Source organism: Ictalurus punctatus, chromosome 5 (genome assembly GCF_001660625.3).
Source record: "Ictalurus punctatus breed USDA103 chromosome 5, Coco_2.0, whole genome shotgun sequence".
Taxonomy (NCBI): Eukaryota; Metazoa; Chordata; class Actinopteri; order Siluriformes; family Ictaluridae; genus Ictalurus; species Ictalurus punctatus.
Genome location: NC_030420.2, coordinates 25,759,964 through 25,866,675, shown reverse-complemented (window position 1 = coordinate 25,866,675; position 106,712 = coordinate 25,759,964). Strand labels below are relative to the sequence as shown.

At 38.5% G+C, this 106,712-nt stretch overlaps 6 protein-coding genes across 16 annotated transcripts; 5 read left to right on the top strand and 1 right to left on the bottom strand.

The window, feature by feature from the left end:
* Positions 1-2,671: 2,671 nt before the first annotated feature.
* Positions 2,672-21,442, top strand: LOC108265931 (kelch-like protein 12). Of its 2 annotated transcripts, XM_017468789.3 has the most exons (13): positions 2,705-2,802; positions 3,633-3,735; positions 5,143-5,393; positions 7,619-7,772; positions 13,349-13,566; positions 14,512-14,661; positions 15,248-15,362; positions 15,835-15,941; positions 16,959-17,154; positions 18,078-18,236; positions 18,480-18,578; positions 18,667-18,853; positions 20,192-21,442. In XM_017468789.3, the coding sequence occupies exons 3-13, from the start codon at positions 5,211-5,213 to the stop codon at positions 20,316-20,318; spliced, it is 1,695 nt and encodes a 564-aa protein (XP_017324278.1). In that variant the 5' UTR covers positions 2,705-2,802; positions 3,633-3,735; positions 5,143-5,210; the 3' UTR covers positions 20,319-21,442. The 2 variants fall into 2 exon arrangements, with proteins under 2 accessions (XP_017324279.1, XP_017324278.1); XM_017468790.3 differs by lacking the exon at positions 3,633-3,735 and having other exon boundaries at positions 2,672-2,802.
* Positions 21,443-23,508: 2,066 nt separating this feature from the next.
* Positions 23,509-27,824, top strand: tuba5 (tubulin alpha 5). 2 transcript variants are annotated; one of them, XM_017468580.3, is made up of 5 exons: positions 23,509-23,671; positions 25,661-25,883; positions 26,106-26,254; positions 26,357-27,037; positions 27,238-27,824. In XM_017468580.3, exons 1-5 carry the CDS (start codon positions 23,669-23,671, stop codon positions 27,529-27,531), a joined length of 1,350 nt encoding a protein of 449 aa, XP_017324069.1. In that variant the 5' UTR covers positions 23,509-23,668; the 3' UTR covers positions 27,532-27,824. The 2 variants fall into 2 exon arrangements, with proteins under 2 accessions (XP_017324069.1, XP_047011631.1); XM_047155675.2 differs by lacking the exon at positions 25,661-25,883 and adding an exon at positions 25,383-25,608.
* A 3,662-nt stretch (positions 27,825-31,486) lies between these two features.
* kdm5bb (lysine (K)-specific demethylase 5Bb) lies at positions 31,487-61,268 on the top strand. Of its 4 annotated transcripts, XM_017468195.3 has the most exons (29): positions 31,487-31,801; positions 37,156-37,233; positions 37,617-37,739; positions 37,875-38,045; positions 39,802-39,858; positions 43,002-43,142; positions 43,289-43,391; positions 44,066-44,181; positions 44,417-44,575; positions 46,903-46,959; positions 48,238-48,357; positions 48,491-48,649; positions 49,336-49,517; positions 50,471-50,633; positions 51,102-51,221; positions 51,387-51,581; positions 52,294-52,475; positions 52,744-52,868; positions 53,473-53,623; positions 53,798-53,912; positions 54,943-55,313; positions 55,547-55,685; positions 56,145-56,324; positions 56,464-56,622; positions 57,018-57,476; positions 57,614-57,686; positions 59,514-59,710; positions 59,833-60,093; positions 60,232-61,268. In XM_017468195.3, exons 1-29 carry the CDS (start codon positions 31,649-31,651, stop codon positions 60,346-60,348), a joined length of 4,626 nt encoding a protein of 1,541 aa, XP_017323684.1. In that variant the 5' UTR covers positions 31,487-31,648; the 3' UTR covers positions 60,349-61,268. The 4 variants fall into 4 exon arrangements, with proteins under 4 accessions (XP_017323684.1, XP_017323686.1, XP_017323685.1 ...); XM_017468197.3 differs by lacking the exon at positions 44,417-44,575; XM_017468196.3 differs by lacking the exon at positions 46,903-46,959.
* Positions 61,269-62,625: 1,357 nt separating this feature from the next.
* LOC108265641 (leiomodin-1) lies at positions 62,626-70,225 on the top strand. Of its 2 annotated transcripts, none has more exons than XM_017468194.3 (3): positions 62,626-63,498; positions 67,097-68,989; positions 69,521-70,225. In XM_017468194.3, exons 1-3 carry the CDS (start codon positions 63,226-63,228, stop codon positions 69,545-69,547), a joined length of 2,193 nt encoding a protein of 730 aa, XP_017323683.1. In that variant the 5' UTR covers positions 62,626-63,225; the 3' UTR covers positions 69,548-70,225. The 2 variants fall into 2 exon arrangements, with proteins under 2 accessions (XP_017323683.1, XP_047011630.1); XM_047155674.2 differs by lacking the exon at positions 62,626-63,498 and adding an exon at positions 63,505-66,829.
* Positions 70,226-71,516: 1,291 nt separating this feature from the next.
* On the bottom strand, positions 71,517-87,832 carry si:ch73-170d6.2 (uncharacterized). Its single transcript, XM_053680362.1, has 7 exons — positions 87,763-87,832; positions 84,752-84,885; positions 82,707-82,767; positions 81,903-82,033; positions 79,854-79,914; positions 79,078-79,211; positions 71,517-73,589 (listed from the first exon to the last, which is right to left on the bottom strand). Exons 2-7 carry the CDS (start codon positions 84,843-84,845, stop codon positions 71,902-71,904), a joined length of 2,169 nt encoding a protein of 722 aa, XP_053536337.1. The 5' UTR covers positions 84,846-84,885; positions 87,763-87,832; the 3' UTR covers positions 71,517-71,901.
* Positions 87,833-89,145: 1,313 nt separating this feature from the next.
* Positions 89,146-103,571, top strand: LOC108265688 (CMRF35-like molecule 5). 5 transcript variants are annotated; one of them, XM_053680363.1, is made up of 7 exons: positions 89,146-93,174; positions 99,577-99,915; positions 100,294-100,392; positions 100,622-100,687; positions 100,871-100,972; positions 101,085-101,137; positions 101,576-103,571. In XM_053680363.1, the coding sequence occupies exons 1-7, from the start codon at positions 92,967-92,969 to the stop codon at positions 101,708-101,710; spliced, it is 1,002 nt and encodes a 333-aa protein (XP_053536338.1). In that variant the 5' UTR covers positions 89,146-92,966; the 3' UTR covers positions 101,711-103,571. The 5 variants fall into 5 exon arrangements, with proteins under 5 accessions (XP_053536338.1, XP_017323770.1, XP_017323768.1 ...); XM_017468281.3 differs by having other exon boundaries at positions 100,291-100,392; positions 100,931-100,972; XM_017468279.3 differs by having other exon boundaries at positions 100,291-100,392; positions 101,576-103,570.
* The last annotated feature ends 3,141 nt before the right edge of the window (positions 103,572-106,712 follow it).

Below are 106,712 nucleotides of genomic sequence, written 5' to 3'. Positions count from 1 at the left end.
CAAACATTTCCACCTTCTGTAAAATTGTACATAATGCAAGTCAGCAGCTATTGCCTAATCAGATATTACTAAAAGAAGGATAAATAATTTTTGTTTCCTCTGGAATGTTCCGAGAACAGATTTTTTTAGATCCCATTTGGTTTTCCAGGAAAGTTTTCACTATGAAAATATATATCATTTGCATTTTGTAGCAGATGGTTCCAAGAACATTCTAGTCACCTTTTAAATAATTTGAACCTCTCTGGAACCGTGTGATAACCTGCAATGATTTAGAAAATATTCCCTCAATGCTCTGGTGACCTTCACATAATTTTACAATGTTATCAGGAACCTTGCACTAGCCTGGAATGGTTTGGAAAACGTTCTTCTAATGTTACAAGAACATGCTGAGCCATCCATATACAAACCCATTACTATACTAATACAAACCTGCTTGGACATCATAATGTTCTCATTACCTCTGTATATAATAAAACAGGACAGGCACATATGCTTTCTGATAGATTAAGCTATGTTAATACAAGTCATATAATCAGGGATGGGAGGGTTACTTTATAAATGTATTCTGTTACAATTACAAATTACTTCATGAAAAATGTAATCAGTAATGTAATCAAAGTATCACAGTCTGAAAGTAATGTAATCTGATTATTTTTGGATTACTTCAAGGTCACATGTAAAAGTCAAGAGAAAAGCAATAACATCTACAATACATTTATTTAGAGCTTAAAAACATGGGGGGGGGGCTCATTCCATTATGCTTATCATGTCAAATTATTATTATTGTTAATATTATTATTATTATATGAAATATATATGCAATATTATATGCAACAGTGTTACATAATCAGGATACAAAAAAACTGGTAACTAATCTGTTACAGTTACATCAAAAAACAAAGTAATCAGATTACAGGTACATTTTGTAAAAAAAATTAAAAATACAAAAATTGGAATACTATCAGGATTACAATTTTTCACTTAAAAGCAAAGAAATTAATCTTTTGACATAACACAATATAGACAGCTGCTTGATTATAGTTCTGGTTCTCTCTTGCCAGTCATGGCTCACATCAGCAACCTCCTAGTGCACATGCAAAATTAATTTGGTAGAAATGAACACAAATGGTTCTCTGAAATGCTTTTGTTAGAGTGATCAGATGCCCTCATTTTCCTGGACATGTCCTCTTTTTCGGACCTTAAAAAAGCGTCTAAATTTGAGAAAATGTTCGGGATTCGGCTTTAGTTTCATTATGATGTGCTTATGGTCTAATACTGTATCAGGTGTGTGCATGTTTGCATTGCTTTAACCCCGCTCTGTAAATCCCGCCTTCTCACACCCCAACTGGTCGATTCTAAAAGGCTTGCATCAATTATTGGCCAAATTCCTGCCTCTCAATCACTACCAAAAGAATGTAGGGAAAAAATGTAAAATGTAATCAGAGTGAAACCAATTTATATATATATATATATATATATATATATATATATATATATATATATATATATATATATATATAATATGATGCTAATAGTGTGTCTTCTTCCGTGTATTAAAGTCTGTATTCATAGGAACACTGTTTTGAACGCTATTAATACACCCCCCCCCCCCAAAAAAAATAAATAAATAAATAAAATAAAATAAAATAAATAAATAAATCCTGTCCTCTTTTTGGAAAACCAAAATATAATCACCTAACTTTTGTGATGTTCCACATCAGGGACAGTGATCTTTTATGTATTTGTTTATCTATTTATTTACTTCATTAAAACAAATCAAAACATGTTTTTAAGCTCTAAATAAAAGTATTGTAGATCATATTGCTTTTCTCTTGACTTTATTTACATATATTTATTTATTTACATACATAGTTTATTTACACACCTTGAAACAATCCAAAAATAATCAGGTTACATTACTTTCATATTGTGATACTTGGACGACGTTACTGATGACATTTTTTATGAAGTCATTTATAACTGTAACAGCATATTTTAAGCCCTCCCAACCCTACTGATTTGGATACCAAAAATGAAACATTATATTGCTGTTTTGTCTTTGAATGATAGGATTGAAACTCCTTCTCCCACCTAACTAGCTGACTTCAATCACAAAATACAAACACATTTTATGTTTTAACCTGTGAAAAGTGATTCTTTATTTTCTTGCTTTGCCAACCATTCTTATGCGCAAAACCTCAGTTAATGCTCCCAATAAAATCAATCTGAGTCCCACTGAGTGTGGACTGGTGTAGACACGAGCTATGAAGAAGTGTCAGTGGGAAAATAGACGAAGACATTTACATTCAATATATTCAAAGGTAGGTGGTGGGATTTTACAACAAAGAAGAATCATTACAAGGCTAAAAACAGGACATACAAGACTTAATGAATCACTGGAGTTAACAGAAACACCAATCAGGAATGTGTAACTAAGAAAGAAGCAAAGTCATAAAGCAGTGTAGAGAAAAGAGGCCTCAAATTTGTAAAAGGATGCAGAAGAAGGGAATGTTATAATGTTATAATTCGAATGTTTGTTGAACTTTTTGAAGAACACGTGATTATATCATAGGATTTTATATACAAGATGTGCTCTATACTGCAGCATAGAACATGCGTAGCCAATTAAACTTTATAGCAAACTGCCCTGAAGAGGGCGCTAGCACAACGAATAGGATGTAAAGCGCCAAGAAAGGCAAGAAGAAGAGGAAGAGGAGGAGGAGGAGGAAGAGGAAGAAGAAGAAGAAGAAGAAGAAGAAGAAGAAGAAGAAGAAGAAGAAGTTTGCCCTCTCGAATATGGCGGTGAATTTATTATTATTATTTTTTTTTATTGTAATTCAAGAATTAACACATGCAGTACATGTTAACAAATGTCGTAAGAAAATATACACAGTCTAACACAAAATAATAACTTTATATAAGTATTTAAGGTCCTAATTAAAAAGTCTTCTGACCATTTTTGTTTCAACATTTCAGAGATTTATTATATATATATATATATATATATATATATATATATATATATATATATATATATAAAACACATGTAACAATGGTTTAAGGCATTTGTGAGTATAAAACTTCCCTAAAATAAAAGAAGATATTTCACACAAACTAAGTATGACCATCTTCCATTAATACACCAAATACTGTTTCTAGTGAATAGAGTTAAGCAACGAATCTAGTGAACAGAGTTAAGTAATGAATCTAATGAATCGAGTTAAGTAATGAATCTACTGAATAGAGTTAAGCAATGAATTTAGTTAATAGAGTTAAGTAATGAATCCAGTGAACAGACTTAAGTAATGAATCTAGTGAATAGAGTTAAGCAAATAAACTAGTGTATAGAGTTAAATAACGAATGGATGTTTTAGCCAGTATAATGATGGTGTTAAGGTGCCCTGTGGAAGATGGCGGTTCAGTCCACACGTCTGGTTTCCGCCTTCATCTCGTTACGTAGTGACGTGCAGTGTTTTGGCTGAGGAGAAGTTGCAGCTCAGTCCACTATCACTTGAACCAACTCGTTTTACTTGGAATTCTTCCTTGGAAAAGTTTACAGAATTGAGCGAAGAATACACACACGCTTTTCTTTTTGCTGAGGTGTTGTTTTATCTAGCTCGTTCTTTCAGCAGAGGATGAGTCGTGCTGGAGTATGAAGCTCTTTGGGCGGATGGTGTAGCGCTATAACGCTCAGCAACATTTACACCCAAGGAGTGTGTGTCCCTGCTCTTACTGGTGTGTATATAACTAATGTGGGGGTGATTTTTATTCGTGTGATGACCACGTAGTAGATGTTAAAGATTTACCTTTTATTTGAATAGTAGCAATGTTTAAATTAGACACTAATGTGTGACATGTAGATGGCTAATAACAGGCTAGCTAGTAGCGGCATGTAGGCTGTCAGGCAGGCAGGCAGGTAGGTTTAGCTAACAGGCTAACCAGATTTCTAGTAGAGACCCGACCTGCTGTGTGACTAACTGTTAGCCGAGCTGCTTCCAGTCAGCACTGTTGACTGTTTGTAACTAGTAAATGTCTGCTAATTGTGTCATTTGCGCCATGGTGAAGCCTCAGGCCTTGAAAATAATAATAATTTTTTAAAAAACTGTGATATTAACGTCATGAGCTTAATATAAAACGGTATACTATTAAATGGCTAAATAAGTATTCAGAGTAGCCAGCTTACTAGCTAAGTCAGGACACGACTTAGTTAACAGTAATTCTAGAAAGACAGGTATTCCAGTATCATAAATAATATATATTTGAAGTATTTTGTCAGTACTTGTGCATCACTGACTGTCAGGAATTATTATACTGTCACTAGTGTATGTTTCTGTGATGCACTACTTTACTATTTTATTTACACCTTTAGGACCAGAATGATGAGGGCCCCTCAAGGATGAATGAATAAATAAAATTTCAAACAAAGCCCCTTATATCATTCTTTAATTTGTAAATAAATCCTTTCAGACACTGTAAATATAATGATGTTGGTTTTTTTTTAGCTTTCACTTCTAAAGGTTCTGTCTGTTTTTAGCTCAATTCCAGGACTTACTTATATTGCTTTGCAGAAATCTGTCTCTCTACAGCTCCAGGGTTACCGGTTCGATACCGAACCCGAGTTAATGTGTGCGTGGAGTCTCTGTCCGTGTCCGTGCAGGTTTCCTCCCACCTCCCGAAACCTTGTAGTAGGTGAATTGGCTGTGATAAATTGTCCCTAGGTGTGAATGAGTATGTGGATATGTGTCTATGGTGCCCGGTAATAAACTGGTGACACTTCCAGGGTGCATTCCTGCCTCACACCCAGTGTTCAGGATCTGACTGGATCAATATCGGATTGAATTCGACATGTTTTCCATTCCACTGATTGATTTTATGGCATTAATATGAATTAACCAACATATATCTCATACATATGTGGGGAAATAACTTGTCTTAAAGCTTGCTTGAGCACACCTCTAATACTTGTATTTCTGATATCGGTACCATATTGGAAGTGGAATTGGGGCATCTTAAACTGATCTGTATTCACAAAGCATGTTATTATAGCATGTTGAACTCTATTACTTTTTTTTTCCTCAATAATATTTGTACAGATCAGTCAGCCTTTTTCACTGACATATTTTTTTTATTTTATGGACACAGCCCCACATCATACTTCCATCATCCTGCACTGCCTGTGGAAGTGTCGCTCCCCTCCGTCGCCTGTTGTCATGGCGCCCAAGGACATCATGACCAATTCCCATGCCAAGTCCATCCTGAATGCCATGAACGCCTTGAGGAAGAGCAACACTCTGTGTGACATCACCCTGAGAGTGGAGAACACAGATTTTCCTGCCCACCGTATCGTACTGGCTGCCTGTAGTGATTACTTCTGTGCTATGTTCACCAGTGAGGTAAGCACAGAGGTATATTGGTCTATTGACCCTGTGTTGTAGTGCTGAACTCGTCTGAAATGACTAGTGTTGGTGCTTTGATGTGTAGTCTATTTAAGGCAATACAAATCTGCCACATTCGTACCTGTTTCACCTCTTCTAACCACTAGGGGTGGTGAGACTCTCCTAGATGTTATTGTGTGCTCATGGGCATGCATGCTGAGACTTTGTAGCTGCAGTTCACACAGTTTTTGCTATATTACACCCCGCTCTCATACAGCCATAGTTCCCCTTCTTCTTCTCACCTCGTACACAAACCTCACGTTCACCCTATAGAGCTATCTCCCTAGCAGCTTTTGAATATAATGCCTATAGCAGCTACAGGTAATCTGTCCTCCATAGCAAGCAATAGATTCTTATCTCCCATCTGTGTGAGTTTTTTTGTTGTTGGTTTTTTTTCATACTTTAATAGTGTTTCCTAGGGAACACTACAGTACTCTGTTGCACCCCTGAGAACCCAAACAGCTTGATAGTCATAAATGCCCATGTCCAGCAACAACTGATATGCGTAATATGAAACAAAGAAAGCCCTTGGTTGATAGAACCACAGTTGCATAATTAAGTAGACAAAAATTTGTCTGTGCTTAGAAAAGACTGGGAACCCTGTTTACTATAAACTTCAAATGGAAGCCTAAGGCCGTTATACATCAGTCGATAAACATCAGCAAATTTGTGACTGTACTGTAGGGATTGGAAAAACAAGTAATGCATCAGTGCACAAATTATAATTGGACTTTTAATTGTGTGTATATTTTGTGTTTTGTTTTTTTAAAAGTCCTCTGTATTAAACATGCTAATATTTATTTATTTATTTATTTATTTATTTATTTACTCTCAGGTTTTTTTTATGGCTGATATTTAGCTTAGAGTTTTTAGCTTAGTGAACTAATTTGAGTAACATAGTGAAAAAGGAACTTGTTGACAGATTATGGTAGGATCTCATATTCATAAACACGCTGAATATGGTGGCAAGACATATAATAATAATAATAATAATAATAATAATTAATTCTATTATTAAATATAATTCTATTTATTATACTATGATATAATGACACTGACTATATTGCTAAGACAATATTTATACAAAAAACATTCGCAATTGTATATGGGTGCTTTTAGTGTCCACTGTGTTTGTTTAGCAAATGACCTGCAAAGTGCATGGGTCTTTTTCAGCCATCCAAGACAACCTAGAGAAATGTGTTTTGTGGGTCTGTGTTGTATGAATGAATGTAACCTGTGGAAAAGTGGTTAAAACTCAGTCGTGATTCATAGCTTTATACTCTGTCTAGTTGACCCACTTTTCTAGAACTTGCCATTCATGCATTTGAGAACAATGCAGGTAGGGTTTAGGAGTTGTACGTGAGGTTTAGGGGTATTAGTAATGCATTAGGCCAGAGCTTTAAAATGTGCTTGTTTTCTTTCCTTAAAAAGTGGACCAACTTTAACTTACCCTTTCATTTCAAGTTTCAGATGTATTCCCCAAAAATCTATCCACTATTACTGATTTCTCAATGCAACTAGTGACACAAATTTTTAAGAAATGGAAAGGTACCAAAAATGGTCATTGTACAGCGAAACCGGAAAGCATAAACTCCTGTCTTGAAGACTTCCCTGTGCTGGGTAACTTTACAAAGCACTGTGATTGTTACAAAGTGTTTACAACTGAGACGTCTTCCATAAATCAGTCCGTGCAGGATTTTGCAGAATTTTTTTTTTTTTGTGATTTGTTGTAGCCAAAATGTTTGCTTTTGTTGCGGTTGTGATTCAACTTGCAGAGTTTTTTTTTGTGCTTTTTTTTTTGCGGAAAACTACTTGGATTGGCGAAATTGCAATAGCATGAAATTGTTATGCATGGTCGTCTTTCACAGTGATGTTTGTTGATAAATAAGACCCTTTAGCGAAGAACGCTTTGGCTGAATGTGTGTTGTGATGTCACATGACACGTCTTGGCCAAAACCTGTGGTCATTTTGAAAAATTGCAAGCTCCTCTGAATATAGTGCTATTTGCTTGGTTTTGCGTTAATTTCCGTGATCGCAAAATCCTGTCGGGACAGTGTTCTACAAAAATAACGCACATCATCTGACCAATCAGACTGGGGAATTCATCCATCCATGCTGCGGTATAAGTAGCTATAACATACTGTATATTCTACCAACTGCCCTCTCTTCTTTCCCACTTCTAGCTGGCAGAGAAAGGGAAGTCCTTTGTGGATATTCAGGGTCTCACAGCCTCCACCATGGAGATTCTGTTGGACTTTGTTTACACTGAGACGGTGTTGGTTACTGTAGAGAATGTGCAGGAGCTGCTTCCTGCTGCCTGCCTGCTCCAGCTTAAAGGTAAACACTAACAAAATGGTCTCCTGAGGTCATGTGACAGGAACATTGCCCACCACACATACCTTTGGTTGTGCTGCTGGTGCTTATACCTGTCAGTACAAGACGACTCAGTACTGTTAAAACCATGTTAGGCAGAACCTATCATTGCTTTTCCCGCCTAAGTGCATGCACCAGATGTCTGAATATACACAAGTTTTATAGCAATCTAAACAAGCAGTGAGGGGAATGTCAACATTAGACATGAGATATAGACAAGGATTTTTCCCCACAGAACACTGCAGTATCAGACAATAGTAACTTGTTTATTGACTTTTCAGCATTGTTACAGGTTCTTAAAGACGCTCGTCAATGAAGAACATTGAATTAATTTGCTGTTACAATAAAATGTCAATGCTAATTAAACCACATTTGAAAATATACAGTATTAAGACATACTGATTACTAATCTAACATCAACCATCCCATATTACAATGGTAAAATTCAGAAGTCTGCACATATAGGGAATGGGTGATCTCTGATATCGCTCAGTTTGACATCTTGGGATTGTCAGTTTATTTGAGTTCCTTGTCTGGTGACCTGTAAGCTCCTCCCTGAGAGGGGAGGGGTAGCCTGTGTCTGAAATTAGACTTGAATAGCTTTCTGGTAAAGTCAAGACAAAGTTGAACTCGTTTCTCTGCTACAGTGCACTGTCCAAGGAGACACAGAACATCTGGGTACCCTAAATACATTTTGATCAAGTATACTTTTACAGACCCGTTTCTGCACACTTTCCAGCCTTTTAACTTGATCTGCAGTCAAAGAACTGTGTCACACAGGAACTGCATTCTCCAGCACAGGGCGCACATACCCTGTAGAGATGGTAACCAGTTCAGGATCTCGGACACCAAATTTCTTTAACCAACGGTGAGCACGAAACTTTTTTTTTGGCCGACGTCAACATGCGATCCACTTGACTATCCTATCTCAACTCACTCTGGATGGTGACCTCCAGAACTTTAACAATGTCACAGACTTCCAAGACGTTCTGTTCAATAACGAGTAACGGAAAAGCCGGTCGGTACCTGTCTCATACTTGTGACATGTAAAACCTTATATTTCTTTGGGTCACGTTTAATTTTGTGTTCCTCTACCCAAACGTCAAGAACATTCAATGTCTATTGGAGGGTACAGGGTAGTTGAGGATTCCACCTCTGAGCCATGGACATGTCATCCACATATTTCCAGTGGTCTATTTCATTCTGGAGAGCACTGTTGATCAGTGCTAGGAAGATTACGGGCCCTAATATAGTTCCCTGTGCGACACCACATGAGGGGTATTCCCAGTCAGAAATATGTCCCGGATAAAGCACTTTCTGATGACGGTCGGTCATAAAACTACAAATCCATGGAATAAGGCCAGGTCTCACTCCAAGATCAAGAATGCATTGTAGTGCTACCGTATGGTCTACCGCATCAAACGCCTTGGCAAAATCAGTTATGATTTAATGTGCACACTGAACCCGACATATTGCTGGCCTTATACACAAAATCCATGATTAGATTGTGTGTTATGGAATGGTTTTGTCGACTGCCAAACTGCATAGGATCTAGATTTGGTGTAACATCATTCAAGATCTATTGCGCGAGCAAATTTCTCACACTTTGAATTTGTACTGTAATGCATCATGGCTTCTTCATTGCTTTTTTTTTTGTGGTTTTGAGTATCCATGTTTAGATTTATGGAAACATCCAGTCAGATTCATGCAAGTATTCAAAGTGAATTCTGGCTTGTTTAATGTCATGACTACATTTTGAAAAATGCACCTACTAGGGGTGTAGAGATTTACTGATTTTGAAATAGGGCATATTTACAATATGTATCATTTTACTATATGTAACGTTTAATTCCACATAGCATGTCCTCTATAAAATGGGTATGTAAATGTGTCCAACAGATTTACCTTCTAAGCAACATGCATTATAACACGTTAGATTTCCTAGTACAACTTTATGATAATCAGTGACCAAAATGTGCAGGCCCATCGTAATGTAGATTCATGTTTTCTTCTGATTTGTTCCTACTGTATTTCTTTCCTGCAACCAGTGTGTCACAATATATAGTACAAATTTTTGGTGCTGTGACACTATGCAAGTGGCATTATTATTATTCACACGCACAAATCTTTCGATTTAAAAGCGATGTTCACTAGACAGCACATCAGAGCCAAAACATCCCTGTCTGTCAGGTTTCCAAATTGAAATGTAAAATGTTTAGTGATGTCTATGCACAGCAACTTTAACTGCTGTGTTCCTCTTAAAACTTTCCTCTGTTGACATGATTGTTTGGCTGCTTCCCAAATCAAAAACTCCGACCTTACATTCAAAAGTATTTACTAATCTAGAAAATCCAGAAGACCTTTCAGTGGGTGTGAAGGTGATAATGAGAGGTTTTTAAAATGCAAACAGTAACTGTAATTGGAAAACCAGTTAGTGTTAGTACTGGTCCACAATAGTACACGTGTCCGTTTGCTTTGCTAAACTACACTAGTACAGCTTGTCAGGACGGTGAAAAAGACAATGGCACATGTTAATTGGCTTGTCTGAATATGACTCCCAGAATTAGCGCACACAATCTGGCATCAAAATTTCCAATATTCATTTTGTAAAATAATTGAATGAAACAAAAGAGGAGATTATGAGTTTCTCTCATAACCCCTATTTGTAAATCTAGTGTGACCATGTTTAGGAACCCCTGATATGGTAGAATTACTGTAAGAACTGACAGTCACTCTGTCACCTTTTATTACAATGCATCGAAACAGCTTTACTACTAGTGTTTTGGAACGTACTAGCAATGGTAGCCACAATTCTATGCACTAGTTAAGCATTTTAAGTATGCATATCGGTCTACAACCTTATTTGAAACTTCGTTTATCTGCTGATTCTAAATTGCAGCACACACCAGAGTGAATTCAGCATTGAAACTGAACCCATCACATACTGAAGCTAAGAGCTGCTTCAGTGAGTGCTTAAAGGCCAATGTAGTCCATGTCGTCTTCTCCTCCGTGTTTCATTCATTGGTGAGCAGAAAAGTATCTCATAACATGCTAAACCTTGAGGCAGATAGTCTACAATAGCATAAGACCACATCGAGTTTCAGCCAGGAACAATAATCTTGAGCTACAGTAGGTTCAGGCTCACCAAAACTGGAGAGTTTAAGATAGGAAAAACACCTGGTCCTGTCCAGTTTCAGTGAGCTTATGTATTTGATGTTTAACACTATATACACATTGACTAAATTGTGTCTGTGCGCTGCAAAAATATGCTGCACAGCTAGAGGTATGAGTAAAGCTTTTATTAACCAGTGTAACCAATTAATTAGGAAAGTACATCCAAAAGCTAGGTTTTTGGTTCTGGTTTTGAAGAGACATCTGGCCTTAATGCTGCCACTTTAAGGGGAAAATGGCAGCCACATGGTACTCAGCTGCTTGCTGGAGGTGATCTGTTTGCACAGAGCTCTTTGTTGTTCTGAAGCACAGAGCCACTCTGCATGATTGAGTTCAGCACAAGTCTGTGCTTGTGAGCAAACAACAAGAAATGACCCAGTGCAAGCCATCGTTACTGTTTAGCTGCCGTTCATTTGCGTGTTGAAACTGTGAGACATTTGCCTTCCTCGTGGAATTGTTCTGTTAATTCCACATGGTATTACTATACCATCAGGTCCATAAGTATTTGGACAACTACGCAGTTTTTGTAATTTTGCCTCTGTACATCACCACAGTGGATTTGAAATGAACCATTCAAGATGTGATTGAAGTGTAGACGTTCAGCTTTAATTCAAGGGATTTAACAAAAATATTGTATTAACTGTTTAAGAATTACAGCCAAGTTTTACAGTCCCTCCATTTTCACAGGCTCAAAAGTAATTGGACCTACAAACATAATCATACATATTAGGATTATTTTTATATTTGGAAGCAAGTCCTTTGCAGTCCATGACTGCCTGAATTCTGTAACCCATGTACATCATCAGATGCTGATTTTCCTCCCTTGAGATGCTTTGCCAGACCTTTAGTGCAGCGACCTTCAGTTGCTGATGGTTTGTGGGTCTTTCTGCCTTCAGCTTTGTCTTCAGGAAGTGAAAAACATGTGCAGTTGGGTTGAGGTCATCAGACATTTAAGAACATTTAATTTATTTGCCTTAAGAAACCCTTTGAGTGCTTTCACTGTACATTTTAGGTATTTATCCATCTGTACTGTGAAGCACCATCTTACCAGTTTTGCAGCATTTGACTGAATCTGAGCAGAAAGTATAGCTCTGTATGCTTCACAATTCATCCTGCTACTTTGATTAGTAGTCACAGCATCAATAAATATCAGTAACCCAGTTCCATTGGCAGCCATACATGCACATGCCATAACACTTCCTCCACCATGTTTGACAGATGATGTGCTCGGCTCTGGATCATCTCCATACTCTTCTCTTCCCATCAGTCTGGTACAAGTTAATCTTAAAATTAAGAAGTTAATTAAAGTTTTTTTTCTTTTTTGAGTGTTACCAGTGGTATTTACATTCAAGAAGGTATCTCATGATTTTAGACTTTGACAACAATACACCTACCTCCTCCAGAGTGTTCTTGACTAGGGGTTTTTCTTCAACATGGAAAGAATTCTGCATCCATCTGCTTTAGTTATCTTCTGTAGTCTTCCAGGCCTTTTGGTGTTGCTGAGCTCACCGGTGCATTTCTTCTTTTTAAGAATGTACCGTTGTAATTCCTAAACAGCTAGCAACATTTTTGTTAAACCCCTTGAAGTAAAGCTGAAAGTCTACATTTCAATCACATTTTGGTTGCTTCATGTCAAATCCATTGTGGTGCTGTACAGAGGCAAAACGATGATAAATTGTGTTACTGTCTGAATACTTATGGACCTGACTGTATGTTACATAGTTCAGTGAAGGTGAAGTGGTAAACAGTCTTACTTAACAATTTGAACATCACTTGAAATACACAAATCACATGCCATTTTTTGTTTTATTTTTTAAATTAAGGAAAGGAAATATTTTTTTAAATTCATATAAAAATATAATGGATGTTACAAGCACAAAAAAGTAGCGATTAGTTATTTGCCTTCGGTACATTTAAGAGCATTTGGTACTTGCCTCTGCTGATTTATGTTCTGTTGGAAAGGCCCCACGAGTTTACTTGTGTAAATACTGCACGCAGTGAATAATGCATTTGTTTTATTTTGATATACTGCCAGCCTGGGCATTATGTTGTGGGCTCAGATTTTCATTGGTTTTCCTTGCCGTGTCTAGAATAGGGCTTTTGGATATGCTCGTGGTTATTTGTATTCAATTATGTATGCCTAGCAATAATTGAACACTACGTATGAATTAGTAAACAGTCATATAGTGAAACTCTATCCAAGAATGACGCATTTCTGTCCTTCTTAACATCTCTCTTTTTGTGCCTCATTTTTTTCACTTTTCTTTTTCATTCTTACTTTCCTATCCTCTTTTGTGTTTTTTATTTTATTTTATTTATTTATTAATTTTTTTTATAAATACTTTTATTTTTCCTTCCTCCTTCTTCAGGTGTGAAGAGGGCTTGCTGTGATTTTCTCAACAGTCAGCTAGACCCGACCAACTGTCTGGGTATCCGAGACTTTGCAGATACACACAACTGCGTTGACCTGATGCAGGCAGCAGAGCTTTTCTCGCAGAAGCACTTTTCCGAGGTGGTGCAACATGAAGAGTTCATGCTCCTCAGTCAGAGTGAAGTGGAAAAGCTCATCAAATGTGATGAGATTCAGGTAGGGTATACTCAGCATGTGGATCTGAAAATGTTTTGAGACCACACCTACAACTGCTGTATTAATAAGTTTATTGCTGATCCATGACAAACTCATGAATCCAGCCACTGGACCATTTTAAAAACTGCTTCTCATCCCTTAATTATGTAATTCTTCCATTTGGCCTATTCATGGATTGCTAACCCTTTGCTTACGTTGGAACTATTTGTAGATCAGAAGACTAGACATGAGTCTGAGACGCTTAATAAACAAGTGTTAATGGCAAATTGTAGGAAGAGTTGATTAAAGTCCATGAAACGTTTCATGCCTGAAATTTACACCATAGGCGGTTTTGATCATTATCTGTTCTGAAGCTGTACGGTTTATGATGACCGTTACTTATGACGGTTGAGACATATGAGCTGGCACATACTTGCCCCATTATAAACCACACACACAAATGCACAGAAACAGGTAGCCAGTTCAGGCCAGTTTGACAGTGTGAGATGATGGAGAGTAAATCTACTTAATTACCCCCCTGTGTTCAGCCCATTTCCCTCTTTTGGCTAGTATTCCAGTCACAAAGTGCTAACTATTAATTTCTTTCTCTTTTTTACTGTTTTCTTCTCCTCTGATAAAAGCATAATTGAAATTGCTTAGTTAAGATTTATAGCCTTCCGTATTAATCAGAAAGATGTTTTGTTTTTCCACATCATCACTAGAATTGCTATGTATATCGGACAGCCTGAAAAAATGGTGGCATGCAGTTTTCATTATTTTGATGCAAAGTTAGATATAGAACAGTCTTGTGAGGTTTTTATGCTTTGTACTGCCTTGTGTTTATGCTAGCTTACAAAAAAAACTCTTTCAGAGCTAAGAAGTAACATTGCGCCATGGTTTTTCGAACGTTTCTCTCAGCGATCTTGGTACATTTACTTTATTTTTTTTGTGTTTGTGTGTGTTTAGGTGGACTCTGAGGAGCCAGTGTTTGAGGCGGTGTTAAATTGGGTAAAGCACAACAGGAAGGAACGAGAGCCATACCTGGCGGACATGCTGGAATACGTGCGCATGCCTCTGCTCACGCCGCGCTACATCACTGACGTCATCGACTCCGAGGTCAGTTTCTCTGCCATGTTTTTAATCATCTCCACCAGTTCCTGCAGTCCTCACACTTCATCGTCTTAGACCAGTGGTCCCTTACACATTCCCAAGTGAATATTGATAATAGTAAAAAATATTACAGGCACCTAGTACAGTGGTTAGTGATGGGGGGGAAGTGTGATCTGCCCTACAGTGACCCGACGCCTGCATGTCCTGAAAAGCTGTTTAAAATTACATTTCATTAATTAACGGCTTTAATAAGTACCTGTTGTTGAGCGTATACAGAGATGCTAGAGAACAGCACATGCTCAAGCCGATTAAAACTTGTTTTGAGCAAAATTGGTCTCTTTATGGAGACCAATTTTTTTTTATGGATGACTTATTTTGAAGTGTGTTTTATATTTAGGAAATAATAACTACATATTAGTTTGCAAAAATACAATTACATTCAACTGGCTTTTGAAATAGCATTATAATGTACCTTGACAATACTGGCATACACCCTGTAATGACAATGTAATCAGTTGTGTGATTAGTTGTGAGTGGTTTTGTCATGGCAATATGCCTGTTGTTTTTGTTTTGTTTTTTTCCCCCTCTTTAGCCTCTTATTCGTTGTAGCTTAGCCTGCAGAGACCTTGTGGATGAAGCCAAGAAGTTTCACCTGAGGCCTGAGTTACGCAGTGAGATGCAGGGGCCTCGAACACAACCCAGATTAGGTCTGCTTCTACACACAGCTCTGCATCATTCAACAGAGAGTTCTTGTAAAAGCAGAAGTAAACTTGTATATACACCTATAGAATATGGACACTTGACCATCAATCTCGTATGTGGACCTTCACCCCACTGTTGCCAGGCTCCAGGCCTTCTTGTCTGACATCACTGCCCAACTTCACTAATGCTCTTGTGGCTGAATTACAATCCCCACTTCAAAATCCAGTGGAAAGCCTTCCCAGAAGAATGGAGGTTATTATAATAGAAAAGGAGGACTAAATCTGGAATGGGGTGTTCAACAAGCACATATGAGTGTGATGCTCAGGTGTCCACATACTTTTGGCTATATCGTAAATTTTGGGGCTATTTTTTTTTTTTTTTTTTTTTTTTTGTGCAAGAAAAGTAATAGAAAATGGTGCACAAGCCCTGATACGTTCAGACCCAAACAGTTTATCTGAAACAATTACTTGGTTTTAGGTGCCAAAGAAGTGCTGTTGGTGATCGGTGGGTTTGGCAGTCAGCAGTCACCCATTGATGTTGTCGAGAAATATGATCCCAAAACCCAGGAGTGGAGTTTTCTACCTGTGAGTGATGATTTAGGACTGTTTACTGTGTATATCCATTGCTGGACACAATGGTTCAAGTGTTTGTTTGTTTGTTTTTTTCATTAATTCATTGTTTTAACTGTAAACTGTTATAATCAGAGCCCATTTTGCTCCAGGGTTTTTGATGTAGTGGCAGAAGCATAATAGGCAATGAGATTTACAATGAGACAATGAGATTGAAAATGTGCCAAGATATATAAATGTGTAGTTAAAGCATTACAGGCATCATAAAACCATAGAGTGGAATGTTTTCATGGGAGGTTCATACTAGAGGGCGGAGCTGTGGTCATACGATCCACTTATTATCTTTTCATTGCTCCGCGTGCTGCAGTTCCTGAGTTTCTGGAGGTTCAAGGTTGGGGTGTGGGGGGGGTGTTAAAAAGTGTTTGACAGAGAAACCTTTGATATATCACAGTATGCTTTGACATTTATGGAAAGTTTGCCTCAGAATAAACTTTAAACGATGAATTTTGCTATAGCGCTATGTAAAATGGTATGCACTTGTACCAGTGGAAAAGTATTTTGTAGCTTTTATTATTGGAAAAGTGACAGTCCCATGAATTAGGAACGCCTCTCTGACTACAGCTGATTGTTATCTCAGGAACACAGGCTCACAAGGCAAGTGTGTTATCGAGGGCAAAAATAGCTTTATTATGTTCATAATACAGACTAAAAATAGAATTTAAATTTTTTTTTAAAACAGACCACGACCTCTCTCATGGCTTCCATGAATGAAAGCAAAAGATGTTTTTGCATTGAAGGTTTCTCTTTATATCCCTTGGTAAAACGGAAAACTGGTTCAGGAGTAATTAACAAATTACTCTTAAACCAGGCTTTATTTCTTTTGCGCTATATAGGACGTCCAAGTGATCTGTCAACATATTCTTGTAGGACATTTTGCTGTTTGTGAATAAAAATTAAAATATCTTGTTCTAAATCATTTTACAGTTCTAATACCAATCATCATGAAAACATTTTTGCCCTGAAAAATTCCAGAACATTGCACGAAAACGCCGCTATGTTGCCACTGTTGCCCTCAATGACCGCGTGTATGTGATCGGAGGCTACGATGGTCGGTCACGTCTCAGTTCAGTCGAGTGTTTGGACTACACAGCAGACGAAGATGGAGTTTGGTACACCGTCGCCACAATGAATGTTCGACGAGGCCTGGCTGGAGCGACTACGCTAGGAGGTGCAGCAGTCTTTCATTCTCACTTAAGAAACCATTTTAAAAATAAGTTCCGCTAATAATTTGCAATAACTGCAGTCATACTACAGTGTAAAATTGAAACGCGTTCAAATTCCGTTGCAAATCTAGCAGTTTGACTTGCCTACCAAACACGTTTTGAGAGTTGCTCATTGCCACATGGAATGTTATACATCTGGGGATTGCCCAAAGCATGTATACATGGTGTATCTATTACAGAAACCATCTTGTTATTTGCAAAACATATATGGATGTCTGAGAAAGATTTTAATGACACATGCACTACCCGTCAGCAGTTTGGAAACACTTGAATTAAATGTTTCTCATAATCTTAAAAACCTTTTGATCTGGAGGTGTATGATTTAAATGTTTGTAATGTTCATTTTTTAAATTGATGACTCAGAGCAAAATATTCCGAAAAGCAGCCAGTAAGTGTCCAGCGTAAGTGGGAACTCCTCTTTAAAAAGCATCTCAGGGGGATTCCTGATTGGTTGAGAAAATGCCAAGAATACATTTCTGGAAATTCTAGGCAAAAAGGGTGTCTAATTTGAAGATAATAAAATATTAAATTATTTTGATTTATTTTGGATTTTTTTTTAATAACAAAATAATTCCCATAGTTCCATTTGTGTTCTTCCAGAGTTTTCATAACTTTATTATTATTCTTATTATTATTATTATTATTATAAAATGTGAAAATAAATAAATAAATACATAAAGAATGAGTGTGTCTAAACTTTTGACCGGTAGTGTATATTTTCATTATTCCAGATTAACTCAGCTGAATAATATAGTTTGTTTGCTTTTGTCTAGAGAATCATAAACATGCTGTACATACCTTCACTGCTCTTTAAATTCATAATTGGAGGATATAAACTAACTCCTGTGAGTCCGTGTTTCCTTTTCAGATATGATTTACGTGGCTGGTGGTTTTGACGGCAGTCGGCGGCACACCAGCATGGAGAGATACGACCCGAACATTGATCAGTGGAGCATGCTGGGGGATATGCAGACAGCCAGAGAAGGAGCTGGGCTTGTAGTGGCCAGTGGACTTATCTATTGCTTGGGTATGTGGCATGTTCACAGTGGAGAAGTTCAATTTGAGCAAATCCTGGACGCATGGAGCTGGCATGTTATTAAGGATACGATGGGAAAAGTAAAAAGGCATCACCTACCCTAACTGATGTATAAAAAAAGCTGCATATTGTTGAGCTTGAGGATTACATTTTGATTCTTGGGCACACACACACCAACACACAATACAAACGTTGTATGTATTTATGAATGATATTGAGGTTATGTGATAACAGGTGGTTATGATGGTTTGAACATCCTTAATTCAGTGGAACGCTATGACCCACACACCGGTCACTGGACCAGCGTCACTCCCATGGCCAACAAACGTTCAGGTTAGCTTTTGTGACAATCCAACATTTTATTTGCTCCATTATAGGCCACTTTCTGAATCTTTGTATTGCTTTGTATTTAATGTCTCAGGTGCAGGAGTGGCTCTGCTAAATGACCACATTTACGTGGTTGGAGGGTTTGATGGCACAGCTCACCTGTCCTCTGTAGAAGTGTACAATATCCGGACAGACTATTGGACTACTGTGGCACCCATGACCACTCCACGCTGCTATGTTGGAGCCACCGTGCTTAGGGGACGACTGTACGCCATTGCAGGGTATGATCTATGATTAGCTTATTTCTTTATGCCCAACATGCAGCTCTGACAATTACACAGACTATAATTCAAATGACTGGTTTATATTAATGTGCTCTTTCTATAAGTACCAGCTCCAGGAGCATCTCAAAAAATTTGTATACTGTGGAAAAGTTCATTTTTTAAATGTAATTTAATTGAAAAAGTAGAACTTTCATATATTTTAGATTCATTACACACAAAGTGAAATATTTCAAGCCTTTGTTGTTTTAATCTTGATTACGGCTTACAGCTCACGCAAATAAAAAATCCACTATATCAAAATATTAGAATAAAGAATTTATAATACAGAAATGTCAACCTTCTGAAAAGTATTTTTGTACTCAGTACTTGGTTGGGGCTCCTTTTGCACGAATTACTGCATCAGTGTGGCGTGGCATGGAGGCAGTCAGCCTGTGGCACTGCTGAGGTGTTCTGGAAGCCCAGATTGCTTTGATAGCGGCCTGCAGCTCCTCTGTATTGTTGGCTCTGGTGTCTCTCATAGAGTCTCTATGGGGTTTGGGTCAGATGAGTTGGCTGGCCAATCAAACACAGTAATACCATGGTCAGCAAACCAGACTAGTAGTTTTGGCACTGTGGGCAGGTGCCAAGTTCTTCTGGAAAAGGAAATCAGCATCTACATAAAGGTTATCAGCAGATGGAAGCATGAAGTGCTCTAAAATCTCCTGGTAGATGCTGCATTGACTTTTGACGAGAAAACACAGTGCACCAGCATGGCACCTCAAATCATCACTGACTGTGGAAACTTCACACTGGATTTCAAGCAACTTGGATTCTGTGCCTCTCCACTCTTCCTCCAGACTCTGGGACCTTGATTTCCAAATGAAATGCAACATTTCCTTTCATCTTCCCCATGATTGTAGTTGTGTACTAAACCAGACTGAGAGATTAAAGGCTCAGGAAACCTTTGCAGGTGTTTTGCGTTAATTAGCTGATTAGAGATCTTCTCAGGTCGACATTTCTGTATTATAAATTATTTATTCTAATATTTTGAGATGCTGGATTTTTAATTTCCATGAGCTGTAAGCCGTAATCAAGATTAAAACAAAAAAAGACTTGAAATGTTTCACTTTCTGTAATGAATCTAGAATGTATTAATGTTTTTGAATTAAATTACAGACAAAAACAAACTTTTCCACAATATTCAAATTTTTTGAGATGCACCTGTAATTCACAGGGGCTTGTATGGTACATGCTCTGTATAATCGAAGATTTTCATTTTATTCTTTACTTCTACTTTTTACTAGTACAGTCAAATTTAACATCTCTTGTATTATCTTTCCTCTACCCCATTGACAGATATGATGGCAACTCCCTTCTCAGCAGTATTGAGTGCTACGACCCTGTACTGGACAGCTGGGAGGTAGTGACCTCCATGGCTACACAACGTTGTGATGCAGGCGTTTGTGTGCTCAGAGAGAAATGAAAACATGGCTGCCAGAACCTAAACAGGCAAAGACTCTCCTGAATCGGATTTTTGGAGTATTGCTTGCCAGCTAACGCCTGTGACTGGTCTACAATGTTGCCATGACTATGTGCCACATGTGACTATGTGTATTAGCATGGAAGAGGAAGTAGCATGGCAGAGGAAGCAACCTGGAAACAGATCACATGAACACCCCTTTCATTATTATACTGTAATATTAAATTCGGACCTTAGTCGTGTTGCCATGTTTGTGAGGAGCACGCTGTGTTGTCTGCCCTCAACCATCCATTACCCTGGGGTTCTGTGCTGTCTGAGGTTATATGTGAGGTTCATGTGGATGAAGTCTACAAAGTGCAATATTTTAAACTACTGATGTGTTAAAGACTGAAAATGCAGAAGTACACTATAACGTGTGCTTCATATTTCAACACATCACAACACCGGCCTTTGCTATGAAGGAATACAAGGTATGATTGAAAATATGGACATGTTAGGATTGTAAAGGAAGACATCACTTCTTCTGACTGGAAATGAACAATGTACAAGATTTCCATGTTGGCACCAATATGTCTTCTTCACTGTCCTTTCCTGCTTTCTTGGTGTCCCAGTCTGTACTAAGAGAAGTAAGAACCCTACTCAATGCCTCACGTTTAAAGGTGCAGTAAGTAGAAATAAATAAATGTGAAGAAAATATTATTAACACAGCTAGAAGTGTGGAATATGTTTTTGTTTTGTTTTTAAATCCAGGATGTTTCAAGCCTTTTCCACAGTTACGTAACTGTGGGGGGGAAAGTCACTTGATGTACCTTTAAATCATTGGAATTGCCATAAGGTGAACATCACTATCATGTATGTACTCGATTTTAATCGTGAATCTGAATGAATGTATGGATTTACTTAAATGTTTGTTAAACACAGATCTTGAATATCTGTTAATTATTTGTATTATGAACTATATGCTCATTTTTGAGTGACCAATGACATTTGCTGTTGTGTAATGTTTTGCAAAATGTATGGTGCCAGGACTGACATAATTGTAAGTTGAATAGTTTACCACCAAGTGTAATAAAATGTCTGTACTTTGGTCTCATTAAAGTCCCTATGGAATTGCTTAAGAGCTATGATTAGGTTGCATATGTTGATGTATTTCTTATTGAAACAGGAAGTGAGAATGACTATGTTAAAGTCCTTGATTAAGTTATTTAATAGCCAGTAATGTTTGAGCTGCACCACATCCCTGCTGAATCTAAACAAACTTGACAATAGCTCAGCAAACAAGCTAAAGGTTGTGGAGGATTTCTCATACTGCCCTGTGCTGGTAAAACACTCCTCTGAAAAGTGCTTGTCACATAACTGCCGACCTGCAGAACTTCAACGAAATGAATGAACTCCAATCATTTTATTTTCTCAACCAAATGATGGTTGAAAAAGGGAATAGTATGCAGGAAGATGCCTAGCTAAAAACATACAGATGAACCATGTTTGCTGCTACTGTAATTGAAGATCTGCCCCTGTGGGCAGGATATATACATTCTAGAACATTTTAATTGTATAAACACAAGATTAGTACAAGACGAATAATCAAAAAATGTTCATTGTTTTTACACAAGTGACTGACTAACTACAACATTTCTAAGAGAATATTTCCAAAACTATACCATTCCAGATGTAGTCCCCACTTTGCTTTAATAATAACCTCCACTCTTCTGGGAAAATAGTCCACTAGATTTTGGAACGTGGCCTTGGGGATTTGTGTTCATTCAGACACGAGCTTTAGTGAGGTCAGGCACTGATGTTGGGCGAGGAGGCCTGGGGTGCAGTAGTCCCTTTTCACAATGACGTCAGAAAACTTCTACCTTTCTGCAAAGCAGTGTATACATACTTCCGTTTTACCATACGCATTCTGGATACTTCAGGAAAATGCAGGAACGTGCTAACTAACAACACAAAACACGAAATTAACTTTTACATATTTACTGGTTCTTATATTTTCATTCTTTTGATAACGTTAATCAATAAAATAAAAATAAATAAAGCTGAAGATGATGAGCCTCCTCATTTTTTCTCATGGACCTGTGACATCGTCCTCTCACTGTCATCTCATTGACAACTATGTTCGAAACTGTATTCCAATGCAATGTTTTGGTGAAAGGACACAACATTAACCATGAATATGTTACTGATTTTTATCTAACAGTACACAATTTATAGCTAACATTTGTAATATGGAAACAATTGCAACAAGAGTTTGCATTCTGTATTACAGTACATTAATCAAGAATAAGGACTTAGACTTTTTATATGCAGAAGAGAAGGCTAACAACTATTTTTATCCTAACTTCTCTGCTAATGTAAGCTGGGCTGGACTTGTATACTTTATCAAGTTTAGAACGTTTCATAAGTGAAATTTTCTCTGCAAGTCGCTGTACATCATCTAGAGTCTAGACGTATTTCTGGAAGATGTACTGTAGAATGGATTGGGTAAACTCCATAGTGTTCCACTGTGCTGGAGGAAGTAACCATACACTGTTTTGAGTCAGAACAGAAGTTACATGACTTCATGTGAAAAGGGTCTGTTGGCCTTCCAATTCATCCCAAAGTCGTTAATTGGGGTTGAGGTCAGGGCTATGTGCAGGCCACTTGAATTCCTCCACTCCAACGTTGGCACACTGAGTCTTCATGGAGCTCATTTTGTGCACAGGGGCATTGTCATTTCTGGAACAGGTTTGGGCCTCTTAGCTCCAGTGTAGGGAAATCATAACCTACACCATAGAAAGACACTGTAACAGTTGTGAGCTTCCAACTTTGTGGCAACAGTTTGGGTCAGAACCACGTGGGTGTGAGGGTCATGTGTCGACATAGTTCAGTGGAAGCCGTGCTTCCGATAGGCTCGTTTGAAAACAATAGTCGCCGGAACAGTAAACACCTGTCTGCGTTCAGAGATTTGAAATTCAGAGGGAACCGCCCCTTTATGCCACAAAAGTGCCTAAAAATTTGAGTCAGGCGCTAATATAAACGTTAAAATGTTCCTTAGTCGTGAGTAATAAAATATATCAAATGTGTTTTAAGATGTTTTGCAAAAAAAAAAAAAATCCTGTTTAAAAAAATAACTACGCCAATAGAACTTCGGACAGGCTCGCGCTGCTGCAGGAGGAGTCTCTCCGCGCGCAGGGTATAAAGGCTGAACGCACGCGCGCTTCTCTTCACACTGCTGTGTTGGCGGAGACACGTAACGCGTCTACAGTCAACGGAGCCGCAACGCCGTTCTTTTTCTCTCTTTACGCCTTGTTTCGCGTTGAAATTTATTTTTTCTCGTTGTTTCGGTAGAATTCATTTACAACTCGTCCAAAATGGTAAGCATGTTTACTTTTTAATGCTCATTTTTTGTTTAAATTTTTTACTGTTAGTTTGAAGTAGAAAAGGCGCCAAAGGTGCTTGATTGGCTTCTAGCTGAGGCCTAAATTTCCGCATATTCATTACCTCGGTGCGCATCAGTAGATTTTCTGGGTTCTGTGCGACTTCCATTTTACATGCATGATTTTATTTATTTATTTATTTATTTATTTAAGTTATACAACTTTTTTTCAGTTTAAGCTTCATGACACATCACTTCAGATAAACAGATGTTCAATGCTGTTTGTATTCTACGCTTTTTTTGTGGGATTTTATTTAACCGTTCCTTCTGTGAGTTGTATAACTTTGAGCTGTAATAGTGTGCTGGAGGAATTGGCGGAATGTCTGAGGCCCTCCAGTAAGGGGATTGGGGGATGGGAGGAAGAAAACCTTGGAGAAAGATCAGAAGTTCGAGCCAAACTTGTTGAAAGTTGAACTTTACCTACTTATTGAGGTTTGGGGTGTGCCCCTTTTTTTGCCGACTGTCTTCCTGTCGCCCATTTTAAACTGAACGTCAGAGCCGTTTCCTTGTTCATGAATGTTCATAAATTTATGTGAAACGACAGACTTTGCCCCAGGCCAGTTCAGCGTCGAGGAACTGCTTTTCAACTAGCTCAGTTTAAATCTACACGATATCGAACCATAAATGAGGATGTGTATAAATGTAATATAATGTAACATAGTATATTTCTAACGGTTTGTCAACGCCATTTTTCCTCTGTAATATTTCAACATTATGCTGAATAGGAGGAAGTGAAGCTTTAATACACGAGGGTTGTGTGCGCCACGCGCTCCCTCACCTCCGTCCTTCATTTTGTTCTTCGTTTCACGCGCATGCTTTCATTACTTTAGGCTGAGGTGACTCTTCAAAACTTGATATTTTGTCCCATCAGTGATGTAAATCTCTTTACGATAATAAGCATCCATAAATAATCGGCTAAGTCGACCCTCTGTAATGCCTACACTGACAATAAGACAGTTTGTCCTGTGTTAATGTGGGGAGGGGAGAACTATTATGTGAACATGTACATTTTGTGAGAAATCATGTCAGTGAGTGGATTGAATGTGGGGGGAAAATGGTAAAAAAAAATTGAGTTTTGTGTTTCAGGACAGCTTCAATACTGTTACTTTCTCTTTTTTTGTGGGTTTCTTATTTTTAATGGGACTGTTAAATCCTTAAAAAAAAAAATTCAGGACTTGTTCAGTGATCAGACTTCTAAAAAGTGCTTGTTTGAAATGTGCTCAGAAAAACATCCTGTGGGGTAATATGTCAATACTTGATGGCCTCTCCCTATTCTAGACTTTATTGAACTGTAGCTCTTGGTTCAAGTTTGAATGTATTCCTTCAGGCAGGATTATGCACCCTGGTTTAAAATAAAGCTGGTTTAAAATAAAGCCCCTTGCATGTAACCTTTTGTTCCTGGTATACCTTCCATCAGTCAGGGCTTTGGAACTTCAAAAATCAAACCTTGCCATGTCGCCGTAGATTACATATTTGCATTTTATAACTGTTGTGTAACTGGTACATTTTGTCTTAAGTGGTGATCTAAAAATGATAGAATTTCTTAAGGCTGGGGGGGTGAAGGAATGTTCTCCATGTAATTAGACATGAAATGGAGTAGGTTGAATTTCAGCATGGAGTTTGTGATTGCTGCTGTTGTTGGCCTACAGCGAGAGTGCATCTCAATCCATGTGGGCCAAGCTGGCATTCAAATAGGTAACTCATGCTGGGAGCTCTTCTGTCTGGAGCATGGTGTGGGACCTGACGGTGTGCTGCAAGAAGCCACATCACTGCCCTATTCCCGTCAGGACCCCTTCAACACCTTCTTCAATACAAGCAGCTCAGGCCACCATGTACCCAGGGCCATATTTGTGGACCTGGAGCCCACTGTGGTGGGTAAGCAGCCATTTTAACTGTTTTTCCTCTCTTGCATTGTGTGTATGTGCAGCGTGAGTGCATCTCCATCCACGTGGGCCAGGCTGGTGTGCAGATTGGCAATGCATGCTGGGAATTGTACTGCTTAGAGCATGGTATCCAGCCTGATGGCAATATGCCAAGTGATAAGACCATTGGTGGCGGGGACGACTCCTTTAACACTTTCTTCAGCGAGACTGGCTCTGGGAAGCATGTGCCACGAGCTGTGTTTGTGGATCTGGAGCCTGCAGTCATTGGTAAGTTGGCATGAGCAGTGGCACAGGAATCTGATTTTGAATTTTTAGAACCTATACTACCATTATCTATTTGATCAGTGTGCCTTTTGATTAAATGCCGTGAATCTGTATTGTCTTACAAAGTGATTTAAATTTTAAAGGGGATTTTTGAAGTGAGCCAGAGAAGTGTAGGTGTTTAGCCAGAGTGGCTTATGACTAAACATGCAATCTGTCTTGTTACAGATGAGGTGAGGTCTGGCACCTACAGGCAGCTTTTCCACCCAGAGCAGCTCATCTCTGGGAAGGAAGATGCAGCTAATAACTATGCCCGTGGCCACTACACCGTTGGCAAGGAAATCATTGACGTGGTTCTGGAGCGTGTCCGCAAGCTGGTAAGTCCAGATAAAATGCATTTTACGATGTTGATACTTGGATTTTGATGTCTTTGGAATGTAAAGACACGTTTTTCTTTTCCTCCCCATCTCTATTCATAGACTGACCAGTGTACCGGGCTCCAAGGATTCCTGATCTTCCACAGTTTTGGTGGCGGCACTGGTTCAGGTTTCACCTCCTTGCTGATGGAGCGCCTGTCAGTTGACTATGGCAAGAAGTCAAAGCTGGAGTTTGCCATTTATCCAGCACCTCAGGTCTCTACTGCTGTTGTGGAGCCATACAACTCTATCCTCACCACACACACCACACTGGAGCACTCAGACTGTGCCTTCATGGTGGACAACGAGGCAATCTATGACATCTGCCGTCGCAACCTGGACATCGAGAGGCCAACCTACACCAACCTGAACCGGCTTATCGGCCAGATCGTCTCCTCCATTACGGCATCCCTGCGCTTTGATGGTGCTCTCAATGTCGACCTGACTGAGTTCCAGACCAACCTGGTGCCATATCCCAGAATCCACTTCCCCCTGGTCACTTATTCACCAATCATCTCTGCTGAGAAGGCCTACCATGAGCAGCTCTCTGTTGCTGAGATCACAAGTGCCTGCTTTGAGCCATCCAATCAGATGGTGAAGTGTGACCCACGCCATGGCAAGTACATGGCCTGCTGTATGCTGTACCGTGGAGACGTGGTGCCTAAAGATGTGAATGCTGCCATTGCCAACATCAAGACCAAACGTTCCATCCAATTTGTGGACTGGTGCCCAACTGGATTCAAGGTAAGGGAAAGGCTGTATGGTGTAGAGCTGGGGGGGGAAACTGAATGCAAAGTGCAATTTTTTTTTTTCTTGTCTAAACTGTATGGCTTCTCACTTTGAAGTATTTATTTTTATTAATTGAAATGGACTAGTTGGTTAGGTGCAACAAAATTTGATTGCCTTCCTGTCTAAATTTTCACTTATTTATCCCCCCTCACCAGGTTGGCATCAACTACCAGCCACCTACAGTGGTTCCTGGAGGAGACTTGGCAAAGGTGCAGAGAGCTGTGTGCATGCTGAGCAACACCACAGCCATTGCTGAAGCCTGGGCACGTCTGGACCATAAGTTTGACCTGATGTATGCCAAGCGTGCATTCGTCCACTGGTATGTGGGTGAAGGCATGGAGGAGGGAGAGTTCTCTGAGGCCAGAGAGGATCTTGCAGCCCTCGAGAAAGATTATGAAGAGGTTGGCACAGAGTCTGTTGAAGATGAAGAGGAAGGAGAAGAGTATTGATCTCCAGGAGGAGGTTAGTGGTAGAAGCACTTTTACCTCCCACTGCCAGGCTGCCACAGTTTGTCCCAAAGGAAAGGGAGCTAATGTCTGTCTTTTTCTGTGTATCTGTCTTATTCTGTCCTACAGTCAGTGCCACATTCATTCCATTTTTCTTTGTTTCCCCAGAGTTAAAGTATTTGCTGAATTAACAAATGTTTTGGTTTTATTTGGCATTTTTCTTAACACTGTTACCTGTCTATATGGTTGTTTCCACCAACTGTGCAATGGTTCTGAATAAATTTCCTTTAAACATGTATTGTGTGTGTGTTATTTTTTTTTTTTTACATGTAATCTGGAAATTTCCATGCCTAGTTTTGCTGGATTGACATGGGCTGCATTTATGTGGCACTGTTTGATGTCTAGCTAAGCAAAGAACACATTTATGTAAATACTCAACATAATGGTTGATATAAATACAGCCAGTATGTAGCTACAAACACATGCACCACATTTAACATAAGTTATTAGCTTCAATAAAAACTGAGGATGAACACACCCTTGTGAAATGACCACCTTAGTTAACCTACCTCTCTGCAACATCCCAAAATGATGGAGTTGAGCTAGTTTGTGAACAAATGCAGCAGGTGCATGCATCACAGAATGTCCCTTGCATTGTTAGTTAAACTGAAATTCAGAGTGTGTGTGTGTGTGTGTGCATTTCAACAATTGGAGTCAGTGAGTGAACATGACTCTAGGCCAGCTCACTGGAGGTCTGGCAATAAAAGGTATTGCCACACAGAACATTACCCTGTCCACTTGGACTGAGTATGTCGCTAGAACTTTAGCCATATTGAAGAGGGCATATAGTGTGACTGCATTTCATAGCAAATGCTATATGACCCTAGTGTTATTCACTTTATTAAACCATAGTGAAGTTCTGTTGTCACAGTTGTCTTAAATCAGCAATGGGCCAGTGTGGCTGCAGGCATTTTGTGTAAAGGTTAAAGTAATTGCTTAAAGTTTAAAACTGCAGATAATGGGTAATTCTTGGGATAAAGTGAAATGGGGGTCATGCAATCAAATAGGTCACAACCAAACAATGATTTGACACATGGCCTATAACATCCAAAGACTGTCAGTTGTTGAACAGAAAACTAGGAAGTGCTCTCAACATCAGAACTGGATGATTAAGCAGTGGAAATTTAGTTATTGGACAAATTCAGGTTCATTTTCCATCATCAAGGAACAGAGTTTGAATGCTTGTCCATGAAACCATCTTGCTTGGTATGAATGAACAGTACCAGTTTATGGCAGGCAGGTATGATGGTATGGAGGATGTTTTTCTGGCCCACAATCGAGACACGGCCAAATGGTGGTATCTTTCTGTTGATGAAGGGAGGCTGACACATTCTACATACTAAAAGATTAGTCATTGTTCATTCATGTGTACTCTGTAATAGGGGTATCCCATCTTATCTGCAAAGGGCCGGTATGGGTGCAGGTTTTCCTTCCAATCAAGCAGGAGCCACATCTTGTTCCACCTTTTTAATCAGTTGATCTTGGTATCCAATAGACTCAGGTGTGGCTTCTGCTTGGTTGGAATGAAAACCTGCACCCACACCGGCCCTCTCCGGATAAGATAGGACACCCTTACTCTATACTAACCACTTTATCCTGGTTAGTGTGGCAAAACCTATCCCAGGAACACTGGGTGAGGGGACAAACACTGAATGGGACACCAGTCCATCACAAGGCACCATGTGCACATGCATTTACACACTTATTCATACCTAAGGGCAACTTATGCTGCATTCAACTTGCCTCGTATGTGGTAATTTGCAGATCAGAATGATATCATTCTGAACCTCATCTTTTCTTAGTAACAAGCAGCTCACTCTGCAAAGTGATGTATATTTCCTCCTCAAACAGTGAACTGTGAATTTTTTTAATGTAACAAGCAAATAAGTCCATGTTGATTGAGCTAAAGTGAATACTTGTACATACAGCATAACCCATTTAAAGGTAAGAAGTGTCACTTTTTTTTTTCTTTTTTTCTTTTTTACTTTTGATGCTGTGCACAGTGATGTTAATTTGATGTCACTTCACACAGGAATTGCAAGTTGTGACCACAAGCTGAACACAGCATTACAGTATCCAATCCACCTGAGGGCATAGTTTTGGGAAGTGGTAGGAAACTGGAGAACCTGGAGGAAACCCACTTGGATACGGGAATAACGCGCACAGAAACTCAGCAGACAATAACCCATGCTCAGGATCAAACAGAAGACCCTGGAGCTATGAGGTGGCAATGCTATACAGTGCATTCTGCCTGCCTAAGTGACTGTATAACTATCAAATCTAGCCATGATAGGCGAAGGCAAATGAGTGTAGTAGTGGTAAGTGAAGCCAATAAATTGACCACTGAGTGCATCATAACATATTGTATTACGTTGACCCAAAAGCATAGGAAAAAGGTTCAGTCTAGCACCCATAAGGTGCTTTAGTCAGTCTCTTTGGCAGAACCCTCAAAGCATGGTTCTCCAAAACAAAACCAGAGTTGGGAACCTGCACCTCATTGGTTCTGTGTAGGTCAAGGGGTTACACTTCCAGAAAATGCTTCCATTAAAACCATTTTAAGAAACTTTAACCATCTTTAAACAGGAAAAATAGTACACACTTACCTGTGCATTATTTACCACAGTTTAAAAGTAAATGGAATTCAAAATGGTTTTTAGCGTGCAGTTAATTTAAACTTTGTCGTTACACACATATTTAGGCTCATTATATTATATCCCCTGTAGTGTTTAATGTCTTCACACACCCTATAAAAAAACCTTTAACTTACTTCTTCAACAGGTCTGAGTTTCACTATAGCCACTTCCGGCTTTGCGGTGTGAGAAGTGCATTAACGGTTATTCATATCCTTCAAGACCATCAAGGTTTTTGTATTTATTACATTTTCTGAAAAGGAAGGGTAACACTCATGTCTTAGCACACCCTGTATCGGGCTACATAAAACACGTACAATACAACGTGTATTTTATTCATTTCGGGTCTTTTGTTTCCCGTGGACGTTAGTACTTTAAAACTCATGCCTGCTCTTTCCGCCCTCAGTGTTTGACTACAGGACCCTCCCAGTCCACTACATCAGTCTCGTAGTAAGAACAGCGTCCAATCGGGTGCCTCGCTGGGTCTATTTAAAGAACTAGTCCCGGTCAACGTGATCTGGTACCTGGACGTATTCATCCGCGCGAGTAAACACTATTATGGTGTGAGGAGCTGATTGGCTCGGATTAATGAATAAAACTCCAGGGGCTGCGATTGCGTCACTTAAAAGAATTAGGTCATTTTGTCACTGTTATGAAATAAATGCACTCCACTTACAATTTAAGTGTGTGTATGGCTGACTTATAAAACTATATGCATGTACCTTAATATATATATATATATATATATATATATATATATATATATATATATATATATATATATATATATATATATATATACAGCTTGTTTTCATCCAGACTTGTTTAGGGCTAATCCCCCTTTTTATTTTTATTTATTTATTTATTTTAATTTATTTATGAAACGTATTAAAACGTACTTAGTCCTGCGTTGTAACTCATGAAACAAACAAACAAGTAGATATTTATTTGTCTGAAATTTTATTTTACAGTGTAAGACACGTATAAGTGAAATATGATGGGCAATATAATGATGGAATATGTTAGATAGCATCTAATATGTAAAAACAAAGGCTTGGGCATATAATGTTTCTTGCACATGAGAACGCTGTAGCTCACTTTTTATATATATGTAAATAACATCAAAAGTGGGTAAAACAACATGTACTTAAAATATCTGATTAAAATACTGAACTTTGATAAAGGTTTATGGGTTCATTTGTGTGACTTGTAGGATTGCCGGGTATCTAGTTTTTTAGGCGGATGTGGTAACTGCCTAAGAGCAATCTTCTCAGTGTGTGTTTGACTGAGCAAGCCATCCTGTGTTGATACTGATTGTTCGAGTAAGTAGGAATCAGGCACCGGAGTACCAGAGCAACATCGATCGCAGTGTCCGATCTTAACACTTGAGTGTCCCGACCGAGCGACTCGTGTCTCTCTGGATCTGGACCATGAGCCAGCCTCAGCCGGACGAGTTTAAGCCGCCTCCGGAGTGCCCGGTCTTCGAGCCCAGCTGGGAGGAATTCACCGATCCATTCGCTTTTATCAATAAGATTCGTCCGATCGCGGAGAAAACAGGCATCTGTAAAATCCGACCGCCGCCGGTGAGTGTCAAGAGCTTGATGCACCGAGCCACAGCTGCTCTGTAACCGCGGTTTCGATATTTAGTACTCGGCTCCGGTAGTAGTTAGCAAGCTAGGGTGCTCAATTTAAAGGGAAAAATTTCAACATGGCGGCGCAGTGACAGCACTAGCTAAACCAGCTGTATTGCTTTGTGTGCTTGATCTGTAGGGATCTGGTTGCCTAGGCTGGATACGAATTCATTCAGCACAAATACACCAATAACTAAACTGATGCATAACCTGAAATCATTCATGTATTAAAGTAGTAACATTAAAAAAAGAAAAGGTAGCTAACTTGCATGTGCGAATAGCTAGGATGAATGTAAGATGATTTGACTGGCTAGCTAGATTGTTTGCCTGCTAGTTATGGTCTTAGAGAAATAACTACCCTGGCTATGCTAGCTATCTTCATAAAAGGTAGTTAGCTAATGTAATGAAACTTTCAGGCACAGCAGTTTCCCTGCATATTCGAGTTTCAGTTCTGTTGTTTGTTGGCAAATAATTACCTGTGAGAAGTCAGGTGATTGCAATGTTTGTTGTGTTATATTGTTCGGCTCAGAATTGAGAGCAAGATAGCACGAATGAAGCGGGCATGTACTAATGCTGGAGAAAACAGGACGAAGTAGTTTCATGACGGATACGTGACAAAGTGGTCCAAAGTGTGCCAGAGTTTCAAGATGTTAATCATTTTACATTTTGATTGCTTAAAATACGTGCGACTTGTCCAGTCCCAAGACTGAGGTACAGGATAGGGAAATACCCTGAGAGAAGATGTAAACTGGTCCAGTAACCTAACCTACTGTTGTTATTATTATTATTATTATTATTATTATTATTAGTAGTAGTAGTAGTAGTAGTAGTAGTAGTATAGCTCGACAAGGAAACCCTTTGTATTCCAAACGAAGAGTTTTATTGCAATATTATGATTAAAAGTGACACTTTCGAACCGTTTTCCCCCTCATGGCCAATTTATCGTATAATCTGTTTACATATAAATGGGCTCTCACACACTCCTTTATTGAAAACCGCCACATGGCGAGCTGCATCACTGTGACATTGAATGTGGCCTCAAGGATGATACTTTTGAAAATGATTTAGATACCGAACACACATTTAAACATGGCTAAAGATAAATAAAACATTTGGATTCTGTTTTTTTGTTTGGGTTTTTTTTCGGGGGGCGGGGGTGTTAGCTCCAAGTAGATTTTATATATATATATATATATATATATATATATATATATATATATATATATATATATATATATAAGAAGTGGATGCGATATAAAATGGCAGTGCACAAACCACATCAACTGAGTATTGGTGGTGTTTGTGATCTCTATACAGTGTTCTTTGAAACTTATTTAAAATGGAAAATAAATGGTGTATTTATGTGGTTTAGAGGGTTGAAAGCTACATGACGACTTCCCAGCTACTAAATTTTCCGCCATTTCAGGTTTTCGGTAGGAATTTCAAATAAAGGAAGCATTAAAAATTACAGTTAATGTAAAGGTTTTCAGACGTGTGTGTGTGTGTGTGAATAATATAATACTTAGAGCGGATTACACAATATGGCAGCTACGTGACGTGTCTCACGTCTCTCAGGAAAGTGAAAACGAGAGAGGACGAAATGTGGCCGTTTTTATTAATCAGGGTTGATATTGTGTGGGCGAATTTAAAGTACACAAATCGGATGTGAAATGCTTTATGAAAGCACACGATGTATTATGAATAAATGATGACAAATTTCCAGTTATACATTACAGGGTCGTAGACCTGAGTGTTTTTGATTTTTTTCCCCTCCATTCAGTCTTCCACTGAGGGAAAACTCCACCGATATTTTCCCCCATCGCTCGTTGCTATACGGTTTATATAACTTATACGCGTAGACTCACGTAAACAGACAACACAAAATGGCGTTGAGCCGACTCTGGCATCTTGTGTACACATCTGATTTATATGAGATAATCATGGTGAACCCTTGGTGAAATAGTTCCACGACTTGAAAGCCATAGTGTGCTGGGTTTTTGAGGTGAATTTATGGTTACCGTACAGGCCGGGTTCAATTCAGCCGTCCTCCATGTTGCCTTTGTGGAGTGTGTGAGTGAGTGTACTACCATCTGGCCATTTTGTGAGTCTGTACAACAACTGTTGTGAACCAAATACGGATAAAATTAAGGTTATTTTAGTGTTTATTACCCCACCATACCTGTTATTCACCCTCTTTGTCTGGTTAAGTACTGGGGCGAGTATATAAGTTTGTTGTTGATTTGATATGAAGTCTTATTCATTGAGTTTCTTTATTTTCTTCAGAGACAGAATACATTGTATTCACATTATGATAATTCTTGTTGTTTTAATGTTACTTTCTAAGCCATGTTGTATTAATATCTCTAAAACAGGCTGTTATTATTATTTTTTTTTAAAAATGTAATTACTTATCTAAAATGAAGTAATAACCAGTGTTAACCAGCTGTATGTATGTATGTATGTGTGTGACAACACCTGAATCACAGTTCCACAACTATACTGCCATACGCTTTCTAACATTACATAGACGATTATTCTGACCTTAGGAAAAAAGGACGTTTTACCTACCTAATAATTGAATATGGTTATAATTTAACAATAACACACATCACATTACAATTTTCCTTATTGTAAATCATTTTTAAACAATGAAGGATTCAGTTCTGTTGTACTTATGAAAAACACAACAGACAAGTTAAGATACTATGGTATCAGTAGTCTACAAACATGCTGAAAATTGCCTTTAGTAGTGCACATTTTACGTTGTTTACATCTTTATTTGTGTGTGTGTATACGTGTGTCTCTACACGCAGTATTAAGCTGGGTATTGTTGCTGTCTTGGTCTTTGGAAAATAACAAGGGCGGGATGGGGATGTGGTTTGATGTGAGGGTGCTGGTGGGGAAAACACAGGGTGAAGATGTCTTCCATAGTTCTTCAGAGGAATCCCTGTGATTCAAAGACTTTGAGTTTCAGACTCTCGTGTTCTGCTAGTTTTACTGAAATTGTAAGTGAGCAGGTAAGGAAGGCTACAGTGGATTCATTTAGGCCAGTAACTGTAGGCGTGTACGGCTCATTCTCAGCATTGTATGATCCCCCCCCCCCCCCCCCCCCCCCTTCTGTGCTGTTTACCAGCGGATGATCTAGTTTATGCTTTGGCAGAGGAAGTGGTTTTGTAGATCGTTCACCTACGTGGTTACAAAAGCGGAAATGTACAATTGTATGTTGTGTCTCAAAGGACATGGTTTTAGCGGGTAAGAAAAGTAGTCTGCAGGACAGCATGCACACAAAAGGTGTTACTCACTATTAGTTCTGCTCTGATTCAATTCAGAACCATTGAACCATTCTGAACCATTCATGTGTACTCACATTTCCTCTTGTATTAATTTTCCATTTTTGCCTTTATATATTTGATTCTATTGCTGAACGTTTATCTACTTCCAATTTCCCATGCATTTGTATATTAAGTCTTTTGTTTATTTATAGCAAATCATATGTCTGTGGGTGTAGCCAGTGATGAGCTGACAGATTTTATAGGAAGTGAGTGCCGTCACTCAAATGGGTGAAACTGAAAATAGTTCATGCTGTGCTTTTCCAGTTATTCCAGTTTTTATTTTTGGATTGCTGTTTTAATAACAAGAATCAAGATCAGTTGGTGCTTCCGCATTGCTGTATTTAAATTCTCACTATGCTTCCACAAGTTGGAGGAACATTGAGTCCATTAATATTTTTTGCATATCACATTAGTCAGTTGCATGTAAAAAGTGTCTGTAGTGTGTGAATGTGTGTGTGAGTGTGCCCTGCGATAGACTGGCACCACGCCTTGTGCCCTATTATCCCTCGGATAGGCTCCCCGTGACCCAGTAGGATAATTGGTATATAAAATGGATGGATGGTTTAGTCAGTTGCATTCAACATTTCGTTATTAGATCAGTCTCCTGTTGTCGTTTATTGCAGTGAACAACCCTAAAGGGCCATTTGTTTGGTGTGCTCACTAGTGAACCCTCCTCATATGCTGCATATCAATGTCTTTTCACATGCAGACTAATGCGGGAATGTTAGGCCTTGTTGCCATACTAAGACCATATTAGAAAGAGAACCTGACCTGATGCTGTGCAGAATAGACCCCATTTCCAAAATTTTAAGAAATTCATTATTTTATTGTAAATGAACAAAGGTGGGATATAAGACAATACGTTATCTGCACTACTGACATTGGTTAATCCATGCTTAACATTAAAGGGTGTGTTTGAAAGCCTAAAGTAATAGCAATCCTCATCGAAGTGGGACATGTGAATGCTTTGTAAATTGGCTGAATAGTCTCCAATACATGAATAATAGGATCTATATAATAGAATTGTGTTCATTTAGTTGTTTTTGAAAACCAGACTCGTCTTTTTATTTTAAGCTGGATGCACATAAAGACCCTGCAATGTATTATGTCTATACTGTAAAGTGTTCAGTTTTGAAGTGTTTTCTTTGTGGCAAAATGTAATAAACTTGGACCATGTATTGTAAATAGACCAAGTTATTTATAACCAGCTATAACCGTTGGACATAGGCTACAATAAAATACAGACATACTGAAAATGTAAATAAAGTTATCTGTCCGTTATTTACAGAGGTGTTCAAATTAGTCAGTATTAATGGATGGATTGTGCTCTAATAAAACCTCCCCACTGTATTTTTTTTCTATAGAAGGAGTAACTGCTGTTTTCTAATCAAAAGTCCCACATTTGCTTTAGCACTGGGTGCACCAAAGAAACTGTTAAAGAATTCCTCAGAGTAGACATGCAGAAAAACCGCCTTGTGCAACAGTAAACTTGACACGTGTTTTATTTATTTATTTATTTTTTATTTATTTATCTCTGTCCTATGGGCATGTGGAAGGCCTGCTGTTATCCTCTGAATGGCCAATGATCAAATGAAGTTCAGCTCATGTAGAGACTTGTTTACCTAAAATGTAAAATAAAGCTCATGGTACTATGGTACAGAAATGATAAACTCTGTTTAGTCCTATTAGTATGCTTTTGTAACAGAATTACATGTAGAGTAAGTGACGCCATAGTAAATATGTGTATAGCAATGGATCTGGGGGGAAATAGCTCTTGGATACAATTCCTGGGTTAATTATGACTATTTTGGCATGTCTGTTTTTGAGAGGTGTGAAAACTCTGCAGCTTGATTGTTTCACACTAAAGTAGCATTTGCTGGTTGGCGATTTTGTAATGCTTTTGGTAAGGACAACGGTTGCTACATTTGACTCGTGTTTGTTTAGTTAAATTCACTCATGTTTCTGTGTGCTCAGGACTGGCAGCCTCCATTTGCATGTGACGTCGACAGACTTCATTTCACTCCGCGGATCCAGAGACTCAACGAGTTAGAGGTTAGTTCACACCCAGCGTTTGTGTTAGGGTGTGTGCTGGTTTTTCACTAAAGATGTTGCAAGGAATCACAGGGAGGCACTAGGCCTTACACTTACAATTAGAGAGCCACAGTCAGCAGATTTGGGGTCTTTTCAAATCTCTCTTGCTCTTCCATATCAAAGGGAGCACCATTCAACAAAAAGAAATTAGTTAATCATTATCATTCTGCATTTATTTAGTAGATAATTCATGTTTTTCCCCTTTGTTTGCCTTCTCTCTCTCTCTCTCTCTCTCTCTCTCTCTCTCTCTCTCTCTCTCTCTCTCTCTCTCTCTCTCTCTCTCTCTCTTTTAAATCTTGCCCTCATCCTGTTCTGTTCCTCCCCCTCTGTTTTCTCTCTGCCAGGCACAGACGAGGGTCAGACTCAATTTTCTGGACCAGATTGCTAAGTTCTGGGAGCTTCAGGGATGCACTCTTAAAATTCCACACGTAGAGCGAAAGATACTAGATCTATACCACTTAAATAAGGTAAGGCCATTAAAAACACATGTTCTTGTTCTAGTCAGTAACATGATAGAAAAAGTTTGCATTTAGCAGTCCAAGCCTGTATGTGACTTGTACATGTCATGTGACATCTCTGTCTCCTTTTCTGTCACTACTTAGCTGGTTTCAGATGAGGGAGGTTTTGATACCGTATGTAAGGAGCGCAGATGGACAAAGATAGCCATGGCAATGGGCTTTGCGCCTGGCAAGGCAGTAGGATCACACCTGCGTGCTCACTACGAAAGAGTCCTCTACCCCTACAACCTCTTCCTGTCTGGGGCCAACCTGCTGGTGCGTACACACCTTATTATCCAGGAACGCTAACCATTTAACATGCCTTTGGGTTAGAATTCTGTACAGATCCTTAAGATGTTCCAGTTACCCAGGATTTAAGGTAATACAGGAGGCCTGATGTCTGGCTTTCTCACTTATCATACAAGCTGTCATACATCATACGTAGCATGCAACATACCCCAACCTATTTTCCATTAGCTCAGCTCTGTATGAGACAGGAATGTGAATATTTATATTTATAAGATTTACCCAAACCAGGCGATAAAATCTGAATAGTTCTCACAAACTCTAGTGCTTTTAAAAGACTGCTGCTTTTGTGTGAAGTCTGCCAAAGGTGGATTATACAGGATTTGTGAAGTATGGAAAGCAGTGGCTTGGGTAAATGAATAGCAGATGTTTTTTATTAGATTGCATCATGTATTTATATACGTTCATATTTATTCATATGGCAGATGCGTTTATCCAGAATGACTTACAGCTGAGGTAGAAAGCAATCCAAACATAGAGCTGGGCAGTTAAAGGGCAAAGGGCAGAATCCATAGATTTGAACTTGCAACCATTTAGTCATTAGCACATAACCATAATTATTGAGCACTGACTGCTCCAAGCATTTGACCATCATCACACCATGTCTTAGTTTTGTATCTTTGCATCGGTGTGGGTTCGATTTAACTGAGAACTCCAAAAGTCTTTCTTTCTGATTAAATATCCTGATGAATGGCTGCTATAGTTACCTGACAATTATTTACTTGCTTTTAGTGACGAACTGAAAAAATACATAGTAATGGACAGGCTAATGTCAAACAATTTGTCATTTTACTTCAACTGTCAATATAAGGCATGACTAAGACACCCAGTAGACATTCATAGGTGGTGTTAGGAAGGATGCACAGGACCAAACAGATTAGGAAAACTATACGCACACACAAAAATAGCAATAGAAAACGGTTAAAGAAAACAACCACAAGAATGGAGCATATTAATAACATTTCTGTAGTTTGAGGTTCTAGATGATTTTGCCATCAGAAACCAGAGTATTGAGCAAAAGGGTAAACCTTATTTGCATCGTTTCCATTGTATGATGGAATTGGCTTTCAGAAGTGTTTTAATATTCACACATCATCTCAGTGGTTGTGGGTTTGACTGAGGCAACTAGGCAACTACAATGGAAACATATCAGGAACCTTGTGTTGCAGTTCCAGACCAGAGTTTTAGGACAGACGTTCATCAGCGGAAACACTACTGATGACTAGATAATATTTTAGCCATTCAGAATTACTCTTAGTTTTAGCCTGTTGAACTGGCTACTCCTTATATTGTGTGAGTTCAGATATTTAATACTGTGAGTTTTAAACACATTGAGTCTAACATGAGAGCAGTTTTGCTTTGACAGAAAGATCATGTCAGTGACAACAGTGCCTATTGTGCTGTGCTACATTTTACTGTTTAATCTTATCAAGGTTTTATTTTTGTGGCAAACTCATCCCGGAGAGCTTTAATTGTTCTAACAGTGCTTTGTGCTGTGTTCCAGTGCAGGATCTTAATATAAGACAACCTATGTACTTTATATCTGGTGTGATCTTTTGTCCTTATAATAATGTTTTTAGTAAGAGAAAAAAATGTTGTGTTCTGACACTCCCCCTTCAAATATTTGTTGTCACCACAAGGAAAGACATCTAATTGGATGTTTGTGACCTCTGAGTCTGAGGTCACCTAAATTCTTGTATAACACTTGGCACTTTCTCTCGCCCAGGCTCCAGAGTTAGCTGCCAAACTGATGAGTTTTGGGGCACCTCCTGAGCAGAAGAAGGTATGTCTGCTTTTCTGATTCAGGACCAAGTTATTGTAACTCCGGCTCATTTACGGGGATATTAAATATGTACTTCTGTGAAATATCTAACTGAGGGAGTTGAAACAAAAACAATGTTGATACCGAGTCTGTACATTGAACATTAAGATTTTAAAAATCTCGCATTACATACTAGAACCTAAACATGTTGTTTCAGTTCTTATGTTCTTATTAAACGATTAGTAAACTCTTATCAATATTCTTAACCGATCTCACTGTCTTCTTCCTGTTTTGCTTAACTATCTTTTCCATTTTGTTTGCTTTGGTGTATGGTCTGTTTTTTCCTTAAGCCCAACATTGTTTTGGTTTATTATGCCTTGGAGGCGGGCTAGTGTATATGTATGTGTGTGTGTGTGTGTGTGTTTGTGTGTATGTGTATGTGTATATATATATATATATATATATATATATATATATATATATATATATATATATATATATATATATATATATATATATATATATATAATTGGTCTATCTTGACCCCTCAATGCCTGCCTTTGTCACTTTTTTTATTTTTTTCCCTGTCCCCCAACTAATTGCCCCACCACAAACCCCCACACGCTGTGATGCCAAATGCCACACTTCAGTAGAAAGTGATTGATTGAGAAGCAGAACACCTGAGCATTGTTCGTTTAATCTGTTTTCACTCCTAGGTCGTTTGCTAAAGTCTGTAATAGAAATTGATTTTTTTTTGTGACACTGTTTCCCTTCCATTTGGTCCAGTTGGTTTCACATTTCACCGCTTTACAAACACATCAAAGTATTTAAAAATGTGAGTGTTCTTTGATTGGTCAGGATTTTGGCATCGTGTGATTTTGTGGGTGCTTCTTATTGGTTTTTCCTCTGCAGGTCATCAATGTTTATTAGAGAAAAGATCAAATACTATAGTTGTTGGATTCCACTTTATAATATGCTAATATTCTTAAGTTTTACACTAATAGGTGTATATTTAGAGTCATTTATAAAATGCCGAAACCGATAATTCCAGTTCAGTAGCAATTTAGGACATTTCTGCATGCACTTCTGGGGCCATTTTTAATGTTTATTGAGAGAAAATATTCCTGAAAATGGAACATTTTAAAACATTGAAAAGGAAACCAAATACATGTGTTGATATGTGTGCTCTAGAAATAAACACATTTTGTTCTGCCGGGCGAAGTGGTCTGTATTTTTCAGCATTATTTTCAGATTCTTCCACAGTCTGGTTCGTTTTTAATACGAATATTAAAAATGAAACTATTTGGTCTCTTTTTTTTTTACAAGCATTTTGGTGCAGACCTTCATAAAATTGTGTTCTCGCCAGTAAAAAACTGAACCAGGTTCATTTGGATGAAGACTGAGGCGCCTGATTTTTGTGCAATTGATCAGAACTAGTCAAAAATAAAGAAAATGTTTACTTGGGCATGAAAGGCCCAATCATCTTCACCACACTTTATTTCTGTTCTTATTTTTCCACCTCATCATTTACTACACCCTTCTCCTGCCTTGATTGCTTTCACTGCCCTTAGAGCTTTGTAAGGTACGGTAGGGAATATGCTTTTAACTGTACCAGCTGTTACTTCTTTCTCTTACCCCCCCTGCCTTTGTGAAAGAGATCCCTCTGGGTTAAGCACTGCAGAAGCGCAGTCTCCCCCTGGTTTCCTCTCTACTCTGTATTCCAACAGATAATCTGATAATAGCTAGAGATACTCCTACCAAGCCCATTTGGATTCAGACTAATTTGTCTGGGTAGGATTATGAGGAGAGACGGATACAGAATGTGCACACAATAAGAGATACTATAACAGAGCTTGGCACATTTGCTGTTTTCTGCTGTCCCTTACTTTTAACGTGAACCTGACAACAGAATCCTTCAGGTTGCTGCAACATAGCCACTCTATGCTATTTATCTCGTCATTAAAAAGAAACAACCTTCTAAAGGAAAGTATAGTCCTGTGCTCCCATGTTAGAGTTAAGAGTGGAGTCAAGACCATCTTAACCCGATTATAAAGTCCTGTTTTATTAATTCATGTGTGGTTACACATGAATTGTATGGTTACACAAGAGAGGAATTTAAGACTGGGCCAGCTGATGGATCCTGGTAGTTTAAGAGGTTAAAGAAGCTTTGAATCTGTACTTTAGTATGTGACCACTTACCATAAATGCCATTTAAAGCCCATGGATTGTTAACTGGTCTCATAGCTCCTCTGGACTTGGTGGATGTTTGGTATATTAAGATAGTCCTCATTCAAAGGAAGCCATTCATTGTAAAACATGTAAAAAGCGAGAGAAATGCAAGGTGCATAGTCGGGAGTGTTGCCCACTCATAGCTCCATGGTTCCTGGTTTCTCATGTTCTGCTCATGTCCATGTGGGTTTTCTCTGGGTTCTCTGATTTCCTCACATCCCCTAAAGCATGCCAGTGTGAGGATGGACAGCTCTAAACTTCCTGTGTGTGTGTGTGTGTGTGTGTGTGTGAGAGAGAGAGAGAGAGAGAGAGAGAGACGCATTGTGATGGAGCAGGGCATATTTCTGTCTTGCTCCCAGTGTTCCTGAGATAGGCTTCGGCTCCGCTGCAACCCTGGCCAGAATAATGGCGGTTAATGAAGATGAATGAATGCTTCTTCTAAACTTTTTAACAAAATGTTAAAACATTTTATAAGCTCCATTCTCTTTCCCTCCTCTGATGATGCATGCTCTTGTCTTATCACTGCCAGCGCTGTTCCTGAAATATGTCCTAATCTTCTTTTTGACTGTGAGATGAGTCATGATGCAGATACCCAGGAGTGTTTCATATCAGCTGTTTTTCCAGTTAATGTCCTCTATGGGAGTGGGACTAATTACAAATGTATTTTCTCTGGTACTTCACTGCGTGTATGTAGCTTACACATCAATGTACTGAATTTTCAAGTAACATTACCCTGTAATGAAGTGCTAGTAGTGCATAACTTTTCATTTCTGAAAATGTTTCCGTGCCTAGAGATGTACTACAGATGTACTGCAGATGTACTACAGTGCAGGCAAGATGTGTTTGCATGAGTGAAATTTATGGGACTGTCAGCAGAGCTCCATTGCAGGTGCTGGAAGTAGAAGAGGAACTAACTTTTATTATTTCAACCGCAGTTCGTTCAGAAGCCCTCCCTCCCGGAAAATGGTGATGATAAAGAATATAAACCTCACGATCTGGTGCAAAGGCAAAAGGTGCAGGTGCAACCCAGCGATACATGCACGCCTGCCAGGAGAGCCAAGCGGATGAAAGCTGAGGTAGATCAAGCGCATTAAGAAGCACAGATGCACAAACATTATCTCAGGACACGTTTACCATTTGCTTAATATAGTTGTTACGCTATAGTTACTTGCTATTACAAATTTGCAGTAAGAATCATCTTTCCTGTCTCACCCCTTTCTAGTCTGGCTGTGGGAAATCAGAAGGGTGTGCAGGTGGAGAGGTGTGTGAGAACAGGCCCAATCTCAGGAGACGGATGGGCTCTTTTGTAGCAAAACCTGAACCAGGTGAGCTGCTGTTTCTGCATGTCATACAACCTAATCACATCATTATCATGGTCTTTTCCTTATCAATATTATTATCATATGTATAGCAACCTTCATACATAAAATGCAGCTGAAAGTGCTTCTTGAGGAAGTTAAAAAGATAATAAGAATCAAGTAGGGTACATATGAACAGCAATAATTATGGATGGATGGCTGTATAGGTAGATGGATAGCTAGAGTACTTTATTGAGAATAATAGAATAGATTAAAATAGTCCATTTATGTCTTTATTTTCTATTGAGATAGATTTTTCTTTTGCACAATATCTCAGTCAGAAGTAATAATTATAGCATTTACCCCCAAAATTGAAAAGGGACAAAATCACTTTGAAAAAATTCATTCCTATTCTCTTGAACTCCAATTCCACGCTCTACTTGGAATTTAAAATAATTATAAGTTTACAATGGGTTAAATGAGTTTTCACTTTGATTATCCCCATAATCCACATCAGTCTCATTATCTGCAGTAAATGTTACTTGGGTGTTTTTTTTTTCTTCTTGGGAAGTCTGACAAATTTCCTCCTGATTGTTATGAGTGTCAAGGCCAAAAAATTAACAAAATGCGTGGTATCATGCTAGAGCTGATTTTTAAAGACAAGCTCAACTGATTTAAGCTGTTTCGTGTTGTGTCAACAGTAAAGGAAGTACCCATTCAGATTAAACAGGAGCCTGTGGAGAGAGACCTGCAAACTGAGCCAGAGAAAACCAAAATGCGCTATAAGAAAGGCACTCCACAACCACCCGTCAGCGTAGTGAGTCTCCTCTTACTGCCTCAATTTGCTTCTTCTCTCTTTCTTTGTTTTTTTTAAGTATTACCCTCGTCGCAGGCGTGTTGTTTTGCTTATATTTCCTCGTTTGTAAGTCGCTTTGGATAAAAGCGTCTGCTAAATGAATAAATGTAAATGTATAAATGCACAACACTGATACCGAAGATTCCAACACCTCTTTCTTTTTCCCTCGTCTCATTTGATTTGCTTCTTACTCTAGGTGGACCTGTATGTGTGTTTGGTATGCGGGAGTGGTAGCGATGAGGATAGGCTGTTGCTATGCGACGGTTGTGATGACAGCTATCACACTTTCTGCTTGATCCCACCCCTTCCTGATGTACCTAAGGGTGACTGGAGGTGCCCCAAGTGTCTGGCACAGGTGTGGGAAGCAGGGGCCTGTCTGCCACACCCTAACGTTTCACTCACTAAACCAGGACCATGCTTGTCTAATAGTAACATCATAGTCATTGTATCAATACAGAGTCAAGTCTAATTACTTATGGCCTGCAATGTATTAGGGGTAAAAAGCTTTGGCTTATTATGATATAGTGTCACTATACAAATGAATAATGGGAATAATGGGCATAATTCAATACACAAGAATGCCATGTTAAATGTATTTTATTTAGCAATTTTACTGTGGTACCTTATAGCACTAACAAAGCTGACTTGGGAACATGCAGGCTACTACTGGGGTTATTTGTATTTTGTAATGTTTTCAGTATTGATAGTTACTGATAGGCAGTGATCTATATATACAGTATCTCACAAAAGTGAGTACACCCCTCACATTTTTGTAAATATTTGATTATATCTTTTCATGTGACAACACTGAAGAAATAACACTTTGCTACAATGTAAAGTAGTAACATTTAGCAAGCTGTACACTCACTACTTTACGTTGTAGCAAAGTGTCATTTCTTCAGTGTTGTCACATGAAAAGATATAATCAAATCTTTACAAAAATGTGAGGGGTGTACTCACTTTTGTGAGATACTGTGTGTGTGTGTGTGTATATATACACTGTAATATGAAGACCTGTACACCTGCTCATTTATGCACTTATATAATCAGCCGATCATGTGGCAGCTGCATAATGCATAAAATCATGCAGAAACCGGTCAAGAGCGGCAGTTAATGTTCACATGAAACATCAGAATGGAGGGGGGAGCATGATCTCTTTCACTTTAACTGTAGCATGGTGGCTGGTCCCAGATGGGCTGGATTTTCAGACACTGTTGATCTCCTGGGAGTTTCACACAAAACAGTCTCTAGAGTTTGCACAGAAAAGGGTGAAAATCGAAACTGTATAGTTGAAGACTGGAAAAAGGTGATGACTGGGTGATTTTATTTATTTATTTATTTATTTCTAATCTAAAGAGTGATTATACAAGTTATTTTGTCCTTCCTGTCAGCTCGAACCAATCTGGCCAATCAATTTTCCTCTAACCTCTTTTTTCAAGAAGGCATTTCCAACTACAGTGCTGTCATTCACTCAATATTTTTTGTTTTTCATCCCTTTCTTGTAAACTCTAGAGTCTAGAATTGTGTGTGAAAATCCCAGGAGATCAGCAGTTTCTGAAATTCTCAAACCAGCACATCTGGCAGCAACCACCATGTCATGATTCAAATCGCAGAGAATCACACACTTTTTCTCCATTTTGGTGTTTAAACATTAACTGAGGCTCTTGACCTGTAGCAGCATGATTTTAGGCATTGTGCTACTGCCACATGATTGGCTGATGTGGTAACTGTAAAAAAATGAGCAAGTGTAAAGGTGTTCCTATTAAAAAATAGACTTTGTGTGTCATGTGAAAAAAATAAGCACACCCCATGGAAATTTTGGACATTTTGGACAAGAAAAAGAAACAAATCCTTTTTGAAACAGTGCCGAAGTTGATATACTTGAAGAAAACCACAAGGAAAATGAGCTTTGTCAATCATTTATTTAAGAGAAATATCAATAGATGTGATATGATATTCTTCTGTGGAAAAAGTAACTACACCTTTGGCCTGAGAGACTAGTATTGCCCCCTTTAGCAAAAATAACTTCTTATAGGCGTTTTGAATAATTGTCCAGCAGGCTAGCTGGTATTTTTGAACACTTTTGCATGCAATATTCTTTCAGTTGTAAGATGTTTTAGGGTTTTCTTGCATGTACTCCCCATTTCAAACTTTTGGACAGATGGCTTCACGTGATCTTCAAGCACTCTTTGATATGATGTAGAATTCATAGTTGAATCGATTAATGCAAGCTGTACAGTCCCTGAGGCAATGAAGCAACCCCAAACCATAACATTTCCACCACCGTGCTCCACAGTTGGTATGAGGTGCTTCCTGAAAAGCTGTCTTTGGTCTGCGCCAAACATGTCTGCTGTTACTGTGGCCAAATAACTCCATTTTTGATCCGTCAGTCCAGAGCACGTTACTCCAAAAAGGCCTGGTATTTACCTATATGCTCAGTGACAAATGGTCTTCTCTTGGGCTGAATTTGCTGGGACAGACAGTCCTGGACAAATTGGCAGTCGTTTGAAATTAACGACTTCAATAACGTTTTTAGTAAGAGAAAAAAATGTTGTGTTCTGGCACTCCCCCTTCAAATATTTGTTGTCACCACAAGGAAAGACATCTAATTGGATGTTTGTGACCTCTGAGTCTGAGGTCACCTAAATTCTTGTATAACACTTGGCACTTTCTCTCGCCCAGGCTCCAGAGTTAGCTGCCAAACTGATGAGTTTTGGGGCAGCTCCTGAGCAGAAGAAGGTATGTCTGCTTTTCTGATTCAGGACCAAGTTATTGTAACTCCGGCTCATTTACGGGGATATTAAATATGTTTGTTTTACTTCTGTGAAATATCTAACTGAGGGAGTTGAAACAAAAACAATGTTGATACCAAGTCTGTACATTGAACATTAAGATTTTAAAAATCTCGCATTACATACTAGAACCTAAACATGTTGTTTCAGTTCATATATTCTTATTAAACCATATTCTTAACCGATCTCACTGTCTTCTTCCTGTTGCGCTTAATCATCTTTTCAGTTTTTGTTTTATTTGCATGTTTTGGTGTATGGTCTGTTTTTTCCTTAAGCCCAACATTATTTTGGTTTATTATGGCTTTTTCCTATATGCTCATTGGCAAACTGGTCTTGCACAGGCTTTTTTCCTGGCACGTCTCCCATACAGGTCAAATTTTTGCAATCACTTTCTGATTTAATAGAAGCATGCACTTTTTGTTGCAAGTTGCAAGACATACTAGCAGATACTGTGATTAAATTTTGGGCTTCTTGGTGACTTCTTTTTGTATCAGACGGTTTGCTCTTGGACTGACTTTCCTGGGACGGCCAGTCCTATACAAATTGGCAGTTGTTTGAAATCTGCATCATTTGTAGATCATTTTCCTTACAGTGGAATGATGTATTTCAAAGATTTTTTAGATCTTTTAAAATCCCTCGCCAGACTCATAGGCATCCACAACCTTTTTTCTGAAGGCCTTACAGAACTCTTTAGATCTTGGCATGATGATACCACACACCTCAATAGCGAAGGGAACACCAGACACTAGATATAAGAGGGGTATAAATAAGACCGGTTCCACCTGCACGCCCTAAACAGGTTCTGATCACTGACACCCTGTTTAATCTTGAACATCTGATTTTAATTTTAGGGATTTGAAGGTGTGATGAATGTAGGGGTGTGCTTACTTTTTCCATGTGACCGATCTGTTTTTTGTTCATTTAAATTGTGAAAATGACTATAAAGTGGCAACGTTTTTAATTGGCACTGTTTCAATGAGGATCAAATGTTTGCTTGTCCAAATATGTCAAAAAATACATATCTATATCGTATACAGAAACACATAACCATATACACTGCACATGAAGCCTTGTACAGTGCATGAGGATAATACAATAACGTAACACAACACAACAACGTCTGATTGAAATCCTTCCTAAATCCTGATAAATTTGCAGTAAGGAAAAAGACTGAAGTAAGTTTGAAAAGATCTGGATTTACTGATTGCAGTATGTTTCTATACAGGAATGCAGTAAGCCACAGCAGGCATTTGGCTTCGAGCAGGCGCGCAGAGAATACACCCTCAAAACGTTTGGGGACATGGCTGACTCGTTTAAGTCTGACTACTTCAACATGCCTGTTCATGTAAGCTCAGAAATACCCAGCATGTATGGTCAATTAGAATTGACCTTGGGATTAATTACTTGTTTTTTTCTGCATATTTTTATTGCAATTATTGCTACCTTATGCTCTTGTGTTTGTGTCTGTGTATTTATAGATGGTGCCCACTGAGCTGGTAGAGAAAGAGTTTTGGCGGTTGGTGGCCACTATCACAGAGGATGTGACCGTAGAGTACGGAGCCGATATTGCATCCAAGGAGTTCGGCAGTGGCTTTCCCATTAGAGGCAGCAAGTTCAAGGTTGCACCACAAGACGAGGTAAAGTAAAACATGGATACAAATATAGCAACATGGTACTAGATGGAATTTCTGGGAAATGTATTTTATAAGAACTTCTAGAGCACACACATCTAAATCACAGTGCTGGATGAATGGAAAAAGAAAGTGGAGTCCACACACTGGGTAGTTTCATTTAAAATAAATTTAATTTTCAAGAACTGAATGCTTTTACATGTGCGCATATATATATATATATATATATATATATATATATATATATATATATATATATATATATATATATATATATATATATATATATATATATATATATATATATATATATATATATATTAGTATCCAACAGGCAATACATACAAATAGGACCCACATATCATGTGATCACCATGCATTAATTGAAATATCTATGTATACATGTTTTACATTATATTGACCTGACCAAGATATTGACTATTGCCCTTGTTACGGAAACTTGTGTGATTTTTATTTTATTTTTTAAATTTATAATTGTTTTAATAATAAATGTTCTTACTTTCACACTTTGATGAAAGCGATATGAAAAGGAATTAGGAAACACTGATTTACATGTATGGGTGTGACGAAGTGTCACAAGCCCTTTGTAATATCTCGATATATCCTACAATATGAACTGATCTTTTGTACACTTTTGTCATGGCAGCTTTGTTTTTGTTTGTGTATTGTAGAAGTACTTGAACTGTGGTTGGAATCTTAATAACATGGCGATGATGGCGCCGTCCGTGCTGACCCACGTGACAGCTGATATATGTGGCATGACCCTGCCCTGGCTGTATGTGGGCATGTGCTTCTCCTCTTTCTGTTGGCATATCGAGGACCACTGGAGCTACTCCATTAACTACCTGCATTGGTAAATACCACTTTGTCATGCTTTTATATATGTTCTGAATTTAGTTAAGCAACTTCCTCGGCCAGAAATATTGTTCTAGTCTTTAGACTTTCTTTGTAAGTCGTCCGTAAAGTCAAGTGATGGTCCCCTATATCACTTACAGTGTAAAATACTTTAGTAAACATTTTAGAGGGTGAGTTTTGTTGGCTTTTGCCTGGAGCTCTGTAAGGCATTGTTCACACAGCAGAGCAGGGAAAATAATAAATAAATAAAAATACACTGAGTAGTGTGTGTGTGTGTGTGTGTGTGTGTGTGTGTGTATATATAGGGCAAGAGAAAATTAGCAAGTGAGTTATCTCTCAACATGGAGACTTCACTGCGATTGTTCTGAATATATTCAGCAACAGTAGCCGAAGAGGGTGGCATATGTTGTGTTTCTTAGTGCTTTGTTGTTTCTACAGTTAGGTGACATTGCTAAAAGTGGTGTAAACTAGGCTTCCACATGATGGTACAACTTTGATTGTTAAAGCAACCATATATTTGAGAGTAGCACAGAATCTGTTATGATGGGACACGATTTTCAGTGATAAGAGAAGATTCGATTTTTGCCGATACCACTGAATCTTCTAATACATGATTTAATACTCTCCGATTGATACGTGACCAACTTTATATAGAAGTCAGTTTTTTCATCAGTTTTTTTTCATTTTGAACAACTATTCAGGTGTGGCCTGGAAAATGCAGAAATTACCAGGCATTTTCCCATTTTATACTGCAGATAATCTTTGACTTAAATAAGACTTGACAAGAATTCATTTGAGCTACCTTTATGAACTTAACCGATGCTTACTTTGTGACCGAGATTATTGTTTAATATATTCTCCACATGCTTTGGTGATATTAGTTCCATTTGTTTTTGAGGAAAAGTATTTGACTAAGAGGTATAGTTTTAAGTACTTGCTGGATTTGTGTAGGGGAGAGCCCAAGACATGGTATGGAGCTCCAGGATTTGCTGCTGAGCAGCTGGAGGCAGTGATGAAGAAGCTGGCACCTGAGCTATTTGAGTCTCAGCCAGATCTTTTACACCAGCTTGTTACCATCATGAACCCTAACACGCTTATGGCCCACGGAGTACCAGTGAGTCACACTCTCTCACTCTCTCTCTCTCTCTCTCTCTCTCTCTTTCTTTCTCTCTCTCTCTCATGCTCTCATGTTCTCACTCACACACCACACTGGGCATTGCACACACAAGTTTAACACGGACACATCTAGCTCGCTTACAGACCACAGCTTCACCCCCCTCCCCACCAAACACACCAACACGTATACATTAGTAATGCCACATCCTTTCTCTTTTTCATGCATTCACACCAAGACTTGACACATACATACCAAACCATTTCACACATGCTGAATGAAGACTGCTCTCTCGCTCTCTCATGTCATGCACTTGTGCACATACAAACGGTCCTGTATTTCTAACATTGAATCACTATTTTAATCACTCATGTGCTCATAGTTCAAGAATTACACTTCGCTTTTAAGAATTACACTCAGAGTTATTTGAAATTTTTTTTTCAAGTAATCCTCCATTTTGTTTCTCAGATTTACAGGACCAATCAGTGTGCAGGAGAGTTCGTAATCACATTCCCAAGAGCCTACCACAGTGGTTTTAATCAGGGCTTCAACTTTGCAGAGGCTGTCAACTTCTGCACCGTGGACTGGGTGAGAAAGATCTCTACCTGTCTTATGCATAAATGTGATAGTGGAGTATATCTGATCTTTGTTATCTTAACACGAGGCGATCAATTTCTATAATATTGTATCAGCTCATTTTTTTTTATTAATTTAGTCAAAGGTTAGATAACTGTCGCCCTTCTGTTTCTGTAGATACCCTTGGGCCGTCAGTGTGTGGATCACTACCGCTTGCTGAATCGTTACTGTGTGTTCTCACACGACGAGATGATCTGTAACATGGGTGTCAAAGCTGATCAGTTGGATGTGGTTCTGGCTTCAGCCGTGCACAAAGACATTGTGCAAATGATCAATGAAGAGAGGGAACTCCGAGAGCAAATCCACAAATTGGTGAGAGTAAGCACTGACAATAAAATAGCTTGAACAGATAGCAGATGGCCGATTTCATGCTTTCTTTATTTTATTTATTTATTTGTTTGTTGTTTAAGTCCACAGTCCAAAAGCTAAAATGCGAAAATGACCAATCCAAAAAATCTGATTAATGTTCTGCTGATCTGCATTTTCATTGATGTGTTGTGTTGTGTCTCCTTGGTATAACTCGGTCACAGCTGGGTTATAGTAAACATTATTTACACAGGCGTGATGTGGTTTAGAAAGTCAAATTCTTTGTATTTGGGACTCATCATATTCTATAGCACAAGAAAATTTGTTTCAAGCTCCATTCTTTGTTGTGTGCTTGCTGAAAGCTTTCCTTTGGCCAAACAGAGATCTTGTTTAGCAGTAATTTTGAAGTTCCTCTGTTTTTCCCATATCCATTCTGTTTGGTGATCTGAATGTACTCAGATGCTTTAATGAAATGCTTGGGTTGCAATGCAAATAGCCTACTTGCTAAGTACCATTTATTCATTTTACCACAGTTTTAAATATTCCATAATGAATAATATTTGTTCTAATATGCAGACTTTATTATTATCATTATTGTTATTATTATTGCTAAACCAGTAATATCACCTTTACACTCGTTTAACAGTATGGCGTCTTTTTTAGATTACTTTCATATGCATGAGCCTCTCCCTCTTTTCTTCTCTCTCTCTCTCCCTAGGGAGTGGTGCAGTGCGAGTTGTTTGAATATGATTTCCTGCAGGACGATGAGAGACAGTGTCTTAAATGTCGCACCACCTGCTACCTGTCTGCTCTCACCTGTCCGTGTCGACCGGGTGAGCAGGTGTGTCTACACCACGTTCACCAGCTCTGCTCCTGCCCTCCCTCCAAATACACACTGAGGTGAGTGCTCCAGCCTTTCAGTACTCGTTATATTATTTTTCAACATATATAGTGGAATTTAAAGAATTGGATGCTTTCATTCAATCTGTCTCTGTAAATCATGGAAACGTGATGGTTAGAAGGTTTACAAATGTATATATATATATATATATATATATATATATATATATATATATATATATATATATATATATATAATATATAATATATATATATAAATTAAAAAAAAATTTTTTTTTAAATGTTTTGCTTTCTTGTTACATTGCAGGTACCGCTTCACTCTGGATGACCTCTACCCCATGATGAATGCTGTGAAGCAAAGGGCTGACTCGTATGACGACTGGGCATCACGTGTTACTGAGGTCCTTGAGGCCAAACTAGACAAAAAGCGCAGTGAGTTTTTGCTTAAGTGAATAGATTGAGCTTGTACACCAGCACAGCGTTGTTCTGGTACTACCACTGCCAGTGTTTAAGAGCGACGCTATATTATCACATGATGCAGGAGTTTACTAACATACCATGAAAAATAACAGCTATGCAAAGTTTGTCTCGGGCTTTAGAACAAAATCTAATTCCTTCAGTGTCTGTTCCACAGTTCTATTTAATTCTCTTCAAGCCATTTCTTTTCACAACATATTTAATATTACTGTTTTTATAATAATCACTAATCTTCAAATGTCCCTGCAATGTTCACTGTCTGTACTTTTTGGTTGTTATTTTTGTTTGTTTCTTATGTGAAAAGATGGCCTAAAAACAAACAAACAAATCCTAGCAGACTAGCAATGAAAACTGGAATGATTCCAGATTAGACACTAGCACCTTGTCAGAGGAAAAGGGCTAATGGATATCTCTCAAAATTGTTCTTGAGAGATTACAATATGTAGTGCATGGATGTTAGAAGGATGTTAGAAGTTAATAGTAAAACCTCTCTCTGTCTGTCTGTGTGGCTGTCTGTCTGTCTGTCTGTCTCTCACACACTATCTGTTCTCATTTCCAGACCTGTCTGTGTTCCATTCTCTGCTCGAGGAGTCCGATACGAATGGATTTCCAGATAATGATCTGTTGCGTCATCTGAGAGTGGTCACTCAGGATGCAGACAGATGTTCGTCTGTGGCACAGCAGCTTCTCAATGGCAAGAGACAGACCAGGTACATACACACACACGCACGCACGCACGCACACACACACACACACACACACACACACACACACACACACACACACACACAGGCTGGAAGAATGACCTGAGCACTAACCTATTCTGTATTGTGAGGTGAAGAGGTTAAAGTGGTGTGGTCAGCAATGCGTTTGTGTCTCATTAGGTATCGTGCTGGTGGGGGTAAAACCCAGAACCAGTTGACTGTAGAGGAAATGAGGTCATTTGTGCGTCAGCTTTATAACTTGCCCTGCAGTCTAATCCAAGCACCGTTACTGAAGGTAACACACACACACACACACACACACACACACACACACACACACACACACACACACACACACACACACACACACACACTCTCAGAAGCTTTATCCAGTAAGAGACAATCAATCAACGCTCAGTGCATCTATTTCTAGTGTGAAACAGACACTTTGACTACTAACGAGTAAAACTAGGAATTGCATTCATCTTAGCTCAGAGAATGCTGTAAGAGATCTCAATGGCTATATTTACAGGCAAATGTTTCAGTCGGTCTGAATGATTTTATTCTATATAAACAGATTGTGTGTGCCTTAAATCCAGCATATTGAAAATTTTGATTTACAAGCATGTTGCATGTAATCCAAACTAAATGTACAGCACTGCATGTATCAAAATTATCCAACCCCCATTGCAAATCAGGTTTATTGTCTTTCAGCTGTTTGCAGTGAACAAATCAAACAAAAGCAACTGAAATTTGTGCTGTTGTGAGGGATTGTTTTCAGGGGGTTGAATAATTTTGAAACTGGTGAATTGATTATAAGTTGCATTTTCAGTTGAATTTGGGGAAGCCAATTGAAGCATTCATTGTGTTGAACTATTTCAATTGCTTTTGTTTGATTTGTTCATTACAAACAACTGAAAGTCTGTAAATGTTGAAAATATACCTGATTTGCACTGGGGGTTGAATCATTTTGATTGCAACTGTAGCTCATCATATGCACAATATAACAATAAGAGTCATGTCAAAGTGTCACTTGTAGCAACACACAGGCTTGAAAGCTATGCTAAGATTGGGATTGTAAATGAGGTTGGCTTTGAAGGTTTAAGTGGTAAATACTATTCTATTGCATCATTAAAAAAAATGTATTAATCATTGCACCTTATTTAATGAAATAGAAAGATCATTCAAATGGGTCTTTCATTAGTTTACTCTATATAATCTATGTATTTAGGTATTTCTATGAAGAATTTTATTTTTTCTAATATTTTTATGTAATTGTCTTTCTCTCCCTCGCACTCTCGCTCTCATCTTCCCCTCTTTCTCAGGAGCTGCTGAACCGTATTGAGGATTTCCAGGCACACAGTGAGAAAGTTCTGTCTGATGCTGTGAGTGCAGATTCTGTGGTGGAGATTCAGGCCCTTCTAGATGAGAGCTCCGAGTTCGACGTGCATCTGCCAGAGGCTCCTCGGCTACGGGAGCGTCTGGAGATCGCTCGCTGGTTAGCAGCGGTGCGTCAAGCTGAGGATTCAGGCAGCAGTGCCCGTGGCCTCACTCTGGACGCTATGCGGCAGCTGATCGACCGCGCTGTTGGCTTAACTTCCGACCCTGCGATAGAGCGTGCCATGGCTCGCCTGCAGGAGCTGCTCACTGTGTCTGAGCAGTGGGAGGAGAAAGCACAGGAGCTGCTGAAAGCCAGGTGGGGGCAGCATTGAGTCACTTAAACCAGATTACACAAGGTTTGTGTTACACTGAGGCCAGTTCAGCTACAACTCGCATGTCGCGTTTGAACGTTTCCGACTTTTCTTCATCGAGGGTCATTTGAGACCACTCTCGCTAAAAGTTCCGGATGTTTCATGTCTACATCAATTCCAACGGCCGGAAATGTACATCAGCTGATTTCAGCTTTACTACTGTTTTGATCTCCCTTAGACCTCCACAGAGTGTGGAATCTCTGACTGCCATTCTGAAAGAGACTGAGGCCGTTCCTACGTACCTGCCCAACTGTCTGTTGCTGCGAGACGCCATTAACAGAGCCACAGAGTGGCTGAAGGAGGCTGAGGCTGTGCAGGTAAAGCACACTGGGGATCTTTCATTCTGCATTAATGCAGGATATCTACTTATGTTGTACCCTAAATAATTGTTATTAATAGTGGGGTTTCTATTTTGCAAATGTTATGTATATGTAAAAAAATACTGTAAAAAGAATTTGCACATAATAAGTTTAGCTTATCAATAAATATCGGAGGCAGTCAAATATTTTAAATATTTTAAATTTGGCTGGCAAATTTTTTATTTGGAAAATTTGCATAGTAGTTGACAATAGCTGTTAATACTTGAAAATGCAGTTGATGAATACAATCTGCATGTTCCTATTTCTTAACAAAACATTTATATGGAAACGTATCTGCTGTGTCTGAAGGAAAGCTAAACAATCCCCCCGGACAAGAGCTTTACTGAACATGTTGAGAACACTTCCTGTGATGGTGGATATTGAATTTTTTGTGTATGTATGTATGTCTGTGTTTAGTTGGGAGGGCGTGTCCCTGTGTTGGACACACTGTCCGACTTGGTGCTGAGGGCCCGTGCGATTCCCGTGCAGCTGGAGCCACTGGAGAGGTTGGAGGCGCTCGTCTCTGAGGTGCAGGCGTGGAAGGAGTCCGCAGCCAAAACTTTTCTCCTGAAAAACTCCTCTTTTACCCTGCTGGAGGTGAAATCTCACAGACGCTCACAAATGTTACTGTTTGTGTGGAAGCATTTTTTTTTTTAGCATATTAACATGACTTTCCTTTATTATTGCTCAGTGGAAATGCATTTTCTTCAGTCTCTCCATGTCCCGCTCTCTGCAGGTGTTGTGTCCGCGGTGTGAGGTGGGAAACTCTCTCAAAAGGAAGATGAAGAAGACAAAGGGAGATACAGTGTCATGTGGGAAAAAGAGAACGGGGAGACTGGACAATCTCAGTGATGTAGAGAAATCCCTGTCAGAGAGTAAAGACTCGGCTTCTGCTGTGAGTTAACACACACGTACACACAAAGTCACAATATGTGACAGTCACCTTAAATAGATCAGAAAATAAAATGTAAAATTATATTTAAAAAAGATGAGTACATTTGAGCAAAAGTTCAAAACCAGCTCAAATCACATGGGCTATCTGGGTGACAAAACTAAAACACACAATGTTTTAAAACACACTACAAAATACTCCTTTTGTGAATCTTCACAATAAATCTGTCACAATAAATACTGCAGAACAGTGGAAAAAATTATATGCAGCAAATAGGTTGGTACACAACCTCCTAAATCAAGATGTGTATAAAATATTCTGTGGTTAATTTGCATATCGGACATCAGATTGAAATTTCATGTTACTGAGCCTGTTTTGCATATTCATTTCCCTTTCAGATGGCGACTCTCGCTGAAGTCCGTTTGAAGGAGCTGGAGTCCTTGGCGCCTCTCCGTGCAGCTAACGAGTCTAAACTCCTCCCAGCAGCCGACTGCGGCGCACTCAAAGCGTGCGTGTGTCAGAAGTCTCCCATGGGTGCCATGCGTCAGTGCGAGTTGTGTCGCGATGCTTTCCACAGCGTGTGTGTACGTGGACAGGGGGACCCTTGTGAGTCCGAGCCCTGGTTGTGTCCTTTGTGTCGGCGTTCAGCGAAACCGGCTTTAGACAGGATCGTGCCACTGATGGCGTCTCTGCAGAGGATCCGCGTGCGTTTACCAGAGGGAGATGCGCTGCGTTATATGATCGAACGCACAGTGGACTGGCAGCGGCGAGCACGGGAGGTCATTGCTTCATATAACCTTCCAACGACCGTTCAGGAGCACCAGGGAAGGCGCTGGGCAGGGGAAAGCAGTACGAAGGTGGGTGTGGCGCTGGGCATGATGGGTTGTCCCTCTAAAAACATGCAGAAGAAAATACCTTATGCATGCCCTGAGAGTGGGTTCTGTTTGTGTTTCTCAACAATAAGGCTGTTATTGTATGTGTTTGTGTTCATCAGGGTCAGGACTGGAGCAAGTACAGTCAGGAGCAGTCTGTCTTTTACATAGAGCAGCGCTGCATCCCTCTGCAGGGTGAGTAGACATCTGCAACATCTCCATTTCCTATTTAGGCTATATTAAGACTACCATATTGTGGTGAGTGGTGTACTCATATGAATGAGAAATTTGTCAACCAGTGAAGATAATTTCTATAGTAGTTTAGTAACGTTACAGCAGGGTTCTAACAAGGTGCTTGAAGTGCTTGAATTTGGCTTTTTGAAATGTAAGTATTGGAAAACCTTGAAAATACCCACGTTTTATGTAGTGGTGCTTCAAAAGTGCTTGAATTAGAAGAAGTCAATAAATACGAACTCGCTAAGTAACTATAAAGTGTTTATTTTTGAAAGAACACGAATACAATCCTTTCACTCAATATATGACACCCTGCTGCAACCCCTCCTCCTCTTCCCACTATTTCACGCACTCATTTGAGCAGAAACAACTTCTCAGGCCCATTTAGCGGCTTTTTTTCTGCCAAAAAAGCACCTCTTGACAAATCTAGTCTAATTTTTGGACAAACTTTCGCTTCTTTCCGTAGAAGAGAGTGGCCAGTATTGCCCTGCCACAACGAGATCCTGCTTTCCCGCCGCAGGTACTCTTCTCTCTGCGGCTACTCTGTTCAGTGAGGGGCAGAGAGGAGCAGCACATTCATTGTGAGAGAAAAAAATAGGACAATCGCTTCAAAGTTTCTCCCTGAGTGATCATTTTACATGTAAATACTGCCAAAATCACAGCACAGCCGTCGTCTTTAACTTATGTATCTGGTGATTTTTGTCAGACAACATCGTGGTTATAAATCCGGATTTTAGCAGTGTATAGCAGCAGTTTGTAAATGGCTGGGAAGTGACTGCTGGTTAGCATGTCTTCTTTTAATCACCGCGTTTCAGTCAATTTCATATTCGTTCCGTTTTCTGACAACAGAAAAACATGTAAATGAGAACAGCTTTATTTGGAATTCAGTTGTATTAAAATACAGTATGTGAGCACAGGGAACAGGAGAGAAGTAAAAGATGTAAAGGGCCGACACTAGGCAGAACACAAATATGCGATGACGTAATGAACATGCTAATTGGTGCATGACCTCATCCAGCAACATTTAATGACTTTCCATCGAAAGTTGTTGACAACAGTTCTCCTGTCACTCACCTGGAGTGTAATGACATTATGGTGAAGACAAAGAAATGTTTGGGAAATGCAAATTTAGTCCAACATGACTGGAAAAAGCACCATATTATAAATTTTTTTTTTTTTTTTTTTTTTTTTTTTTTTTTTTTTTAAATATTATTATAATATGTAAGACTATGTTTGAATGAGATTTCTTGTATAGTCCTTGAAAACAAAAATAAAATAGTGCTTGAAAAGTCCTTGAAAGTCCTGGAATTTTATTATGAATCATCTGTACGAACCCTGTTACAAAGGCAGATGATTTACTTGCCTTGCTTGCACTTACAGCCATTGGGTTGCAGAGGGCCTCGTTCCCATTGCTTTAATGCTGGCTTCTGCTTTTGTTGTCATGTGAATGGCAACAGAAGTGGCAAAAAACTTATGTTCAACTAGAGGGCAGTATTGTTTCACTGTAGTTTACGCTCGTGTTCAAATAAGACATTTAGAATTATTCATGTGATTCCATAAGTTTGTAAAAGACTGCAGTGATGCTTAACGTTTAAGTATTTTTAGATATAGATTTTCATTTGTAGATTTAATGCTGAGCACGAACTGAAAATCAGGTGTGGGGCACAAGCTTTAGCATGGAGTAAAAGTGTGTGTCTGTGTGTGTCTGTGTGTGTCTGTGTGTGTGTGTGTGTGTGTGTGTGTGTGTGTGTGTGTGTGTGTGTGTGTGTGTGTGTTTGTGTGTTTTAGGTCTGAGTACAGAGCTGGAGGAGCTGATGGTAGAAGGATTATTGCTGCAGGTGTCACTGCCTGAGACTCAACAGCTGTACATGCTACTACTAAACGGCCCCCCAGCCCAGTGCAGTCCACAGCATACACACCCAGCAACTGACAGCCCACAACACACCCCCTACCACACTCAGGAACACACTTCACCACACAAAGAGGTAAGAGTTTTTATCAGAATTGGCTGTGTGTGTTGTGCATATAAGCACCGATGCTACTCTACTATACTACAATATCAGAGTTGACACTTTTTTTGTGTGTGTGTCTCTTGTCTTCTCAAAAGAGGGACTCGGTGACCCCAGCGGAAAAGAAAGCGAAGCGGCGGATGGAGAAAGAAGAGACGGAGCTGAAGATCGACGTGAGGGATCGAGGGAGCCCGAAAAGAAAGAAGCAGCGGATGAGAAGGGAGAAGCGGAAAGAGAGGAAAGCAGCTTCGGTATCTGCGTCACCGATTTACCTGTCCGATCTATCCCAGTCGGACGACTCGGAGGAGGACATGGTCCTCTGCCCAGCTGAGAGCTGCCTTCAGCCAGCTGGAGATGAGGTGTGTGTGTGGTGTTATGCGTTTCTATGTTATTACGTTGTTATGCCTCTCTTTTTTTTTTTTTTTTTTTGAATTGCTGAAAAAATCTGCATATTGTGTGTGTGTGTGTGTGTGTGTGTGTGTGTGTGTGTGTCACAGGTGTTCTGGGTGCAGTGTGACTGCTGTAACAAGTGGTTTCACATGATCTGTGTAGGCGTTTCTGAAAAGATAGCAGCCGAGGAAGACTACATGTGCGTCACCTGCAGCGCACGTTAACACAGGCTAGCGCCAGAAATGAGACGGCGTGTAGAAGAGGAGCCGAGGCCTAGGAGGAGAACTACAAGTTCATCTCCCCTTTTATCCCTTTTGTACTATCCTTTTCCTGGTTGTGTAACTGATTGTTCCCAACACCCTCTGACCTCTGACCTTTGTAACAACGGTGCTATTTCCTCTTTTTTTGGTTTTGGTTTTGGATTTTGGTTTTGGTTTTTGTTCTGAATGATGCTATTTGGTCATTTGTTTTTGTATTTTTACAACTTTTCTCCTTCTATTTGAACTGTGTGTGGTTGTCTAAAAATACAAATATGCTAAACGAAAAGCGTTACGTAGTAGAGTGTGGGGCACCCAGCATGGGTTTCTGATCCGTTGCGTTGTCGACAATGAGAGCGAGGTCATTTTGTTCGAAGCATGTGAAAAAACAAATATAAAAGGGTTTCTTGTTTCTCGGGGACTTCTGCATGCTGAACACAAGAACGCAGAACACAAAAAAAATTTTTGTACCAAATATCTACAGTAAACAAATAAGAAATGAAAACTTGTTTTTGGAAAACCCGCTGTTAGTACACATGCATCTGGGGATAATATAATTTCTTTGTTATTTCCGTTTTCATTTTGTAGACTAGTTTTATTTATCTGAGCAATAATGTCAGTAAGCATCTGGAGACTTAGAGTGTGTATGAACTGTGTGCTGCTGCTTTAGAGGTGATGGTTGGTTGTACATGAAGTGTAAAGCATAGATGGTACAGTTTGGGTTGGTGATTAGTGATGTAGCAGCCAGAGAGACGTGTATAAAAGAAACTGCCACACAACTCACGTAGGCCATTTTGTGGGGTGGGAGGATGGAGACGGCCGCCGGGTTTAAGCTTGTTTAAAATGTCCCAGTTTATAGTGTGGAATAAAAGCCCTTTTGTCTAATATCTTACAAAAACTCTAGTGTCTTATTTATTTATTGTCTGTTCAAACGTCATGGTGTTTTTCAGTCATCTCATCAAAATGACTGAATATTAAACCTTTTTAAACCCTTTAACATTAAAGCAAGTAAACTAAATGGCCAAAAGTTTGTGGACACCTGACAATCACAATCCTATATGCTTTTTGAACCTTTGCTGTTATAAATATCTCCACTCTTCCGGGAAGGCTTTCCACTACATGTGTACAGTCCCCTTAAGTTCTTCCACACCAACCTAGACACACCAGGTCTTCACGGAGCTCACTTTGTGCACAGGGGCACTGTTATATTGGAACAGGTTTGGGTCTCTTAATTCAAGTGATGGGAAATCATAATGCTACAGCATACAAAGGCAACCACTGAACCACCGCTCCCCAGTTGTTAGAGACAAAATAGCAAACTTTCTGTTTTCTTGAATCATATTTTCCGTTGTAAAACCTCCTTTAACATTTGATTTGATCTAAAAGTTCATTAACCAAGTTAATTGACCAATGGCTTCAACTCTGGACTTTAATTATCAGATCTTTTTATATAAAAATGCTAATTAGATTTACCAATGGTGACAGCACGTTCAAAAGATTCAAAATTGTGTTGGTTAGAATGATGGTATGATCAGCTCAGCTGTCTGGAGGGCAATGAGTCATGCTCATCCTTCAGACTCCATGACACAGCCAGCTATGCTCTAGAATTATTGGCACCCATAATTTTACAAGATTAAAAAAAAAAAAAAAAAACATTAGAATTGGTGTCTAATTTGTTTGGCAACAATTCTGGAGCAGATCTAGTTGTTTAAAATACAGGGTGTCCCAAAAGTCTAAAAAGTCCTAAAAGGGGACTATATTTGCCAGCACCATGCCGATTGTGCCTTCGTCAGTGGATGTTGGTGGACGTCCACTTCTCAGCTGGTCTGCAACTCTTCCAGTCTTTTTGAATTTGTTAATAAGTTTGGCAGCAGTGTCGTGTGTGATGTGTGATGTGCTTGCCCTGTTTCCTGTTCAAGTCCATCGCAACCTTGTGACAGATTCCTGATCCAGCCATGAGAATGATTTCAATACGTTCTTCAATTGTGAAAGGCGTTCTTAAAGGCTATCTAGAAAAACATATAATATAAACTAAGCATGTAAAAAAAATTTGGAAAAACATTCGCCTAAAAAGTGTTTCAGTGTTTCTGTGTGTATGGAGATTTTGGGAACACCTTGTAGAATAGAATAGAACTGAATAAAATCCTAAACTTTTAAAGCTTAAACATTCAGTAATAGGACACAATATAGATTTATTTTAATGCAATATTTCTTTCAAACATATTTTTTTCTGCAAAAGTGTTAGCTGCTTAGGCCACATTCAGAATACATTATAACTATTCAAATACTATGCCAGTTATGCTTATGAGTTGCTGATGTAGGTGTGTGCAATCAGTTGTCTCCTGCCTCCTGCAATTCAGGGAATATTTTTATACCATGTTCTTTTCTTATGGAAGCAAACTAAGTCATTTTTAGAATAATAAGTTTAGACAGCATGTATGCTTTGGTAGGTGTTGCCCGCCTTCTTGGCAGAGATTGGTTTGGTTAATACAGCTTGACTGCTTTACTGTACCCAGTTTATAGGCGACAGTGAGGGAGACATTGTTTTGTTCAGAACACCAGTCGTTACAAGTATGTAAATAAATTTTAGCCCGGAGTGTTGCGTTAAACATTGCTTAGCTCCGCTTTAATAATATGTCAAGCTCTCTGTGCGCTTTGGAATTTTGGACGCTCCGGATTTCTGGAACGCGGCTGCGCGCGAGCTCGTGGTGCTATTCTCGCGCAGTCAACTTGCAGTCTCCAGTCCTGTGCACTTCAAACAAGATTATGTTTCGCAGAGGTTTGGGTTCTCTGACTCGTTTTTAGAACACTTTGGACAGGTTGGTGTGAAGCATCGTTTCCATAATGTCGAGGAGGAAAGTTCGTCTCGCGCGCTCTGAGCGCACAGTGAGCGAGGACTCGGATATAGACAGCCTGCTAGCGAGTCTCTCTCCCGATGAGGTGGAGGAGCTGGAGAGAGAGCTGGTTGTCATCGACCCGGATCCCAGTGTACCGGTGGGGCTCAGGCAGAGAAACCAGACCGACAAACAGCCGACACGTGGCTACGACCGTGAAGCCATGCTGGTCTACTGCGAGCGCGAGACCAAGAAACTCCTAGAGCGCGAGCTGTCCTTTGAGGTGATGTGTATATGCGAAGTGCACACTAGACACAGTGTGTATACCTCCAAGTGATGTATACACCGAGTAAAGTGCGCACTAGACCTTATGAATAGATTCAAATAAGCCAGATGTGTAGCCTTGACCTGATCATCACTTATACTGGGTGGTAAGAAAAACAAATATGATTGGCAAGTATTTAGGCAATGTCAAGTGTATTATTGAAGGTCAAAACAGGTCGAACTGTAAGCAGCCACATTTAAGACTTTCACTATATTTGGATTGTGGATTGTGGGCCAAAAGTGGGCCAAATCGTACTGACATAACATGGTCATATGTTAGAGGAAATCTTCAGTGATGGGTCAGTACTGGGGAAATCTTCAGTGATGGGTCAGTACTGGGGCAATCTTCAGTGATGGGCCAATACTGGGGCAATCTTCAGTGATGGGGCCATTTTTTGTAAACACACATGGAGTCGTCTCTCCCAACTAAATATGAAAAATTTTGGAAGACATTTTGCTAAAACATATAAATTTCCCTTATGTATGGAGACTTTTTGGACACCCTGTTGTTACTGGTGAATATATTGTAAAATGATAAGACGAGACTTTAAGATGTTAGGATGCAATGTAAAGATGTGTTCGTTATTGTTTTATTTATTTATTATTATTATGTATTTTTTCATTATGCTTATTATTCCCATTTTTTTAAATGTTACCAATAGTCAACTAAGCTGACCTCTTATTACCTACCTGGCTTTCAGCACCTACATCCATTTAGGTGGAAATGTAGTATGACAAGTATGACAAGTAGAGCTTATTGATTGTACAGAGTTTACAAGGCTGCTAAGGAGACACAGGTGATGAATTCTAGTTTGTGTGTAGATTGGTCAGTCAGATATGGCTGGCATGCACTACTGATCCTTCCTGTCATCAAAATGCTTACAGTGGACAGATGGTCACCATCGGGACAGCTAGCACTTCCAGCTAATTAGTGATTATGCTGTAGTGGGGGACAGTCCAGAGTCAACATTCTTAACTCAAATCAACATTTAAAAAATACATTTTGTATTGTAATTTTTTAATTTTCATGTTCTTGTTGTCCTGGTGAGTTTGTTTCTATCCATCATAGTAATTGGCTTTTGTCAAACACTAGCATGAAACAAGAATTTCTGGCTGAATAATTATATTGCTGCCATTGAAGTAATATGAATTCAGCAAAGCATCCTTATATTTACACATTGCTTTAAGGAAACTGCAAACAGTCCTCAAGGAGAATCCTATAAATGGGGCATCAGTTGTCTGTACATGACCAAGATGTCTCTCGGTAACTGTTGTGTGTATGCTACTATAAACACAGGCCTGGCTCAAAGTGGTGTCTCCAACTACACACTGACGTTGTGGATACCACAGGGCATTTATTACCCATGATGGATATAAACTAAACAAATAGAACTGAACTACATTTCATCTCCAACATTTTTAATCAAACATATCCATATGGAATTGATAGGTTAGCTGGTCAAATTGGGGTTCAGTTTGAGTTGCTGTAGGACTAAACTAAACTAATCTCGATTTCCATTAAAATTACATTTAACCCAAGAAAATCTACCCATGAATGCTACATAAAGCATAGCTTCTGTAGCACATCTCTGCCCTAAGTTCACTGATCCCTTGTCTGTATGAGGTGAGAGCAAGTGTTGAGTGCTACAGGCTAAAGCAGGTGCTGAAACAGGTGCTGCAGAAAGTTTAGTAAGGGGATACAGAGCAAAAGGGTCGAGGGTTCTGTTTAAAATCTATTGAGACATGTTGTTTGCTTTAAATACATCCAGCAAAGCAAGGAAACCCTTGCTCAACACATACAAACACAGTTTGGATGTTCACTGTGGGATCTCCTGTTTCTGTAACATTGCTAAGCAATTCTGTCTCTATTTATATTGTTCATAAGTAGCAACGGTAAAATGAGTCAATATGATCATCATACCGATCATAAAACTGATATCTTCAATGAATAAAAAATAAAGTAGTCACCATTAGTTTGAATCAGAGCATAGGTTTGCATGAAAGATATTTTTTTTGGTAGATATAAAAATACAGTAATATCTTGTTTGTGCCAGATGTATGATGTTCACAGCATCACCATACATATTCAGCTCCCATTTCTTTTGCCAAAATTCCCAGTACTGTTGTGTTTGTAATTTATTTGAAATCTGTTCATCTAAGGTTAAATTCTTATTTTAGTAAGTATGCAGAAGTCTTGTCATGCTTTGGGAATGAACTTGTGGTCAGAATGCTCTCTCTTTGGACGTGGAAATGATTAGTACTCCGATGTCTGAGCTCTGCTAGGTGGAATTCCTGGCGTGAGTGTTGTTCCTTGAATTTCAGCCTTATAAGGGCATGTCTGAGGGTTCCAAGACTTCTTCAAACAATGGCACAATAATCTAGCGTGCAGGCTCATTTTTCTAATGGAGTCTAAGAATAGCTCTGTGCAATTAACTGCAACCAATGTTTACTGTAGTATGCCTATCTGCCTTTTAAATAATGTTGACTTGTAAAAATGTAAAGTAACATTTTAACTGAAAATTTGTACGACAGTAGGTAATAACAATACATAGGATATGGAATTACACAGATGGACAACAAAAAAGAGATCAAACATAAACATTAAAGCCCTTGTCCACTTATGTCCATTTAGATTTTCTTACTATTAGCTGTAGTTTCTGGAGTAAACACAGTATTGAGTGACAAAAGAAAGAATGATGATGTTTTTCTTCCTGCTGTCTTCTTCTGGCTAGTTTGAGCTGGGAATAGGAGCTGTCAGGTACTTTCATGTACAGATCAGAATCTTGTGTGGTTTCTTATGCATTTCAGAAACAGTCCTAGAGTTTGCACAATATGTTGAATCTTAAGGAAAACCTACAACAGCAGAAGACCACATTGGGTTCTACACCTCTCAGCCAAGAACAGGAATTTAAGGCAGCTGAGTACTGGAAAAACATTGCCTGGTCATCACCAGTATTAAACGTTCTAGTTTTGGTGAACCTTTGCCCACTGTAGCCTCAAATTCCTATTCTTTGCCAACAAGAATGGAACCCAATGTTGTCTCCTGATGTTGTAGCCCATCTACCTGAAGGTTCAATGTGTTTTGAGTTTTGAGAATCTTTTCTCTCATCAGCAAGCTGTGCCTGCCTGCAGAACGATCACTCACTGGATTTTTTTGCTTTTCGCACCTCTATATCTCTATAAACTCTAGAGACTGTTGAGAATGATAATCCCAGGTTTCTGAAATACTCAAACCAGCCCATCTCTGACCAACATCTATGCCATGGTCAAAGTCCTGCGCTGATGTAAAGGTGTGAAGGTGTTCCTAATAAAGTTGTCATTGAGTGTATATTTATTGAATCTACTGTTGGTAAATGCACATTTTATGGGCATTTTAAACATTTTTACCATCCCTATTTTTTTTACATTTCAAACCATGTTTATTGAGGCATTAAACGACCAAATTCACCAAGTATTTATTTTAAAGAATCAATGACGTTTGAGCTGTTTGGTTGACTAGTCTCTACCTTATTCACGTTTTAACTGACCATTTTTACTTTGATGTATGTGTTCTTCAGGGGGAGGTTAAAGGTGAAGGCCGTAGACGGGATCGGCTAAGGAGAACAAGAAGCAAAGAACAGCGGAGCTTTTCTAGGTCACACAGCCGTGAAGCATCTGACAAGGATGAGGCCAAAGATGAAAAAGCACATGTCAAAGAGGAAAAAACTTTGTACAAAAATTGCAAGGGTGGAGAAATGAAAATAGAGAATGAGGTCAATGAGACCTCTGAGATCAAGCCAGAATGCAGAGAAACAGAGAGAGGGAAAGAAATGTTATCAGTGACGAATCTAGAAGGAGAGGTCGAAAATAAAAAATATAAACAAAGGGAGGCATCTAAGAAAGAGCAAGGTAGCAGCAAGACATCAGAGCTCATCTCTAAACTACAGAAAAAGGAAGATAATAAAGAGAAGGAGAGAAAGGACAACAGTAAGAATGGAGAAAACTTGAGAACGAAAGGGTTGATATCCAAGTTACAGGGCAACAAAGAGGTAGAAAACAGGGAGAAAGAAGAAAAAGGGAAGGAGGTAGAGAAAAAAAGAGAGAGTAAAACAAAAGGACTAGTCTCCAAACTGGAGGAGCAGAAGAGCCAAAAAGATCATGGCAGAGTGCCAGAAAGGAGAAGCAGACTGAGAAACCTGGAGGATCCTGTGATAGAGAAAAAGAAAGAAAAGGAACAGGAAAAGTGCACTGAGAAAAGTAAACTCTACCCTGAAAGAGATATAACTGGAACAGAGAAAAGAAAGGACAGACTGAAACGGTGGGGAAAAGTGGATGAGATAGAGATGGAGCAAGAAAGACAGAAAGAGGAAGAGAAAAAGCCAGACAGAGGTAAAGATGAAGGGAAGGGTGTAGTGAAGAATGCTAAAACTCACAATAATGTTACTGAGACCTGCAGTAGTGGAGATGACCAGTCTGCCAAAACGGAGGATGAGGAAGATTATATGGACAGTGATACTGGCTCCAGCATGTTTGATGATCTCTTGGAGCAAGTGCGCAGTGATGATCCTGAACTCACCGAGCTTAACATCAACAACTCTGATGTTATCAAGACAGATACACTGATCCAGTTTGCTGAAGGACTTCGCAGTAACACTCACATTAAAACATTTGCTCTTGCCAACACAAGAGCTGACGATCATGTTGCTTTTGCCATTGCTGGGACTTTACGGAACAACACTACGTTAACAGGAATCAACCTGGATTCCAACCTTCTCACCGGCAAAGGCATTCTGGCTATCATTGATTCTTTGCAGCACAATGCCACACTTAAAGAGCTTCGCTTCCACAACCAGAGACACATCTGTGGAGGGAAGACTGAGATGGAAATGGCTAAGGTACTACGGGATAATACTTCGTTACTCAAGTTGGGTTATCACTTTGAGCTAGCTGGGCCAAGGATGACCATGACCAACATCCTTAGTCGTAATATGGACCGTCAGCGTCAGAAACGACTAGAAGAACAACGTCTTGTCAAGCAGGAAGCTCATGCAAGCTCAGCACCCCCTAGTGAAGAGAAAAAGAAGCTTATACCTGATAAGCCCAAACTTAAGCAAACTCCACAGTCCAACCCTGTTGAGAAAAAGGAATCTATCCTAGCAAAAGTTTCCAAATTTAACAATCCCTCTTCACCCCCCAAAGCCACTCCACACCCCAAGTCCACAGCTGCCCCCTCATCCTCCAAAGCAACAGGTAAAAAAGGTGGGCTTACAACAGAGTCAAGCCCAGGACCTCCAGCTCCTCCTCCTCCTCCTGCCCCAGTGATGGATATTCAGGCACTTCGGAGGTCGTTGACCTCAGTCTCTCAGCGCAAACAAGACAGCAGCAATGTCTCAGGAAGTGGAACACAAAAAAGTTCCAGAGATCAGTTGCTGGACTCTATCAGGAACTGCAACATGAACACGCTCAAAAAAGTAAGTAGATAGAAATCAGTCCTAACATGAATACATAAGACACTTCACTGCCAAATATCTGTTTGTATAATGTGTTATATTGTGCATGTGATAATGACATCTTAGGGGCCAGGCCCCCAGGCAGGTGCACAGTAGGAACCTGGCTGTAATCCATCCCTGACCTTATAGGGTGTAAGCGAAGGGCTCACTACATGTCACTCAGGAAGGCCATTTTAATTACTGACTATGGCTGTGTTCAAATAAACAAAGCAAACAAAGTTCCAATGGAATTTTTTTGCCATTAAAAATTCTTTAGTAGATGCCCTTTTACAGTTTTATATTTTTTGACAGTTATTAAACAGTAATTAATTTAAATTCTTATTAAACATAGCAACAACTTTTTTGAAAGAAATATCTGGCAGTGTGTTTTCCTGGCACTGATGATCATTTACATTTTGACTACTTTGGATAAACAATTGTGTTTTCCATCCATTTCCCCTCCCCTACCCCCCACACCACTTCTCCCAACTATTTGCTATCTATCTCTCTAAGGTTGAGGTTCCTAAGTGGCTGAAGTAGCAGATGGCAGAAAAATCAGAAGAGGCTCGAACCAGCTTTAGTGGATGTCCATGATGACAATGATGGATCTGGAGTCTAAAAGCAAATACAGTACTATTAGAGAACTTTGGTACATTAGAGCGATGCTCACAAAGTATTATATACTAAAAGTTGGATCCTTAAAGCTATAACAGAATTGGACTTAAAAGATTTTTTTTCTATTTAATAGTTCAATTGAGGAGGTCACAATAATGTTTTAAAACATGAAGATCTTATAATGAGCACACATTCTTTGTAAATCATATTTTATTTTAATGCCTATATATTCCTCATATAATTAATTTTTGGGGCTTGAAAATTGTTGAATTGTGGATGTTGACTACGAAAACAAAATTTGTCTTAAAAGGGAAAAAGGCCATTAACTACACATTACAACTTTGTCTTGAATCCAGAATATCACTAAACTGTGCAAGTCTATGAGCTGCTTTTTGAAAAAGTCTAAGCTTGGATGAAGTCTAAGCTGAGTTTGTAGTTCAGCCTATTTATATACAGTTACATTAACTCCTTAGGCAGACAATTTTATCTATAGCAATTTATCTGCATAGATTAAGGGTCTTTCCAAAGGGCCCAACAATGTCTCTCAAGCGGTTTTGTTCCAAATGTCATGAAGAAAAAAATAATAAAAGCACCATTGCTGTACTTAGTTGAGATGGATTTTTGTTTCTGCTTGCTACAGTATATTAAATGTTGCTTTTGGGGATAAATTGTGTAAAATGCATCCTAAATGTGTGTTTGGAAAACTGATTTAGAGTTTAGAATTACTGTTTCATTTTTTTTTCTGTAAGACTGGTGGATAATTGAAGATAATAATAATAATAATAATAATAATAATAATAATAAAACAACTTTAATTAATAAAGCGCCTTTAAAAGCAGCTTCTCAAAGTGCTGTACACAAAATAAGCAGTACACAGAAAAATAAAACATATAAAAGTTAATAAGAACAACAACAGTGTTAATAATAATACTACTAATACTACTAATAATACTACTAATATTAATAAAAGAAGATATCAGAAGTCAAATGAAAGTTTAAAAAACTGTGTCTTAAGTAGAGCTTTAAAAATGCCAAAAGTCTGGGCTTCCCTGAGTTCAGGTGGAAGAGAGTTCCAAAGTGAAGGAGCATACACGGAAAAAGCCCTGTCACCCATAGGTTTTAGGCGGGTTTGTAGAACAGTTAACAAATTGCACCGTGAGGAGCGCAGTCTGCGATTTGGGGTGTAAGGGACTAATAAACCAGATAAGTTATGCGGAGCCAAGCCATGTAGTGCCTTGTATGTCAACATCATGATCTTGAAATCGACACAGAAACTGACCGAGAGCCAGTGTAAGGACTCCAAAACAGGAGTAATATGTTTACATTTCCTGTTACTTGTCAGGATCCTGGCGGCAGAGTTTTGAACATATTGCAATTTGTTGATTGTGGATATAGAAACTCCGGCTAAAACGGCGTTACAGTAATCCAGCTGTAAAACAACAAATGAGTTTATCAGTTTTTCAGCTACAGACAAGTTTAGCATTGGGCGCAGTCTAGCTATATTTCTGAGGTGAAAATAGGATGCCTTCATAGTGCTCTGAACAAAAGAATCAAATGTGAGGCTGGTATCGAAAATTACTCCAAGGTTCCTCATTTTACTTTGGGTCTCTAGAACAGAGCCATCAACAAACAGAAATAGTGAATTTGATGACAGGAGCCTATAAGCATAAAGCATATAAGATCATGACCTTTGGAGAATCCAGTATCAAAATGTATGTAATATTTGAAAATATTTTGAAAAGTACAACAGAGATGGATAAATGTATTGATTAATGCAGTGTTTATTAAAAAAATAAAGGATATATATATATATATATATATATATATATATATATATATATATATATATATATATATATATATAAAAAGACATAACAGAAAAAAAACTATTTAACTTTATATCTATTTAATTACCAAAACATGCAAATGATCTTCACAATATCTTCGTTTTTTATTAGTCACTTGCCTTTAAAAGCTGCTGCAGACACTATGCTATAATAACATGCAGTTAAGCAGATAAAAAATGAAATAAATCACATTTACTTTAATCCAAGAAAAACAAATGTAATATGAATATTGAAAATGAAGAAAAGATTTATCTGACTTTAATTACCTGATGTACACTCAGAATTTAAGCTGGATTTAAGATCAAAATAAATTCTAACAATTAAAAAGCTGAATAATTTTCTTTGCAAAAAGCAGTCGATTTAGGTCATTATTCTCTCAGGCAACACAGTATTCTACCACTGCAAAGCTATGCGTCTTTTTTATTTTCCCAATTATGTTATAAACCAGTTTTTTATATCGTTATACACACCATTTAATTTCTGAGCAATGGTTTTCCTTGACCTCAAACCCTTCTCGTGTTCAGTAAGTGGTTCTCCTTTCTCCGCCTTCTCCAGAATCAAAGCACGTTGTTTTAACTCCTCCAACTCAGCAATGCGCTTTTTGTACCCTGCTTTGGCCATCTGCTTCTCAGACTCGATCAGTAATTCAATGTAACCTGGTGTGGACAAGGGATCTGGGCGAAGAGCAATTTCCTTCAGACGTGTCAGGCTCCTGGCAAGTTGATCATTTAACTGCAAGACTTTTTCTTGTACATCTTCATATTCTTCCTCCAACTGATCGATGATTTTCTCTATTGTCATATGTTTCCCCAAAGCGTCTTCATATTGCTTTTTCAGATTTGCATATGTCCTCGTCTGTTTTACAGTTTCAGTTTCAAATCTGAATTGCATGTTGTGATGCACATTCCAGGGGCATTTACCAGGACACACTTTACAGTTGCCATGTTTCATTGCTGCACATTTGCTTTTATCTGCATCGTTTGAATATACACATGGATAATGGCAGGTGAAGTTGCAGCCATGGCAATTTGTTACAAATTTTCCCTTTTCAAGTGTAACCTTCTTACTCTTTTCTACTTCAACTTCATATTCAAAGTTTTCGTTTTCTTTTATGACATTCTGGTTTTGTTCCAGTGCTGCTGTTGTCATTTTGATTTCCTCAAGTTTTGCCAGACCAGTTTGGATGAGTGGCTGCACTCCGGTTACAACTGTCTCCAGGTGTTTGCGTTCAGACAGAACCTCTTTTGTGAGCTGAAGACTTTTGGTCTCCATTTTCTCCAGGTAATTAAAGAATCGTTTCATGCTTCCTTTTCCCATTTTCCAGAACATTTCATCAAAGTTGTCATCATCATCATCATCCACCTCTTCATTCTGAGCAAAAAGTGCAGAATTGTTGAATTTGAAATGAAGGATTTTATCACCCTCTTTTACACACGGGATATCAGCAGCTTCAATGGCGTCCAGGACAGGAGGTTTCTGCCCATCAGCAAAGGTGATCATAAAGGTGATATTGTTTGCAATGTCCTTTCCAAAGATTGAAAGAACAGATTCAAAAATGTATTTCTGGGTTTGGGTTAGTCGAGCTAAAGCTGACTGTACCACAAAACACACAGCATCAAGACCAAGAATGCCATCTTTTTCAGAGAAGAACATTCTGATTTTCTCAATGATCTCCTTGTCTTTTGCGATTCCCCTTGTGTCTCCAAACCCTGGTGTGTCTATGATTGTGACTGAATAGGGAACTTGGAAGTCATTTTGATAGTGTATCTGATATGCTGTAACATCTGAAGTCTGGCTCTCAGCTTGTGTTTTATTGGTCTGCTCATCTATCAGTTTAAATCTGCATGTATCACCCCACTGTACTCCCAGTATGTAATTGACCATGCCATTAATGAGAGTGCTCTTTCCAGAGCCAGTGGCTCCCAGGAGCATTATAGTTTTGTTTTGTTGAGTTCTGTTTTGACAAAAACATCCAAAGTCTTTTATGTGAAGCTGATCTCTTCCTGTGTCCTTCAGATTCAGTAGATACACTGAAGGTTTACCAGTGCTTTTTATACTGTAGTTTTTATTATTTTTAATTTTGGTTTCCATATTGTTGCTCTTTATGCTCTGGTGGTTATCTGAAAAACATGAAATGATATGCAAAAAAGAAATACGTTAGAAATCATAAAAAGATTGTAAACCGATTGTGAGCACATGAAGGAGTATTTACTTATTATCCTATTTCATATTTATCCCATTCACACTGTATTAGAATTTATCCAGCGAATTATTTTTTACACCTGATCTGCAAGTGAAAACTAATCATGTGAGAATTTCACTGTGCCAGCAGATTGCCAGATCTCACACACACGACATTTTTTTGAACACTTTTTATTAGGGGTCAAGCTCAAAGGGGTGAGAACCCCTATTGTTTTCATTACATTTCTTCTTCTGCTATTGAGTCTATGGCAGCCCACAGAACTGCTTCCGGGAAAGTTATGAAATTTGGCACACAGATACAGTCTGATGTGTTAATACAGCAGATTAGTCTCTAACTAAATCCCTTTAGCACCACCAGCTGTCCAAAGTTACACTCATGTTTATGTTAATAACTTTTGAACCATGAGTGCTAAAAATTTAACTTTTCCTCTGATTTCTTGGCTCAAGACGATTCAATTGCACATTTTCCACCATGAAAAATTTTCTGCCATTCTGAATTTTCTGAAAATCCTACTTTTTTGAACTCCTCCTAGGCCATTTATCCAATTTGCACAGAAATTGGCCTACATCTAGAGATACTTATGACAAAAGAATTTTGATAAACCATACCGTTTCCGAATGGTGCTTCAATGAATTAGATGGAGAGCATGCCATAAGGGACGTGAGGGTATATCTCCGTAATGCTTTAGCATATGCATACCAAACTAATTATTTGCCATAGACATAATGACTTGAGGGTGCCTGCTCAGTTTCAGAACGTTGGCCATTAGTGGTCACGAGATATGAAAAAAAGCACTTTTTTGCTTATAATTTCTGAACAGTTTGTCATAAAATCATCAAATTGGTCTCGTTAGATTTAGTGTGGCATACTGAATCGAACAATATGAAAAATTTCTATGTGGGCCATTTTGGATGTCGGCCAATTTTGAATTTAGTCATAAAATGCTGTATTTTACAGGCGACGTGGGGTATCGTTACAAAACTCGGTGTGTGTCTTTGGCACCATGTGCTGAAGGGACTCAAGGAGTTTCAAGACAGCGCCTGAATATAATGCCATTTCTAAAAATTCTAATAGCTATTGACTGTTTGCCTACTTTCATGAAAATGGCTGTGTTAGATTCCGTGGGTCATGCCCGAGAACAATGATACCAATTATGTCATGATTGATCAAACTTCCTGTCCGCCATTTAACTGTTTTGCAAATCTACTTTTTCGAACTCCTCCTGGACTGTTTATCCAATTTTCACAAAAACTGGCTTCCTTTATCTAGAGCAGTGGTTCCCAGACTTTTTACAGTAGCATATCCCCCCAGGCATTTAAAAACCTTTTGCCTACCCGCTCTCTCAAACTGTGTTCTTTGATGATGGCATCCTCTGTATTGTGTTTTTTTTTTCTTGTGGCCTTTTCCCCAAGCATTACACCAGCTATATCAGCCACAGCAGGAAGAATTAAGTCCTCCACAATAGTATGGTGGTTTGCCCATCTTAGCCACACTGTAACTCACCATGTAGGATGCTTCCAGACCCTTAGGTTCTGAGTTGTCTTAAATGTCTTTCAAAAAACTCTCTGGGCTTATTTAGCAAAAAAGTAAGTAGCATGCTTTGTTTCTAAATATCTGCACAGAAATTTAGTCCAAAGAAATATATTTCACATCATATTGGCGCCTCTTTGATGGTTTTTCTGCGAGTTGCTGGTGAAGAAGAGATGGCGTTTCAACTTCAGATACATCGCTGTCTGTGTCAGTGTGAACTGGACTAGTAGCAGTGGGTACACTTACGCTTGCTACGGATGCGGTGTTAGAGGGACCTGGGCCACTGCTGTCAGAAAACTTCTCCATTTTAATGTTACAAGCTATTACTTAACTTCATCATATAGCCGTGTGCTGGTGATAAATGACATGCGGTAAGATGCGCACTGACGCATGACTGTGAATGGATGCAGTTTTGATCGTGAAAGACAGGATAATTTGATTGGATGTCATGTATTTGACCTTTAGAATATTGCAATTTTGCTGTTTGTACACTGGAGAGGGAACAAGTTCATTTTGGGCGTGAGAAAAACATGAATTAGAATTTTAATGTTATTTAGTGAGGTGGAATGAAATGAACAGTAAATCTCAGCAATTAGCTCCCATACCCCCTCAGTCACCCCAGTTTGGGAACCACTGATCTAGAGGAACTCATGACCAAATTATTCACAGAATTTTGATAGACCGCACAGTTTTTGAATGGCGCTTCAAGGAATTTGACCAAGAACACGCAAAATTGAACTTGAGGCTGTATCTCCATAACACTGAGGGATTGTGATGAAACTTGGTAAATGTCCACCATTTGGCCCTGAGGTTTCCTGCAGCGTTTTCTGCACACTGCCCCTACTGGTCAAGAGGTAGCAACAATCGGTTTTTTGGCTTATAACTCTTGAACACTTTCCTGTATAATCTCCATCATGCCCAGATGCTACTTGAGCAGTTTCAGAAGAGCACCAGCTACTGGACAAAAATTCTAGGAAGTAGCCATTTTTGTTACTTTTAAAAATAAATTTTATGTCTGAAACTTTACTTTTTCCTAACTCCTCATACACTGTTCATCAGACTCTAACCAAAAACATATTACAAAGTTTCTTTGGCTGCTCGTGGTGCTGATAATTGGCTTGACCCCTGGTATTGCTGCTTGCAGCTAGATTTGTTATTGTTTTCAGTGTGAAATTATTATTCAGCTAATTATAGATATATAATTATTTTTTTTCCATAGCATTTTAACTCTTTTTATCAGAGGCCAAATGAATGGAATTTGCTCCTGTTTTGAGTGTATCCATGTTCAGCATTGAATTTATTTGTGATTTCACACTCCACAGTAGTGGTTAATGGCTCATATGAAATTATACACACATGGCGTTCATAAGTATTTCTTTTTTTACCTAGCGTACTATGTTTTTACATTTTTTACATTTTATTCTGGCAGTTGTACATGTTTTACCATCAGAAAATCGTGCTCTCTGTACCAATATTATTGTGGAGAGGTGCGAATTGTTTGCCCAGCAGGGGGCTCACACCCTCCCTTTCTCATCACCCTTCTCACCCGAAATTAAACACACAAAATACTCTATGGAATGGAATGCCAGTGTACTGTGAGAAAGGGTTAAAGTCTTTTTTATTTTTTATTTTTTTTTAAATCACAGTAATGGCAGAGCATTCAGGCAGAGACTTTGAATCTTTAAAATAAATTCTTATGTTTCATTCTAGTTCAAATGCCCTTTAATGTACTATAATTGCCTTTGAGATCAACTTAATTAAATTAATCATATATAAATTCAAATAGGTTAAAGCTCTTTAGATCACGTGCATTATGTCTTGTAATTTTGGACAAAAAATGAGCTGGATAATGCCAGCTTTATATTTAAGACAATTTGGCCCATGTCATGAATAATAATTGACATCAGTGTTTGGCTGCATTGATGTTACAAACCTGAAGTTGATTATTTTCCTACAACATCATACCCCAAAGTGTTTTGTTCTTCACATCCCAGCAGTTGGCCCACAATTACAATAAGTTAGGACCTCATACTTCTTATCGTTTTATAATACCAAAGCACTCAACAGGGAGACTTACAGAAAGATTTACAATTTACAAATGTAAATAAAAACAGAATGCAACGATTTGAAAATCTCAGAAACCCATATGTTATTCACAATAAAAAATATCAAATATTTAAACTGAGGAAGTGTACCATTTTAAGAAAAAATAAGGTCATTTTGAATTTGATGGCCGCAACACATCTAAACAAAAGATGGGACAGTGGCAACAAAAGGCTGGAAAAGTAAGTTACTAAAACGAAAAAGCTAGAGAAACATTTTGTAACTAATTAGTTTAATTGGCAACAGTAACATGACTCGTATAAAAAGAGTATCTTAGTAAAGATCGGATGGAATCATACAGTATGTTGCTCCAAAATCTGTATATACCTTTCAGCATTGATGGCGCCTTTCCAGATGTGCAAACCGCCCATTCCATAGGCACTGATGCACCCCCATACCATCAGAGATGCAGGATTTTGAATTGAGCGCTGATAAAAAGCCGGATGGTCCCTCTCCTCTTTAGTTTAGAGGACGCAACCTCCACTGTTTCCAAAAAGAATTAAAAATTTTGATTCAACAGACCACAGAATAGTTTTCCACTTTGCCTCAGTCTATTTTAATTGAGATTTTGCCAGAGAGGACAGTGGGGTTTCTGGATCATGTTCACATATGGCTTCTTCTTTGCATGATATCTTTAACCAGCATTGGGGATGACACGACAAACTGTGTTCACAGACAATGAGTTCTGGAGGTGTTCGAGCCCACGCAGTGATTTCCATTACAGAATCACACCTGTTTTTAATGCAGTACCACCTGAGGGCCCGAAGGTCATGGGCATGCAATATTAATTTTTCCTTGTCCCTTGCGCACAGAGATTTTTCCAGATTCTCAGAATTTTCTGATGATATTATGTACTGTAGATGATGAGATGTTCAAAGTCTTCACAATTTTATGGTGAGGAACATTATTCTGAAATTGTTCCACAAATTGTAGAGTTTTTTTTTTTTTTTTTTTTAACAGATTGGTGAACCTCTGCCTATCTTCACTTCTGAAAGACTCTCCTGCTCTAAGGTACTCTTTTTTTTTTATAGCCAATCATGTTACTGATCTGTTTAAAACATCTGTTTTAACCTCTAGCTATTTCTTTTTAGTAACATTTACTTTTCCAGCATTTTGTTGCCCCTGTCGCAACCTTTTTGAGATTCTTAAATGGTACAACTACCCAGTTTAAACATTTGGTATATTTATGTTCTATTGTGAATAACATGGGTTTATGAGATTTGCAAATCATTGCATTCTCTCAACTTTTTTGGAATTGGGGTTGTAAATAGTGACCTAGACATTGTGCAACATCTTAAATATTGAATAGTCAAGATGTTGCATATTTCCTTTTTAGTTTTAGAATCTTCAAAATTCTAAAACTTTCAGTGTATTTACAGTTTTACATAAAAGAAAACTCCCAGACTTTCAATGTGGTCTCAGACTTTTGGACCCCACTGCATGATGTATGTAATGTATTAGAATGAGTATATTCAAATTTTCCTTCTGACCTTAAGAAATGAAAAGTCAATGATGTGGAATAACAGACGTTAACAGATAATAAAGAAAAATTATTATGAGATTGTTTAAATTTCTGGATTCCATCATCTGGAGAAGGTTAGTGAAGCAAAAGGGTGTTACTGTGCTACTTGGTGTAGAAGCAATGCCCTTGGATATTGCCCCACTGGCTTGCAATTAAATTTCATTAAATGTTAAGGAAAATCAAGGTTTTATTCAATGTTTTGCTATATACTACTTATATGATGAAGGAAGCAAAATTAAGGTATGTTTACCTGATTGGTGCTCAGTACGGCATGGCCGGCTCATACATCCAGGGTTCCTGGCTTGATCCTGAGCTCGGGTTACTGACTGTGTGGACTTTTTCATGTTTGTGTGAACTTCCTCCTGGGTCTCTGGTTTCCTCCTACTGTCCAAAAACATGCAGATAGGCAGATTGGCTAAGCTAACTTGCTCCAGGTGAATGTGAGTGTGTGTGTGAGAATGTTTCCCTGTGAAGGACTGGTGTCCCATCTGGATTTAATCCAGCTAGTTATTATATATACACATATATACATACATACATACATACATACATACATACATCTCCCCAATATTGAAATCTATACATCAATATTATACCTACTATATTACAATATTCAAGGGAAATTTAATCACTTTGTTGCAAGAAAGTCACCTGACAAAGTGCCAGCAGATGCATCAGATTTTAATGGACACTGAGGTAGCACACCTATTCACATCTATTTACTATTATTATGTGATGTTTAAGAACAAGTATACCATTTTTAAACACAAAAATTATGTTTACATTTTTGTTGTTTAATTTAATGTGTAATTTTAGCAGCAAGAAAGCTGGTTTGTTGGGAAAAGTGGAATGTTAGTTGCGCCACCTATGTTACTATGGTAACCAGTTGAAGGAACGCCTATTGGGGGATATTGGCCCATAGATTAACAATTAAATTTCATTTAATATAAATGTTCAGGAAAATCAAATGTATTTTGTTAAATATAACTAAAAAAGATGAATGAGACGAAATAAAGGAACACTTACCTGCTAGGCGATCCACAATTCAAGGCACTGGTCTTGGCCAGTACAGTCTGTTTATGTAGGCCTAGGAAGAGCAAATAAATGCTTATGAACTTTTATCTTCAAGATCATGGGCATGCAATATTGATTTTCTACGGAGCCCCCCCAAGTGCCAGGTTAAAAACAACAACAACAACAACAACAACAACAGAAAACAGCCGTGTGTAATCCATGCTCTCGATTTTGTAAACTGCTTGCACCACGTTAAAGTTGGGTTTATATTGGACATTTGCTGTAAATTCGAGCTTCTCTCTTCTATTTCTCAATAAATAAACAAACAAAAAGGACATAATGTGTATTGTCTGAATAATGTGCATTGAGTGGACATAGAATACATAGAATACAACTGAATATATTTTTAAATTTTCTCCCGTTAAAACCCGCGGAAGCGGAAACATAGGTCATCAGCGCCTTATAGTAATGGAATCAGTAAGAGACCGTCTAAAAAGTGTATAGCCTGGGCAATTGTATAAGATTCTACTAAGTTTATAGTCGTCTACTTAACAGGATATCTAACTTATTGCAGTGTTAGGATACAGTATGGATAAATAATTTTTTATAGCATATATATTATTAATGATATACCTTTATATTACACATAAACTTATTGTGCCAAATAAAAATCTTATACAGTTACCAAAGTCATGCTCTTTTTAGATGGTTTCTTACTGAAAATTTAAAAATATATTCAGTTGTATTGGTTCTATGTCCACTCAATGCACATTATTCAGACAATACACATTATGTCCTTTTTGTTTGTTTATTTCTTGAGAATTAGAAGAGAGAAGCTCGAATGTATAGCGAATGTCCAATGTAAACCCGACTTTAACGCGGTGTGTGCCCGGTTTACAAAACCGAGGGTACGGATTACACACAGCGTTTTTTTTTTTGTTTGTTTTTTTTCTTTCTCTTTCCTCTCCTTTCCCCACCTGGCACTAGGGGGGCTCTGTAATTTTCCCTTGTCCCTTGCGTACAGAGAGATTTTTCCAGATTCTCAGAATTTTCTGATGATATTATGTATTGTAGATGATGAGATGTTCAAAGTCTTCACAATTTTACGTTGAGGAACATTATTCTGAAATTGTCCCACAAATTGTAGATACATTTTTTTTTTTTTTTTTTTAAACAGATTGGTGAACCTCTGCCTATCTTTACTTCTGAAAGACTCTCCTGCTCTAAGGTACTCTTTTTTTATACCCAATCATGTTACTGATCTGTTTAAAACATCCGTTTTAACCTCTAGCTATTTCTTTTTAGTAACATTGACTTTTCCAGCATTTTGTTGCCCCTGTCCCAACCTTTTTTAGATTGATTGCAGACATCAAATTCAAAATTACCTTATTTTTTTCTTAAAATGGTACAATTACCCAGTTTAAACATTTGATATATTTATTTTCTATTGTGAATAACATGGGTTTATGAGATTTGCAAATCATTGCATTCTGTTTTTATGTACATTTATTTACCTTTTACACAGCGTCTCAACTTTTTTGGAATTGGGGTTGTAAATAGTGACCTAGACATTGTGCAACATCTTAAATATTGAATAGTCAAGATGTTGCATATTTCCTTTTTAGTTTTAGAATCATCAAAATTCTAAAACTTTCAGTGTATTTACAGTTTTACATAAAAGAAAACTCCCAGACTTTCAATGTGGTCTCAGACTTTTGGACCCCACTGCATGATGTATGTAATGTATTAGAATGAGTATATTCAAATTTTCCTTCTGACCTTAAGAAATGAAAAGTCAATGATGTGGAATAACAGACGTTAACAGATAATAAAGAAAAATTATTATGAGATTGTTTAAATTTCTGGATTCCATCATCTGGAGAAGGTTAGTGAAGCAAAAGGGTGTTACTGTGCTACTTGGTGTAGAAGCAATGCCCTTGGATATTGCCCCACTGGCTTGCAATTAAATTTCATTAAATGTTAAGGAAAATCAAGGTTTTATTCAATGTTTTGCTATATACTACTTATATGATGAAGGAAGCAAAATTAAGGTATGTTTACCTGATTGGTGCTCAGTACGGCATGGCCGGCTCATACATCCAGGGTTCCTGGCTTGATCCTGAGCTCGGGTTACTGACTGTGTGGACTTTTTCATGTTTGTGTGAACTTCCTCCTGGGTCTCCGGTTTCCTCCTACTGTCCAAAAACATGCAGATAGGCAGATTGGCTAAGCTAACTTGCTCCAGGTGAATGTGAGTGTGTGTGTGAGAATGTTTCCCTGTGAAGGACTGGTGTCCCATCTGGATTTAATCCAGCTAGTTATTATATATACACATATATACATACATACATACATACATACATACATACATACATACATACATACATACATACATACATCTCCCCAATATTGAAATCTATACATCAATATTATACCTACTATATTACAATATTCAAGGGAAATTTAATCACTTTGTTGCAAGAAAGTCACCTGACAAAGTGCCAGCAGATGCATCAGATTTTAATGGACACTGAGGTAGCACACCTATTCACATCTATTTACTATTATTATGTGATGTTTAAGAACAAGTATACCATTTTTAAACACAAAAATTATGTTTACATTTTTGTTGTTTAATTTAATGTGTAATTTTAGCAGCAAGAAAGCTGGTTTGTTGGGAAAAGTGGAATGTTAGTTGCGCCACCTATGTTACTATGGTAACCAGTTGAAGGAACGCCTATTGGGGGATATTGGCCCATAGATTAACAATTAAATTTCATTTAATATAAATGTTCAGGAAAATCAAATGTATTTTGTTAAATATAACTAAAAAAGATGAATGAGACGAAATAAAGGAACACTTACCTGCTAGGCGATCCACAATTCAAGGCACTGGTCTTGGCCAGTACAGTCTGTTTATGTAGGCCTAGGAAGAGCAAATAAATGCTTATGAACTTTTATCTTCAAGATCATGGGCATGCAATATTGATTTTCTACGGAGCCCCCCTAGTGCCAGGTTAAAAACAACAACAACAACAACAACAGAAAACAGCCGTGTGAAATCCGTGCTCTCGATTTTGTAAACTGCTTGCACCACGTTAAAGTTGGGTTTATATTGGACATTTGCTGTAAATTCGAGCTTCTCTCTTCTATTTCTCAATAAATAAACAAACAAAAAGGACATAATGTGTATTGTCTGAATAATGTGCATTGAGTGGACATAGAATACATAGAATACAACTGAATATATTTTTAAATTTTCTCCCGTTAAAACCCGCGGAAGCGGAAACATAGGTCATCAGCGCCTTATAGTAATGGAATCAGTAAGAGACCGTCTAAAAAGTGTATAGCCTGGGCAATTGTATAAGATTCTACTAAGTTTATAGTCATCTACTTAACAGGATATCTAACTTATTGCAGTGTTAGGATACAGTATGGATAAATAATTTTTTATAGCATATATATTATTAATGATATACCTTTATATTACACATAAACTTATTGTGCCAAATAAAAATCTTATACAGTTACCAAAGTCATGCTCTTTTTAGATGGTTTCTTACTGAAAATGTAAAAATATATTCAGTTGTATTGGTTCTATGTCCACTCAATGCACATTATTCAGACAATACACATTATGTCCTTTTTGTTTGTTTATTTCTTGAGAATTAGAAGAGAGAAGCTCGAATGTATAGCGAATGTCCAATGTAAACCCGACTTTAACGCGGTGTGTGCCCGGCTTACAAAACCGAGGGTACGGATTACACACAGCGTTTTTTTTTTTGTTTGTTTTTTTTCTTTCTCTTTCCTCTCCTTTCCCCACCTGGCACTAGGGGGGCTCTGTAATTTTCCCTTGTCCCTTGCGTACAGAGAGATTTTTCCAGATTCTCAGAATTTTCTGATGATATTATGTATTGTAGATGATGAGATGTTCAAAGTCTTCACAATTTTACGTTGAGGAACATTATTCTGAAATTGTCCCACAAATTGTAGATACATTTTTTTTTTTTTTTTTTTTAAACAGATTGGTGAACCTCTGCCTATCTTTACTTCTGAAAGACTCTCCTGCTCTAAGGTACTCTTTTTTTTTATACCCAATCATGTTACTGATCTGTTTAAAACATCCGTTTTAACCTCTAGCTATTTCTTTTTAGTAACATTGACTTTTCCAGCATTTTGTTGCCCCTGTCCCAACCTTTTTGAGATGGATTGCAGACATCAAATTCAAAATTACCTTATTTTTTTCTTAAAATGGTACAATTACCCAGTTTAAACATTTGATATATTTATTTTCTATTGTGAATAACATGGGTTTATGAGATTTGCAAATCATTGCATTCTGTTTTTATGTACATTTATTTACCTTTTACACAGCGTCTCAACTTTTTTGGAATTGGGGTTGTAAATAGTGACCTAGACATTGTGCAACATCTTAAATATTGAATAGTCAAGATGTTGCATATTTCCTTTTTAGTTTTAGAATCATCAAAATTCTAAAACTTTCAGTGTATTTACAGTTTTACATAAAAGAAAACTCCCAGACTTTCAATGTGGTCTCAGACTTTTGGACCCCACTGCATGATGTATGTAATGTATTAGAATGAGTATATTCAAATTTTCCTTCTGACCTTAAGAAATGAAAAGTCAATGATGTGGAATAACAGACGTTAACAGATAATAAAGAAAAATTATTATGAGATTGTTTAAATTTCTGGATTCCATCATCTGGAGAAGGTTAGTGAAGCAAAAGGGTGTTACTGTGCTACTTGGTGTAGAAGCAATGCCCTTGGATATTGCCCCACTGGCTTGCAATTAAATTTCATTAAATGTTAAGGAAAATCAAGGTTTTATTCAATGTTTTGCTATATACTACTTATATGATGAAGGAAGCAAAATTAAGGTATGTTTACCTGATTGGTGCTCAGTACGCGATGGCCGGCTCACACATCCAGGGTTCCTGGCTTGATCCTGAGCTCGGGTTACTGACTGTGTGGACTTTTTCATGTTTGTGTTAACTTCCTCCTGGGTCTCCGGTTTCCTCCTACTGTCCAAAAACATGCAGATAGGCAGATTGGCTAAGCTAACTTGCTCCAGGTGAATGTGAGTGTGTGTGTGAGAATGTTTCCCTGTGAAGGACTGGTGTCCCATCTGGATTTAATCCAGCTAGTTATTATATATACACATATATACATACATCTCCCCAATATTGAAATCTATACATCAATATTATACCTACTATATTACAATATTCAAGGGAAATTTAATCACTTTGTTGCAAGAAAGTCACCTGACAAAGTGCCAGCAGATGCATCAGATTTTAATGGACACTGAGGTAGCACACCTATCGACATCTATGTACTATTATTATGTGATGTTTAAGAACAAGTATACCATCTTTAAACACAATAAATTATGTTTACATTTTTGTTGCAATTTTTTTTACAGGATATTATGTTAAGTGTGAGATTAATATTTAGCTAATCATCAACAAAAACATTTTACTAACATTTTTACCCACCATTAACAAGGGTGCCATGACTTATTTTTGAAAATATAAGGCCTAGATTGTGCTAGGTATTACAGAGCCTGGCTCATAACATTTTGTTAGGCAATAAGCACATTTTAAGCACATATACACTGATTTACTAGTAATACAATTACAGTTCTTATTTGCTTATAAAGTATCTACTGAAATTAAAAGTCATTACGTTTTTGTGTCTTGTTCCAGTTCACACCTTAATGCCACTGAATGTAAAGAGCACTAAACTAATATAATGTAATTCAATTTAATAGAAGCCCTTCCCTGGAATATTGGCGCCCAGACTAACAATTAAATTTCATTTAGTCTAAATGTTCAGAAAAAGCACGCGTATTTTGTGAAATATAACTAAAAAGATGAATGAAACTAAATTAAGGAACACTTGTCCAATAGGCGATCCACAATTCAAGTCATTGCCCAGTACAGTCTGCTTATATAGGCCCTGTAGGACCCTCCCTTTTTGGGAAGAACCAGTGATCATGTACTATGCTACACTTAGTTTTTTTTTTTACTTACATAGGAGGCATAAATAAATACTTATGAACTTTTATATTTAAGAAACTGATTCAACAGAAATTAATTGAATAATCTTTTTACAATATACTTTGAAATGCACACATTCACAGCATGACAAATAGAAATAAGCTGTAGCTAAGCAGTGACTTAATATATTTTATACATTTAAATACTTATTACAGATACAAGGGTTAATATGGCTAATTTATAGAAAATTAATTTGGCAGAAAACTTGAAGTTGGTGGAAAACAAATTAGTAAGAAAAGGAAGATCTGTGATTCTAATTACACCAGAAATGTTATTTTGAAAAAGATTATTATTATTTATAAACAACCTAAACTGATAAATACCATACCATCATTTTTCAAGGTTTAGACACAAAAATAAATAAATAAATAAATAAATAAATAAATAAATTCAATAATGTAGCAAGTGCCATGAACTTACTTTTGCTTCCTTATGCTATATTGTTCAATATAAACTATTATTTGATATTCCAGTGTACATTTTAATTGTAATCTTTAACTGAGTGAAATATGCACATTGTCGGGAGAAACGCATCCTCATAACAAATGGAAAGTGAAAGGAACTTTCTGACATATAGTGGGGGGGGGGGGGGGGGGGGGGGAGCCATCAGTAAAAACATTTAATATCGTTTCTTTGTACTTTTGTCAGTTAATTAAAGTTACAAAAGAATTCACAAGTCACAGATTTTTGTTTTTATTGCACATTAGAAAAAATCCGAAATTTTATAGAAATGGGGTTAGTACATTTTAACTGTAAGACTTAACTGAGTGACATATGAACATTCTGGGGAGAAATGCTTAGTTACTCACTACACACGTAGATCAAACAGAACCCTTCCTACACTGAATTCAATTATTTCTAACAAATAGAAAGTGAAAGGTCTTATGTAGTATTTGGGTGATGGCGGGATGTGGGCGTGTCCAGAGACTTAGGAAGTTGAAAAAAGTTTAACTTTATGCAAATCTGGAGCGACTTGGTGCAGCAAGAACCAATGGGAGTGAAGACAGTAGAGCGCACGTCATCCCTGGCCACCCCCTACTCACTAGTAGAAGAGGCACCATTGTGACAGTAGCCAATTAGCTTAGCGTAGCCTAGTTTAGGATCTTAGCAGGTTTAAAGCAGAAAATAAATAATTAAATAAATAAATAATACATAAAAACACACTTTTTGTTGCAATCGAGCAAAATCCCAGTTTGTCGCTGCTTCGGCGCCCGGGAATGAGCAACACCAAGCCGGATACTTCGCCCCGGAAACACGGAGGCCACGGCCGCAGAGCTTCGGTCCGGCTTCCGGTCATCATCGAAAATATAGTTAATGACACCCTGATGGTGACGGTCACTTACTGAGATAGGAGCCACAACGGGATTTTGCTCAATTGCAGCAAACAGTGAGTGTGTTTCATTATTATTATTATTATTATTATTATTATTATTATTATTATTATTATTATTATTAATAATAATAATAATAATAAAGCTTTAAAAGCGCTAAGCTAATTGGCGCTTGTGCTTTTGCTGCACATGGATAGTCGAGCACATACTGTTTCTCCTTCATCTCGTAGGATATGATGCATATATACACTGGTGAATTTTATATAAGATTGCTCTCCCTCCAGAATGTTTAATTTTAGCAGCAAGAAAGCTGGTTTGTTGGGAAAAGTGTAATGTTAGTTGCGCCACCTATGTTACTATGGTAACCAGTTGAAGGAACTCCTATTGGGGAATATTGGCCCACAGACTAACAATTCAATTTCATTTAGTCAAAATGTTCAGGAAAATCAAATGTATTTTGTTAAATATAACTAAAAAGATGAATGAGACGAAATAAAGGAACACTTACCTGGTAGGCGATCCACAATTCAAGGCACTGATCTTGCCCAGTACAGTCTGTTTATATAGACCCTTTAGGATCCTCCCTTTTTGGGAAGAACCAGTGATCCTGTACTATGCTACACTTAGTTTTTGCATCAGAAACATTATTTTGGAAAAGCAAATTATTATTATTTATAAACAACCTAAACTGATAAATACCATACCATAATTTTTCAAGGTTTAGGCACCAAAAAAGAAAAAAAATAATAAATGCAATGACACCAAAAAAGAAAAAAATAATAAATGCAATAATTTAGAAAGTGCCATGAACTTACTTTTGCTTCCTATATTTTGTTTAGTATAAACTATTGTTTGATATTCAGTGTACATTCTAATTGTAATCCTTAACTGAGTGAAATATGCACATTGTGGTGATATACTTACTCATTACATATCATAGATCAAGCAGAACCCTTCCTACCCTGAAGTCAATGATTTCCAAGAAATGGAAAGTGAAAGGTACTTTCCGACACATATAATAAAAAAAAAAAAATAAAACAATCAACATCAAGGTTAATGTGGAGTTTTATTTAGTCATGTTAGTATGAAAAGACCAGGGTCTAGGACAACTATTAAACTAAAGCCCTGTTAGAGCCCTGTGTTATTTGACACATTTAGACCCTCAATACAGATACAAGGATTAATTTAGCTAATTTAAAGAATAAAGTTCACTGTTCATGACTCCACTGTCAGAAAGACAGTTGGCAAACATGGCATCCTAAATGATTACAAAGTATAATTAAAAGGAAGGGTGATGTAACATAGTGGTAAACATGCCTCCATCCCAACTTTTTTTGAGTGTGTTGAAGGCATCAAATTCTAAAGTTTGTTTATATTTACAAAATAAAATTAAGTTGGTCAGTAAAAACATTGAATATCTTTTCTTTGTACTTTTGTCAGTTATTAAAGTTTCAAGAGACTTCACAATTCACAGATTTTTGTTTTTATTGCATATTAGAAAAAATCACAAAATTTATGGAAATGGGGTTAGTACATTTGAACTGTAATCCTTAACTGAGTGAAATATGAACCGGCTTGCACATCCAGGGTTCCTGGCTTGATCCTGAGCTCGGGTTACTGACTGTGTGGACTTTTTCATGTTTGTGTGAACTCCCTCCTGGTTCTCTGGTTTCACTGTCCAAAAACATGCAGATAGGCATATTGGCTAAGCTAAATTGTTCCATGTGAATTTGTGTGTGAGTGAGTGTTGCCCTGTGAAGGACTGGTGATCCATCTGGATTTTATCCAGCTAGTTATTTATATATATATATATATATATATATATATATATATATATATATATATATATATATATATATATATATATATATATATATATATAAAACCCCAATATAGAAATCTATTAATCAATATTATAAATACTACATTACCCCAATATTGAAGTGAAATTTAATCACTTGTTGCAAGAAAGTCACCTGACCAAGTGCCAGCAGATGCATCAGATTTTAATGGACACTGAGGTAGCACACCTATCCACATCTATTTACTATTATTATGTGATATTTAAGAACAAGTATACCATTTTTAAACACAACAATTATGTTTACATTTTTGTTGCAGTAATTTTTTTTTTACAGGATATTAAGTGTGAGATTAATATTTAGCTAATTATCAACAAAAGCACATTTTACTACCATTTTTTACCTATTTTTTTTTTTTTTTACCCATTTACTTATTTTTTGAGAATATAAGGCATAGATTGTGCTAGATATTACAAAGCATGGTTCATAACAGTTTGTTAGGCAATAAGCACATTTTAAGATACACTGATTTACAAGTAATACAATTACAGTTCTTATTTGCTTATAAAGTATCTACTGAAATTAAAGGTCATTACGTTTTTGTGTCTTGTTCCAGTTCACACCTTAATGCCACAGAATGTAAAGAGCATTAAACTATTATAAGGTAATTCAATTTAAGAGAAGCCCTGCCTCGGATATTGGCCGACAGACTAACAGTTTAATTTCATTTAGTCTAAATGTTCAGGAAAATCAAATGTGTTTTGTTAAATATAACTAAAAAGATGAATGAAACGAAATTAAGGAACATTTACCTGGTGGGCGATCCACAATTCAAGGCAACGGTCAGTACAGTCTGTTTATATAGGCCCTGTAGGACCCTCCCTTTTTGGGAAGAACCAGTGATCATGTACTATGCTACACTTGGTTTTTTACTTACATAGTTGGTGCAAATAAATGCTTATGAACTTTTATCTTTAAATAAATGATTCAGCAGCAATTAATTGAATAATCCTTTTACAATATATTCTGAATTGCACACATTCATAGTATGACAAATAGAAATAAGCTGTAGCTAAGCAGTGACTTAATATATTGTATAAATGGAATACTTATTACAGATACAAGCGTTAATTTGGCTAATTTTAAGAAAATGGAATTTGGCAGAAAAATTTAAGTTGGTGGAAGACAAATTATTAGGAAAAGCAGGATCAGTGGTTCTAAATGTATCAAAAACAAAAATACAATTTTACTCATTAATATTGTTAAGGTTAAGTTATTATTACCAGAAAAAAAGATTTAGGTGCTATTTATTTAGTGTGAGACAAGAAAAAAAAAATGAATGCAATTATTAACCAAGGGCCCGAGAACTAACTTTTGCTTGTTAATGATATATTTTGTGTAATATAAACTATGAATTGATAGGCCAGTGTTCATTTTAATTGTAATCCTTAAGAAATATGAACATTCAGGGGAGAAATACTTAGTTACTCATTACACATAATAGATTGAGCAGAACCCTTCCTACCCTGAGTTCAATGATTTCTAAGAAATAGAAAGTGAAAGGTCCTGTGTAGTTTTTAGGTGGTGGCTGGGTCATTTTCACTGACAATGATATATTTTGTGTAATATAAACTATGAATTGATAGGCCAGTGTTCATTTTAATTGTAATCCTTAAGAAATATGAACATTCAGGGGAGAAATACTTAGTTACTCATTACACATAATAGATTGAGCAGAACCCTTCCTACCCTGAATTCAATGATTTCTAAGAAATAGAAAGTGAAAGGTCCTGCGTAGTTTTTGGGTGGTGGCTGGGTCATTTTCACTGACAATTGAAACAATGCACCCCTCCCCCACTCGATGCCTCAGCCCAGCTCCTTGGGTCAAATCAACTCAGCTCAGACTGTTAGATTTATTTGGAGAAACTCAGAAATGTCTTAATATCCTGCACACTGTTTGTATTATTACTGGGCCTACTCCAAGTACTTTTAGTAGATGAAACAAAACCCACCATAACCTGAATACAATGCTTTGTATGGAAAATACAGTAATGGAAAGTGAAAGATACTCCTTCAGAGTTTCTTTACAACTGCTTCCACAGTAATAATTACTGTCTTTTATGATAATGTATACTGGTTAGGGAAGTTTCCCTGTGACCTGAGAAATATTTTTAAGAGGTGAGAGCCCACTGAAGTTGGGTCCAGATGGTTACAGTGTGGCCATCAGGATGGCTGCCATCATCAAAGTCTTGAAGCCTACATTATAATCTTGCAAATATAGCCCAAAAAATCAATACAACTTATGTTTGAAGAATTCCTTTATTAAACATGTTGACAGCACTGTGTGTATAAAATTAGTACCAGTAAAGGCTATTAAGATATAAATAGCTTTCTTATTGGTGTTTACTAGTTAAAATTGTAATGTATTACAACCATCTAAAATGTTTTACATGCTGCATAGCACAGGCCAGTATTTTTCTGAAATTGGTATTAGCATACATAATTAGTATATATTAAGGTTATGTATATCAGCATCATAATAATTTAATCAATAGCTAGTTAAATGCAGATTTTCATTACCATTTGAGAAATTAGCATTTGACAATTAACATTTCAGGATATATGTGTGCGGACTTTGCATGTTCTCCCCGTGCTGCGGGGGTTTCCTCCGGGTGCTCCGGTTTCCTCCCCCAGTCCAAAGACATGCATGGTAGGCTGATTGGCATGTCTAAAGTGTCCGTAGTGTATGAATGGGTGTGTGAGTGTGTATGTGATTGTGCCCTGCGATGGACTGGCACCCTGTCCAGGGTGTACCCTGCCTTGTGCCCGATGCTTCCTGGGATAGGCTCCAGGTTCCCCCGCGACCCTGAAAAAGGAGTAAGTGGTTGAAGATGGATGGATGGATGGACTGATGTTATGACTCAATTATATTTCAGTATAATTGTGTTGAGTATGACGCATAGTGTTGTTGCGCTTGTGCGAGTGACGTACTGAGCAAGGGGCAAGCGCAAAAAGGTTCATGTCAGTGATCCATAAGGAAATGTAGCTCTGACAATAAAGTTAGTAAAAGCTTTATTTCTACATGAGTATGCCTGCATTATTCGAACCCGTTTAGAGATTGGACCTTCGTGAATTCTCCTTAACCCCTCTTACACTAGCATTAGCAAACTCTTTGCACTCAGCGTTACGTTTGTTCTTTAGATGTTTAATCAAATGGCTTGTGTTAAATGAGCTATTTTTTTTTTTTTACCCCTTTTGACAGTTTAGCAGAGCATAGTTTGCAGTCTGCTCTACTTTTATCATCATCACTTATCTAAAATATGTCCAAATTGCTGACATTGCTTCTCTTCCGACTACCTGCTCAACTGACGAGAGCTTAGGCTACGTCACATTGTCATAAAGTGGTATCGGTGCGGTTGTATCGGGATCGTTTTACAAGTACGAGTACATGAGTACAGTATCGGGCCGATACTGGAGTACTGGTTTCGGTATCGGTGCATCCCTAGAGATAACCATCATCCCAAAAATTTTATCTCCAAGTTTCACAAATGTAATACCTAGATTTCGCCGAAAGATGGCAGTACATACCTTTATTGGAAAAGATAGAGAACTTTACATTTTATAAACAAGCAAAAAATAATCAAAATTTTCAACCACGGTGTAATCTTTGTTATACAGTATAAATTATATACCAAATACTGTTTGTATTATTACATTTATGTTCATGGGGGAAAAACAACTTATAGACTCAGTAAATTTAACCATACCATTTTAAGGCATTTAAAAACAAACAAACAAAAACAAAACAGATTCAAAATATTTAATAGTTTTTTATAGAAACTTGCTCAAACAACAAAGAATAAAATGTGTTCAGTTGGACTTCTTATGTGTCACCTGTTTCCTTCCTGTAATGGATAAGTCACTGCTTCCTCCTGCTTATTGTGAGGAACCAGAAGTGATCTCTCAGACTTCCTCTGCTGCCTCCTGCTACATCGTGCAGCTTACTGCACAGAAAAGACAAAACATGTATATATCACACTGTGCTGAGTTTAGTAAGAAGGCTGGTGATGTGCAGAAAATAATGCAAAGATTTCTGTGGACTTTATCCCTTTTCCAAGGTAAATTAATTGTTGATCCTTTTTTAGGAATATCAAACTTTTTGTTGGATAAATGCAGATTTTCATTACTATTTAACTAATATTGACTTTTGAAGAGTTAATATTAATGATGTCTCTTATAATTGAAGGATTTGAAACACTTTTTAAAAAAATTGAATGTCTGTTGTAATTCCACTGTGTACCACTATGTGGAGTGTGGGTTTGATTAGTATTTAAATCAAACCCATATAAAAGTATGTATAAATGATATATGTATGTATATGTATATGTGAAGTATATAAAAGCAGTACTAGATTGGAAGCGTGACTTGTTTGGATCTCACGCATCGGAAACAATCCTACAGCACCTTTAAGTGACAAGATGATCATGTGTCACTTCAAGACTTTTGTAACTTGCAAAATATTAAAACTCAGTTTTCTTTTTAGTAAATACAGGGAAAGTAATGCCTATATAAAGCATTCAGTGAATTTAATATAACAACTTTATTTAATTGTTTTTTTAAAAAATTATTATTATTATTATTATTATTATTATTATTAACACATCTCATTTGTTGTTTAGTGTTTTTACTGGAACAGAAGGAGGCAGTGTGGATATCTCCTGTAAATACCCTGCTGGATATCAATATACACCCATGTACTTCTGTCGTGATCCATGCTCTCCTTTTGATGTACTAATTAAATCTGTGAAGGCTGATACGGTCGTCTCTAAGGAAAGATACTCTGCAGTAAACACTCTGTCTGCACGTCGCTTCTCTGTCACCATCAGACAGCTCACATTAAATGACTCTGGAGTTTATTACTGTGGAGTGGATACATGGGGCAAAGACAAGTTAACTATAGTAAAGCTTACTGTCAGTGAAGGTATACATGACTGTAATTTACTTCTGAATTTATTGTTGACCTTAGTCACAAATAAGATGTGAATAGTTAAAATCAAAATGAAGACTATGTTGTAGCAGCAAGTCAATTAACACAGTAATGTGTGTATAACACTGACTGGCAATAATTTTACAACATTTTGCTTGAAGCATTAATTTGAAGGTTTCATGAATTCATAACTTGGTCTCAACTATAATACAGAACTGTAATACATGTTTTTATGGTTTTATATTAATTCTAAGCAGTTCCTACTGTGTCTACTCCTGCTGCAGTGTTGAGACCGAACTGTACTGTACCGTATCTTCATATGTTTATGATTAATGTTGATTCTTACACATAGCAGTTCCTACTGTGTCTACACGTGCTCCAGTGACCAGTCAGAATCAAATCCCTGAAGTTACAGAGTCTCCTTGTGCCACCACAATGATAACAGCTACTGCAGGTAGAGGAAATAAACACCAATTCTGTACTCCCCAAATAGGATATTACTTACTAAGTTTCTGTTAACCAAATAGCAGCACTGTGCAAGTATTATGCCAGATACTTTAAGTAGTTGATGTCAAACACTATAGACTTGTACATTAAATAACCTTGTGCTGTTATTTGTAACCAAAATATGGCTCTATATGTGATCAGAATTAAGCTGGCAAGCAGCAGATTAATGAATCCCACCCTGTTAGAATAAATGGTAATTTATATGAAGTAACATTGATTAACAATACATTTGTTTGTCTGCTTGGCACCTTAAGTTAAAGGTTACATCCATGTCTTGGTCTGAACTGTACTGCAGCTTCAGATGTGTTTATTGGGTTTTTTCCCTCCGCAGCTCCTACTGTGTCCACTCGTGATCCAGTGTCGAGGCAGAATCAAAGCCCTCACAATGATACCAAGTACTGCATGTAGCACACAAATGCATAATTGCTATACTCCAACTAGTAAACTCCTTATGTTTCTGTTAACCAATTAAAAACATCAGCAAAGGAATAGTTGGATTAATAATTAGATGCAAATTCAATCATTGAAGAGTCTAGAGTATTCACATCAAGATGGAGTGCACAAGAATTTCTTATAAAAATGTGCAATGTAGATATTTATTTCTTAATACTACTTCATATGAAAAGGTGTCACCCACAACTCAAACTAAACATTCTTTATCCCCATGTTTTTCTTTATTGATCGCTGTTCTGTTTCTTATTTTCCAGCATTGACTAATCACTTGCATTTAAATAATATTCTTAATTGCCTGCTTAGTAATCAAAGTTGGTTCTTGAATAAAGAAATTATTAACATCTAAAATGCTTAACATTACTGTGTTGTTCTTAACTGAATGCCTGTGTTCACTTACTGCCAAATGCTTCTAATGTTTCCTAAATTGTGAGTAAATTTTCCTGGATTAGATTTACAGAAAGTGAATGAACTGTGAGAAGCTCTGTGGTGAAATGATGTGTTCACCTTGAACAAAAGACCAGAGGTAGTGTTATCTAAGGGCTTAGCATTATGTTGGTATCTGAAGTGTACATTAAAGCATGTAAGTATTTAAAGAAAATTTTCTCTGATTACTGTTTTTCTTTCTCATCATCAACTTCATTAACCAGTTTATTCTGGTCAGGATCACAGCAATCTGGAATACATCCTGGATGAGATGCTAGTCCTTGTGTGCGCTCACTCACTCACTCACTCACTCACTCTTGATTGCCGTCTATGGCTTATTCTATCTTCCTCACATATTTAAATTGTTAGCTCATTACATTGTTCCAGTTCTCCAAACAACTAGCTGAAAGTCAGACCAGACCTGTGGTTTGTTACGGGCACAGTTACAGAGGCCTGAGGTGTCTAAAACATCCTGTCACCATTTGACACTTGGGCTTCTACCCAGTACTTTCGATGTGACTTTGAGGCTTATTTTATCATGATGACATGTGGCCCTTGTGCAAACACATGTGCATGTTGTTCATATGCAAACTGAATGCACATTAAGCTTAACCAAGAGCCCATCATTACTGACCACAAACTGATACTATAGTTTCCTAACTTCTGACAAAGTGTTCCATGATTGTACATACAGAAAGTGACTGAAGCGGCTTCACGTTCTGCAGTGAAATGGTGCATTCACCTTACAGAAAGACCACAGAGATGTTTAATCTCTGTATATTATTATTATTTTTTGTTTATTATATTTTGTCTTTGCGAGATAAAGCAGGCAATATATAGTGGATATAACAAGTCTACACACCCCTGTAAAAATTGCAGGTATTTGTGATATAAAAAAATGAAACCAAGATAAATCATCTCCGATCATTTTCCACTTTTACTGTAATGTGATATAGCAACTAAAAAGATTCAAGTGCAGAAAACAAATAGAAATATTTTAGTGGAAAAAAAGAGTTCACAGCCCTTAACTAATATTTTGTTAAAGCACCATTTCCTTGTTATACAGCACTCAGCCTTTAAGGAGAAGAGTCTAAAAACTTCTTATAAGGAGCACCTTCTTATTTGTCAATTTTATTCCACTGTTCAAAAATGTTTTTTTGAACAGTGGAATCTCTAACATCCACCAGCTCCGTGATGTCGTCAAGGAGGAGTGGAAGAGGCAACCTGTGAAGCTCTGGTGAACTCCATGCCCAAGAGGGTTAAGGCAGTGCTGGAAAATAATGGTGGCCACACAAAATATTGACACTTTGGTCCCAATTTGGACATTTTCATTTAGGGGTGTACTCACTTTTGTTGCTAGCGGTTTAGACATTAATGGTTGTGTGCTGAGTTATTTTGAGGGGACAGCAAATTTACACTGTTACACAAGCTGTACACTCACTACTTTACATTGTAGCAAAGTGTCATTTCTTCAGTGTTGTCACATGAAAAGATGAAAAGATATAATCAAATATTTACAAAAATGTGAGGGGTGTACTCACTTTTGTGAGATACTGTGTGTATATATATATATATATATATATATATATATATATATATATATATATATATAGTTGTTCACGAGTTTGTCCTGAGTAGTTAAACTGCCCACTATTGCACATTCTTTGCTTTTCCAGCATACTGCATATTTGACCCCTTTCTAACAGTGGCTACATGATGTTGAGATCTATCTTTTCACACTGAGAACAACTGAGTGACTTCTACACAACTATTATATAAGATGCAAACATTCACTGATGCTCAAGAAGGTAACACGATACATTAAGAGACAGGGAGATGTAAACTTTTGAACAGGATGATCAGTGTAAATTGTTATTTTGTTTAAAGTGCTTTTTTTTTATTTAGTACTGCCCTTCAGATGCTAAATAAGATATTTACATGTCTCCCAGAAGACAAAATACTAGCAATTTACATCAATCATCCTGTTCAAAGGTTTACACCCCCCTGGCATGAATGAATCAGACTGGTTTTATCAATGGGATTCTCCAATTCATTGAAATGAACTGACTCAAACAAACAATTCACTCATGAATCGGACATCATTACAACACTTATCTCATAGACTCACTTGGGACAATGAAAGCAGATTCATATGATTACATTAAATTTCGATTGATTCCTCACAGAAAGCTGTTGCAAGGCTTCTTAAAGCTTGAATATATACAGCACTGGACTAGTTTTATTGTCGCTTGGTGCTTTTCCGTCCTTTTTGAGGCTCAATGCTCCATTACTATTGCTTGATTGTGTGGAAAAACATAGGCTACACTCATGGAAATATTGTGTTCCAAATTCCAAGGATAAACATCGGGGTAGTAACTGATAGAATTTCTATTCGATGTTAATTATAACAGCTTCATACGGGCTAGCTTCAGAATCATAGCACAAAACAGGGAACATAAAACACCATATTTTTTGAAAAACTGGGTGACTATTTTTCATGTTTTTCTTTCCTCTTTTGGTATCCTGGTTTTGTCTACGCCATCTGTTGCCATCTACCTGATGCATGTAAGGACCCACAACTGTGAAGTGCCGCGCTTCTGAACAATTTGCAAATGTCTTATGGAGGCACAGACATGCACTTGGCACAGTCTGAGGGCATTCATTATAGCATGCTTCTTAATAGATTATTTTGCAAAGAGGCCATTTAAATAGCAAAATCATACAGGAAGGTATGGGGTCCTGCTGGGCCCCCTGTCTGAGCAGGGCCATTAGAATCATCCTAATCTTTCCCCCCATTATGATGCTCCTGGATTTGGTTATGTTCTTTAGCCTATGTATGTTTTCAGCCTTGAGAACCCATTTCATGTTTTCCTGTGTCTATGTTTACATTGTATGTGTTATGAGTTTTCATTAAACACTAATCTACACTTGCTTCCACCTTTGCTTCCATGACATGACACAGAGGCTCACCAGTATCCTTTCCTCAACAATATTACTAAATAAAATCTCTACACCCGTACACAAGTTTAACATTTGTCATTTGTATTTTTTTAAAGTTACATTTGAATTTAATGCAGCCACCATTTGCTCTCTTCCCTCTCTTGATTCATTCTGTTTGATTCATTCACATTTGTGCCTTCTTCTGTCATTGTCTGCACCTACAATAACTGATTCCTAATTGAATATGTTTAGAAATTAATAATGAATTAATAGTGTTTACTGCAATACTATACGTTATTACAACATTACATACAACATTAAACTCAAGAGCTTTGAAAGCCTGTGTGATACAAGGACTGAAAAAATTGGTCACAGAACAGAATACAATGCTATGACACTAATTTATGCTGAGATAGTCCAACCATTGTCTATAAGAAGGCTGGTGGTGTTAATTTTACAACTGAAGTTCATCTTCAAGTTTCATGAATGCAACACCTGTAATACTGATGGCAGTATATTCAGTTCCTAGCTGAGACAGAGACCATACTTTATGCAAGCTTAAACAACAAAGTAAAAATGGGTTCAGTCAAAGCTCTGAAGTGTTGATTTGTTTCCCGTGTTTCCTTCCTGCGGTTGTTTCTGCTTCTTCCTCCTTCTTATTGTCAACCAGAAGTGATCTCTCAGACCTCCTCTGCCGACTCCTACAACATGCAGCTCACATCAAAGACAAGACACCACATTTTAGAAAAGACCAAAAATGTATAGTTAAATAGCACACTGTGCTGAGTTTGGGAAGAAGGCTGGTGATGTGCAGAAAACAATGCAAACTTTTCTGAGCACTCTATCCTTTTTCCAAGGTAAATGACTTACATTTATTTATCCATTTTGTTTGGGAACAACACTTGAGTGTGTTGGATAAATGCAGATTTCCATTACTATTTAACTAATATTGACTTTTCAAGAGTTAGTACTAATGACACTTAAAATTGAAACATATACTTTAAAAATACAAGACTTTTGTAACTTGCCAAACAGTAAACTGAGTTTTCTTTTAGTAAACAAAGGGGGAAAGAAATGTCTATATAAAGCATTCAGTGAATTTAATGTAGCACTTTATTTATTTATTTATTTATTTAATTATTTTACACATCTTTGTTGTTTAACAGTTACACTGAGCAAACATTTACAATGTTTCTCTGTGTTTTTTTAGTTCTGATATGTATGACAATGAAGGTCAAGGCTGAAAGTGTTTTTACTGGAACAGAAGGAGGCAGTGTGGATATCTCCTGTAAATACCCTGCTGGATATCAATATACACCCATGTACTTCTGTCGTGATCCATGCTCTTATTCTGATGTACTAATTAAATCTGTGAAGGCTGATACAGTGGCCTCTAAGGAAAGATACACTGCATTAAACACTCTGTCTGCACGTCGCTTCTCTGTCACCATCAGACACCTCACATTAAAGGACTCTGGAGTTTATTACTGTGGAGTGGATACCTGGGGCAAAGACAAGTTAACTAAAGTAAAGCTTACTGTCAGTGAAGGTATACATTACAGTAATGTCCAACTTCTGAATACCTGAACTAATACGTGTGAATGTATTGTTGATCTTAGCCACAAAGGTTTTTATGCTTTGTTTACTTTAAGAATTCAAGCACTATAACTATAACATATAATGCTTTGCATCGCAATAGTTTGTTTCTGTCAATGTAATATGAATATTTGTGAAAATGATCCAAATTATGACCGAAGCAGCAGGAGAATAAATACAGCATTTTTATAGGAAGTAACACAGATCAGTAATTTTGGAACATACTTCTTGGGGCCTTAAGTTGAAAGTCAACTCATGAATTACTGCCTTGATCTGAACTGTTCTGTAGCTTCATATGTTTATGATTAATGTTGATTCTTACACATAGCAGTTCCTACTGTGTCTACACGTGCTCCAGTGACCAGTCAGAATCAAATCCCTGAAGTTACAGAGTCTCCTTGTGCCACCACAGTGATAACAGCTGCTGCAGGTAGAGAATATAAACGCATATTCAGTATGCTCCAATTAGATAACACCTTACTAAGGCTTTGTTAAGCAATTATCAGCATTATGTTAGGTTAGAATGATCATAGATAGATTAATCATTTTATTCAAATTTGATTGTTGTATTGATCATTTAGTTACTTTTCTTAGAAAAGAGGAAATATGCATGAATTTATTGAACGTTGTGTGCAATGTAGACATTTATTTATTTTCAGAGAGTTCCACTTTCTATGAACAAGCATCATCCACACCTCAAACTCAACATTCTTTGGACCTATATGGTAAACAGTTCATTTGTATAGTTTTGTTCTATAATATTCAAATATTCATTATTCTTAATCGCTTGTTTAGAGATCAGAACGGGTTACAGAATAAATGTGTTATTCACATCAACTTGATCGTTCATTTTCACGGTCATCCAAAATTACTATTTTGTCCATTTTCAATTATTTCCTTTATAACAGGACAGCTATTTGTTGTTTGTGGAGGGGTGCTGGGCCTAATGCTGTGCTGTGTTCTTGCAGCTCTTGTGATTCTCTACAGGAAAAAGTCCACACACATCACAAGTAAGTGAGAAGAGGATGTTTAGAAGTGCACAGCCAATGTATAACAGAAATGTACTTAAATAAATGCTTTTATTGGCACCGCAGCATAAATATTTTACTTTCTGTTATTTAGCTTTGAAACCAGCTGCTCCTGCAATCCAAATTTCACATCCACCACCTGGTCAGGTATGTTATACTGAGCACTGAAGCAGAACTCCTACGTAGTAGTCTACATACGAAGAAAAGGAATATGTCAAGCATAACCTTTTAGGATTTTTCAGCTTGTTCATGGGAATGTTTTCACTAAATCAAATCTTTTGATCGGTCATTGGTAAAGAACCATCAGATCTATACTAAAGTTTAAATTAAAATTAAAAAGTGTTTTTTTATCCAAGAAGCTGTGATATTTGGTATTAATAACTTTGGTGTACCATTAAATTATTATTTTTTTTATATTATTAATGTATGGTATTGCCAGATTCAATCCTGAGCTTGGGTTACTATCTGGGTGGAGTATTGCATGTTCTCATGCATTGAAACAGTGATGTTAATGCAAATTACTTTCACATTATTTTTACACTGCAACTAACTGAATGGCATTTCTCTCACACTCTTTCTAACAAGGAGAACATTTGCCATGTGTATGATGAGATGCTGGCTGTGTATACTTTAGCTGGTCCACCTGTAGGAGATGAATCTTCAGCCACCTACAGCACCATTCAGCTCCCTGCTCCAGCAGACAACGATTGCAGTCCATAATCTCTTGTAGCTCCTCACTGAAAACAGTTACAGCACCCTATATATGTGATGTGCATAATACACAAACCATTCTGTGCATTTCAAGAAAATAAGCACTCTTTTGGGGACACAAGTTCTCTTTTTAGTGATTACTGTCATATTTAAACTTATATATTGCTCACATATTTCAACATCTAACAAGACTTGACCTGACTTAATATTTGTTATAGGTACATTAAGATGAACCTGAACTTTCTAAAACATCCTGTGACAAATTGACACATGGGCTTCAATGCAGTACTTCCGGTGTGAATGCAAGGCTTATTTTATCCTGACTTGCAGCTCTTATGCAACACATGTGTATGTAATGCTTATGCAGAGTGAATGCACACTCAGTTTAACTAAGAAGCTGTATTCACTAACAACCCACTGGTACTAATATACCATCTGTGTAAATGTTACATAATTGCACCCACAGGAAGTGGCTGAACTGTGAGACGCGCCACAGAGAAATAGTGTTGGTGTTCACTGTGGACTACACTTTGTCTAATACATGAAAAACTTCATAAATCACAACAATCTAAGTATATTTCTCTCTGTGTCTGATGTGGGTTTAACACAAAGTTACTAATCGTTCAGGAGATAAGTAAGAAGTGGAGTTAAATAGGCAAGTTTAGTACACATGATGCACTCTTGTTTTTACACATAGCCATGGTGTTATTTTTAAGATGTGAGGTTTTATTGTTGAGATGTGACAATGATAAAGTTGAAACCATATTCAGCAAAATAAGTAAAAATGTCAACTATGAACATAAGACAACTACGAATGTAAATAAACAATTAAAAATTTAATTCTCCTTCATAGAGAATAGCTGAAAATATTTGTTAAAGCGATTAATGTTGTTGTGCTATTTGTCCAAATAAAGACCAAAAGCAAGCACCATAGAAGGCCTGTGTGAAGTTGGCCCCTCACCCAACGCAAAACGCTGGAAAAATAGTCTCAATCGTTTGAGATGGTTTGTGCCGTAAAAATTTTCGTTCGTGCTGCTTTGGTTTTGGAGATATTACAAGAACATATAGGCCTATAGGTCATTCTGAGGTCACTCAGCCCCACCACATGCTCCAAATTCACCCAAAACAGTCTCAATTGTTTGTGCTGGTTTATGCCACTAAAAGTTTAGTTTGTGCTACTTTCATTTTTAAAATATTAGACATTAATTTCTAGATGATGAGTCACCAGCCCCCCACATGCTCCAAATTCAACCCAAATGGTCTCAATCGTTTGTGCTTCATTTGTGCCAATAAAAGTTTTGTTTGTGCTGCTTCCGTTTTTAAAATATTAGACATTGACTTATAGGCGCAAATCTCCTCGGTGTGAGCACACTTTGAGTCGAATTGCCAAAGACTTTGTCAAGACAGATCATATCATAATTTGTTCAATAAACAATTATCTTTACTTCATTCACTGGTCTCTCATGATTGAACTTTTCATTTATTTACAAGGATTATCATCTGCTACACTTCACTGCCACCACTTCTGCCACACTTCTGTTCAATATGCTCTTGTGGAAATTAGTGTTAAGTTAGTACAGGAAAAGTCGATATAGTAACTAAATCAAAATTCTGGTCAGTGTAAGTACAATGTTTTAACACTGCCAGTTCCAATATTATAAGTTAACTTCAAGCATAATGGTACAAAATTCAAGAGAGCTAAGATTGTCAATGTTTATTCAGAAAACTCATTGCTAATACTAGTATGGCTAAAGGAGCTATGAAATGCTAATTACAGCTGCACTTGGTACTCTCTTGTGGGTCTGTGCTCCGCCCTCCTCCAGGCTAATTCCCCTACACTGGTGGTGGATGCGGGCACAGAGTACAGACTCGCCTACAAACAAACACCGGAAAAAAAAAAAAACATGGACACCACACTGAAACACCTGCTGGAGACTGGCATCCAGCAGCAAGCCGTGACACAGCAGCTCGATGAAAGCCTTCAGGTCGCAAACCCAGACGCTAATTGGCCTGAGGACCCCCGCCGCCTCCATACCCCTCCCCGACCCGGGACGCGAGATCTGCCGCCTGCTTCCCCCCCTCGCCCCCGAAGAAGATCTTGAGGCGTCCTTCGAGGGTATTGCCCGCCGGGAGGGATGGGACCATGACGACTGGCCTCGCGCCCTCGGCCCACTGCTCACGGGAGAGGCACAGACGGCCTACTATGCCCTCGAGCCGGAGGAGGCTGCTGACTACGCGGCAATGAAGGAGGGAGTCCTGGCATGGTGTGGGTGAACCCCCTACCAGGCAGCGACCCCCTACCAGAGTTCCATCACTGGGCTTATCGACCGGGAGCCTGACCACGTGGACTACTGAACACCCTCATCCGGATAACCAAAAGGTGGCTCCGGCCGGATCGGCATACCGCCGCGGAGGTGGCGGAAAAAGTGGCTGCTGACCGTTTCCTGAGGGCATTACCCCGCACAGAATGCCAGGCCATAGGGGCGCAAGCACCGACAACGCCCCAGGAGCTCCTAACCGCCCTGGAGCAAACCATGGCCGCCCTTGAGCTCGGCCAACGTGAGCAGCTGCTCCCCGACCAGCCCTTTGGTGCCCCGGACCCCCGGTCTGACCGCCAGCCCCGTCCCGGCACCTGGAGGACTCGCCAGAGGTCGCCCGTTTGTGTAACCCCGTGGACGAGCCCATGCCTACGGAGCCGGAGATGGAACCTGCCCGGCCACTTTCAAAGCCATGGCTAGCGGGCTGCGCCCTCCACCTACAACAGCCGCCGGAGGTCCCCTCCCTGACGGTGTGGGTCGAGGGGAACCCGGTAACCGCCCTGCTGGACACCGGGAGCACGGTGACCCTCGCCCGGCCCTCCATTCTACCCAAAGGGCGTTGCCCGGGGGGGGGTTCTCACCATAACCTGCGTCCATGGGGACACCCGGGAAGTCCCCGCAGCCGAGGTCCAGATCCGGGGCGAAGCTGGAGCCTGGCCCCCCTCCAGGTGGGCCTGATCCCCGAGCTCCCGGTGCCCCTGCTCCTTGGACGGGACTGGCCATGATTCCCGATGGGCCCAACAGCCGAGCCCAGCAGGCCGCGGTGATGCACAAAGAGGACCCGGGCCCGGCAGGCCTACCTGGCCCAGGATGATGGAGACCCCTCCATGGAAGGTAAGGCCCCCCAACCCACTAACCCTCTGTGTTCTGTCTTTCACCAGGTGAACCGGGAGGGTAAGTTCGGACGGGAGCAGAAGGAGGACGACCGCCTGAAGCACTGCTGGGCCCAGGTGGGAGTGATAGAGGGGGTCGACCAGAGCCCTGACCTGAGGCTCCCTATGCCGTACTTTCTCGTCCGGAGCAGTCTCCTCTATCAGCGGGCCTGCCGCTGCGGGGAGCAGGTGGACCTACTGGTTGTGCCCAAACCAAAGACGCCAACCGTGATGCATCTGGCTCATACCCATCCCCTCGGCGGCCACTTGGGGCCATGAAACACCCTGGAGAAGCTGAGGGATCGCTTTTGTGGCCCGGGATGGACGCGGAGGTCCGGGCCTTCTGCCAGCAATGCCCGCAGTGCCAACGCACTGCCCCACGGAGGCCCCCACCGGCGCCCTTTATCCCTCTGCCCATTATCAGCATCCCGTTCGAGCGAGTGGGCATGGACCTCGTGGGCCCCCTTCCCAAGTCTGCCCCGGGGCCATGAGTACATCTTGGTCATTGTTGACTACGCCACCCGGTACCCCGAGGCGGTGCCGCTGCGCAAAGCCACCTCCCAGAACATCGCCAGGGAGCTGGTACTCCTGTTCAGTCGGGTGGGGATTCCAAAGGACGTGCTGACCGACCAAGGTACGCCTTTTGTGTCTAAATTAATGGCCGATTTGTGTCGACTGTTACAGGGGAAGCACCTTAAGACGTCGGTCTACCACCCGCAAACCGACGGGCTGGTTGAGAGGTTCAACCAGACGCTCAAATGGATGCTGCGCCGGGTGGTGGACGAGGAGGGGTGGAACTGGGACCTCCTCCTCCCCTACGTGCTTTTCGCCATCCGAGAGTGCCCCCAGGCATCCACGGGCTTCACCCCCTTTGAGCTCCTGTTCGGGCGGCGCCCGCAGGGACTGTTGGACGTGGCTCGCGAAGCCTGAGAGGAGCAACCGTCCCCCTTCCGCTCAGTCATCGAATATGTGCAGGAGATGCAAGCGAGGATCGACCAGGTAGCTCCAATAGTCCGGGAGCACACACACGCCGCGCAGGAGGAGCAGCAAAGGGTATACAACCGCCCAGCGCAGCCCCGAGAATTCCAGCCGGGGGATCGGGTCCTCCTGTTAGTGCCCAGCAGCGCCTGTAAGTTCCTGGCCCGGTGGCAAGGCTCATATACAGTCCTCGAGCGCCGGGGCCCTGTCAACTACCTCCTGCAACAGCCCGGTAAGCGCGCGGAGGAGAAGCTCTACCACGTGAACCTGCTAAAGAAGTGGGTAGAACCGGCCCCGGTAGTGTCGGCGTACGCGGCCCGGGACACGGACCATGGCAGGCGTACCTTGGTCGGTTTGGGGGAGGACCTTACCCCCGCCCAGAGACAGGACCTCACTGAGTTCATAGACCAATTCTCTGATGTGTTTTTGGCCTCGCCAGGGATGACCCAGCTGGTCCACCATGAGATCAAAACTCCTCCCAAAACAAAAGCCAAGACAAAAGCCCTACCGTGTTCCAGAGGCCCGACGCAAAGCCATCGAGGAAGAAATTGGTCGAATGCTGCGGGATCACATCATAGGAGTCCAGCAGCCCCGTGTCCAGCCCCATCGTTGTCGTGCCAAAGCCAGACGGGAGCATTCGGCTTTGCAACGACTTCCGGAGGCTGAACCAGGCATCATAGTTCGACAGCTACCCCCTCCCCCGAGTGGACGACTTCGTCGAGAGACTGGGGAGGACCCGGTTCATATCTACCTTGGACCTGATGAAGGGCTACTGGCAAGCTGCGCTAGCGCCGGACGCAAGACCCAAGACGGCCTTTAGCACGGCCACCGGCCACTGGCAGT

What these genes read in the sequence shown, in the direction of transcription:
- kdm5bb (XM_017468195.3), top strand. Translation starts at nt 31,649, where the DNA reads ATGAGCCAGCCTCAGCCGGACGAGTTTAAGCCGCCTCCGGAGTGCCCG. An exon ending in ATCTATACCACTTAAATAAG is followed by an intron (nt 37,740 to 37,874) that starts GTAAGGCCATTA and finishes GTCACTACTTAG; the next exon opens with CTGGTTTCAGATGAGGGAGG. An exon ending in TGTCTGGGGCCAACCTGCTG is followed by an intron (nt 38,046 to 39,801) that starts GTGCGTACACAC and finishes TCTCTCGCCCAG; the next exon opens with GCTCCAGAGTTAGCTGCCAA.
- LOC108265641 (XM_017468194.3), top strand. Translation starts at nt 63,226, where the DNA reads ATGTCGAGGAGGAAAGTTCGTCTCGCGCGCTCTGAGCGCACAGTGAGC. An exon ending in AGCGCGAGCTGTCCTTTGAG is followed by an intron (nt 63,499 to 67,096) that starts GTGATGTGTATA and finishes TGTGTTCTTCAG; the next exon opens with GGGGAGGTTAAAGGTGAAGG. An exon ending in ACATGAACACGCTCAAAAAA is followed by an intron (nt 68,990 to 69,520) that starts GTAAGTAGATAG and finishes TATCTCTCTAAG; the next exon opens with GTTGAGGTTCCTAAGTGGCT.
- LOC108265931 (XM_017468790.3), top strand. Translation starts at nt 5,211, where the DNA reads ATGGCGCCCAAGGACATCATGACCAATTCCCATGCCAAGTCCATCCTG. An exon ending in TCAAATGTGATGAGATTCAG is followed by an intron (nt 13,567 to 14,511) that starts GTAGGGTATACT and finishes GTGTGTGTTTAG; the next exon opens with GTGGACTCTGAGGAGCCAGT. An exon ending in CTGACGTCATCGACTCCGAG is followed by an intron (nt 14,662 to 15,247) that starts GTCAGTTTCTCT and finishes CCCCCTCTTTAG; the next exon opens with CCTCTTATTCGTTGTAGCTT.
- si:ch73-170d6.2 (XM_053680362.1), bottom strand. Translation starts at nt 84,845, where the DNA reads ATGAAAAAGTCCACACAGTCAGTAACCCGAGCTCAGGATCAAGCCAGG. An exon ending in GCGTACTGAGCACCAATCAG is followed by an intron (nt 82,768 to 84,751) that starts GTAAACATACCT and finishes TGCTCTTCCTAG; the next exon opens with GCCTACATAAACAGACTGTA. An exon ending in AATTGTGGATCGCCTAGCAG is followed by an intron (nt 79,212 to 79,853) that starts GTAAGTGTTCCT and finishes GTTTTTGGACAG; the next exon opens with TAGGAGGAAACCAGAGACCC.
- tuba5 (XM_047155675.2), top strand. An exon ending in TGGAGCGTGTCCGCAAGCTG is followed by an intron (nt 26,255 to 26,356) that starts GTAAGTCCAGAT and finishes CTCTATTCATAG; the next exon opens with ACTGACCAGTGTACCGGGCT. An exon ending in GGTGCCCAACTGGATTCAAG is followed by an intron (nt 27,038 to 27,237) that starts GTAAGGGAAAGG and finishes CCCCCTCACCAG; the next exon opens with GTTGGCATCAACTACCAGCC.
- LOC108265688 (XM_017468279.3), top strand. Translation starts at nt 92,967, where the DNA reads ATGGATAAGTCACTGCTTCCTCCTGCTTATTGTGAGGAACCAGAAGTG. An exon ending in ACATTCTTTGGACCTATATG is followed by an intron (nt 100,688 to 100,870) that starts GTAAACAGTTCA and finishes CCTTTATAACAG; the next exon opens with GACAGCTATTTGTTGTTTGT. An exon ending in AAAGTCCACACACATCACAA is followed by an intron (nt 100,973 to 101,084) that starts GTAAGTGAGAAG and finishes TCTGTTATTTAG; the next exon opens with CTTTGAAACCAGCTGCTCCT.